Source organism: Dipodomys merriami, unplaced genomic scaffold (assembly GCF_024711535.1).
Source record: "Dipodomys merriami isolate MVZ:Mamm:240054 unplaced genomic scaffold, mDipMer1.0.p SCAF_19, whole genome shotgun sequence".
Lineage (NCBI taxonomy): Eukaryota > Metazoa > Chordata > Mammalia > Rodentia > Heteromyidae > Dipodomys > Dipodomys merriami.
Window position 1 is genome coordinate 25,959,222 of NW_027203270.1, and position 131,292 is coordinate 26,090,513.

Below are 131,292 nucleotides of genomic sequence, written 5' to 3' on the forward strand. Positions count from 1 at the left end.
TCTTCTACTTGGGCTCCTGGGGAAAAGGAGACCCAGCTCCACTCAGTAAAGCTGGTGATTGGGACCCCTCCCCCACCCCCCAAGCCAAGCAGGCCTGCAGCCACTGTCTCCTCGGGGAGTTATAAGACCTTGGGATAAAAGGCATTCCTACACGGGTGCTAGTGGCTCATGCCTGTAATTCTAGCTATTCAGAAGGCTGAGATCTGAGGATAGTGGTTCAAAGCCAGCCCAGGCAGAAACATGTGTGTGTGTGTGTGTGTGTGTGTGTGTGTGTGTGTGTGTGTGTCCTGGGCTTGAACTCAGGGTCTGGGCACTGTTCTTGAGCTTCTTTTGCTCAAGGCTAGCGCTCTCTACCACTTGTGCCACTGTGACATTTCTGGCTTTTTCTGTTCATGTGGTACTGAGGAATCGAACCTAGGGCTTCATGCATGCTAGGCAAGCACTCTACCACTAAGCCACATTCCCAGTCCTCCATGAAACTCTTATCTCAGGTTAACCACCAGAAAGCCAGAAGTGGTGCTGTGGCTCAAGTGGTAGAACACAAGTCTTGAGTATAAAGAGGCTCAGGGAAAGCACCCAGGCCGGAGTTCAAGCCCCAGGACCAGCCAAAAAAAAAAAAAAAAAAAAAAGCATTCGTTTTGGTATTCTGACTCACTCAACAAATGTCTGGAATTCAGGGATTCTGTAAGAAAGGGTCAGAGAAGAGGGCAGGTTCCTCATTAGGATGGCACTCTGGACTTCTCTGTAGCTCAGTTTCCAATCAGCCTATCCATGTTATCTTTTAATTAATTTTATTTGTGTATGTGTGTGTATGTGTGCCTATACTGAGGGTTAAACTCAAAGCTTTACATTTACACTCTCTTTTAGCTCAAGGCTGATGCTCTACCACGTAAGCCACATTGCCACTTTTTTCCTGGTTAACTGGAGATAAGAGTCTCATGGACTTTCCAGTGCAGGCTGGCTTTGAATTGTGATCCTCAGATCTCAGTCCTCTGAGTAGCTAGGATTACAGGCATGTGCCACCCAGACTCAGATGTGGTGAGCATGTCTTTAGCTAACTAGAAGCAACACAAAGTCATTAGATTTTGAGGACGTATGGGCCTTGCTTTCCCCCTAAATAAACCAAGGTGTATGTATGGTAGGAATTCCGCCCAGGGAAGCCTCCTCCTCCCACTTTGAGATTATAAATCAAAAAGTTAACCAGTTCAGTGTACAATTCAATGGTTTTTAGTATAATCATAGAATTGTGCAGCCATCACTAGAGTCTAAGACTGCATTTTCATCAACTCCCAAAGAAACTCATCAACAGTTACTTCCCATCATACCCCTGGCCCCACCTCAACCACATCTGGCCTCTGGTTACTACTGCCAACCTGCTTTCTTCTCCATAGATTTACTTGTTCTCTTCTGGAAAGTTCTTATTAAATGAATAATAATTTTCTTTCTCTGACTTCTTTCACTGAGGATAAGATTTATGTGACTTTTTCCTCATTTTTATTTTTTTGAATAGGGCTTCACTATGTATCTCAGTCTGGCCATGATTACACAATCCTCTTGTCTTACCTTCATCTTTTTTATTCACATTTTTGCCTGGACTGGTCTGAACTGAATTCTATTTATGCCTCTCGCATATTGAGATGACTGGCACACACCAGTTTTTTTTTTTTTTTTTTTTTTGTCGGTCGTGGGGCTTGAACTCTGGGCCTGGGCGCTGTCCCTCAGCTCTTCAGCTCAAGGCGAGCGCTCTACCACTTGAGCTACAGCGCCACTTCCGGTTTTCTGGTGGTTTATTGGAGATAGGAGTCTCACGGTCTTTCTTGCCCGGGCTGGCTTTGAACCGCGATCCTCAGATCTCAGCCTCCTGAGTAGCTAGGATTACAGGCGTGAGCCACCAGCGCCCGGCCCAGTTTTTTGATTAATGTGGATCTTACCAACTTTTTGCTTGAGATAGCCTTGAACTACTTTCTTCTCCCCTCTTCCTTCTTTCTTTTTCTTCTCCTTCTTCTCCTCCCTCTCCTTTCCTCCTCTTCCTCCTCCTTCTTCCTCCTCCTCCTTCTTGTCAGTCATGGTGCTTGTACTCTGGGCCTGGGCTTGTACTCTGTTCCTCAGCTCTTCAGCTCAAGGTGAGTGTTCTACCACTTGAGCCACAGCGCTACTTCTGGTTTTCTGATGGCTAATTGGAGATAAGAATCTCACAGACTTTCCTGCCCAGGCTGGCTTTGAACCACAATCCTCAGATCTCAGCCTCCTGATTAACTAGGATTAGATTACAGGCATGAGCACTGGCATCTGGACATTTTTGTCTGATTACAGCCTTTTTAGTGTGTGTGCTCTGTATCACATTGCATTTACATAATGACTAATGGTGAGCCTCTTTCCAAGTATTTATTCACCATTCCGATGACCATCTTAAAAAATTTTTCTTTAAGCCGGGCGATGGTGGCTCACACCTGTAATCCTAGCTACTCAGGAGGCTGAGATCTGAGGATTGTGGTTCAAAGCCAGCCCAGGCAGGAAAGTCCGTGAGACTCTTATCTCCAATAAACCACTAGAAAACCGGAAGTGGTAATGTGGCTCAAGTGGTAGAGTGCTAGCCTTGAGCTGAAGAGCTGAGGGATAGCACCCAAGCCCAGAGTTCAAGCCCCATGACCGACCAAAACAACAACACAACAACAAAAAAAACCCTTTATTTTAGAGTTGTTTAGAGAAGAGTTGTTTTCAGATCCTAGATTTAAGTCCTTTATTAGATAGGATGTGCAAGTATTTTCTATTGAGGGAGGGTAAATCAGAGAAAACAAGGCATAAGAAAAGAGCCTCCAGCCAGGAGTTCAGAGACACAAACAGTACTCTTGGGTAGCTTTGTTAGAAACACAAGTAATATCTTTGCTTGAAGCCTATACTACCTCATAACTGTAGCATGTGTCAAAGAGAAAAGAAAAAGGGAAAAAGAGCAGCTCTCTGCTTTGACCTTGCCTGATTGTCCAAAAGCAATTTGTGTGCTCTGGGAACTGAGCAAGGATATCTTAAAGAAAGGCATTAATCCTGACAAACACCAGGGACAATGATTTCTCTGGGCACAAACTGTTTTGAACACCTGTCTTGAAGGGAGCGTGTGATAGAATTTCTCCTTTCTTTGAAGAGATTCCAGACATCAATGACTCAAGTTTACTGAGCATGCCAACTTCACAATCTCTGGCTCAACTAGTAAAACAATGTTTAACAGCAAGAATGACAAAATATGCCAGGTGTCAGATCAAAAGAGCATTTATCCTAAGGTGAATTTGACCCAAACCCCAACTTGCTTTTTTGTTGTTGTTGTTGTTTGAACTCTGGCCTGGGTACTGTCCCTGAGCTCCTTCTGCTCAAGGCTAGCACATTACCACTTGAGCCAGTGCCACTTCTGGTTTCTTTTGTTTATGTGGTACTGAGAAATCGAACCCAGGACTTCATGCATGCTAGGCAGGAATTCTATCACTAAGCTACATTCCCAGCCCCAACTTGCTTTGTTCACCATAAATTCCCATGATGTTAGAGCACCTGTTATTAGATGTGCCGGCACCCATGTGTAGGTTGTGTACTAAGAAACATTCTTGGTTTGGGGCTGGGAAGGTGGCTCAGTGGTAGAGTGCTTGCCTTGCATGCATGAGGCCCTGGATTTGATAAACATAAACAGAAAAAGCTGGAAGTGGCGCTGTGGCTCAAGTGGTAGAGCACTAGCCTTGAGCTGAAGAGCTGAGGGACAGCTCCCAGGCCCAGAGTTCAGGCCCATGACCCGCAAAAAAAAAAAAACCAAAAACAAAAAAAAACATTCTTGGTTTCTACCTTGATGTGACCTTACATTCTTTTTTTGTTTTTTTGGCCAGTCATGAGGACTCTGGGCCTAGGCGCTGTCCCTCAGCTCTTCAGCTCAAGGCTAGTGCTGTACCACATGAGCACAGCACCACTTCTGGCTTTTTTTCCCCTGCTTATGTGGTGTTGAGGAATTGAACCCAGGGCCTCATGCATGCAAGGCAAGCACTCTACCACTGAGCCATCTTCCCAACCCTGACCTTACATTCTTTTCTGTGACACTGAGAACTCAGCCCTGAAGGTCAAAGCAGAGATCTCTGAATTTAAGAATCAGCAGCCATGGATCCACTAAAACATAACAGTTGTTTCTGACCTGGTGTGTGTATGTGTCAGCCCTGGGGCTTGAACTCTGGGACTGGGTGCTATCCCTGAGCTTCTTTTGTTCACAGCTAGCTCTCTACCATTTGAGCTAAAGTGTCACTTTTGGCTTTTTCTGAGTAGTTTATTGGAGATAAGAGTCTTACAGGGGCTGGGAAAGTGGCTCTGTGGTAGAGTGCTTGCCTTGCATACATGAGGCCCTGGGTTCAATTCCTCAGCACCACATAAGCAGAAAAAGCTGGAAGTGGCACTGTGGCTCAAGTGGTAGAGTGCTAGCCTTGAGCTGAAGAGCTGAGGGACAGTGTCCAGGCCCAGAGTTCAGGCCCCACGACCAGCAAAAAAAAAAAGTCTCACAGACTTTCTTGCCTGAGCTGGCTTCGAACCATGATCCTCAGATCTCAACCTCCTGAGCAGTTAGGATTACAGGCTTGCCCAGGATTACTGGCACCCAGCTTCATTCAGCCTTTTTCTTTTTGGTCAGGTGTGGGTCTTGAATTCTGGGCCTAGGCACTGTTCCTGAGCTCTTCAGCTCAAGACTAGTGCTCTACCACTTGAGCCAAAGCGCCACTTCCAGTTTTCTGGTGGTTAATTGGAAATAAGAGTCTCACGGACATTTTTTCCTTGGTTGGCTTTGAAATACAATCCTCAGATCTCTGCCTCCTAAGTAGCTAGGATTATAGGCATGAGCTACTGGCACCTGGCTATTCAGCTTTTTTGTTCATGGCTGGCAGTCTATCTTTTAAGCCAGTCTCCAGTACATCATTTTGCTGGTTAAAAGCTGAGTCTCTTGAGTTTCCTTCCCAGGCTGGCTCTGAACTGTGATCCTCAGATCTTAGCTTCCTGAGTAGCTAGGGTTACAGATGTGAGCCACCAGCATCCTGCTGGTTTTGATCTTTGATGCACAGAAGTCTTTGATTTTTCCAGTCTAACTTATCTACATTTTTGTCTTGTTATTCGTGCTTTGTGGGAGATATCTAACATCATTGCCTAACTCAAGAACATCAGGATGTACTCCTATAAGATCCCTGTCAGTTATAGTCTAACTCTTTCATTTAGGTCTTTGATTCACTTTGGGGTAGTTTTTCATTTTCTTTTAGTGCCAGTCCTGGAACTTGAACTCAGCTCCTCCTGGGCACTGTCCCTGAGCTTTTTTTTTTTTTTTGCTAAAGACTAGCACTTTACCCCTTGAGCCATAGTTCTACTTCTAGCTTTTTATTGGTTGACTGGAGATGAGTCTCACGGAATTTTTCTTGCCCAGACTGGCTTTAAACCTCAATTCTCAGATCTCAGCCTCCTGAGTAGTTAGGATTACAGGAATAAGCCACTGGCACCAGCTTCACAGAACCAGGCTAGGTTCTATGTAGCTCAAGCTGGCCTCAAACTCTCAAGCACTCTGTCTCAGCATGCAGAGTGCTGGGATTACTGATGTGCATCACCGTGCTTTAGTTCATTTTTGTATAATGGTGTGGGTAGCACTCCAAATGTGTCCTTTTATATGTGGGTATCTAGTCTTTTATTTTTGCAGTTGTGGAGCCTGAACTCAGGGCCTGAGCGCTATATCTGAGCTTTTTTGCTCAGGGTGCTTTACCACCTTGAGCCACAGCTCTACTTCCCCCCTCCTTTTTTTTGGTTCAGTCATGGGGCTTGAGCTCTGGGCCTGGGCACTGTCCCTCAGCTCTTCAGCTCAACTCGAGCACTCTACCACTCGAGCCACAGTGCCACTTCTGGTTTTCTGGTGGTTAATTGGAGTTAAGAGTCTCACAGACTTTCCTGCCCAGGCTGGCTTTGAACCTCAATCCTCAGATCTCAGCCTCCTGAGTAGCTAGGGTTACAGGCATGAGCCACCAACACTTGGCATCCACTTCCCATTTTTGAGTGGCTAATAGGAGATGTCTTTTTTTTGGGGGGGGGGTCCGGTTGTGGGGCCTGAACTCTGGGCCTGGGCGCTGTCCCTCAGCTTTTCAGCTCAAGGCTAGCACTCTACCACTTGAGCCACAGTGCCACTTCCGGCTTTTTTCTTTTTGCTTATGTGGTGCTGAGGAATCAAACCCAGGGCCTCAGGCATGCAAGGCAAGCGCTCTACCACTGAGCCACCTTCCCAGCCCCATAGGAGGTAAGAGTCTTACAGGGAGTATTCTGCCAGGGCTGGCTTTGAACCTAGATCATCAGATCTCAGCCTCCTGAGTAGCTAGGACCACAGTATGAGCCACCAGTGGCCTAGCTGGATATCGTCTTGTTAGCACTACTTGATAAACCATTCATTCTTTCATTTCTGAATTATGTTGGCTCTTTTGTCAAAAAATCCATAATGTTAGGGTTTATTCTTGGAATCTCAATTCTGTTTCACTGATTCTAAGTCTCTCCACTCCTCTCCTCTCTCCCTCTCCTTTTCTCTCTCTTTCTTTCTCTTTCTCTCTCTCTCTCTCCCTCCCTCTTTTTGTCAGTCATGGAGCTTGAACTCTGGGCCTGAACACTGTCCCTTGGCTCTTCAGCTCATGGCTAGCGCTCTGCCACTTGAGCCACAGCACCACTTCCGGTTTTCTAATGGTTTATTGGAGATGAGTCTCACAGACTTTCCTGCCCAGGCTAGCTTTGAACCACAATCCTCAGATCTCAGCCTCCTGAGTAGCTACGATTATAGGTGTGCGCCATCAGCGCCTGGCTCTTTTTTCTTTGGTTGGTCACTGGGCTCAAACTCAGGGTGCTATCCCTGAGTTTTTGTGCTCTAGGCTAGCACTCTATCTCTTTGAGCATCAGTGCCACTTCTAGTTTTCTGATGGTTAACTGGAGGTAAGAGTCTCATGGAGTTTCCTGCCTGGATAGGCTTTGAACCATTATTCTCAGATCTTAGCTTCTAGGCATGAGCCACTACTACTGGCCTAAGTATCTATTTGGGTTAGCACCCCAGCCCCTCTTTTAGTAGGCTAAAAAAGCCTGACTAGGATTTCCTGTAGTCCTTTCATTTGGGGAGTCAGGGGTCACAGGGGAGCACCCCAGGGCCTGCTTCAGCAGCAGGTACAATTGTTGGGAAGCGGGGCTTAGGCTGGGAAGGAACACTGAACAAACAGGGCCATTTCCACCTCTCCAAGGGTGGCAGCTGGGAGCTGCTGCTCACATTCCTGGGCAGCCTCTGCTCTGCAGCCCCGTCCCTACCCAGGCACCCAGAAAGAATGTGTGCCTCCCAGGGCGGCTGGGAGAGGGAGGTGGCCCTCTCTGCCCAGTCAGTGGCTTTGACCTATGGCCTGTCTACCTCAGCAGCTCCTTCCCCAGCTACCCTCAGAACCCATGCTGAGCCTCCACTTAAACCCCGGCCAAGGGCTTCAGGGATTAAAATAGCCAGGCCAACCAGCCCTGGAGAGCATGCATGGAAAAGAGGGAAAGGAGGAAGGGCAGATGTCCAGACCCCCTCTCCTAGGTTGTTGCGCTGTGTGGGGAGGGAAGAGATGAAGTGTGTGCTAAGCTGTCTTGGCTCCAGGGAGTGGGAAGACGCCTGGGAAACTTGAGATAAGGAGAGAATTTCACAAAGTCACTGCCCAGCCAGGGCCATGGCAGCTGTGGCCTCTGATCAGAAAGAAAAGCGGCAGCACTGGCCCTGGCGGGAGGTAGAGGGGGTGGGGCACGGACGGGCTCAGGAGGACTGAGCAACAGGGGTTGCAGGCACAGAGACATGCGGCGGCCTCTCGAGAGGAGTCAAGCACACTTTATTCAGCATGGGAAGGTATTAACAAAAGGTCTGGGCAAGACCCTGACAAAGAACTCCACTGAAAAGCACACTGTAAACAGAGCAAAGGGCACCGCGTAAACCAGGCACCAGAGGGGAGAGGACTCTGTACAAGGTCTGGGGTAGCTCCCAGTGAGCCAGTGCCTGGTGAAGCTGGGCCAGTGCCTATCTCAGCCTGGCAGAGTACTGGGCAGCTCAGTAGCTCACTCAGGAACAGCTGGGTGGGAGGAGATTACGGGCCGGTGGAGTCCTTTCCAGGGGAGGAAGTGCAGATGATTTAGCTGGAGCAGTCAGTGCCGCTGCAGCAGCACATGATTAAGATCCACAGCCACAGACTGGGATGTGGGGGTGCTGGCGTGGTCCCTTGGCAGGGCTGTGCAGCAGGTCTCACCGCATAGGCACTGGCAGTCCTGCTAGACACCTTCAGTAACCAAACTGTATGTAACGCTGATCTTCCCTGCCCAGACGCCATTTGGGAGAGCAGGACTCAATGTGGGAGTGGGAAGGGGGACTGGTGGGCAGACTAAGGCAGGCCTGCCAGCAGAACCAGCCTTGATGACTCCAACCCTGCACTCAAAATTCCTGATCAGAGATGCGGAACGCCTCAGGGGCTCCACCAGGAAAGTCAATCTGAACCCTCTGCCCTGCTGGGCAGGGCCCTGGTGCCCTCTGGGCAGCATCCAAGGAAGGGAAGTTATATGCTGGCAAGCTATCCAGGACCTCCGTCCTGTGTGCTCCCAGCTGGGCTACACTGTGCTGAATGAGGAGAGGTGGGAGAGGAGAGGAAGAGGAGGAAGGGGGTATGTAGGGATGGTTAGGAAGTTGGTTTGGGGAATCCTAGGATCCTAAGGGAGAGGCCAACTCATGCTGGTCCTGATGGGGCCAGCTCAATTCCTGATTAACAAGCATGGGAGTGGGGCATGTCTGGGGAACAGCACAAAAACACCATCTTCCTGGACCACCCTTGCTAACCTGATTGGGACCTGGTAAAGAGCATTGTCTTCTAGCAGAGAACTTGCCATGCTCTGCTCCACTGGCTTACAGTAACTCCTATAGCAGGAGCAGGGGTGGGTCAATATGAACACATGGTTACTTCCTTCATCCAGCAGCCTAGAGGGCTCTGCACACCCAAGTGGACCCACAGACTGGCTGGCCATCGGAGGGCGAAGAGCTGTGGCTGGATGGAAGCTAGGAGGACAAGGCTGATGCCCCGTGGGCATGACTGCCAGAACCAGCTTCTCTCTAGGAAATCTGTACACGACATACAAATCTGGGGGTGGCGAGAGGCCCAGGAAAGGCCAGCTCTAGTTAAATGACTCACAGCTGGGGCAGGGATAGTAAGGGTGACACAGGGCCCTGGTGCCCAGGGATCACAACAGGCAAAAGGGAACACAGCTAGTCACGGTGGAGAGAGGGTACCTGGGGCAGATGCCCCTCCCGGGGGCTCACTCATCAAACTTCCCTTCCCGAATGTGCTCGAAGGAGAAGGGCAGGAACTTGAAACCGGTCCCACTGTAGAATTTATTCTGGAACTCGACCCTGGAAAGAAGTTAGAGAAAAGTGGTCATTCCATGGATTTTTTTTTTCTTTTGAAGACAAGGTCATGCTACGTTTCCCAGGCTGGCCTTGAACTCTTTGGCTCAAGTCATAGCCTCCAGAGTAGCTGAGACTAGAGGGATGCCTCCATACTTAGCTCATAAAAACTTCTTGACGTTGGGGCTGGGAAGGTGGCTCAGTGGTAGAGCGCTTGCCTTGCATGCCTGAGGCCCTGGGTTTGATTCCTCAGTACCACATAAGCAAAAAGAAAAAAAAAAAGCTGGAAGTGGTGCTGTGGCTCAAGTGGTAGAGCACTAGCCTTGAGCTGAAGAGCCGAGGGACACTACTCAGGCCCAGAGTTCAGGCCCCATGACCAGACCCCCCCCCAAAAAAAAAAAACTTCTTGACGCTTTTTGGGATTTCATTTGGAATAGAAAAATGTCCCATATCCACTTTTTTCCAAGACCCTTTCATGAATGAGCAACACTCTCAACAGTAGGGCCAGAAGTAGTTTTTTTTTTGGGGGGGGGGTGGTAAGAGTAAGTAGACAGGGGAGGCTTGAGGTGAACTCAAGGGCTGGACACTGTCCCTGAGCTTCGTTTTGCTCATTGCTAGCATTCTACCACTTGAACCATGGTTTCACTTCTGGCTTTTTTTGTGCTTAATTGGAGATAATATTCTCACTAGCAGGGTGCCAGTGGCTCATATCTGTAATCCTAGCTACTCAGGAGGCTGAGATCTGAGGATCGCCATTCAAAGCCAGCCTGGACAGGAAAGTCTGTGAGACTCATCTCCAATAAACTGGAGTGGTGATGTGACTCAAGTGGTAGAGCACTAGCCTTGAGCTGAAGAGCTCAGGGACAGCGCCCAGGCCCAGAGTTCAAGCCCCACGACCAAAAAAAAAAAAAAAGAAAGAAAGAAAAGAAAAAAGAGTCTCACAGACTTTCCTACGTGGGCTGGCTTCAAACTGCAATCCTCAGATCTCAGACTCCTGAGTAGAGGACCAGCTTTTAAAGCCTGAACAGCCCCAATAAAAGTTCAACAAGACTGATGAGCTTGTTCTCTCTTTACCCTGCTAGACAGAGGGTATACTTAGGTAAAAGTCTTCGTAGATGCATGTGCAAAAAGCATTAGGTTTCTGACAATGAAGGTACTAGAGAACCGTTTTCCCAACAGTCCTCCTTACAGAGGTTCAAACAGCCCACCTCTAAAGGAAGCCCCTCCAGGGGGCAAACACAATATATTTTTTTTTTGGCCCTGGGGGCTGAACTCTGGGGAATTGAACCCAGGGCCTCATGCATGCAAGGCAAGCACCCTACCACTGAGCCACCTTCCAGCCAACACAACTGTTCTCAAAGGGAACTACAAGTAAATGTGAAGTCGTTCAGCTTAGGAGAGGAAATTCCCAGGAAAAAGGGGAAGTTAGGAGGGGAAGCCTTCTCAAAGCAATGGCAAAAATATTCTCCAAGTACAAAAACATCTGAGAAAGAATTCTTCTCTGGGGACTGGAAGGAAAAACAGGGCCTCTAGTCCCTTCCCAGGCTGTTGGGCATCCATTCCTGCTGGTCTCCTCTGGGGCCTTTCAAACTCAGAGGGGCAGGAAGAAGCTCGGAGCAGGACTTCCTCCAGCACGCACCCTGGAGGGCTGCCCAGCAGCCAAAGAGCCACCAAATATGGGCAGAAGCAGGCATGATTCAGAGGAGACAAAAGCCAAGGAGAGCTGCTCTGAGGCATAGTTTCCACTTGGCATGCTGTGACTCTCATGACATATAAGAACAGGTAGGGATGGAGGATGCACTGGGTTCTGGGGGACAGGTAACTTGTGGGTGCAGAGCAATGGTTTTAAGAAGTTTTAAGGCTCCAAGAGCCCTGATAGCTCTATCAGTCACCCTCTGCTTCGGCTGGGGTCCTCTTTCCCAGGGAAAACAGGACCCAAGGGGGAGTTCAATGGAGCTGGGAAGGTCAATGAGGCTTTTGCAGGGTTGCTGCAAGAGCAGTTCCAAACCAGCATCTGAATTTACCCCAGACCCCCCCCCCCCGCATGTCTAAAGAGTCTCTGGCTGACCCAACTACTGAGGCTCCTTCTGGAGGAGGTGTTGGGGAGTGGGGTAGGGTCCTGCTTCCATCTGAATGCTCACATGTGAATGACTGAAAAATAAACTCCCATACCCTCTTTCACCATGCACTTCAGAGAGCAGGTATGTCACCCGAGTCCCAGCTCACGGCCTGGGGCAGATGGCAGCCTCGGTGGGGTGTGCTGCCCCAGGCTAGTGAGGCAACCTAGTCAGCTAATCACACATAATTCTCACTTCCCAATAGGGCAAGGGGAGCACAAGCTTGGCTTTCAGATGGCTGTGGGGTCACCCTTTTTGGTACCCATTTGCTTGACTCCTCCCTGGAGGAAAGGAAGAAACATGCCTGAGAGGGACAGATGGGCTCCCTCTGCTTCAATTCCGCACAGCCCTTCCCACCAGCTACTGCTCAAGGTTGGAGATTTTTTTAGGTTAGCCACCACCCCTCTGCCATGCTGAGGATGGAACCCAGGCCTTCACACACATTAGTGAGGTACTCTACCATTGAGCTCTACCGCCAGCTCAACAGCTTGGATCTATCAGGGGTCAACCTGATTTCCTCTTTCCCTAGTGGCCCTCAGTTCAGCTCCTAGCTCAGATCTGGAAAGCAGTTTCCATCAGTCTCTCTACCGCATTACATGGAGGCAGGGAAATGCATGCTTCCTAGGAAAGGGGACATGGAGTCCCTGGAGAGAAAGCTCTCCTTGTACAGCCTACCGCCTGACTCGACTTAGGGACCTTCCAGGACCTGTGCTGCCCAATTACTAAAACATACCTCCAGTTTCTAACTTGTGAGAAGAGCCTCAAGAAGCCAGATGGGGTTCTCCATCACCCCTTCTAGAACAGCCATTTGGCAAAGAACATCCAGTGACCAAGAGGGACTAAAGGGGATCCCAAAAGAGCTCATCCCCAGGGCTGGGAATGTGGCTTAGTGGTAGAGTGCTGCCTAGCATGCATGAAGTCCTGGGATCAACTCCTCAGTACCATATAAACAGAAAAGGCTGGAAGTGGTGCTGTGGCTCAAGTGGTAGAGCACTAGCCTTGAACAAAAGCAGCTCAGGGACAGTGCCTAGGCCCTGAGTTCAAGCCCTAGGACTGGCACACACACACACAAAAAAAGAGCTCATTCCTGTCACAGGAAAGTTTATTTCTTGACAGGGTAAAGGAGGAATGAGATCTAGGGACTCCACTTTTTGGTGGGGTGACTGAGGGAAGGCAGTTTTGCTTCTCTGGATCTAATGTATAAAGTTGTCTATGTTGGCCGATAGGAAAACCAGCAGTGAAGCCCCGGGTCACTTTGCACAGGACTAGCTGTCCTCATCCCTCAGAGAACACAGCTCTGAGCTTCTGGTTCTGCAGCCCTAGACAATGGGGAAGAACCTTTAGCACACATCTGTGTTTGGCCAGAAGAGGGAGCAAAATCACCACCAATTGCATTCACTTTTAGTGGTGGAGACTCCCCAATCGTATCACAAGTCACCAACCCTCCAAAGACAGAATTCTGAAAGCTGCATCAAGGAAGTTTCCAGCGATTTTTCCACTTTTGTCCAGTACTTCTAATATAAGACAGGTAAATGAATAAAAGTGCAACATGTACAGCAGGTCTGATCCTTGAAAACTATATCTAAGGAGCATTCAGATGTATTCTATGTTTCTTTTGGGGTCTCTTCTTTTTCTAAGCAGCTAAAAGCAGTTTCTTTCTGGTGTACCCTAACCAGGTCCTCTCCTAGGAATCCTGCTTTCCAGCACACTTGAGTAAGATGTGAAGGATACTTGGTGTGGGCACCATTCCCTATTTACTCACAACAACCCTGTCACATGATCACTGTCCTCTCTCCATAGGAGATTCAGAGAGGTACTGTTTTGTCTGTTCACAGTCACCTGCCTGGTATGGCAGGACTGGGGTTTGAATCTAGGGCAGCCTTACTAAGAAGCCTGTGCTTGTCACTCAATACTCCTTTAGGAAGACAGGGAGAGACATCTTCCCCTGAAGGCCATAGGTGAATCTGAAGAAGTAACTTTTCTGGTAATAAAACTTGGCATCTAAAAGGGTCTCAGTTCACTCTGGATGAGGCCCAAGCCTGGGTACTCTTCCCCAGGACACAGTGTGCCTGCTTCAGCCATCTGTCTGACAGCTCTGTTCAAGTCTTGAGCAGTGCTCATTCTGCCCAGAGAGGAAGCAAACAGCCCTCAATTGTTTGCTGGCATCAAGGTAGGGTGGTCACTGTTCTAGGTCTAGGGCTCAGGAGACAGAGACATGAACAGGAAAATAAGGAGGCCAAGAGGGCAAGAAAAAGTGAGTCATCACGGGCTGGTTACTCAGACATTCCCTTACCCGGAGTGGCTGAGGAAGTGTGCTGGGGAGAGCCCACTGATAAGCTGAGAACAGGGTGCAGAGCCAGGAGTATGAAACACACACACCCAGCCACCCAGGCTCCACAGTAAACAATCGCACTAGATGAGGGGGCCCGGAGCAGAGGGCCAGGCCAGAGAAGGCAACCTCTAGCAGCACAGCAGAAGCTATGAGGGTGAGCGAAGCCTCACCCTTCTCCTTTTTCCATCATCATTAGCACAGCCACTTGGAGAATCTGTCAGAGGCCAGGAGAAAAATGGGATGGGGAGCGGGAAGAAACTTCACAGGGTTAAGATGATAGAGGACTAACAAGAAATAGTCAGACCTTGAAATCACTACCACCATAGGTCACCTCAACTGGGGTTTCTGATTAGGGTCATTAAGTTTGTGACCCCTTCATCTGTAAAACAGTGTGTGTGGTGGGAGGGAGGAGGTATGTCTACAGAAACATGTTCCAGAGCTTCTAGAGTCTGGGTTTTGGGCCTCCTAAAGAGAGAGAAGCCTAACATAAAGGAGAAAATGGAGACCGAGTTTGCCAGATAAAATATATACCACCTGGGCGCTGGGAAGGTGGCTCAGTGGTAGAATGCTTGCCTTGCATGCTTGAGGCCCTGGGTTCGATTCCTCAGCACCACATAAGCAAAAAAGAAAAATGCCGGAAGTGGCGCTGTGGCTCAAGTGGTAGAGCACTAGCCTTGAGCTAGTATCAGTATGTTCTGTGCACAGTTGGGAAATACTCATACAAAGAAATGTTGTTTACCTGAAATTCAAACTTAACTGAGTGTCCTCTAGCTGATTTGAGATCACAGCTTAGACAAGACCTGGGCTTTCCTATTCCTGAGCTTTCTCTCAGAGCCACTAAGAGTCACACAGTGAAGAAGACCAACACCCCCCCTCAGTCTGCCCTTCTGAGGGACCAGCTACATGAGGGGACCAGGAGCTCCTACCCCACGGTAGAGCTGCCAGGTCCTAACCAAACCAAAGCGCACTAGTATAGGGACAAGCTGGGAGGCAGTTACTCTAGCTCATTCCTGGACTGTCTACTTCTGTACTGCATGTACTGCTCTGAGAACAGAAGTTGTAAATCAGAACAAAATAAAAAACAAAAACAAAAAACTTCATACACATTAGACCTGTAGGCGCCAGAGAATAATAATAATGGCAGAGTGAGAGCCTAACAACACTCACAGGGAACTCTTCCTGGAACCCAGAAAAAGATGAGCTGGGATCCACTGTGGCCTTTTTCCAAGGCTCAATGCCAAGGAAGGTTCTGGGGTGCTGCCAAGAGCCAGTGAAGGGTCAGCTCTTCCCATGGGTTCCATGTAGGAGAGCTGTTCACTCCCTTCAGCCAAGGACCCACCCACCCCTGCACACCCCACCCTGGCTGGCCTCACCAGTGCAACCGCAGTGCGTGGAGGAAGGCCGAGAGGCCCTCCATGATCAGCAGGATGGCCACAGTCAGGGTGGCAAAGGCGGCGAAGATGAAGAACAGGGCCAAACTTCCCGCCAAGCTCTTCACACTCAAGCCAATGTGGATCACCATGGTCCAAAGCACCTCAGACAGCTCTGGGGGGGTGGGGAGACACAAAGCCTAGTTCAGTTTGGCAAGAGGTAGCTATAGACCATTATTTTGCTCTGCTATCCCTCACCTGGAGGGTTTCTTGCATCCTGAATTCCTTCAGTTTTGGTGGTATCACCATGGATGGTTGACCTGGCATAAGTGCTGATTCTGCTCTATACTCTTTCTTCTGGACTCAGGAGCTGGAATAATTCCAGAACCCCTATGTGACTTCCATGCTTGGGAAGACCTCACTCAGCTGAGGGAGTTGCCAGAGAAGCAGAAACCTGCAGCTCTGAATTGGAGCAAAACATACTCACGTGCATGAGCGAGGCTGAGGGCCCAGAGCCGCAGGTAGGATGCGGTGTTGGAGATGCAACCCAGGCAGTACTCAATGGTGTGGATGGCCTGGTGGACCATGGTGTCCCCAAAGTCAAACTGTCGTGGGAGGAAATCAGAGAGACTCTATGAGGCCAGGGCAGAGGACCACATTCCTCATGCTGACATCTTACCTTGAGAGGAGCCAAGAGCATCCAACGTTGACCTTAGGTGATTGCAGCGATGACTTCTCCAGAAATCCTGCCTGGTCTAGCCTCAACCCTAGGACTCTCAACCTCTCAACAAACCACATTGGATCATATTTTAATGAGATCCTTCCCAACTTTTGTGTACTCTTCCTGCTGGGCGCTGAACTCCAGAGCAGGGTACACACTGGGCCAAGCAAGGATGCTCAGTGGAGAGAGGGCTGCCAGAGGTCCCCACCCCGCTGCTTCCTACCTCAAGGTGAGGCCAGCTGGGAAATGAAAACCAGGGAATGTGGCAGTGGCAAGAGCAGGCACAGACAGGCTGGAAAATACCTGCAGAAGTCTAATTCTCCACAGACTCATTCTTTTTACAGTTCTGTGAGGCCAAGACAGTTTCCTTTTTCTTTTGTGACTTCTGAAGATTACCCAGGAAAATTTCTATACAAGTCTTAAGATTCTCCCATAGATAGCTGGTTAGCTTATCTTGTGTTATCCCCACTACCACCGCAGGATCCCTTCCTTTCCATTTTCCTTTCAATATCAAGTATTATTTCTAGAAGAAGGGGGTGGCCAGGCATGGCGCTGAATGCCAGCAATCCCAGCACTCGGAAGGCTGAGGCAGGAGGATCAAAAGTTGGAGACCATCTGGGCCATACAGGGAGAGCCTGTATTAAAAAAAAAAAAATGGCTGTGCTAGTGGCTCACACCTGTAATCCTAGCTACTCAGGAGACTCAAATCTTTGGATGTGGCTTGAAGCCAGCCTGGCCAGGAAAGTCTGTAAGATTCTTATCTCCAATTAACCACCTACAAACTGGAAGTAGAGAACTATGGCTCAAATTGGTAGAGCACTAGCCTGGTGCATAAAAGCGCAGGGACAGCACCCAGGCCCTGCATCCAAGCCCTAGACTGACAAAAAAAAAAAAAAAAAAAAAAAAAAGTTGTCACTTAGTAGTTCGCTTTTAGGATTGCTTCAAGCACAATCCGGGTTATGCAGCTTTCTAAACATGTAATGTTTTAGAAGCACCAGGTAGAGCAATCAACAGCCAGCCAAAGCCCAGGAGGTGGTGGCCACTTCCAGAGCTGCTCCTCAGAGGCTAGCCTAGCATAGCCCTGGGCCCTACAAGCTCCTAAGGCTCGGCCAGCTGCCCTGGCCCTCAGCTCAGGGTCTATTTGTCATCAGGGTCTATACCATAAAGCTGTAAGGACAAGGCCAGTGGGAAGAGGGGCCAGCCCCAGCATGTGATATGCCTCGCTTCCTCTCACATCTGTTTAACCCCATGAGTTTCTGGACTTTTCCTCTCTTTAAGCTTCTTACCCTAAAAACTAAAGAAACCTAACACCCCTAGTTACATAAGTCCCCCTAATGCTGAAATGAGTTCTTTCCTATCCCTGCTGCCTGGACTGAGGAAGCAAAGTCCAGAGCTCTACTAGGAGCCCAGATCTTTATTCCTAGGCTCAGTGGCAATAGGACCACTTTCAGTATTTTTATTCTACTCAAATTTCTCCTAATAAAAAAGAGAAAGAGCTAGGTTCTGTGGCTAATGCCTGTAACCCTAGCTACTCAGGAGACTGAGACCTGGGGACTGCAGTTCAAAGCCAGCTTGGACAAGAAAGTCCATGAGACTCTTATCTCCAATTTAACCAGAAAACCAGAAGTGGTACTGTGGCCAAAGTGGTAGAGTGCTAGCTTTGAGTGAAAAAACTCAGGGACAGGGGCTGGGAAGGTAGCTCAGCGGTAGAGTGCATGCCTTGCAAGCATGAGGCCCTGGGTTGGATTTCTCAGGACCACATAAACAGAAAAAGCCGGAAGTGGCACTGTGGCTCCAGTTGTAGAGAGCCTTGAGCTGAAGAGCTGAGGGACAGAGGGACAGTGCCCAGACCCAGATTCAGGCCCCATGACCGGCAAAAAAAAAAAAAAACAACCAACTCAGGGACAGCACCCAGGCCCTGAGTTCAAGACCTAGGACCAACAAAAGAAAGAGAGGAAAAAAAAAAGGAAAAGGGCTGGGAAAGTATCTCAGTGGTAGAGCGCTTGCCTTGCATGCTCGAGGCCCTGGGTTCAATTCCTCAACACCACATAAGCAAAAAGAAAAAAGCCGGAAGAGGCGCTGTGGCTCAAGTGGTAGAGAGCCTTGAGCTGAAGAGCTGAGGGACAGCACCCAGGCCCAGAGTTCAGGCCCCACGACCGGACCCTCCCCCCCCCCCCCCCCAAAAAAAAAAGGAAAGAAAAAGAAAAGGAAAAGCTGAATGCCAGTGGTACATGCCTGTAATTCTCAGCAGCCTGAGATCAGAGATCAGGGTCTGAAGCCAACCCAGGCAGGAAGGTCAATGAGACTCTCATCTCTAATCACCAAAAAAAAAAAAAAAAAAAAAAAAAAACCAACAAGGCGTGGAACTGTGTTTTAAGTGGTAGAGTATTAGCCTTGAGCAAAAATGCTCAGGGACAGTGTCTAGGCCTTAAGGTCAAGTACCAGCACTGACAACAAAAACAACAACAATAAAAAATTAAAAAGAAAAAGAAGCTGGATAGTAGTAGCTCACAGCTGTAATCCTACTCAGGAGGCTAAGATCCATAGGATGGCAGTTCAAGGCCACAGTGAGCAGAAAAGTCAGTGTAACTTTATCTCCAAAACAATCAGCAAAAAGTAGGGCTGGAGGCATGGCTCAAGGGATAGAGTGTCAGCTGAGCAAGCAAGAGGTCCTGAATTCAAACAAGTACTGCTCCTACTTCTCTGTAAAACAAACAACAACAACAAAAACAAAACAGGAAAGGAGGAGGGGAGAAATTTTCCTTTTAGGCAGTACCCCTCTTCATTCCCATCTTTCTGCTTTGCAATCAGGGCATGTTTTCTCAGGCAAGGTGAGAATTACATGAGAAATCTGGCCTAGCACAATGTAAGTAGCTCTGAGGTGCATGCTCCCATTTCTGCGTTCTCTATCTCACCCATTCATTCTGCACTCTGGCTTCAACCCTCAAAATGGCTCTTCCTAGGAGGAAGCACTGCCCAGTGCTTAATCTAATAGTCTATGTCTGTCACCACCTAGACACGCTTGCTTCCCTTTCATCTTCCTCCCATCTCCCTGGAAATTCCTTATCTCCATCACAGTTCTTCTCTAAGCCTCAAGGTTGCCTAGCGTTCCGGCCACTATGGTCACTTCAGAAGTGACTCCTAAATGGACATCTCCATCTCTGTACTGCTGTGCTGCATCTCCTGGCATACCATGGGTGCCCACCCCTAACAGCACCAAGTGAAACTCAGCAACTGCAAACTGACTGCTGCTCCACGTCTCTTTCCAAGTCTGGGAATCCATCTCATTCTTACCCATAACATTTATCAAAGCCCCGGATCATTAGCTTTTATTGTGGTAGTGTCTCAAATTGAACCTTCCCTTCCAATTCCCTCTATAAATGCTGTATTTTCCTTTAAGTTGCCCAGTTCTTTCCTGAATCACTTCTGACTACAAGCTGTCCAGACCTCCAGATTGGTTCTCCCCCATTCAACCCTACAACTTCACCAACAGCAGTGCACATGTGCTTAGATCAGTGTCAGCCTCTGCTCCATGAGTCCGAGAGCTTGTTCCCTAAATGACCCAAAATCTTTTTTTTTTTTTGTCGGTCGTGGGGCTTGAACTCTGGGCACTATCCCTGCACTCTTCAGCTCAAGGAGAGAGCTCTATCGCTTGAGCTACAACGCTACTTCCAGTGGTTAATTGAAGATAAGAGTCTCACAGACTTTTCTGCCCTTTTCTGCCCGGGCTAGCATTGAACCGTTATTCTCAGATCTCAGCCTCCTGAGTAGCTAGGATTACAGGCGTGAGCTATCAGCATCTGGCTGACCAAAATCTTATAGCTGGTCCCTGCCAATCTCTATTCTTATCTCTCACGCAGTCCCCCAACCCCTGCCTGTTCTAGCCAAACTGAACCCTTGCTCAACACAGTATGTGCCAAGCAACCCAAAGATTCATTTCATTTTTGGAACACTATGGACACTGGTGGGTCTATCTTCTTCTTTTCCTCTCTCCAGAGACTCCTGCTTGGCCAAACTGAGCTCAGCACTTGCTCCCTAAGAGTATTCCTCTTCTGGTCTCCTCACCCCGGTGTCTGTGAGATGCTTTTTCTGTGCTGTCACAGCATCCTTGGCACACATCTATCGTGTCTGTCTCCCTGGCTCTTCCAACACTCTGCCTGGGAAATCCTTAAAGGCAACAACTGTTTGCCTTCTGTTTCTACAGCACTACACATAGTGAATGCCTGACACATGGAGGTGAAGGAATGCAAAGATGGATGGGCGAGTGCGTAGATGGGCTGGTGAATGTACTTGGTAAGAAGAGGACAGTGGGGGTGGGAACACTGACTCTTGCTGTGTAGTTACAGATTTCTCAGATACCAGGGACCTGGCTCTGGTCTGCAGCTGGCTGAGTGCCTCCTAGGGAGAGGGAACAATGCCCTATGTGAAATAGTTTTCACAGCCAAGCAAAGTGGGAAAATTCTAGTAGGCTGAAATTTTTTTCCTCCAAAAGAATCTGTTTTGTTTCAAATCATTAAGTAACTTATCAGTTTTCTAAATTTGCCTGATAAAAATAAAATGTTGGGCTGGGAAGGTGACTCAGTGGTAGAGTGCTTGCCTCGCATGCATGAAGCCCAGGGTTCGATTCCTCAGTACCACATATATAGAAGAAGCCTGAAGTGGTGCTGTGGCTCAAGTGGTAGAGCGCTAGCCTTGAGTAAAAAGAAGCTCAGGGACAGCTCCCAGGCCCTGAGTTCAAGCCCCAGGACTGGCCATAATAAAATAAAATAAAATAAAATGTTATCTGAGTGCTAGAGGCTCATACCTGTAATCCTAGATACTCAGGAGGTTGAGATACAGAGGATCAAGGTTCAAAGCCAGGCCAGAAAAGTCCTCAAGACTCCATCTCCAAAACAGCCAGCAAAAAGCAGGGCTGGATGCATGGTTCAAGGGGTAGAGTGCCAGCTCAGCAAGCTAGCTGAATAGCTCCAGGCTAAGTTCAAACTCCATTACCAGTTATGATTACTGAGGAAGCCAAGGGACACTGAATCCATGAGCAGGCTGGATGGCCAGAGGCTGGAAGGCTGAATTTAGCCCATCTTATTTGGATGCCCAACTCCTAGGGATATGGCTACAAATGAGGACACTGGTACTAGATGGCTGGCTGAACCATTCTGATAATAACTACAGAATTGTGTGCTCAATGAAAAAGATATTTTCACAGCAGTATTGTTGGAGGTGGTAGTACTGGGAGAGGACTGGGCTCCTCCCCAACATGGAACACTGCCCCCCCAACCCCCCACCATGCAAGGCAGGTCAGCCAGCGACTGCACAGACGAGCGGTCCAGGAACAAAGGATGTCCTTGATGCCAGCAAAGGAGCCTCTCCAGACTTCATGAAGAGCACGTACTGCCTGTTTTTACACAGAACAGCAAAGGTTTTTTTTTTTTTTTTTCCCCATTCCATCCCTCTGCCCTTTAGGACCAGGAGAGCCAGGAAAGGGAAAGGTAGAGTTCATAATTCTAGGTATTTTAGAGAGAAGTTTTGGGGAAAGACGCAAACAGTGCAGCGAGGCCTTTTAAAAACTCAATTCAAAAACGTGTGTTGCTAAATGAAGTACTGCTCAGTACTTTAGACATAGCCTAAACAATTCAAATTTCTTTCCATTCTGTTATTTTCCACATGTGCCTGTTGTATGAACTCTTTCCATTCAGACTGATTGCTTTTCCCAGGATGCACCTGAGAGGCAAAACCTCCTTTTGACAGCTGTCTACTTCTCACCTAGGTCACATGTTGGCAGAACTGACTCTAAGCAAGGGTATACGGTCTCAAGCTGAAGCATCAGCAAGCTGATGAGGGCAGCAGGAAGAGGCTGACTGCATATCAGACAGGGAGGAAAGGTAAGCTTTGCTCATAAGCACCCAGAGGAGCAGGGCAGAGATAGCTACCACAGGAGAGGAAGGTGGAGGCCCATGGGACTTAACCCTGAGAGGAGTCATTTCAAGAATGCCAGTGCAGACATTACTTGCAACTCCTTCAAAGCCACTCTCAGAGGTATTAGATCAGCAAAATCAATGACACAAAGACAGAGATGACCAGCATGAGATGCAGTTAATGGAGATGAGCTTTGTCAGAACACAGGCTCACAAACTGGTTAGAAATGGCCAGTGAGATGCACGATGCACAGGGTCATGTATGTGTGGCCCCAGGGTGTGGCAGGGACAGCAGAGTGATCACAAGGATGGGAAAAGAGAAGCCCCAGATAAACATGAAGGCTTTGGTCTTACCACTTCATCCTCGGTAGGCTTGAAAACACAAATTGACACTTAAGTGGGATGCCACGCCACAAACAAGGTCACAAGTTATAAGCACATACCTCGGGAAGGATTGGAAATATTAAATGGGGCTAATATGTCAGAAGCAGGCCTTGTTAGCACACACAGGGATTTAGAGGATTAAGTCACATATTTTTAAAAAGTATCCTGATACCTGGCATTAAAAAAAAAAAAATCAGAGTCAAAGTGGGCAGATAGACTTAACAGCCCAAGCTGGATCCTCCATCTCATTTCTATCCTATTTATTTTAAAAAGAATATGATGAGTGGATGAGATTTAATAGTTAAGTTTGGAGGCTTTGTGCTATGAGTAGCTGGGCAAGGAGAGTGGATTCAATAACTAGAGATGGAGGTAATGACTTAAAGAAAGACTAGCCTAACCTGATGTTTCCACTCTCCCTATAAAAAGAAGGCGAGTAACTACAACAGCAAAAAAAGCCAAAAAAAAGCTCCAACAAAATATCTGCAATAAGAACATACCAGAGAGGTAGGCCTTAAAAAGTATCAGTGATTACAGCTGGTAAGCAGTCTAAGTAGAATAATTCTCAGAAGGATCAAGGGATGAAGAAGCTATCCTATGCTCTCTGTGCTTTTGGTAACAATAGCTGGGACACTAGGTGCTGCCTGGGCCAAGGAGAGCAGTTAGTAACTAAGGTCACATGCAAAGTACTTCAGGCAACAGGAAAATCAAGAAGAGCAGAGCAAAACTGCTTCAGGCTCCTTGGGCAACACCTGGAGCTTAAGAGTGAGGCCAGCTGTAGTGCCCTAAGTGGTCCAGAAGGTGACCAACTATTAGTTTTTGTTTTTTTTTTTTTAAGGAGAAGACTGAAGTGAGCCTCTGAGGAAAACAAGACTAGGCTGACCCGACCGAGCTGGAAGGAGAAGATGCCCACACCGCTGGATCTTACCTCTTCCGCGTCCTCTGAATGGGTGGAGAGCTGGTCATGCTGAATTATCTCAGCATCCTCCTCTGTTGGTCCGTTGCCCACCCTGATCCCACCAAAGTTGAGAGTTCCCTACACAGATGAACAGAAAGAGTAGAATTTGCCTGGGCTTTAAAGTGACATTCTGTGAGGTGGGGAAGGGTGATGGTTAGTACATACAAACCTCAGAAAGGCATACATCCTAACAACAAAAGCAAAATTCACTGAACAGTTGTGGTGAAGACAACTGCTCCCATCCCAACCCTGCCCCAGCCCCCACAGGTGTAACCAGCGTTTATCACTTCATCTGGCTTCACCAAGATGCACCAGGCTCACCCTGATCAAAAACTGAATATGAAGACTCTCCTAACAAGTGCAGCTCATCCATAAAGCTTGCAGTGGCCATGTTTTACTGCAAATGAAGATTAGACTTTCTAAGAGGGAGGGTAATCAAATGACAAGGCGGAGTTTATCTGGTAAGTTTCAACAGAAGCTCAAGAATTCCAGCAACCTCTCTCAAATAGGTACTGGGTTTCTTACTAAGATAAAGGACTCCCTAAGTCAAGGAAGACAACTCCCTCCATCCTCCCCACAACTTTATGTATAATCATTTGTTGCTAGAGAATATATGATGTTCAAACTACTCCTCTAGGTTGGGAATGTGGCTTAGCGGTAAAAGTGCTTGCCTAGCATGAATGAAGCCTTGGGTTCCATTCCTCACACCATATATACAGAAAAAGCTGGAAGTGGCGCTGTGGCTCAAGTGGTAGAGTGCTAGCCTTGAGCAAAAGAAGCTCAGGGACAGTTCCCAGGCCCTGAGTTCAAGCCCCAGGACTGGCACCAAAAAATAAATAAATAAAAATTACTCCTCTATAGGCATATGGGCAGATGCTGACTTGGTGTTTGCTCTTCAGTCTTCAGCAGGATCTCTATACACAGAATTTTCAAGTCAACTCGATTTACAAAAACTTGGGTTGGGCTGGGAAGGTGGCTCAGTGGTAGAGCGCTTGCCTTGCATGCAAGAGGCCCTGGGTTCGATTCCTCAGCACCACATATGCGCAAAGAAAAAAAGCCAGAAGTGGCGTTGTGGCTCAAGTGGTAGAGCACTAGCCTTGAGCTGAAGAGCTAAGGGACAGTGCCCAGGCCCAGAGTTCAGGCCCCACAACTGGACCCAAAAAAACAAAAACAAAAAAACACTTGGGTTTAGTTCAGCACTGGCAGCTCACAAGTGTAATCCTAGGTACTCAAGAGGCTGAGATTCTGCCTGGTATCCTTGGCAGAAAAGTCTGTGAGACTCTATCTCCAAAAATAACCAACCAAAAGTTAGGCTGGAGCCAGGCACTGATGGCTCACACCTGTAATCCTGCTACTCAGGAGGATGAGATCTGAGAATTATGGTTCAGCAGGGCAGGAAACTCTGTGAGACACATCTCCAAATAACCACCAGAAAACCGGAAGTGATGCTATGGCTCAAGTGGTAGAGCACTCACTTTGAGCTGAAGAGCTGAAGGACAGCTCTCAGGCCCAGAGTTCAAACCCCATGACCAACAAAAAAAAAAAGAAAAAAGAAAAAAGAAAGAAAGACAGAAAGAAAGAAAGAAAAAAAGAAAAGAAAGCAAACCAGGTAATCCTGAGGCCCTAACTTCAAACTCCCATACCAGATCTCTTTCTCGCAAAATGCCGCCCCCCCCAAAAATTAAATAAACAAAACTCTTGGTGTTCATTGATGTAAAAGTTCTCTGATTACAAAATCCAGGACGAATTGGGTTAAAATAGCAGCAAAGTAAAAATGTGTTTGGAGCTGGCTGCCAGTAGCTTACACATGTAGTCCTAGTTATTTAGGAGGCTGAAATCTGAGCATTACAGTTTGAAGCCAGCCCAGGCAGGAAAAGCCTATAACTGTAATCTCCAATTAACCACCAAAAAGCTGGAACTGAAGCTGTGGCTCAAATGGTAGAGGTGCTAGTCTTGGGCAAACATGCTTAGGGACAATGCCCAGGTCCTGAGTTCTAGCCCCAGGACTAGAACAATAAATAAATAAATAAATAAATAAATAAATAATAGGAGATGGCTGCTTTTTACACTTCAGATAACTTCTGTCTAGGGACAATGTAGAGAGCTGTTCTGGATGGCAGCACCCAAAGTATGAAAGCAGGTTTGACCAGAATCCTATAGTCCTCCTCTCCAGCTTCACTTTTTAGGTGCCCTGCTTACCACAGCTCACTGTCCGCTCAGACCCCTAGCATTTGCAGCAGTGGTCCTTACATGCTGTCCAGAGAACCAGCTCCATTAGAATCACCTTGGAAGCTACTCTTTAGATTCTCAAATACTATTTTTAGAAATATTTTAGGTCTTGGGTGGACATAGGAAATTTTTATTTAAAAACTCCTATCTTAGACAGGTGCTGGTGGTTCATGCATGCCTGTAATCCTAGCTACTCAGGAGGCTGAGATCTGAGGATCATGGTTCAAAGCCAGTCTGGGCAGGAAAGTCCATGAGATTCTTATCTCCAATTAACCACCAGAAAACCAGAAGTGGTGCTGTGGTTCAAGTAGTAGAATGCTTGCCTTGTGCTGAAGAGCTCAGGGACAGTGCTCAGGCCCAGAGTTCAAGCCCCATGACTGACAAAAAAGAAAAGAAAAGAAAACTACTATTTGGGGCTGGGAATGTGGCTTAGTGGTAGAGTGCTTGCATGCAGGAAGCCCTGGGTTCTATTCCTCAGTACCACATCCACAGAAAAAGCAGGAAGTAGTACTGTGGCTCAAATGGTAGAGTGCTAGCCTTGAGCAAAAAGAAGCTCAAGGACAGTGCTCAGGCTCTGAGTTCAAGCCCCAGGACTGGCAAAAAATAAAAAACTACTATTTTTACAAGCGTAAAGTGTACAATCACAGTGAAGGCCATATCAAAATGTAAAACACATGCATCCTTGAGATTCAATAATGGTACTGCTGGAAAGCTTTAACAAAGTATGTATGGACAAGGATTAATTATGTATCATAGTTTCTAATAGCAAATAACTGGGAAAAACCAACACATCCATCAATGACAAGAGTGCTCCCATAATTTTGGTAATCCAAGAGACTATTCTACAGGTTACTGTAAAAGTGAGTACCACTATGAAACACCCTCTAAGATAAACTAAAGTTCTAAAAAAAAAAAAAAAACTAAAAAAATTCAAGGGGTATACAAGTCTAAAGTGCAGTTCAAACCCCAATACTACTAAAAGTGTTATAGTCCAAAACACAATTCCATACATCTCTCTCCTTCTACACACACACACACACACACACACACACACACACACACACACACACACACACACACACACACACACACACACACACACACACACACACACACACACACAGATGATAGACAGATACAAAGTTCCTCATTGTTAACAATGCTTCAGAGGAGAACATAGCAGGGATGAAGGTTTCTTTGTGGTTAGTACTATAAGCACCCTCTAGCCAAGTGTACCTATTGCATTTTATTTAATGTCAGTAGGAAATTTTCTGAGTGAGAATTAATATGAATCATAAGCCTCTTGTATTTCTTCCACTTATTTAATGCTCTTAAGAATTTAATACTCTTAAGGAACAAATTAAGTTTACCAGGTGATTCAGATGTTTGGTCAGATTTTGGAAGTACTATAGTTTGAATACTTCCAGGTCAGGCACAAATGACATCTGACCACTCCCAAAAGAAGGACTTCAAGTAGCGCTGTGGCTCAAGTGGTAGAGCACTCGCCTTGAGCTGAAGAGCTGAGGGACAGCAACCAGGCCTAGAGTTCAAGCCCCACAACCAACAAAAATAAATAAATAAATAAATAAATAGAAGGATTTCAAGTATAACAAGAATTTCTTCTTCAAAAGAAGTCCACAAAAGGACTTCAAGTGTAGCAAGAACAACATCTTCTTGTCCCAAGAGGACAAGCTAAAGGAATATAATGGTTTGCAAACTGGGGATATTAACTCAGTCTGTCACAGAAGAAGTACTAGACTTCAAAGCAGCAAGACCATCTCAGAAGCACCTTCTGATGCTGAGACTGGCAAAAAGACCAGTATGAGGGAAGACCATCAGCCACAGGTATTGTGTGCTTTTATTTTTTATTCATAGGGAAGGAGAAAGTAAGTCCCTGCTGGAAAATAGTTTGAAGCAGCAAGATTGAAATTCCTGCTGATCTTCCCCCCCACCCGAAAAAAAAAAAAAAGAAAAAAGAAAAATCATCCCTTTTCTAGTAGGATGGCTAAGCAGTTTTCCAAGTTTAAAATGATCAGGAGCCCATAATGGAAAAAAGCGGTTATCCATGTAAACATTTCATTTTCCTTAAAGGAGTATGTGCTACCAGAGCATGGAAGTATATAAGTAATCACTAATAGTGAGATTTTACAAATCCAGAATGAGTTAGGCTGATATTAGTATAATATTATGGTTAAAAGATATCTTTCAGAGCAAATACTGAAATGTGTTGAAGTTGAAAGTGCTGTTACTGAATCACAAGATAGTATCAGAAGGAAGGAAGATGAAGACAGAACATGAACTTGGTTATTACACCAGATGTATAGCATGCACAAGACACGTGGGAGAGAGATTTCAATGAAACAGCTGAAGATGTGAGGGCTTCGGAGTCTTACAATAAAGGGAACAAGTATACACTCCCATTCTAGAAGGGTAAGTCAATGCTAAAAAGGACCAATGTCCAAGCATCTCTCACACAGAATTCTAAAGTACAGGGAAATCAACTCAAGAATCACAGAGATGTTCTATCCTCCGTGCTGAGAAATCTCCAGTTCATAGTCACAGAATGCAGACACAAAAGTGGATGAATGCAAGAGCTGCCACTTTACAGTAAGATGATAGGACTCAGAGAGGTACAACATGCACTGTGCTCTCATGTATAGGACTATACTTACATATCTGAACAGAAATTTTAGATCAATGTAAAGACGATACCAGAATCTACTCTTAAGAGGTGGAAAGCTCTTCTGTCAGTGTTTCAATGAGTTACAAGGACACACTTCCTGAGGGCACACATGTGCCATGCTCTCAATAGCATTAAAAAAGAATTCTGCTGCACTGTTTGCCACCTCTTTAAACAAAATGTTTGGGGTGATGGATTTAATGCACTCACTGTTGCAGCCGCTGCTGCCTCTAGTCCCTGTTGGCTCGGGGTTGGGCTGACTGGGGCCTCCACAGGTTGCCCTTCCTGATAGTGAATGGAAGAAAAGAAAGGAGAAGAAAACAAAAGAGGGAGGGAGGGAAAGGGGGAGACGAATGGAGGGTACGTGGAAGGATGAAGATGGTCAGAAAAGGGAGAAGGACGGTCTTGTAACTCAGCTGCTTTCCAATAGCAGGAATAATCTTACAGTCACATGAATATCATGCAACAAGGTCTTTGGGGCTTCCCCAGGCGTGCAGTAAATAAGCATTATTGGATAGCCAGAAATTACACAATATTGAACACTGGCCAACATATGCACACATACATTAGTAAATACTTGTATGTACGCTGTTTCTTAAAAGGAAAAAAAAAATCAGTGTGCCTTAAACCAAACCTTTTTCCCGGATGTTTTGCTCAGTGAAAGTATCATGGTCTCATTTTAAAAGAAAATGTCCCAGCATCAGTCCTGTGGTTGCCCAGGCAAACCACATGAGTTGTTTCATCGTCTGCAGCTCTTCTAGCCTTGCTTTGGCTGATGCTGCATATAACAGGACTGGATTCTTCTGAGCACAGTATGAGTAAATCATGACCACAAAAGATAGCAGACACATGGTTTATTCTCTCCACCCCAGCCACTCAAAGGCTGAATCCAGATGTTTGAGCAACAAATATGTATTTCTCTACTTCCGCAGGCCCAGTGATCATGCTGGGATACAAAGTAAATGCATTTTAAGAATATACAGATGTTTGAAAATTAATTATATACTTTGGGGAACTGCTTTGATCTTAAAAAAAAAAAAAAAACCTAGTAATTCCAGTGTAGGAATATACTCACCAAATGCTTCCTCCTCAGATACTGATGACGAAGGATCAGTGGCTTACACAACAGCATCCAAGGTACACATAGTAGGGCCACCACTACCAGGAAACATTGAATTCCTTTCTGCAAAGTTAAGAATAAGGCACATCACATGTAAGTCCATCAATCAATATGCAACACAATTTTTCCCCAATGTTTTCTTATCAATTTATGAATACGAATATCTGGTTTCTCAAAAATGATCAACAGATATTGTAAGTCCCAGAATTGTCCCATAGATGGTAATTCTAAACTACATCCTTTCTGAACACAGAAATTATAGTGAATTCTCCAAAGCCAAAGGAGGATGGTCTGAACTTAGATCTAGATACATGGGCTGAAAACCAAACACTATAGAAAAGGAGTCTTCATCTAACTTTTTGACCTAGGGTAACTATCTATGACAGCTCTCCTTTAAGTTGACACACCTGTCCAGAATACAGCATTGGAAAACCTGATTCCGGGTAGGAAAAGAGGAACATGTTTATGAAATGGATCAGAAGGCTTGGTGCATTCTCAGATGAATGAGCATCATAGGCTGTCCATTTGTAAAAAATAAGGATAACCAAGTAGCCAAACAAAGAGGACATGAAGATTATTTCAGGGATGAATCCAAAGTAGATGTTCAGGGGCTTCTTGAAATAGCTAAAAGGGAAAAGAGAAAGAAAATGTAAGAATAAACAGACCCAGGGCTACCTCGTCACTGAGGGGAACAGAATGCTCACAAGATTTCTCCTACAAGGGGCTGGGAAGGTTGCTCAGTGGTAGAGCGCTTGCCTTGCATGCATGAAGCTCTGGGTTTGATTCCTCAGCACCACTAAGCAAAAAAGAAAAAAGCCGGAAGTGGTGCTGTGGCTCAAGTGGTAGAGCGCTAGCCTTGAGCTGAAGAGCTGAGGGATAGCGCCCAGGCCCAGAGTTCAGGCCCCACGACTAGACCCCTGCCCCCAAAAAAAAAGATTTCTCACACAATTCTGTCTACCAGAAAGTTCAATCTATGACAACAAAAACAAGAGAAATAATTCACTCAGTTTGACAAAATTGCTGAGGATTTTTTAAAAAATATTTTTATTACAACTGTAAATTGTTAAAGGACATACATATACTCTCAGGGCCTGAGCACTGTCCCTGAGCTTCTTTTACTCAAGGTTAGTGCTCTACCACTTGAGACACAGCACCACTTCTGGCTTTTTTGGTTTATAGGTACTGAGGAATGGAACCCAAGGCTTCATGCATGCTAAGCAAGCACTCTACCACTATGCTACATTCCCAGGCCTATCCCTAAGTTTTTGTGCTCAAGGCTAATGCTCTACCATTTGAGCGGCAGCTCCACTTTTGGCTTTTTGGTAGTTAATGGAAGATAAGAGTCTAGGTGCTGGTGGCTCACACGTGTAATCCTAGCTACTCAGGAAGCTGAGATCTGAATATCGAGGTTCAAAGCCAGCCCTGGCAAGAAAGTACATGAAGTTATTATCTGCAATCAACCTCCAGAAAACCAGAAGTAGCACAGTAGCTTAAAGTGATAAAGTGCTAGCCTTCCTCAGGGACAGTTCCCAGGGCCCAAGGTCAACCCTCAGGACTACTACTACCACTACCAACCAAAGAATCTCATGGTCTTTCCTGACCAGGCTGGCTTGAAATCTGGATCCTCAGATCTCAGCCATCTGAGTAGCAGGGATTATAGACATAAGCCACTGGTCCTCATTTAAGACCATGAGATTTGTTGTTGGTGGTGGTGGTTATGGGGCTAGAACTCTGGGCTTGGGTGCTGTCCCTCAGCTCTTCAGCTCAAGGCTAGCACCCTACCACTTGAGCCACAGCGCCATTTCTGGTTTTCTGGTGGTTTATTTGAGAGAGAAGAGTCTTACAGCCTTTCCTGCCCGGGCTGACTTTGAACTGCAATCCTCAGATCTCAGCCTCCTGAGTAGCTAGGATTATAGGCGTGAGCCACCAGCAACTGGCAACCATGAGATTTCGTGTGTGTGAGCCACCAGCAACTGGCAACCATGAGATTTCGTGTGTGTGTGTGTGTGTGTGTGTGTGTGTGTGTGTCCGTCCAGCAACTGGCAACCATGAGATTTCGTGTGTGTGAGCCACCAGCAACTGGCAACCATGAGATTTCGTGTGTGTGTGTGTGTGTGTATGTGTGTGTGTGTGTGTGTGTTTCGACCACGGTGCTTGAACTCTGGGCCTAGGAGCTATCCCTCAGCTCTTCAGCTTAAGGTGAGCACGCTACCACGTTAGCCACAGAGCCACTTCTGGTTTTCTAGTGGTTAATTGGAGAGAAGAGTCTCACAGCCTTTCCTGGCCAGGCTGACTTTGAACCATGATCCTCAGATCTCAGCTTCCTGAGTAGCTAGGATTACAGGCATGAATTACCAGTACCCTTCACCATGAGATTTTTTTTTTTTTTTTTTTTTTGGGTCCGGTCGTGGGGCCTGAACTCTGGGCCTGGGTGCTGTCCCTCAGCTCTTCAGCTCAAGGCTAGCACTCTACCACTTGAGCCATAGCGCCACTTCCGGCTTTTTTCTTTTTGCTTATGTGGTGCTGAGGAATTGAACCCAGGGCCTCAGGCATACAAGGTAAGCACTCTACCACTGAGCCACCTTCCCAGCCCAACCATGAGATTTTTTTTTTTTTTTTTTTTTTTTTTTTGTCGGTCATGGGGCTTGAACTCCGGGCCTGGGCGCTGTCCCTCAGCTCTTCAGCTCAAGGCGAGTGCTCTACCACTTGAGCTACAGTGCCACTTCCGGTTTTCTGGTGGTTTATTGGAGATAGGAGTCTCACGGTCTCTCCTGCCCGGGCTGGCTTTGAACCGTGATCCTCAGATCTCAGCCTCCTGAGTAGCTAGGATTACAGGCGTGAGCCACCAGCGCCCGGCCATGAGATTTTTTTTATAAATCACTTCTACAATACAGAAACAGGTTCTGAGTTACTAATCCCTCCCCAAAGATGTTTTACAATGATGAGAACAGAATAACTCACATATGGTTGAAAAGGCTCAAGCTGACTCCAAACATCATATGGACAATACCAAGAATAACAGACATTTTCATCTTAAAGGAGTTGAGGAAGGTCAGTTTGTTGGTTGCAATGTTCCAGATCTATAACCAAGAAAACAAAAGGTACCAAAGAATTCTTGAATAGAAAAATATTATTCATGTATTTAAGAAAGGACTTTTCTTAAGCTGAGCTCTGAGATCTGAGGATCTTGGTTCAAAGCTAGCCTGAGCAGGAACATCCGTGAGACTCTTATTTCAAATTAACCAACAGAAAACCAGAAGTGGTGCTGTGACTCAGGTGGTAGAGCGCTAGCCTTGAGCTAAAGAGCTGAGGAACAGCGTCCAGGCCCAGACTTCAAGCCCCATGACCGACAAAAAAGAAAAGAAAAGAAAAGAAAAGAAAACCTGATTAATAACTATCACAATCACATCCTTTTACACCAGCAAAGAGGAACTCTTAAAAGAAGACAAGAAATATGATATATTACATAAGCCAGGTGCTGGTGGTTCATGCCTGTAATTCTCAGGAGACTGAGATCTGAAGATCATGGTTCAAAGATAGCCCAGGCAGGAAAGTCTGTGAAGCTTTTTTTTTTTTTTTTTTTTTTAAAGTACTTCATTAGAGATAAGAGGCTCTCAGATTTTTCTGCCTGAGCCGAATTTGAGCCATGATCCTCAGAGATCTAAGCCTCCTAAGTAGCTGGGATTGTAGGCAACCAATGCCTAGCTCAACTAAAACATTTAGAAAAATCAAATTAAGTAGAAATCAATGAAGAACTGGAAGTCTTGAAATTCATTTTTACCACAGTTGATATTACTAGCCATCTCAGAAATAAACAATGTGGGAAAAAATACACACACACATACATTCACATACACACAGCTCTCCAAGGTACTTAGGTTTCTATAGTCTGATAAACTGAACAAATACATCCAAGTTTAAAAAAAAATATGTCAACTAAAAACCAAATAGGGGCTGGGAAGGTGGCTCAGTGGTAGAGTGCATGCCTTGCATGCCAGAGGCCCTGGGTTCAATTCCTCAGCACCACATAAGCAAAAAGAAAAAAGCCGGAAGTGGCGCTGTGGCTCAAGTGGTAGAGCGCTAGCCTTGATCTGAAGAGCTGAAGGACAGTGCCCAGGCCAGAGTTCAGGCCCCACGACCGGACCCAAAAAAACAAACAAAAAAATAAAAATTAAAAAAATAAAAACCAAATAACTCTTCACTTTAATTCTCTTTTCAGGGCTATATTAAAAACCTTGGAGATAGCACACAGAAAAAGAAGTACACTTACCGGATCGATGCCAAATGGGTATGGTCCACCAAAAACTCCACGGACAGTTGGATTCAACTGGAGAACAGGATTTCCCCGAAGTGTGTCCTCCCTACCGTGAAAAGTCACACTTACTTCTGATTAAGAGAGGAAACCACTGGAGTGGAAAAACCCATCCCTTAAAACTACAAACATTTATCCTATCTCTAAGTCAAAGATGAGGATTCAGACACAAGGAAAAATTAACCAAATATACACAACTAAATTGGGAATTTGGAGAATCTATACTTAGTATACAGATAAATAAATGCAATTAATTTATCGTCCTAATTCTGTGATAGTTGCTGAACACATAACAAAGAACTTCAGATTAAAGCATACCTAAGAGGTGACACTACATTCTTCTGAAACAGGGACAATACCAAGTATTTCCTAAGGGGGTGGTTAGTTTACCACCTGTCTTACAAGTAAGAGCTGGATATAAAAAGAATTAGTTTTGACTTTTAGTTTTGCAACTTACGTCCAATTATATATAGTGAACATCGGCCGTACACTCCAAGATGACCCAAAGATATTAAGAGATTTGGAAAAACAGTCGTTGTAGATGAGGCCAGTGTAGATGGAGAATATGCCCATCAACAGAATGATATATCGACCACTGAACACAGTACTAAACATCTGGGAAGCAGAAGAAAGAAGTGACGGAAAATGTACTATTTCAGCTGATGTTTTTGGGAGTAATATTTTACCCAATCCAATTCAGGAAGCTTGAACTGAAGTCCAAACTACAATGCTAAGAGGAATTTACCAGGTGGCCTCTTCAGTGTTCAAATGAGCTTCTCTATTTCCTTCTAATAAATTCATGGGGGGCTGGAAAGGTGGCTCAGTGGTAGAGCGCATGCCTTGCATGCCAGAGGCCCTGGGTTCGATTCCTCAGCACCACATAAGCAAAAAGAAAAAAGCCGGAAGTGGCGCCATGGCTGAAGTGGTAGAGCGCTAGCCTTGAGCTGAAGAGCTGAGGGAGTCCGCACCCAGGCCCAGAGTTCAGGCTCCATTACCGGACCCCAAAAAAACAAACAAATAATAAATTCATGGATTTCTAGATCATTAATTTCATAATGAATACTTAAGAAACAACTTTTCAATCTAATATAGATGTAACAAACATTACCTCATTTTCGTTCTTTTGGGAGAGGATCCGGCTCTCCCTTAACACCATCCACACAGCAAAAAGGGTCATCAAAATGCCATGGCCAAAGTCTCCAAACATCACAGCAAAGAGAAAGGGGAAAGTGATGATGGTATATGGAGCTACAAAGAACCAAAGAAAGAAAAACACAAATTACATAAAAGCACAACAATGTCCCAAATACCACATTTTTCTCTGTATTCTAAGATCAATGGGGATAGCTTATTCCTCAGCTGGCAAACAGATGAACTCTCAGGAAAAATCTTTCATGGCAGGATCTATGCACCCTTGCAAAGCAGCTAACAGGAAATGAAGGCAACATGGTTTACTCTCTAGTTCCCTTCTTCTAACCCTTTGACACAGCTTCTGGGACGACCAGCTCACTCCACCTGTGCAACAGCCATGTATGAACTAAATAAAGCTACCAAGTAATGGGGAAAGCCTAGAGTTGTGACAAAGCAGGTCCTAAATACGACTCCAGCTAAAGATGGATGCTAGTTCTTGACAACAATTAATTTTTTCAAGAGGAGAGACCTGATATACTAAAAGTGGCTAATAATAACTCTGTTTTCTCTATATAACCTTAGAATAGGGAAGCCAGGAGGAAGTCTAAAATATATCTTGGAATATTTTTCTTAAACCAGGCACTGGTGGCTCCCATTGGCTACTCAGGAGGCTCAGATCTGAGGATCGAGGTTCAAAGCCAGCCTGGGCAAGAAAATCTGTGAGACTTTTATCCCCAATAAACTACTCAGAAAAAGCCAGAAGTGGCACTGTAGCTCAAGGGTGGAGTGCTCCCCTTGAACAAAAGGAAGAAAGGAAGGAAGGAAGGGAGAGAGGGAGGGAGGAAGGGAGTCAGAGACAGTACACAGGCCCAGAGTTCAAGCCCCAGGACTGGCCAAAAAAATTTCCTTAAAACAATTACTATAAATGATTTTCTAGAGAAGGCCAGGTATTTTATGGCTGAGAAAGACTACAGAAAGCTGGGTGTTGGTTGCTCACGCCTGTAATCCTAACTACTCAGGAGGCTGAGATCTGAGGATTGTCGTTCAAAGCAAACCCAGGCAGGAACATCCATGAGACAATTTTTTTTTTTTTTTTGTCTTTTTGGTTAGTCATGGGGCTTGAACTCTTGGCATGGGCACTGTCCCTGAGCTCTTCGGCTCAAGGCTAGCACTCTACCACTTGAGCCACAGTGCCACTTCTGGCTTTTTCTGATTATGTGGTGGTGAGGAATTGAACCCAGGACCTCATGAATGCAAGACAAAAGCTCTACCACTGAGCCACCTTCCCAGTCCCATGAGACTCTTATCTCCAATCAACCACAAGAAAACCGGTAGTGGTGCTGTGGCTCAAGTGGTAGAGTGCTGACCTTGAGATGAAGAGCTCAGGGACAGTGTCCAGGCCCAGAGTTCAAGACCCATGACCAACAAAAAACAAAAACTAAATATGAGCATGAGTTCAAGTTCCAGTACAGGCACACATACATACAAAAGAATACAGGAAGCCAGGCACCGATGGCTCATACCTGTAATCCTAGCTACTAGAAAGGCTGAGATCTGAAGATGACGGTTCAAGGCCAGCCTGGGAAGAAAAGTCCGTAAGACTCTTTTATTTATTTCTTTTTTGTCGGTCGTGGGGCTTGAACTCTGGGCCTGGGCACTGGCCCTACGCTTTTTAGCTCAAGGCAAGCACTCTACAGCTTAAGCCACAGCACCACTTCCGGTTTTCGAGCGGTTTATTGGAAATAAGAGTCTCACGGACTTTCTTGCCCGGGCTGGCTTTGAACCGCGATCCTCAGATCTCAGCCTCCTGAGTAGCTAGGATTACAGGTATGAGCCACCAGCGCCTGGCTTCCATAAGACTCTTATCTCCAATAAACTACCAGAAAACTGGAAGTGGCACTGTAGCTCAAGTGGTAGAGCACTAGCCTTGAGCTGAAGAGCTGAGGGGCAGCGCCCAGGCCCAGAATTCAAATTCCATGACCAACACCTCCCCACTCCATCCCCCAAAAAAACAATATAGGAAAAGGAATTGTGTTTTTTGTTTTTTTGGGTTTTTTTTTTTTTTTGATTGGTTGCAAGGCTTGAACCGCCTTGGACGCTGTTCCTAAGCTTTTTCATTCAAGGCTAGTGCTATACCACTTGAGCCACAGCGCCACTTCTATTTTTCTGGTGGTTAATTGGAGATAAGAGTCTCATGAATTTTACTGCCTTGGCTGGTTTTGAATCACAATCCTCAGATCTCAGCCTCGTGAGAACCACTAGTGCCCAGCTAGGAAAGAGAATTTTAAGTGTTCCTAAGGCTTCATGACCCAGAGAATTCAATCCAGTGAGTTCTTAAAGCAGTAAACTTATTATTCATGTCAAATTGACACTTGTCCCACAGGAATTACATGTGAACTGAGGACTTGATATCATCTTTAGCTTTAAGCTAGTTGATCAATGGATAGAAGAGTGAGGTATTAAAAGAATCAAATGAGAACTTCAGGAGGAAAAAGGTTCAGTGTTTTTACCTGGATTTATTTCTCGGTAAGTCCCAATTCCATAAGCATCTACTATGTTCTGAAAGCCGTATGTGAACTTGTTGGTTTTATTATAGGTTGGGGGAGTCTGATTTGTCTGCATCCTGTTCAGTATGGAGGGTACAGTGGAACCACTGTGTTCCTGAAAAACATCAGCATGCACATCAAGATTAGGTTGTCCTCCTCCTTGTGGCAGTGGTTATTCAGATGCATATATGTATTAAAATTCAAACTGTACACATAAAATGTGCTTTTTTTTGTATAAATTATCTGCATAAAACCAACAAAAGGTTATCTTGTTTATTCTTTGGGGACACTTGGAGTTAAGTATACAATTTCAATTAAGTCCTGAGAACATCCTTACCAGAAAAAACAAAAACAAAAAAAAACTTTAAGACAGAACACTAGTGTGTACCTCTAGTCCCAGCAAAATGTGGAACCAAAACTCAAAATATGGAACTGCTTCTTCCACAAGCATCACTCTCCTCTCATGGAGAAAACAAAGCTTATGCTCAGTTTCTCCTCACCACTTGCTCTTCATGCCTTGATCCCTGCAGTCTGGCTGCTCAAACTGACTGTCTTCTCTCCCATACACAGCTGACACTGGAACTCTTCCTCTTCTTGCTCTTTATTCTTTAGGAGTTCTTTTCTGCTCACTAACCATTCTTTTGCTGTCTTTGCTGGCTGGAAGTATGATTCAAGTGCCTGATTAGACTGGGAAGGTGGCTCAGTGGTAGAGTGCTTGTCTTACATGCATAAGGCCCTGGGTTCGATTCCTCAGCACCACATAAGCAGAAGAAGCCGGAAGTGGGGCTGAGGTTCAAGTGGTAGAGCACTTGCCTTGAGCTGAAGAGCTGAGGGAAAGCACCCAGGCCGAGTTAGGGTCCCACAACCAACCAAAAAAAAAAAAACAAACAAGTGCCTGATTAGCAAGGGTGAATCCTGAGTTCAAGCCTCACACACACACACACACACACAAAATCAAGCTGGGTGCTGGCAACTCACACCTGTAATCCTAGCTACTCAGGAGGCTGAGATCTGAGGATCATGGTTCAAAGCCAGCCCACGCAAGAAAGTCTTAAAGACTTTTGTCTCCAATTAACCACCAGAAAACTGAAGTGGCACTGTGTCTCAAAGTGGTAGAGCACTAGCCTTGAGCAAAAAAGAGCTCAGGAACAGCACCCAGGCCCAGAATTCAAGCCCCATGACAGATTCCCTCACCCCCACAAAAAAATTCATTCACAGCTAGGTTCTAAATAACCATATGCAGTTTTAGTTCCTACTTTCAGCAAAACCTTTAAAATTCTTGTTCTTGTCCACCACACACTACTGTACCATTCTTCTGCTCTTTGTCCATATTGTTTTCTTTTCATCACTGCTGATAAATATCTTATTCATTCTGATGGTTTCATCAGAAAAGCTACACCTCTCTCCACATACATTCTACTCTTAGTGTCAACCTATCCTAATAAAGTGATACTTGAGGCACATTTGTATTTCTCTGGGGGGGGGGGGTGGTCCGGTTGTGGTGCCTGAACTCTTGGCCTGGGTGCTGTCCCTCAGCTCTTCAGCTCAAGGCTAGTGCTCTACCACTTGAGCCATAGCTCCACTTCCGGCTTTTTTCTTTTTTTTGCTTATGTGGTACTGAGGAATCGAACCCAGGGCCTCATGCATGCAAGGCAAGTGCTCTACCACTGAGCCACCTTCCCAGCACCTGTATTTCTCTGAATCCTTCCAGGCCTAGAGAGCAATTGCTCTAATGAACTACAGAAGTAGTCAAGAGGAAACTGATACTCAGTTATGAGCCATGCTAAGAATCATGGGCATATGACCAAATCATTTCACCTGGTTGGTACTGTAGGACATTCTGTTTACATATAAACTATAGGATACAAGAATTATAATATTAAAAACTCTAAAAGTAAACTGGGCACTGGTGGCTTCGAAGGCTGAGACCTGAGGATCAGGGTTCAAAGCCATGAGACTCTTACCTCCAATTAACAACTAGAAAACCAGAAGTGGATCTGTGGTACAAAGTGGTAGAGTGTTAGCCTTGAGTAAACAAGCTCAGGGATAGAGCCCACATCCTGAATTCAAGCCCTATGACCAATCAAAAAAATAAAAAAAAATAAAAATAACTCTAAAAACCAAGATGTCATAAAATGGAATTGATCAGAACCTCTCTTCCTGGTGTAAGCTTCACTGGTTAGCTTTGGAGACTCACCGTGCCCCTTCTGAGTGCAAACTGGATGGAGTCAAGGTCAGTGACAGGGCACCAGACTTCTGCAATCAAGCACTTCTGAGTCACATCTATGTTGCACAGGTTCAGGGTGTGGTAGATAGCCTTCATCTTCCGCACCTTGATGAACCAGACTCGAATATTCTTAGCAGCTGCCTGCAGAACCCTCTGGCGGTGATCTTCTGTTTGATTCAGAACCTTTGGAGAAAGGAACATATCTCAGAATAGGAATGACAAAGAGGCATAGCTTTTTTAAAAAGTTACCAAAGAACTACCTTATTCTTTCTCTGGCTGGATTTTGGATTCTTGGTCAAATTACAAAAAAATATTAGTTCTATACTAATGTACATTTTCATTTAGCTTCCAGCTAAAAAGACACCTGAGAAAAGTTTTTAGCTTTCTCTTTATTCACCCACCAACCCAAAGCACAACAAATGTAGTTTCCTAGCTTTCACTTGGATGGCTAAAGAGCAATACTTTCCACATAGAAGCCTGAACCTGAAGAGGTGGGTAGCACAGGTCCACAAGCTTATAAGTAGACAGTCCCACACTTAAGAACAGCAGCAGCAGAATGCCCTGCATGTGAGCCAGCACCACCAGAAGAGTAAAGTACTAATCACCTGACATGCCTGGAATGTGATCTGGGAGATATTATGACAATGAGGATTACTCACAGCTCCAAATGAACTTGGACTGCCACATACAACTGTCATCACAGATAAGGCTTTACTCCCTAGGTAGGCCTTTTTTGTTTTTTGTTTTTGCTGCTAATCCTAGTGCTTGAACTCAGGTATCCTTGTGCTTTTTCTTTTCTTTTCTTTAAGTGTATTTTATTAAACAGGGAACCAGTGGCTCATGCCTGCAGTCCTACCTGCTCAGGAGGCAGAGATCTGAGGATCATGGTTCAAAGCCAGTCTGGGCAGAAAGGTCCCCATGAGGCACTTATCTCCAATTAACCACTCAAAATCTGGAAGTGGCGTTGTGGCTCAAGTGGTAGAGCACTAGCCTTAAGCACAGAAAGCCTCAGGGACAGCACCCAAGCCCTGAGTTCAAGCCCCACAACCAACAACAACAACAACATATATTTTATTGTTATTGATGTACAGCGGGGTTATAGTTATATAAGTCATCCCTGAGCTTTTTTGCTCAAAGTTAATGCTATACCACTTGTGCCACAGCTCAACTTCTGACTTTTTTGGTAGTTAACTGGAGATAAGAATCTTTTTTTTTTTTGTCGGTTGTGGGGCTTGAACTCTGGGCCTGAGTGCTGTCCCTCAGCTCTTCAGCATAAGGCAAGCGCTCTACCACTTAAGCTACAGCGCCACTTCCAGTTTTCTGGTGGTTTATTGGAGATAGCAGTCTCACGGTCTTTCTTGCCCGGGCTGGCTTTGAACCACGATCCTCAGATCTCAGCCTCCTGAGTAGCTAGGATTACAGGCGTGAGCCACCAGCGCCCAGCTTGGAGATAAGAATCTTATGGGCTTTCCTGCCCAGACTGGCTTTGAATTGCAATCCTCCTGAATCAGCTTCCTGAATAGCAGACGCCACAAAAACAAAACAACAACCAAAAAAAAAAAATCTTTGATGACCATAGTGTGCATAATACACACTGTGACTTGGTCAAAATCTAATTCAGTCTCAATGGATTTTAGAATTATACCAAGGCTCTTTGCCTGGACTGTGTAGTTATAATATCAATATGGCTGGGTGCCTGTGGCTCATGCATATAATCTTAGCTACTTAGGAGGCTGAGACCCGAGGATCACGGTTCAAAGCCAGTCAGGGCAGGAAAGTGTGTGAGACTCTTATCTCCAATTAACCACCAAAAAGCCAAAAGTGGAGCACCAGCCTTGAGCACAAAAGCTCAAGGACAGAACCCAAGCCCTGAGTTCAAGCCCCAGGACCAGCACCAAAAAAGAAAAGATAAAAAGGTGACCAGATGGTCTGGGAATATGGCTTAGTGGTAGAGTGCTTGCCTAGCATGCATTAAGTCCTGGGTTCAATTCCTCAGTACCACATAAACAGAAAAAGCCGGAAGTGGCACTGTGGCTCAAGTAGTGGTAGCCTTGAGCTAAAGAAGCTTAGGGACAGTTCCTAGGCCCTGAGTTCAAGCCCAGGACTAGAAAACAAAAAAACAAACAAAAAAATGTGACCAGAAACACACCATGCTATAACAGAAGCTGCCCAGGGAGAAGAGTATGTGTATAAGGGTAAGACTGACTTCTGTATTCTTTTTTTCTTAGCTAAACATACTCATCCCTGCTGCCCACCTCCACTACCAGTACTGAGTTTTGAACTCAGGGCTTTGAACTTGCTAGGCAGGTGTTCTACCACTGAGCTATGACAGCAGCCCTTCCCTTTTTTTGTTATAAAAAAATATTGGACTTACTGGGTATCAGTGGTTCATGCATAGAAGAACTCTTAGCTCCAATTAACCACCAAAAGGCCCAAAATGGAGTTTTGGCTCAAATGGCAGAGTGCCTGCCAGCCTTGGAGCTAACAAAGCTACAGGGCAGTGCCTAGACCCTGAGTTCAAGCCCAATACCATCACACACACCACACACACACACCACACACACACACACACACACACACACACACACACACACACACACACACACACACACACACACACACACACACACACACACACACACACACACACACACACACACACACACACACACAATCCCAGACTCATAAACTAGAGAGGATTTAAATCCTGATGCCTATAGCATTCCTGCCTTGAGGATAATAATAATAATATATATATATATATTTTTTTGCCAATCCTGGGGCTTGAACTCAGGGTCTGGGTGCTGTCCCTGAGCTTCTTTTGCTCAAAGCTAGCACTCTACCACTAGAGCCACAGTGCCACTTCCAGCTATTTCTGTTTATGTGGTACTCAAGAATCAAACCCAGGGCTTTATGCATACTAGACAAGCACTCTACCACTAGGCCACATTCCCAGCCTCAACTAACACTATTATTAACAGTCATTCCTTGAGACATGCTCAGCTCCCAGGCAGACTTATACAAGGGTACAACCCCCCTTCCTATCCCTTTTTTTTTCCCCTTCCTTCCTCTCTCTTCCCTCCTCTCTCCTCTCTTCCTCGCTTCATTTCTTAATGTATCCTCAACTTCTGCAGGTGCCTAACAAAATCAGTGATTTAGGAAAGACAAAAGACCTCTACTGTAGTAGTTCACAAAAACAAAATTCCCTCTGGCCCTTGGTGTACCATTTGGAGATCATCAATCCTGGTATTGACTCCGGAAGCCATCTCTTTCCTTTCTTGTGGTGTCTCAGGGCAGGGATAGAGTGAGGCTCGGAACCTAAAATGTATGGGTATGGCCTTAGGAACAGTGAAGTTTTTTTTTTAACATATTCAATTCAAGCAATCTGGAAAAGGAATTCTAAATTACTAGCAGCACAAACAGGATTAAGTAAGGCTAATGCATTAACCAGCACTAATTATGTGAAGAGGTTTACAGACAGGGTAATAACAACATTTGAACTATTTTGAAATTCTCATAGCTATGTAGTTCTCTTGAGATATTAAAAAATAGTAAGAAAATTTATTGCAAATTTCTAGGGGAAAAAAATCCATGTAAAAAACTCTGTCAATATGGCAGAATTTCAGAAAAGCTATGGCTTAATGCACATATGTAAATCCACTGTCCTAGATAAAGAAAACCGGTGTTTTTTTTGGTTGTTGTTGGTCCTGGGTATTGAACTCTGGGCCTCTGCACTGTCCTCCAGCTCTTTAGATCAAGGGCTAGCACTCTACCACATGATACACAACAACGCCACTTCCAGTTTTCTGGTTTTCTCCAGTAAAAACACTGGAAATAAAAGTTTCAAGAACTAGCCGGGCGCTGGTGGCTCACGCCTGTAATCCTAGCTACTCAGGAGGCTGAGATCTGAGGATCGCGGTTCAAAGCCAGCCCGGGCAGGAAAGACCGTGAGACTCCTATCTCCAATATACCACCAGAAAACTGGAAGTGGCACTGTAGCTTAAGTGGTAGAGCGCTCGCCTTGAGCTGAAGAGCTGAGGGACAGCGCCCAGGCCCAGAGTTCAAGCCCCACGACCGACAAAAAAAAAAAAGTCTCAAGAACTTTCCCTTTGAACCTCGATCCTCAGATCTCAGCCTCCTGAGTAGCAAGGATTACAGGCTTGAGCCATTGGCATCTCACTAAGAAAACTGGTTTTGATGACACTAAAATAAACAAACAAAACACTTGGGATTATTTCTTTTTCTAATGGTTTAAAATAGACCTAACAGGAAGTGGTGCTGTAGCTCAAATGGTAGAGAGCTTGCCTCGAGCTGAAGAGCTGAGGGACAGTGCCCAGGCCCAGAGAGTTCAAGCTCCACGACTGCCAAAAAAAAAAAAAAAAAGCCCACAATAAAATAGACCTAACAGGGGCTGGGAAGGTGGCTCAGTGGTAGAGCGCTTGCCTTGCATGCCTGAGGCCCTGGGTTCGATTCCTCAGCACCACATAAGCAAAAAAAAAAAAAAAAAAAAAGAAAAGGGGGGAGGCTGGGAAGGGATGTGAAGGGTAAACAAAGGAGGAGGCTGCAATGCTTGGTAAGAAATGTATGCATTATCCTGCCCATGTAATAGTAACTCCTCTGTATAGTATGCTCACAAATAAAATTAAATTAAATTAAAAAAAAAAAAAGAAGCCGGGCGCTGGTGGCTCACGCCTGTAATCCTAGCTACTCAGGAGGCTGAGATCTGAGGATCGCGGTTCAAAGCCAGCCCGGGCAGGAGAGACCGTGAGACTCCTATCTCCAATAAACCACCAGAAAACCGGAAGTGGCGCTGTAGCTCAAGTGGTAGAGCGCTCGCCTTGAGCTGAAGAGCTGAGGGACAGCGCCCAGGCCCAAAGTTCAAGCCCCACGGCCGACAAAAAAAAAAAAAAAAAAGAAAAGAAAAAAGAAAAAAGCCGGAAGTGGCGCTGTGGCTCAAGTGGTAGAGTGCTAGCCTTGAGCTGAAGAGCTGAGAGACAGCGCCCAGGCCCAGAGTTCAGGCCCCACGACCGGACCCAAAAAAAAAAAAAAAAATAGACCTAACATTAGTAACCAACATATTTACCAGGCACCAGTGGTTCACTCCTACTGGGCAGAAATATCCATGCAACTCCATCTCTAGCCACTGCAATAAAAACTGGACTGGAGCTCAAATGGTATAACACTAGCCATGAGCAAAAGCTGAGCAGTGGTAGGAACACCTACAATCCTGGCTACTTAGGAGGCTGAATTCTGAGAGTTGAGTTTCAAAGCCAGCCCAGGCAGACAAGTGCAAGAGATTCTTATATCCAGATTACCTGTAAAAAGCAACAAATATAACTGGTGACTCACACCTATAATCCTAGTACTATGGAGGCTGAGATCTGAGGATCATAGTTTGAAGCCAGCAGGAAAGTCCATGAAAGTCTTATCTCCAATTAACCACCAAAAAGCTGAGAAGTAGAGCTGTGGCTCTATTGGTAGAATGGCTTGAGCAAAAAGCTAAGCAACAGCACCACAGCTCTGAGTTAAAATTCCAACATCAGCACCAAAAATAACCCAATACATGAAAAGAAATGTGGTTCAAGTGGTACAGTATCAGTCAGTCATAAGTGAAAAAGGAGACAGAATGCTGACAAGAGTTCATAATTCAAGCCCTAATACTGGCACATGTACACACAAAATAAATGATATATTCACCATGTCAAAATTGGCTCATTAGGATATGCACTTCACTATTCTGATTCCTAAACCTCGTTAGTCAAGCAATAGGCTGTGCCCTCTTAGGTAAAAGCAGGTGCTTCTTACCCTTCACAGATTTTCTTGACTCTGTTTTTCAGCTGATCACCTTGGAAGAAGATGATAAACACAGACTTGTGCACGTAGTCACCCTAGGGCCAGAAACAAACACAAGAGTTCAGACTTCTAGATGGGGATGAAAATCTCTTCAACATCTAACTTTCTGAGTGATCAGGAACAACAGGAATTCTTTAAGGATATGGCCTTCTTAACTTTAGCCACTATCAGTACTCCATTTCTCTCGTGTGTGTGTGTGTGTGTGTGTGTGTGTGTGTGTGTGTGTGTGTGTGTGTGTGTGTGTGTGTGTGTGTGTGTGTGTGTGTGTGTGTGTGTGTGTGTGTGTGTGTGTGTGTGTGTGTGTGTGTGTGTGTGTGTGTGTGTGTGTGTGTGTGTGTGTGTGTGTGAGAGAGAGAGAGAGAGAGAGAGAGAGAGAGAGAGAGAGAGAAAGCGCACCAGTCCTGGGTTTGACCACAGGGCCTGGGCCTGGGTGCTGTCTCTGAGCTTTTGTGTTCAAGGACAATGTTCTATCAGTTGAGCCACACCTCCATTTCCAGCTTTTTTATTTTTGGTTAATTGGAGATAAAAGTATCACAAACTTTCCTGCTTGGGCTGGCTTTGACCATGATCCTCAGATCTTAGCCTCCTGAATAGCTAAGTCAATGGTGACCAACTGTACTCCATTTCTTTTTCTTTTTTTTTCTTTTGGTCGTGAGCCTGAACTCTGGGCCTGGGCGCTGTCCCTCAGCACTTCAGATCAAGGCTAGCACTCTGCCACTTGAGCCACAGTGCCACTTCCGGCTTTTTGCTTTTTGCTTATGTGGTGCTGAGGAATCGAACCCAGGGCCTCAAGCATGCAAGGCAAGCGCTCTACCACTGAACCACCTTCCCAGCCCCTGTACTCCATTTCTTTTTTCTTTTTTTTTTTTGTCGGTCATGGGGCTTGAACTCTGGGCTTGGGCGCCGTCCCTCAGCTCTTCAGCTCAAGGCGAGCGCTCTACCACTTGAGCTACAGCACTACTTCTGGTTTTCTAGTGGTTTATTGGAGATAGGAGTCTCACAGTCTTTCCTGCCCGGGCTGGCTCTGAACCGCGATTCTCAGATCTCAGCCTCCTGAGTAGCTAAGATTACAGGCGTGAACCATCGGCGCCTGGCTTGTACTCCATTTCTTAAGCTTTATTACAAGAATATCTACATGGGGGCTGAGAAGTTGGCTCAGTGGTAGAGTGCTTGCCTTGCATGCCTGAGGCCCTGGGTTCGATTCCTCAGCACCACATAAGCAAAAAGAAAAAAGCTGGAAGTGGTGCTGTGGCTCAAGTGGTAGAATGCTAGCCTTGAGCTGAAGAGCTGAGGGACAGCGCCCAGGCCCAGAGTTCAGGCCCCATGACTGGACCCAAAAAAAAAAAAATATCTACATGATAACCTCACCTTCAAAAAAATCTTTCTCTGTTTTTGGATACAACAAAGAGAAGAAAGTCTACAATATGTTCCTCTTTGGCTTATTTTCCAATCAGCTTTGAATCTCATGTTGCCTAAATGACAGAATTATAGAAGAAAGGGAAGGAAGCTACTCATGTCTGTTTAGGAGCTTAGAAAGTCCCACACAGGGGCTGAGAGTGTGAGTGAGACTGAGAGTAGAGGGCTTCCTGGCATGCATGAAGCCCTGGGTTTGATCCCTCAGTACCACATAAACAGAAAAACTGGAAGTGGTTCTGTGGCTCAAGTGGCAGAGTGCCAGCCTTGAGCCAAAGCAACTCAGGGACAGTGCCCAGGCCCAAGTCCCAGGACTGGCAAAAAAAAAAAAAAAAAAGAAGTGAAATTTTTGCAGTAAATTCAACCTATGCTTCTAATCCCTGAAATTAGGACTCACTCTGTTCCAATAGATGTAGGTTATGAATTGTCAGATGCTAAGCTGCTAGGCTGTTCCTACTTTCCAAAATGCTTAGTAGGGAAAATAATCTTATCCTGCACAATATTTATTTATTTATTTAATTTTTGGTGCCAGTACTGAGGACTTGCATTCAGGTCCTGGATACTGTCCTGTAGCTTTTTTTCTCAAGGCTGGCCCTTACCACTTGATCTACACCTCCATTCCTGGCTATTTGCTGGTTAACTGGAGATAAAATTCTCTCAGATTTGGCTGCCAGGCTGGCTTTGAACCTTAACTCTTAGATCTCAGCTTCCTGAGTATTATTACAGGTATAAACTACCAGCACCTGGCAATACTTATTCTTAAACTAAGTTTCTGATTTTCACAGTAAACAAGTAGATAATAAAGTTTTTATCAGCTTATGAACATTAAATCTCTCCATTAGGAAATCTCTCCTCTTTTCTCACATGAACATTAATACATTTGGAACCAGATGTTTGCTGTAAATTAGTTTTCATAAAAGGCAATTTTTCTCTGACCTCCAGATAAGTAACAGGAAATATATAAAGTTAAAAGTTTAAAATTATTGGAAATAAAATTTCCAATAAAGATAATATCTCCATAGATAGATAAGGCTTGAAAATATGCATATGACATGTACACATCGGAATACATGAAAGTAGTTAAGTTAAAGAAGAACAGCAGTCCTCAAGTTCTCAGATCAAAGCAGGGATAAACAGAAGGCTCCTCTGTGAAGAGGAGGATTCAGGTGATGCCATGCTGTGCTACTGCTCTGGACTCCCTTTATAAGACCTAGTCCACAGGACACAATTTCCTTGTCTTACAGTCACAGGATCCTCCAGGGGGTTCTCGATTTCAGCCTGTCGCAGGAACACATTCCCTCGGCACACGCGCCAAAGCATGCGTTCAAAAGTAGGGATGCGCTCCCGGTTAATCACACCAGCCACGAAGCTGTGGGAAAAGAGCCAGATCAGGAACTCCAGTTGACAACATGGGTAAGGCAGATTGTGTATGTGAGCGTGTGCATGTGCGTGCGTGCGTGCGTGCATGCGTGTGTGTGTGTGTGTGTGTGTGTGTGTGTGCGCGCGTGTGTGATGCAGAGCTGAGGACTGAACTCAGCACCTTGCACTTGCTAGGCAAGTGCTCATCTACTGAGCTAAATCCCTAACTCTGGGATGGGAAGTTTTTGTTTAATTGTTTTATTGTTATTTTTTTCAACTTCTAGATTTTTTTTTTTTTTTTTTGTCGGCCGTAGGGCTTGAACTCTGGGCCTGGGCGCTGTCCCTCAGCTCTTCAGCTCAAGGCGAGCGCTCTACCACTTGAGCTACAGCGCCACTTCCAGTTTTCTGGTGGTTTATTGGAGATAGGAGTCTCACGGTCTCTCCTGCCCCGGCTGGCTTTGAACCGTGATCCTCAGATCTCAGCCTCCTGAGTAGCTAGGATTACAGGTGTGAGCCACCAGCGCCCGGCTCAACTTCTAGATTTTTTTATTGTGATGTTTTATTGTTATTATAAAGGTGATATAGAGAGGGGTAAAAGTTATGTAAGTCAAGTAGAGTACATTTCTTTTTGAACAATGTCACCCTTTCCTTGCTCTCTCCCCTTCTCACCCACAAATTATATCGTTCACTTTCAATGTAGTGTCCACTGAGTACCACTGCTGCATTTGTTCACCCTTTGTCCCTCCATTTCTGTGCCCCCCTTATCCTCCTAAAGACAGATAAATGAATAAATAAGACAACAAGAAAACAAAACAGCAGAGAAAAAAAAAATCTCGTTTCCATTTCCTGAAGTTCTTTTTAATAAATATTATTTTATATGATTAGAGGCACATAGGCATTGTGCCTTCGTGTTCCTCCCCTATGAATAGCCTCTTCTGGTCTTACAGTGTGTGAGTGCCTATAGTCTGGTATAATTTATCATATCCCAGGATATCTGAGATCTAGCTTCCACATAGCAGAGAAAACACACACTATCTGTTTCTTTGAGCAGGCTTACCTCACCCAACATGCAAAAAAAAAGTGAGAGGATAAAAATTATACACTACACATGACTATTGGTCAAAGGCCTGTTAGTCTTATCCTGACCTCAGCTGGCCCAGCTGAGAGTTGACAGACAACTCAGGAAGTGAATCTAGAGACTGAGAAATAGCTCTCATCAGGCTCACAAGAAAGTACATCCAGGCAGCAAGTCAATGCCCAGCCTCACTGCTCCTCTGAACAGCAAAGGAGAATATGATCCTATTGGATATGAATGGGCTGAAGTGGTACTTACCCAAGTCTTAAGGGCGTGCCTCTTCCCATCTCACTTGGCTCCAAGAGGGATGAGGACTCTTCCAACAGGTCTGGATCCGCCATCTGCTGATGATGCAATTCAGCCTGAATTCACAAATCAATTAATATCTAATGAAAATAGTTAGTGGCATGCAGGGAACGAGGAACCAGGAGACAGGTTCAGGGAAAAAAAGTGAAAAAAACACACACAAAAAAAACAAAACCAAGAATAAAACACCAAACAAACCACTGAAAGGACATACCCACAGAAAGAACAGGGGAATAAAACAAAGGAAATAAAGGTAAAGAAAGCATAATTTCCCCAGCAAAGAATCTGGAGAAATGATTTTAGAAATAAGGAATAGAAGAAAAACATTAAGTGATGGTGACATGTATAAATCTGTAACTTGGTGGAAGCCATTTTTCTCCTCAATGTTTCCCTGAATGAACCAGGAAATACCTTAGCATGTGAGTAGGCATCAGCTCTGCTAATACTCGAATTTCTAGGTAGCTACCAACTAGAACTTCCTTTGTGTGAGAATGTGGACGCCACAGATTCTCCAGGTAAGGAACAAATCACTGTGCTATCTTGAACACACTGTGATCTGAAGAAGGAAAGAAGGAGCGTCTCTAAATTTCTAGGTTCTCCAGGCCTTTAAGAAATTTAGGCTGGACACATCATGCTTCTAATCCTAGCTTCACAGGAACCTGAGTTCTGAGGATTGTAATTTGAAGCCAGCCTAAGCAGAAAAGTCTATGAGACTCTTATCGCCAATAAACTACCAAAAAGGTAGAAGTGGAGCTGTAGTTCAAATGGCAAAGAGCTTGTCTTAAGCAAAAGAAGCTCATGGACAGCACCCAGAACCTGAGATCAAGTCCAGGACCAGCACACACACACAAAAATCTGGGCATGCCTGTAATCATAGCTAATCAGAAGGATGAAATCTAAGGATTGAGGTTCAAAGCCAACCCATGCAGGAAAGTTCCTGAGACTCTTCTCTCCAATGAATCCCCAGAAAACCAGAAGTAGAGCTGTGGCTCAAAGTGGTAGGGCCCTAGCCTTGAGCAAAAGAGCTCTAGGACAGCACCATGGCCCTGAGTTCAAGTCCCAAATCCCACAAAGAAAAAAGAATTCAGAACACATATAAAATGCACAAAATATCCCCAAAGCATGGTATTAGAAAAATATTTCTTCACTGGGCACCAATGGCTCACACCTATAATCGTAGCTATTCAGGAGGCTAAGATCTGAGGATCAGTGTTCAAAGCCAGCCCAGGCAGAAAAGTCCATGAGACTCTTATCTCAAATTAACTACAAAAAAAAAAAAAGTATGTCTTCAAAAGGAGAAGAAGCACAATAGTTGGGTAAGCCTGGGTCTCTGCTGCAACCATAAAGGGGAGAGAAAGTGAAAATATGTTTTTCTAATGCTTTATTTTCTGATTAGGATTCTAGGAATACCAAAAAAGGTTAAGAGGCTTTACAAGAGAAGAATTCTTAAGAACACAGCTCAAGAATCAAGTGAAAAAAAAAATCAATAAACAAACAATCTAGACGCACTGGACTAGCTTAATTGGTCAAATTTAAAATGATTTCCACCATGACAGTTTATACAATGAAATGAAAGAGAAGGATCTTCCCACATAGAGGTCTATTATCTCCTTGCCTCTCTATCCAAATGGTCCTGCCTTCAGAATGGAAAATCTACTCTGAAAAATAAAGTCCAATTAACTTCAACTTTTCCATTGCCTGACTTCCCCAACTTTAAAATTCAACTTATTTGACCAAAGACAAAGAATCCTGAACAACCTTCCTATTCAAAAGCAATATAAAATGTTAGAATTTTTCTACATCCAAAAATTTCAGTTTGATCCTACTCCTGTCAAAGTATGCTATGAAAACATGCCACATGCTTACCTTCTTTGATAAAAGTTATAGGACAACTGGTGTAGCAAAGAAAGGGAAAATTCGATTTAAACCAGGTAAGTCTAAAGGCCAAAAAACTAAAAGCAATTATTTTGTGAAGTATAAAGCAAAGCAAAAGACAGGCATATTAGAAGGGTAAAGAAACACTGCAATGAGACTGCAATTGTTTAAGATGAGATAATGGGAACACCAATTACATGGGAATACAAAGGGTTTTTTCTTTTCTTTTCTTTTTTTTTTTTTGGGTCCGGTTGTGGGGCCTGAACTCTGGGCCTGGGCGCTGTCCCTCAGCTCTTCAGCTCAAGGCTAGTGCTCTACCACTTGAGCCACAGCGCCACTTCCAGCTTTTTTCTTTTTGCTTACGTGGTGCTGAGGAATCGAACCCAGGGCCTCATGCATGCAAGGCAAGCGCTCTACCACTGAGCCACCTTCCCAGCCTACAAAGGGTTTTTTCTGTTTCAACTTCAAACCAGCTGACTGGAAGTAACTCATTTTGAGTATTCAGATGACATTTAAACTTATTCTTGGGATAGCCCTAGACAAAACTCTCTCCTACTGTACTATATGGTTCACATAATCTCCTTCAAGTAAATCTTATCATCAAATGCACACATATTTGTTCTGACAAACAATAGATAGCACATAGCAACTAGAATACTCTAAAGACTTTCTGAACTATCAAAAGCTTCTTTATCTGGCACTCTCAGATAATCAGAAAAATAGAAGTAAGCAGAAAGTTCAATATTCTAGTTACTACTTTCACTACTTCGTATATAGAATGCTAAGTCTTAGCAAGGAAAGGTCAAAATTTATACACAAAATTGTGCTTGGTGGGAAACCAGGATGACCAGAACAACTGAAGACCTTTGAAGCAATTACTAAAATCACATTGTTGAACTTGTAACAAATAATAGAAACTCTGGGTTCTCTAGTAACAATAAAAATATTGTCAATGTTTCTCTAAGTTACTTGCTATACTCTCTGGGTTACCCCTTCCCACATTCAGAAGTCTGAAAGCCATGACTAACAGGAAGTAGGAGAGCAGAACTTCAGTTCTGTTTCTATAGTGCCTAAGTATATACAGCACATCCAGCCAAGCTACACCAGTTGCTAAGAGCAAACACTTTACCTCCCATCTGCAGTAAGAAGTTACGTTTCACCACTTCAGGTATTTGCCCAAGCCCCAAAGGAGATGGCAGATGAGAAAGAAAAATAAAGAAAGCAGATGGATGAAAAACTGAGAAGGAAAGGAAGGCAGGGGTCTGCATGCCATTAACCATTACTTTTCCAGTCTTCTTTACGTTCTCATATGTTATGGTGCTTATGGTAAAAGATGCAGAGAAACCTCTCCAGCTCTTACAGTTCTTCATAAGCAAGAAGACTGAGAAAAGGATAATCATTAACAAGTCATTTTAAATGCTCTGGATAAGAAATGGCTAAGTTGAATTTTTAATCACCTTTAATCATAAGAATATTCAGCATGTTTACTTTTTTCCTTTCTACACACCTTGCCAATTGTAATTCTTATGCCTAAATATGGAAAGAATATTTTCTGATTTAGCCATTTTATGCTAAGTAATTTCTGTAAATTATTGATTACATTCACCAAATTATTTTTTAAAAAAAGATGAGAGGCTTACTATTGATAGTGTTTCAGGTCATTTGCAAACACTAAAATATCTGATGAGAAACTTAAGTTTCTGACATTTGAGGGTCCCAGGTTTGCTCACTTTTTTTGCATCATCATTATCATCATTGTTAGATGAGACAAGGTTCAAACCATGTAGTTTAGGCTAATCATGAACTAGCTCTAGAGCCCAAGGCTGGTCTCAAACTCAAGATCATCCTCTCTCCAGAGGGCTAAGATTAAAGATGTGTACCACCTGGCTCTTTGTGTGATATTTAAACATATACTTGGATGTAGACACAACCACTATGAGCATCACTGCAACAGTAGGGCAAGACCTCTGGAAAGTACCTGGCCAAAGCTTTGCGATTATGGCAAGAAAGGGCAAGGCACTGACTGTGTACTTGACAGTAGAAGCAGTGGTTCGGTGGTTCTTGTCACATGTCAGGACTGCTGTGAGGCTGCTAGGGATTTAAGGGACACTGATGGAAATGGTTTGGGAGCAGCACTCAAAGCCAAAGCCTCATGGGCAAAGTACTTCCACAGACAGGGAGGGAGGGGATAGGGCAAGATCATAAAGATCTGGAGTTTACATTTGCTATTTAATGTTTAGACAGTAATCACAAAAAAAATCCTTAATTTATAATTTTAAAATTATGAATCATCTTTCTAAAAGGTTCCTTTCATTTTTACCCTTTTTGCTTGATTATCCTGTCTATCTAAAACTAGCTAGCTAGCTCACTGTACTGGAGCTTAAACTCAGTGTTTTCAACTCTCAGCTTTTTTGCTCATGGCTAGTGCTCTACCATTTGAACAATGCCTCAAGTCAGACCTTTTTCCTAGTTAATAGAATACAAGATTCTCCCAAATTTTTCTGCCTATGCTAGCTTCAAACCTAAATTCTCTGATCTAAATTACCTAACTAGCTAGAATTATAGGCACAAACTACCAGCATTCAGCTCAAGACTTGCACTTTTGCCTGGGGTGGCCTTCAACTATGGCCTCCTATCAATACTCTCCTGTAGCTAGGATTATAGATGTGAACCACAGAACCTAGCATATATTTAGATGGGGATCTAGCTATCTTTTTACTCAAGTTGGTCTCTCACCACATACCTCCTGACTTCCACCTCCCAAGAAGCTGGGATTACACTCGTGTGTTACCATGTCTGGGTTAGAAAATTAATTACTTAAATAATTATTTCCCTTAAGGGAGCCCATTTGTTACTCTTTATTCAGACTTTCAGAAAATAGGGAACTTACTCCTTAAACAAAGAGATCTTGAAATCCTTCCTTCATTCCTTCCTTCCTTTCTTTTTCAAAACAAAGTCTCACTAATTTAGTTCTAGCTGGCCTTGAACTCAAGATCTTCCTAATTCAGTCCCACCAATTCTGGGATTACAGGAGATGAAAGATATTACAGCAACATTTCAGCAGTAAACTAAAGGGAACATCAAAGGGGAAAAGCTAACCAGGCATTGGTGGCTCACGCCTATAATCCTAGTTACTCAGGAGGCTAAGATCTGAGGATTGTAGTTCAAAGCCAGCCCAGACTGGAAAGTCCATGACACTCATCTCCAATTAAGTACAAAAAAAAAATTGGAAGTGTAGCTGTAGCTCAAGTGGTAGAGGCCTAGTCTTGGTCAGAAGAGTTCAGGGGCAGTGCCCCAGGACTGACACACACAAAAAAAGGAGGGGTGGCTAGATATGGTGGTAAATGTCTGTAGTTTGTTCTAATGAACAAATATGTCTGTTGCAAAAGACCTAAAACACTTGGAAAGAGTTAATCACATTGTCCACACCCTCTTATGTGATGACTTTGGGACATTATCACCAGTCTCAAATTCTCAATTCAGTGAGCAAACTGAATTTTCCACCAAACCTCTACTGATACATAACTAGTCTGATTCTTGGGAGGACCTAGCAATTAAGTTCACATGAGCTTTTCTTCTGCCCTCACCTCCACAAATCTTTTTAATTGGTGTGGCTTCTCTTGAGTCAAATCTGTAGTGGCTGAGGAATGTATCACAGTCTCAGCACATTTCCTCTAGATTAGTGGTTTTCAAACTATCATGCTCACCTGTTAAAATGATGACTGGGCCTGACCCCAAAGTTTCTGACTCAGCAGGTCTAGGGTAGGATTGATAATTTCTAGTTCTGATAAGGTCCCAGGTGAAGTGTTGCTGCTGATTAGAGAACTGTACCAACTTTGAGACGTGGTCTCTTTTCAAGAGACAGAAATTAAAAATAAAGCTAAAGGGTAGTAATCAATGCTCACTAGAATAGGCCCTCTATATTTAAAAGCTCTGCCGGGCGCTGGTGGATCATGCCTGTAATCCTAGCTACTCAGGAGGCTGAGATCTGAGGATCACGGTTCAAAGCCAGCCCAGGCAAGAAAGTCCATGAGACTCTTATCTCCAATAAACCACCAGAAAACAGGAAGAGGCGCTGTAGCTCAAGTGGTAGAGCGCTCGCCTTGAGCTGAAGAGCTGAGGGACAGCGCCCAGGCCCAGAGTTCAAGCCCCACGGCTGACCAAAAAAAAAAAAAATTAAAAGCTCTGCAATGTATTTTTGTTATGCAAAGAAAATAAACTACACACTATAGTAGTAATTAGAACAATCTCTGAAATGTCTAATGCTACTAATCATGACTAAGACATCAGTCAAAAAAAGTTACCAGTATTTTAGTCCATGAGAAAAATTGCTTTCAGATTGAAAGATAATATTTCTTTCCAGGTTTAACTGGAAGAAAGCAGCCTTTTGTAAACCTCTTAAGTCCTTTTAAGGGGACCACTTAAGTAAACTGCCATTTATCAACTTATTTACCTATTTAACCCAGGAACTTGTTAACATTTTTCCCTATAAAATGATGAAGTTACGTTTAGGGAAAATCCAAATATGCTTGCCAGTATTTCCATACAACATATTGAGAAACTTTTGGAAAAAAATCAGTAACAGGTGTTTTCTAAAAGTATTGAAAATGTGCCCAAAGCTTTAAAAGTGAACACAAAGATAAAATGCAAATATAATAAAGGGTTTGTTGGTTAAATATTTGTTATTATTTTGCATATAGCCAGATGTTACTTTCTTACACTTTAACCTTAAGAATATACTTACCTTATAATATTAAGCTGTATTTAATATAAAAATTTTAACTACATTTATGCAATGACTTTAGGGTTCCTTTCTTTCCCCATCTTAAGATGAAAATTTGCAGATGTGAAAATATACAGAACCATGGCTGGCTATGTACTGCATGAGAATGGAACACAATCTGACATTTCTTCAAATAAAAGGTGCAAAAATGGTATTGCTTCCAAACTAGCAAATTAAAATAATTATTGGAATCAAATCATGGCCCATGTGTGCAGGTATATTATCAGCTGCTCAAGAACTATAAGAAACAATAGTCTGACCTCATCAAAAAACTGCTGAGTTTTGCGAAGTATAAATTTTAATTCAGTCAGTTCCAGGAAGTTTCTCTTCAGAGCTTCCTGGTTTGTATTGATTTCTTTCAGTTCATTTTCAATCTTCTCAAAATTGGCCTAGAGGGGGGAAAAAAAGTTAAATCAAGCTAAGCTCAATATGCTTACTCTGAATTCAATGAATTTATCCTGTCAAAAGATATACCTACCCAGAAAATACTTCTGATTTTGCTGGACCAAGTTTGTTTATGTAATTTTTCTGCTTAACATAATCATTGTCTATAGAATTTATGGTACACTCTGTAAATTTCTTTGTTTTTTGTTTAAATCTAGAGGTTGCTGAACTGAGGGACTGGGTGCTATTCCTGAGCTTCCCTCCCCCCCCCCCCCCCCCCATCGCATCAATGCTGGTATTCTACCACTTGAGCCAACTACACTTCCAGCTTTTTGGTACTTAATTAGAGATAAGAGTCTCATGGACTTTGCTGCCCCAGCTTGCTTCAACCCCTGATCCTGAGATCACAGCCTCTGGAGTAACTAGGATTACAAGCATAAGCCTCTGGTACTCATTCTTTTTTTTTTTGGTCATGGGCTTGAATTCTGGGCCTGAGCGCAGTCCCTTAGCTCTTCAGCTCAAGGCGAGTGCTCTACCACTTGAGCCACAGTGCCACTTCCAGTTTTCTGGTGGTTTATTAGAGATAGGAATCTCATAAACTTTTCCTGCCCAGGCTGGCTTTGAACCACGATCATCAGATCTCAGCCTCTTGAGTAGCTAGGATTACAGGCATGAGCCATGTGCCCAGCTGCCATTCTTTTTTTTTTGTTTTTGTTTTTTGTTTGCCAGTCCCAAGGCTTGAAGAATTCAGGGCCTGGGCACTTCCCTGAGCTTCTTTTGCTCAAGGCTAACACTCTACCACTTGGGCCACAGCCCCATTGCTGGCTTTTTCTTTTTATGTGGTACTAAGAAATTGAACGCAGGGCTTCATGCATGCTAGGCCAGCATTCTACCACTAAGCCACATTCTCAGCCCCTCTGGTGCCCATTTCAAGAGGACAAATATTATCAAAAAGTCCAGGGGCTATTCATTTACTCTATGATTAATAGACAACTAGATAATTTGACATTAATCCAATAAAGGTTCAATAAATCAGTAAACATTTATTTAGTAGCATATGAGATATGAGATACTGAGATATTGAGATACTGTCTGAAACATAAAAAAGGGAATTTACTTATAGTCAATCCACTATGTTCATAAGGTTGGCAAGAATTACTCTACTCACTACCTACTCAGAAAGTAATTTCCATACTTAATCAGAAAAAAAAAACATATTTTGTTTTCTCAGAATTATTTACCTCTAAATCAATCATGTCCCGAGGGAAGGGTACCTCTGGGTTTTCACCAGTGTCCATAATGGGAATGTTAGCTTTCCTTATCTCTTTTTCAACAAATCCTAAAATGATAAGAGTCAAAACAGTCACATCTAACTATACAAGCCTAGAACTGCAACTATTAGAGGAAAAATAGTAAGATTTAAAACCTGGCTACAAAGTATTTCAGCCTAAGAAAGACATTTCATATTTCCACCATATCCTTTTTTTTTTTTTTAATGTTGGTCATGGTGCCTGAACTCTGGGCTTGGGCGGGCACTGTCCCTCAGCTCTTCAGCTCAAGGCTAGTGCTTTACCACTTGAGCCACAGTGCCACTTCCGGCTTTTTCTGCTTATGTGATGCTAAGGAATCGAACCCAGGGCCTCATGCATACAAGGCAAGCACTTTACCACTGACCACCTTCCCAGCCCTACCATATCCTTTCTTATACCCCACACTCTCTAAAGCTATTCTAAAGAGGATAGTAAACCCAGAACCCACATCTTCCTTCCTTCCCTCTTTACTCCCTTCAATATAAATATAAATGCTCAATATAAATGCTCCCCAAAATATGTTCCCCAAGTATGACAGTTCAGTTTGTAAATATTATTATGGCCAAACACAGTTAAAAAATATATATAATATAAATGAACATGACACCATACAGTAGTAAAACAACTCTTGGCCAAAAGGATGTATTACATTTGAAAACAATCAGGTTTTTTGTTCGGTTTGGGGGGGTTGTTTTTAGTTTGGTTTTGTGGTGCTAGGGTAGAATTCAGGACCTTACTGCATGCTAGGCAAGCACTCTACCAAGCTCTCAGGTAAGTTTTAAGTGTAAAAGTTTAAATAAGCAAACACATTTAAAAAATATTGCAAAAGGATCAAAATACCAAAAGAGAAAAGTGTTTCAGAGCCACCTATCATCCAACTCTAAGAGGCTTGGTACAGTGGTAAGATAGTAGGTTTGGATAAAAACAGAAAAACATGGTTTGAAATACTAATTTTTTTAAACTTTTTTTTAATTGTGAAAATACTGTACACAGGGGTTACAATTACTTGGGCAAGATGAAATACTAATTTTATTATGACTACCTATGTTCCTGGACAAGTTACTAAAACTCTCTGATCTTTAGGCACTTTGGTCATTAAATGGTTAGCACTCATCTTGAAGGAAACTTAAAGAGAATGAATGAAATAAGGCATTTACTCATTCATTAGCCTACGTTAAAAGGTGGCTCTGCTGACATCTGAAATTGACAGTCCTCTGCTTTCTTCTCTCAGCATTCTATAATGTAGTTTTGCTATTAAATCTCATGAAAAAAATAACTGCAGGGCTGGGAAGGTGACTCAGTGGTAGAGTGCTTGCTTTGCATGCATGAGGCCCTGGGTTCAATTCCTCAGTATCACATAGACAGAAAAAGCCAGCAGTGGCACTGTGGCTCAAGTGGTAGAGTGCTAGCCTTGAGCTCAAGAGCTGAGGGACAGTGCCCAGGCCCAGAGTTCAGGCCCCACGACCGGACCCGACCCCCCCACAAAAAAAAAAAAAAGAAAAAAATAACGGCAGTACTTTCCACCTGCCCTGTTGTTTGAACAAGGTTTCTAGCCTAAACCCCACAAAATCTATTTGTATATATTGATCATCTTAATGTCTCTTTTTCTCTCCTGTAATATTTCCTTCCTTTATTAAAAGTACTAATGTCTAGCAGGGTGCTGGTGGCTCATGGCTGTAATCCTAGCTACAGAGGAGGCTGAGATCTGAGAATCATGGTTCCAAGCCAGACCTAAGCAGAAAAGTCCGTGAGACTCTTATCCCTAATTAACCACCAGAAAACTGGACCTGGCACTGTGGTTTAAGGGGTACAGCACTTGCCTTAAGATGAAGAGCTCAGGGACAGCACCCAGACCCAGAGTTCAAGCCCCACGACTGACCAAAAAAATAAAAAAAGTATTAATGTCTCTAATCTACATAAATTATAGTGACATCATACAAGACCAAAATGTACATACGAAGTTTTCGATCCATTTCTTCACATCTTCTAACTTCATTCACAAATTTCCGTTGGAAAACATTCACATCTGGATTTAACTGAAAAATAAAAACCCATTTAAAAACTTCAAATAAATGCATCCATTTCCTATAACAAGCAACATCCTTCAAAGTGAAAACCTAATTTTGTGTCAAGGTATACTGAAACTAATTAAAATCATCTAATGATCTATGTAAATTTTTTTGCAACCAGTCACACAAGCTAAGCCAAAACCTTCCTTCCTTGCAGCTACAACACATTCCTGGAATGGAAGCAGATCAGGCAAAGCAGCGAGCTCCCTTCCCAACATCTAAAATTAGGGGAATAGGTATAGAATTCTGGTTTCCTTCTCTTTTTCTTCTCAAGTAGAGAAGACAGAAAGCATCCTTTTTTTGTTTTGTTTTTTTCCCCTTGTGTCTTCACTCCCTGTGATAGGCTAGTTTTATTCATTTACACACCATATGTAATTTTCAAAGCAATGTGATAGATATTCTGGGATACACATGCAAAAATAAAAAGTTCCTGGCTGGGTGCCAATGCCTCACACCAGTAATCCTAGCTACTCAGGAGGCTGAGATCTGAGGATCACAATTCAAAGCCAGCCCCATCAGGGAAAAGTCCGTAAGAGTCTTATCTCGGGGAAAAAAAAAAAAACCACTAGAAAACTGGAAGTGGTGCTGTGGCTTAATTGGTAGAACGCTCGCCTTGAGCTGAAGAGCTGAGGGATAGTGCCCAAACCCAGAGTTCAAGCCCCACAACAACAACAACAACAACAACAACAACAAATCCTACATATTAATAGGACATCTAATAGGTAAAGAAGAATAAAAGCAACCAATAATCATACAACAAATTCCATAAATATCATACAAAATACAGAAGTATAATTATTCAAAAGATATGCAATATCACATGTATACTAGACACTGTAGTAGGCTTAGGGTAAATGCAAAGAATTTGCAAATGCAAAGCTTTGTTCTGACTTTGAAACTTTGAACAATAAATTTGATCATATATATATGATATAAATCATATATATGCACACACATAAATATGTATTCAAATATGTCACTTTTTTGTATTTGTATTATTTTATGGAATTTATCACATACTGCCATGTTAGTGGTATATACTATATATATATATATGCACAAAATGAAATATGTATATATGTATATTATATACTACATATAAGTTATATTAAAATCCAATATATAAATTTATGTGTGTTATACAAATAACTTTGTGCTCACAAATATATCCTTGTATGCAATGCAAATGTATCACTGTATTTAATTGTTCATTCTTCAAGCAATTCATTCATTCATTCATTTTGTAACATGGTCTCATTATGCTGTCTAGACTAATCCTAAACTCCTGGGCTCAAGGGATCCTCTTGTCTCAGTCTCTTGAGTAATTGGGACTACAAGTGTTGACACCATACCCTGCTTAAAGGACTTAATAGTATTAATATTAGACAGACGGAATCTAAGGCAAAAAAATTATTAGTGGTTAGTAATTATTAGCTTCATGGAACAGACAGATACAAACCAATAATTACATTTTATTGTGATACTATTAAAAAATAAGTACAAGCCAAGTACCAGTGAGTCACACCTGTAATTCTAGCTACTCAGGAGGCTGAGATCTGAAGATCAAGATTCAAAGCTAGCCTGGGCAGGAAGGTCCATGAAAACTCTTTATCTCCATTAACCACCGAAAACAAAAAACAAAAAAACAAAACTAGAAGTAGAGGTGTGGCTCAAATGGTAAAGTGCTAGCCTGGAGCACAAAAGCTGATAGAAAGCATCCAGGCTATGAGTTCAAGTCCCAGGTACACACACACACACACACACACACACACACACACACACACACACACACACACACACACACACACACACACACACACACACACACACACACACACACACACACACACACACACACACACACACACACACACCTGGAAATCTGCCAAGACATTGGTGACTAATGTATATACTGGCACGCGCACACACACACACACACACACACACACATTAAGATCTGGAAATCTGCCAAGACATTGGTGACTAATGTATATAAATCTCAGCTACTTCAGAGGCTAAAATCTGAGGATCAAGAAGATTCAGAGTCAGCCTGTACAGAGAAATCCTTGAGACCTTTTTTTTTTTTTGCCAGTCCTGGGGCTTAAACTCAGGACCCGCTTCTGTCCCTGAGCTTCTTTTGTTTTTTTTTGTTTGTTTGTTTGTTTTTTTGCTTATGTGGTGCTGAGGAATCAAACCCAGAGCCTCATGCATGCAAGGCAAGCGCTCTACCACTGAGCCACCTTCCCAGCCCGTCCCTGAGCTTCTTTTGCTCAAGGCTAGCGCTCTACCATTGAGCCATGGCTCCACTTCTGGCTTTTTCTGATTACATGGAACTGAAAAATCGAACCCAGGGCTTCATGCATGTTAGGTGAGCACTCTACCATTAAGCCATGTTCCTAGGCCCACCCTGGGACTTTTATCACCAACTAATCAGCAAAAAGCCAGAAGTAAAAGAAGGTTCAAGCAGTAGAACTCCATCCTTGAGTGAAAAAGCCAAACCAATGGGTCATAATGTAATCCTAGCTACTAAGGCTGAGCTCTAGAGGACTGAAGTTTGAAGCTAGTCTGGGCAGAAACAAGTTTGAAATTCCATCTCTAAATAATGAACAAAAGCTGAGCTAGAGGCATGGCTCAAGTGGTCAAGCACTAGCAATGCGCAAAAAGCTGAGTAAGCTTAAGGCCCCTTAGTTCATATTCCCCTAGTACTAGGAGAAAAAAGAGAGAGAAAGAGGTAAATATTGGTGGAAATATGGAGGGAGAGGAACTCTTATATACTTACTGTTAGTAGGAACATATAGTATTAGTACAACCATTATGAAAAAAATGGTGGTTCCAAAAAAACTAAATAGCCCTTTGAACAACTACTTAAAGATAACAAAAATGTGATTTGAAAAAATAGAACTGAGGGGCTGGGAAGGTGGATCAGTGGTAGAGTGCATGCCTTGCATGCATGAGGCCCTGAGTTCGATTCTTCAGCACCACATAAACAAAAAAAGCCAGAAGTGGTAATGGTGGCTCAAGTGGGAGACCAGTAGCCTTGACCTGAAGAGCTGAGGAACAGTACTCAGGCCCAGAATTCAGGCCCCAGGACCGACCCAAAAAAAAGAAAAAATAGCACTGAGAATGCAGATCAGTGATAGTGTACTTTGCCTTGCCTATACAAGCCCTGGGTTTGATCCAAATGCCACCGAAAAAAAAAGCAGAAAACCACAACCAGGGGCTGGGAAGGTAGCTCAGTGATAGAGTGCTTGCCTTGCATGCATGAGGCCTGGGTTTGATTCCTTAGCACCACATAAGCAGAAAAAGCCGGAAATGACACTATGGCTCAAGTGGTAGGTCACTAGCTTTGAGCTGAAGAGCTAAGGGACAGGGCTCAGGACTAGAGTTCAGGCCCCATGACCAAAAAAAAAAAAAAAAACCAAAAAACCCACAACCACCACTACCAGGATATGACCCAGCAATCCTACAGTCTCACTTTTGGGTATCCTATGCAAAGAAGTGAAATCTATGCAAAGTTAAGTGAAACTATGGGGAAGAGAAATCACTTCTGTGTTCACGGTATTATTCATCAAAGCCAAGTATCTATCAACAGATGAAGAAAGTGTGGGACATTATATTAAGTAAAATAAACCTCACAGAGAAAAGAAAAATACCTCATGATCTCACATGTAGAATCTTTAAAAGATAAACTCGTAGAAATAGAGTAGAATGATGGTTACCAGAGGGGAGTAGGGGGAAGTGAGGGGATAGAGAAGTTGTTGGTCAAAGATTATATAAAGTTTCAGATAGATAGGAGAGGTTAAGAAGGACAGGAGGAGTTGCTGGCCAAAGGGTAGAAAGTCTGACAGGAGGTAGTTTTGCGATCTATCACACAAAAGAGGTAACTATAGTCAAAGACAATGCACTGTACATTTCAAAATAAGTTTCTTACTACAAAAATGATAAGAGATATCCACATTAATTACACACATACATATATAAAGTCACTGTATTCCACAAATGTATATAATTAAGGAGTTAAGTGTTGGTGGCTACTGCCTGTAATATTAGTTACTTAGGAGGCTGAGATCTGAGGATGACAGAAGCCAGCCCAGACCGACAAATTTGAGAAACTCTTATCTCCAATCAGCAAAAAGCCACAAGTGAAGCTGCGGTTTAAGTATTAGAGTGCAAGCCTTTAGTAAAAAAGCTAAGGGACAGCACCTGAAAACTCTTACTCAAAACATGAAAAAATTGGGGCTGGGAAGGCGGTTCGGTGGTAGAGTGAACTTGCCTTGCATGCATGAGGCCCTGGGTTCGATTCCTCAGCACCACATAAGCAGAAAAACCTGGAAGTGGTGCTGTGACTCAAGTGGTAAAGCAGTAGCCTTGAGCTGAAGAGATCAGGAAAAAAGAAGCCAATCATAAAAATATACATTAGGAGCTGGGAATGTGCCTTAGTGCCTTAGTGGTACAGTGCTTGCCTAGCATGCATGAAGCGCTGGGTTCTATTCCTTAGTACCACATAAACAGAAAGAGCTGGAAGTGGCACTGTGGCTCAAGTGGTAGAGGGCTAGCCTTCAACAAAAAGCCGCTCAGGGACAGTGCCCAGGTCCTGAGTTCAAGCTCTATGACTGGCAAAAACAAAACACAAAAACATATCATTTCATTTATACAATTTATATATATAGAATGGGTAAAGAAGGTTCATTACTCTGATTTCCAGAGTGAAGTGGGGTATAGTGTGGTGATGGAGGGAATGGGGAGACTGCTAATAAGTTCAAGGTTTCAGAAAGTTCTAAACCTGTGGTAATGGTTATGTCTGGAAATACATCACGAACTATTGAAGTGCACATTATACATGGGTGAATATGATGGAACATTAACCATATGTATTTCAGTATAGCTTTTAAAAAAAAATTAAGAAGCCAGGTGCTGGTGGCTCCTGCCTGTAATCCTAGCTGTTCAGGAGGCTGAGATCTGAGGATTGTTGTTGCAAGCCAGCCAGGGCAGAAAAGTCCTTGTGAAACTTTTTTTTTTTTTTTTTTTTTTTTTTTGCCAGACCTGGGCACTGTCTCTGCGCTTCTTTTGCTCAAGGCTAATTGGAGATAAGTGTCTCAGACTACCTGTCCAGACTGGCTTCAAACTATGATCCTCAGATCTCAGCCTCCTGAGTAGCTAGGATTACCAATATGACCAACCAGTGCCTAACTTCAGAAAAAAATATTTTTTTGGCCAGTCTTAGGGGCTTGAACTCAGGCTTGGACACTGTCCCTGAGCTTCTTTTGCTCAAGGCAACTACTCTGCCACTTGAGCCACAGCAGGGCTTCTACCACTAAGCCACATTCCCAGCCCCATGAGACACCTACCCCCAACCCTACCCACCAGTGAGACTCTTATCTCCAATTAAGCACTCAAAGAACAAAAGTAGCATTGTGGCTCAAGTGGTAGAGCGCTAGCCTTGCAGAAAGGCTCAGGGACAGAGTCCAGGCTCTGAGTTCAAGTTCCAGGCCTAGCACAAAGAAAGAAAAAATAAAAAGAATCATATAGAAGAAATAAGCAAGCTGGGTGTCAGTGGCTCACACCTGTGATCCTAGCTACTCAAGAGTCTGAGATCTGAGGATCATGGTTCAAAGCCAGCCTGGGCAGGAAACTCCATGAGACTCTTATCTCCAATAAACCACACAAAAAACCGGAAGTGGCGTTGTGGCTCAAGTGTTAGAGTGCTAGCCTTGAGCTGATGAGCTGAGGGACAGCATTCAGGCCCAGAGTTTGAGCCCCATGACCGACAAAAAAAAAAAAAAAATGCAGAAAATGTAATAGAATTTAGCAATCTCATTCTAAATTTTAAAATGAACATGAATCCAAGCACTGGTGGCTCTTGCCTGTAATCCTAGCTACTCAGGAGGCTGAGATCTGAGGATCACAGTTTGAAGCCAGCTTGGGCAGGAAAGTCTGTGAGACTTTTTTTTGGTCAGTTGTAGGGCTTGAACTTAGGGCCTGGGTGGTCCTGAGCTTTTTTCCCACAAGGCTAGCAAGCTACCACTTTGAGCCACAGTTTCACTTCTAACTTTTTCAGAGTAGTTTATTGGAGATAAGTCTCACAGACAGACTTTCCTGCCCAGGCTGGCTTTGAACTGCGATTTTCAGATCTCAGCCTCCTGAGCAGCGAGGATTACAGGCAAGAGCCACCAGTGCCCAGCTCTGTGAGACTCATATATCCAATTAACCACCAGAGAACCAGAAGTAGCCCTGTGGTTCAAAATGGTAGAAAGCTAGCCCTGAGCGACAAAGCACAGGGACAGCACCCAGGCCCTGAGTTCAAGCCCCAAAAGCAACAAAAAAAGAATAAAAATGAATATGAAAGAACACAGAGTAGTTAGAATAGGCAAGATAATTCCAATAAAGTAGAATATTTACCCTATAAAATATCAAATCTTAGAAATGACAATTACTATAAGGACAGAGATAAATAAGCCAATTAACCAGAAAAGAACTTAGAAACAGATCCAAATTGTATGTGAAAATTTGATACTTTACATATGAGATCACAAATCATAAAATAAGAACACATAATCAAAAAGTTGCTCTGAGCAGGAGCTGGTGATTCACCCCTATAATCCTAGCTACTTGGAAAGTTGAGATTAGGAGGATCAAGGTATGAGGCCAGCTCAGGCATACACTCAAGACCCTTTCTCAACAATAGCTGGGATCAATCCTAGCTATGTGGGAGCTGAGTACTGCAAATCCAGGCTTGGACAAAACATACAAGAGACCATCTCAGCCGGGCGCTGGTGGCTCACGCCTGTAATCCTAGCTACTCAGGAGGCTGAGATCTGAGGATCTCGGTTCAAAGCCAGCCCGGGCAGGAAAGACCGTGAGACTCCTATCTCCAATAAACCACCAGAAAACTGGAAGTGGCGCTATAGCTCAAGTGGTAGAGCGCTCGCCTTGAGCTGAAGAGCTGAGGGACAGCGCCCAGGCCCAGAGTTCAAGCCCCACGACCGACAAAAAAAAAAAAAAAAAGAGACCATCTCAACAGAAGCTGGGCATGGTGGTACACACATGTAATCTGACATATGATGGGAAGCAAAAAAATAAGAGGATTTGTAGTTCAAGTACATGTCCAGGCAGGAAGTAAGACCTTATCAAAAATAACCAGTGCAAGGGCTGGGAAGGTGGCTCAGTGGTAGAGTGCTTGCCTAGCATGCATTAGGCCCTGGGTTCGATTCCTCAGCACCACATAAATGGAAAAAGCCAGAAGTAGTGTTGTGGCTCAAGTGGCAGAGTGCTAGCCTTGAGCTCAAGAGCTCAGGGACAGCGCCCAGGCCTAGAGTTCAAGCCCTATGACCAACAAAAAAAAAAAAAACAGTACAAAAAAGGGACTGGAGGCATGACTCAGTAGTAGAACACCTGCCTAGAAAGCATAAGGCCCTGAGTTCAAGTCCCAGTAGTGCAAAAAAAAAAAAAGTTGTAAGACAATTGGATATTCATAGGGGGTGGAGAACTAGACTCCCTACTACATATGTGTGTAAGATATAGATATATAACAATAATAAAACCTAAGGAGATCAAAATCTAAAGATCAAAATCCTTTTAATTTTGCAAGAAAAATGTACATAATGTTAGAATATGTCAGGTTCTTTGTTTTGCTTTATTTTGTTTTTTTTTTTTTTTTTTGAGAGAGGGTCCTCTATAAAGTCCAGGCTAGCCTTGAGCTTGAGCTTCCTACCTCAGCCTCCAAAGTGCTTTTCTAGACAAACAAAACAGGGCTAGGAGCCAGGTGCTAATGGCTCACATCCATAATCCTAGCTACTCAGGAGGCTGAAATCTGAGGATCATGGTTCAAAGCCAGCTTGAGTAAGAAAGTCTGTTAGACTCTTATCTCTAATAAACTACTAAGGAAAAGTGGAAGTGACACTGTGGCTCAAGTGGTAGAGTACTAGCCCTGAGAAAAAGAACCTTAGGTACAGTACCCAGAGCCGGAGTTCAGGTCCCAGGACTAGCACAAAAAAAAAAAAAAGCGGGGGGGGAGGAGACTAGGGATGTGGATCAAGTGTTATAGCATCTGTCTAGTGAGCACAAGGTTCAATCTCCAGTACTAAAAACAAAAGAAGGAATATGAAAAGAAAGGAGAGGAGGAAAAGGAAGAAAAGGAGAAGGAGGAAGAGAAGGAGGAGGAGAATAACAATGATGATGATGATGGAGGTATATAGCTCAGGAATAGAGTGCTTGTCTAACAGGCCCTGGGTTCAATCACTAGAACTGAAAAACAAAACTTGCACATTTCAGTGTTGTTAGTTATCCCTGACTAGATCAGCCCTAAGTTCATTTTTCCTTTTTAAAAATGAATTGTAGGGGCTGGGAAGGTGGCTCAGTGGTAGAGCGCTTGCCTTGCATGCCTGAGGCCCTGGGTTCGATTCCCCAGCACCACATAAGCAAAAAGAAAAAAGCTGGAAGTGGCGCTGTGGCTCAAGTGGTAGAGCGCTAGCCTTGAGCTGAAGAGCTAAGGGACAGCGCCCAGGCCCAGAGTTCAGGCCCCACGACCGGACCCAAAAAAAAAAAAAAAAAAAAAATGAATTGTAGCTGTGAAGGTGGTTCAGTGGTAGAGTGCTTGCCTGGCAAGCATGATGCCCTGGGTTCGATTCCACAGCACCACATAAGCAGAAAAAAACAGAAGTGGCACTGTGGCTCCAGTGGTAAAGTGCTAGCTTAAGCTGAAGAGCTGAGGGACAGTGCCTAAGACCAGAGTTCAGGCCCCACAACTGGCAAAAAAAAAAAAAAAAAAGAATTGTTATTATTATTTGCAGAGGAATAATCAGAAAATTATTTTTTTGTAAGTACCACTGTAATCACTGAGATTTCAAAACAAAGGATATAAAAACTATTAGGTAGAAAGGTTTGGGAGAAAAGGATATTGATACAACTCTCAAAAGTATCACCCCACATTATTTATTAATCACAAGGATAAAATGCCTTAACAGTGGAGAAATCTAGCAAACAATACCTTAGTCAGGTGATCAAATTTATTTCTACCAATAAAAGAATAAATTATATCCTATACCTTCTAATACAATACATTTAGACATACTATCATTTATGTAGTATTCTTTTTTTTTTTTTTTTTTTTGGTTGGTCGTGGGGCTTGAACTCTGGGCCTGGGCGCTGTCCCTCAGCTCTTCAGCTCAAGGCGAGCGCTCTACCACTTGAGCTACAAGGGCCACTTCCGGTTTTCTGGTGGTTTATTGGAGATAGGAGTCTCACAGTCTTTCCTGCCCGGGCTGGCTTTGAACCGTGATCCTCAGATCTCAGCCTCCTAAGTAGCTAGGATTACAGGCATGAGCCACCAGCACCCGACTTATGTAATATTCTTGACAAAACTGTTGAACTTAAAACAAATCATGAGGAAATAATGAGCCAACTTCAAACTGAGAGACTTGCAAAATTGACTGGACAATCCCAAAATATTTTTTAAAAAAAACAAGCTAGCCGGGCGCTGATGGCTCACGCCTGTAATCCTAGCTACTCAGGAGGCTGAGATCTGAGGATCGCGGTTCAAAGCCAGCCCGGGCAGGAGAGACCATGAGACTCCTATCTCCAATAAACCACCAGAAAACCAGAAGTGGCGCTGTAGCTCAAGTGGTAGAGCGCTCGCCTTGAGCTGAAGAGCTGAGGGACAACGCCCAGGCCCAGAGTTCAATTCCCACGACCGACAAAAAAAAAAAAAAAAAAACAAGCTATACTTTTTATTGAGCAGGAAAAATCAAGCTATACTTTTTTTTTTTGGGTCCGGTCGTGGGGCCTGAACTCTGGGCCTGGGCGCTGTCGCTCAGCTCTTCAGCTCAAAGCTAGCGCTCCACCACTTGAGCCACAGCACCACTTCCAGCTTTTTTTCTTTTTGTTTATGTGGTGCTGAGGAATCGATCCCAGGGCCTCAGGAATGCAAGGCAAGCGCTCTACCACTGAGCCAACTTTCCAGCCCTCAAGCTATACTTTTTATTGAGCAGGAAAAGATAAGTTGGATTTCCCCCTTGGCTATTCCTCATCACCATCACCTCAATGGTCTTAATATCACCATGTATTACTTACTTCCTGCTTATTCTAATGACACAGGTCAGAGAGATTTATTTTCCTGCTATGGGACTAGAATTTGAACTCAAGACCTCAAGCTTCCTTGGTTTACTAGTTTATTTAGTGCTTTACAGTTTGTGCCTGGATTTTTGCTGGCTATTTTGAAAGTAGAGTCTTGAGGACTAAATTTTTGAGCAGGATGGCCTCAAGCCAAGATCCTCTGGATCTCAGCCTCCTGAGTACTTTAGAATTGTAGGTATAAGCCACGGGTGAGAGGCCTAGGGTTTTATCCCCAGCATACAAAAGAAAAAGGAAAAAAATGAAAAAAAAACTCTTCTTAATGTAATTTTTGTTTGTTTTGGTATAAAAATATGTTTTTCGGGGCTGGGAAGGTGGCTCAGTGGTAGAGTGCTTGCCTTGCATGCATGAAGCCCTGGGTTCAATTCCTCAGCACCACATAAGCAAAAAAAAAAAAAAAAAGCCGGAAGTAGTGCTGTAGCTCAAGTGGTAGAGAGCTAGCCTTGAGTTGAAGAGCTGAGGGACAGTGCCCAGGGCCCCACGACTGGACCAAAAAAAAAAAAAAAAAAAGTTTTTCAGAAAAATAGTATAAGCCGAGCGCCGGTAGCTCACACCTGTAATCCTAGCTACTCAGGAGGCTGAGATCTGAGGATCAAGGCTCAAAGCCAGCCTGGGCAGGAAAGTCCATGAGACTCTTATCTCCAATTAACCACCAGAAAACCAGAAGCGGCACTGTGGCTCAAGTGGTAGGGTGCTCACCTTGAGCTGAAGAGCTCAGGGGCAGTGCCCAGGCCCAGAGTTCAAGCCCCACAACAGTCAAAAAAAAAAGAAAAAAGAAAAAAGGCTGGTAGGGGGAAAACAAAGGAATGCGTAACATTGCTCAACAGGAAATGTACTCATTACCTTACTCATGTAACTGTAACCCCTCTGTATAGTATCTTTATAATAAAAAAATATATATTAAAAAAAAAAGAAAAACAGTATTAATGAATTAGGAACTGATGGTTCACAGCTATAATCCCAGCTACTCAGGAGATTAAGGTTAGAAGATCAAGAGTCAAAGCTAGCCCAGTGGAGAAAGTCCATGAGCTTCTTATCTCCAATTAACCAACAAAAAGACAGAAGTGGAGCTATGGCTTAAGTGGTAGAACACCAGCCTTGAGCAACAAAGGTCAGGGACAGCGTCCAGGCTGAGTTCAAAACCCAGGACCAGCACACACACACAAAAAAGTAATAGCCGGGCGCCGGTGGCTCACACCTGTAATCCTAGCCTAGCCACTCAGGAGGCTGAGATCTGAGGATCGTGGTTCAAAGCCAGCCCGGGCAGGAAAGTCCCTAAGATTCTGATCTCCAATAAACCACTAGAAAACAGGAAATGGCACTATGGCTCAAGCAGTAGAGCGCTTGCCTGGAGCTGAAGAGCCCAAGGACAGTGCCCAGGCCCAGAGTTCAAGCCCCACGACAGACCAAAAATTTAAAAAAGTAATATAGATGACAACAGGTAGTAGGTTTATTATTATTTTAAATGATTTAACAAACATTGCTAAAATTTAAATTTTAATATAATAAATATTAATAATGATGTTACATAAGCAAGAACTCTCTTTGATCCTCAATAAATCTTTTTTTTTTTCTTTTGGCAGTGGTGGGGCTTGAACTCAGGGCCTGGGCTCTGTCCCTGAGCAATTTTGCTCAAGGCTTGTGCTCTATCACTAGAAAACCCAGCTCTATTTTTAGTTTTCTGGTGGTTAACTGGAGATAAGACTTTCACAGCCTTTTCTATCTGGGCTGGCTTTGAACCTTGATCCTTAGATCTTAGCCTCCTGAGTAGCCAGAATTACAAGTGTAAGCCACTGTAATTAAAAAATACTGGGCCAGACATCACACCTGTAATCCTAGCTAATCAGGAGGTTGAGATCTGAGGATCAAGGTTCAAAGCCAGCTCAAGTAGTAAACTCCATGAGACTTTTTTTTTTTTTTTGGGGGGGGGGGTCCAGTCGTGGGGCCGGAACTCTGGGTTTGGGCGCTGTCCCTCAGCTCTTCAGCTCAAGGCTAGCGCTCTACCACTTGAGCCACAGCACCACTTCTGGCTTTTTTCTTTTTGCTTACGTGGTGCTGAGGAATCAAACTCAGGGCCTCAGGCATGCAAGGCAAGCGCTCTACCACTGAGCCACCTTCCCAGCCCCTTCCATGAGACTCTTAACTCCAATAAACCACTCAGAAAACTGGAAGTGGCACGGTGGCTCAAGTGGTAGAGCACTAGCCGTGAGCTGAAGAGCTGAGGGACAGCGCCCAGGCCCAGAGTTCAATCTTTATGACCGACCCAAAAAAAAAAAAAAAAAAGAAATACTGGGGAAAAAAACTGTTTAGTGTTTCATATACCTACAATCCCAGCACTTGGGAAGGCAGAAGGATCACTGAGTTTGAGGCTGATCTGGATTTTACCTCAAAATGAAATAAAATAAAACATTCTTTTGAAAGAGGTCCTATGGGTGTGGTTCAAGTGGTACAGCACCTGCTTAAACAAACATAAAGCCTTGAGTTCAAGTTTCAATACCAAAAACATAGATGTACTAAGATCTTTGTCTAGAGCAACTATCACATAAGTATGCCAAAAATATACTTAAGAATGTACATACAGGGCTGGGAATGTGGCTTAGTGGTACAGTGCTTGCCTGGCATGCATGAGGCCCTGGCCTTGATTCCTCAATACTACATAAGCAGAAAAGGCCGGAAATGGCACCATGGCTTAAGTGGTAGAGTGCTAATCTTGAGCAAAGGAAGCTCAGGGACAGTGCCCAGGCCCTCAGTTCAAGCCCCAGGACTGGCAAAAACAAAAAAACAAAACAAAACAAAAGAATGTACATTTCTTAAACAGAATCAGAATGAACCTTAACATTCATAAGCAGGAAAAACTGCATGTGCTTAAAATGACTATAGAGCAGTTTTTTGGGTTGTTGTTTTTGTCAGTCGTGGCGCCAGAGTTCAGGCCCCTCTGGGCCTATACACAGTCCCTCAGCTCTTCAGCTCAAGGCTAACCCTCCCCTCTACCATTTGAGCCACTGTGCCACTCCAGCCTTTTGTTATGTGGTGCTGAAGAATTGAACCCAGGGCCTCATGCATGCAAGGCAAGCACTTTAGCACTGAGCTACCTGCCCAGCCCCATAGAGAGCAGTTTTAAGCAATGAACCACAACTACTTAAATTAACATGATCAAATCTCAGAAACAATGTTGAACTTAAAAAGCATTTGTTGAGCCAGGTGCTGTTGGTTCATGCCTATAATCCTATCTACTTAAGAGGCAGAGATCTGAGTATCATAATTCAAAGCCATGCCAGGCAGGAGGAAAGTCCATGAGACTCACTTCCAATTAACCACCAGAAAAGCAGAAGTGGAGCTATTGCTCAAAGCAGTAGAGTGCTAGCCTTGAGCAAAAGAGTTCTGGGACAGCACTCAGGCCCCAAGTTCAAGCCCCATGACTAACCAAAAAAAAGAAAAAAGATACAATACCCATAACCAGAAAACATGCCTATCTTCATGGTGCATAGGTCATAGATGAAGAGAGAAACTTTAACCAAGTACTCCACTATGAAATGTAAAACCATGACCATGATGAATGAGAGGTACATGGAGCTCTGGGACTATAATAGGAAGATCTGAGTCAGGGAACACTGCCTTTCAGCAGTGTGTATTAAGACTTCTTGATCAGATTATAAACCTCACAGTACACACCTTCTACCTTTAGCAGTACTGGGGTTTGAATTCAGGGCTTTGTATTTGGTTTGTAGTTTTTACTCTTAGATTGCTCATTTTCTTTTGATATCTTCACTAAGTACTCAAAATAAAATGGGCTATCAGTATACACACTTACTTATGCACAATGTATCTATACCTACATGCCTGATATTTTGTTTATAGGAACTCAAAGTGAAAAGTTAGTTTGCTATCTTTCCTCTCCTAGCATTCTAAGCAAGTACCTTGAGAGTGTTTAGGATGGTTTTCAGAGAAAGTGCTAGCAAAGGCATGGAAGGACTGACACAAAACATTTTTATGCTGGGTGCCAGTGGCTCATGCCTATAATCCCAGCTACTAAGGAGGGTGAGATCTGAAGATCACAGTTTAAAGCCAGCCCGGGCAGGAAAAGCAGTGAAATACTTATCTCTAATAAACCACCAGAAAACCAGAAGTGGGCTGTGGCTCAAGTGGTAGAGCACTAGCCTTGAACTGAAAAGCTGAGGGACAGTGCTCAGGTCCAGAGTTCAAGCCCATGATCAGAACAAAACAAAAACAAAAACAAAACATTTTTATTTCTAGAAACATGGCATGTAGTCTACACTCTGTAAGACAGTTCTGTAATGTTACTCCTTTATTTTTGCAAACAAAAACAAAACATTTATAATAAAGCCATTAGACATTAACAAGAAAAACAGTTCAGTGGTCATCAAGAAGCAGCCCCACAACTACTTACATCACGAAACTGAACCTTCCCGAGTTCTCCTAATTCACTGACGCAACAATAAGCAGCTTCTGACTGTAGAAATAACTGAGCCAGAGTCATCTCCTCACTGCGGAAAAGCTCCCCCATGGTGGCAGAAAGTTGTCAACAGCGTCTCTGAATTTTACTGCAACCTGAAGTAAGAGAGAAAATGCTGTGACTTTGGTAATTACCTAGAACAATACCCCAAAGTAAGGATCTTCTTCCACCTCTTGCTGACAATAGTTGTCTTTAACACCTGTTTTGATGAATAAAAATAAAAAATAAAAAGAGGAAATGAGAAGTGCAATCCTATGGAGTATCCTAAAAAAATAAAAATTTTTAAAAAGTCAGGCTGGGAAGGTGGCTCAGTGGTAGAGCACTTGCCTTGCATGCCTGAGGCCCTGGGTTCGATTCCCCAGCACCACATAAGCAAAAAGAAAAAAAGCTGGAAGTGGTGCTGTGGCTCAAGTGGTAGAGTGCTAGCCTTGAGCTGAAGAGCTGAGGGACAGGCCTAGGCCCAGAGTTCAGGCCCCATGACCGGATTTCCCCCCCCCAAAAAAAATTTTTTTTAAAGTCACTGCTCTTGTCTGTGATCCTAGCTACTCAGGAGGCTGAGATCTGAAGATCATGATTCAAAGCCAACCCCAGAGTATCTGTGAGACTCTTTATCTCCCTTAAATTTTTTTTTAAAAAGCCAGAAGTGGAGCTGGAGCTTAAGTGGTAGAGTGCTGGCCTTCAGCACAAAAGCTCTAGGCCCAGAGTTTAAGCCTCACAACTGGGGGGAAAAAAAGGCTGGGAATATGGCTTAGTGGTAGAGTACTTGCCTAGCACACATGAAGCCCTGGGTTTGATTCCTCAGTACCACCTTCCAGAAAAGGCTGGAAGTGGCTCTGTGGCTCAGGTGGTAGAGTGCTAGCCCTGAGCTCAAGCCCCAGAACTGGCACAAAAAAAAAAAAAAATTCCTTTGCGATCAACTGAGTCAGGACTGGTAACTATTGTGGGCTCAACAGCTAAGAATACACCCAGATTGCAGGGCGCTGGGGGCTCACTCCTGTAATCCTAGTTAGGAGGCTGAGACCTGAGGATCGAGGTTCAAAGCCAGCTGGGATAGGAAAGTCCATGAGACTCTTATCTCCATAAACCACTCAGAAAACCAGAAGTGGTGCTGTGACTGAAGAGCTCAAGGACAGTGCCCAGGCCCAAAGTTCAAGCCTCATGTCCACCAAAAAAAAAAAAAAGAAAAAAGAATACACCCAGATTCAAAGGCTGGTAATGGGAACCTCAAACAGCTCTTTCACCCTGGACACAGTATTATGAGGCACTGCAGTGTTGGTTCTATTTTGGTTTTTTGGGTTTTTTTTGTTGTTGTTTCCTTGAACAAAAATAGATCATACCTTGATTACCCTCTTATAAAAGATGTCTGCACTGTGAATTATCAGCTGACAATGCCCATTTTCATCAACCAAAGTGCCAATACTACCTTACTTTTATAAAGGATTTAATCTCTTCAGAAAACACTATTTCCCTCTGAAGAATTCAAACATGAGCCAGCACAGGTGGCTCATGCCTGTAATCCTACCTACTCAGGAGATTGAGATCTGAGAATGGCAGTTCAAAGCCAGCCCAGAAAGGAAAGTCTGTAAGAGACCATCTCTAATTTTAGCCCAGAGTTCAAGCTGGCAATAAAAAATTATTAAAAAATAATAATAAATAGGGCTGAGAAGGTGGCTCAGTGGTAGAGTGCTTGCCTTGCATGCATAAGGTCCTGGGTTCAACTCCTCAGCACCACATAAGCAGAAAAAGCCGGAAGTGGCCCTGTGGCTCAAGTGGTAGAGCATTCACCTTGAGCTGAAGAGCTGAAGGACAGCGCCCAGGCCCAGAGTTCAGGCCTACAACTGACATAGAACAAATAAATAAATTAAATTAAAATAATAATAAATAAAAAAGAGGCAGTCAGCATATTAAGCTCACTTTGAAATCAAATCAGACAGAACACATTAGTAATGACAAAGCAATTTTAATAAGCCACAGAGAAAAGGCTTTCTATCCCAAGAGCTGTTTCTCATCTCATTTTCAAGGTAAGTAAGTATCTTCTTCCATATGCCAAATCTCATACATGAGCAATAAAGGTGGCGTTTTCCATCTATTTTACAATTTTTCCATCTATTTTACAAGTTGTTGGATATGAAAGAAAACTGGCGCTATCAGTGGTCCTGAAACTGCGCATTCTTTAACCTCCATCAGCTAATCTAAGGCACAGATTGTACAGTATCTAACCTCAGCAAACATATACACCATTTTTAATGTCACAAGGTCACCCACATCCCGTATGGCACATGACATAGGGGGAGACTGACATCAAAGGAAGATGTACTCTTTCTGGAAGACAGGGAGACCATTTTGAGAAATCTGAACAACATTGTGCTTGTGATGTTTAAGGGCGACAAGACAACACGCTCATCTAAAAAACAACGGTTTCTCAAGAGATGAGGTAGGTATCTGAATCGTCCAAACCAGCCTCTACCAGCCCTCCACCTTCAACCAAGATTCGTTCCACAACTTCAAAACATCCAATTAATGCCTGACCATTATAGTTCAGGGGCTGCCGATAATGACAGTCTCCAAGGATGTCCTCTGAGATCATCTCTACCCTCGCCCCAACGAAGTCAAACAGAAAGCGAATTTAGCCAAAGAGGTTTGTTTTTTTTTTGGGGGGGGGGATGTTGTCGCACAACGAAATAAGCAATAGCAATTCTGTAAAAATAGGAGTCCAAATATTGCTCCCATACACACACATCCCGCGCGCCCGCTTCTAAGAACCCCACCGCCTCCAAGAATCCAGTCCTCCAGCCCTAGCGAGGTACTAATTCACCTGCTCCATTTCCTCTCTGCCCAGAGAAAAGCAGGAATTCTCTGGACCCCGCAACCCTATCTCTCCGGCAGGTTAAAAAAACTAAAAGAAAACCACATCGAAGGAACCCCCATCCTTGAATTCTTCTGCCTTACCCCATACCTTCAATCCTTTCGCCTCTCTCTAGCACGGTGGGGCGGGGGTGGGGGGGAGAGGGGGACTCAGGTCCTCCACCCGACAGTGACCCTCCAGCTCCTCAGCTTACAGACAGGGGTACCCAAAAGGGGTGAACCCCCACTTTCTCCCAGCGACCTAAGACCGCTACTGATTCTTTCTGACAGGCCAGAGGAATATTAGGAAAGGTTTCTGCGTCCCTCAAAGGCCGCTCTAGGACGCATTACACCTACAACCCACGCTCACCTCCCACCTCAGGCCCTGCCGCCGCCGCCACAGCAGCCGCGATCTCCTCCTTCTCCACCTCCTCCTCCTCGGCTCAGGGCAGAAGCGCCTCGACGTGCGTGCGTCAGCGAGGCACCGCCCCCGCGCCACCACCACAGAGCCCCGCCCACAGGATGATCTCATCGACGTTGACCAATCAGGTGTTGTCTCGCTGGGGCTGCCGCAGTGCGGAGTTGCAGGGGCGCGGGCGAGTCTCATGCTAGTGACGCCATCTTGATCCCAATCCGGTGACTCCAGCTGGGAGGGTTGTGGGGCGGGGCCGGTGGTGCCAGGCTTTGATGTTTGGGGTCCCTGAGAATTTTCAGTCCTTTGTCTCTAATCCTTCTCTTTCAGGCAAGACTGCGTACCTGCTTTATTAAAAAAAAAAAATTGGTTCCCAGAGATCCTATGAAATGGTCCATTCCACTTAAACATGAAAACCTTTCTTAAAGTACATGGTGTGTTTCTTCCAGCAACTAGATCTACATTTTCTCTTAGGAGGAAAAACCTTTAAAGACCATAAATTGGAAAAGTCATCTCATGTGTGTGTGTATGTGCCAGGACTGGGGCTAGAACTCAGGGTCTGGCTATTACTGTCTTTTAGCCTTTTCTTTCAAGGCTGGCCCGCCACTACTGCTCCACTTCCGGTTTGGGAGGTAGTTAATTGAAGATAAGATTCCCACCGACTTTTCTGCCCAGGCGACTTCCAGTCTCGATCTTAAGATCTCAGCCTCCTGAGTAGCTAGCATTACAGGAGTGAGCCACCAGTGCCTGGTTTTGAAAGTCTTATTTTTAACCTTCTTTGGTAGATAGATACTTGTGAGTCTATTTGACCACTTAGGGGTTTGCAGTTGCTCAAACTTATTAAAGAGAATAATTTTTAAATGCCAAATGATGCCGATTATTTTCCAAACCGCCTTCTCAAATATTAATGATGAGTCCCTTTCCTTTTCTGTTTGAAAGGAGCAGAATTCTTGGGTTTGTAATAACCAGAAGCATATCAGTAAGAACTTGGAAAACTGGTTATTCAGCCCGTGGGTGGTGGAATCCTTTTTAGATTCAAGTGTAATAAGGGAAATATTAAAAAAAAAAAAAAAAAAAAAAAAAAAACTGAGACTTAAAAATTTTTTGTCTGCCTGGCAAAAACGTTGTCAACCTTGATTTACAAGCCTACATTAAAAAAAAAAAAAACCAAAGGACAAATATGGACATTTTATTGGAATCTTCTCTCTTGTTGGGTGAGTGAAGACACAAGTTGACTTCATTGAAGTTTTCTTGAGAAGCAACATCTGAACAGTCATACTCTTTTCCTTGCTTCCTGTGTCTCTCAACTTTCCTGACAAGGCAGATAGGGACCCACATTTGAAAACCTGCCAAGTTTTAGGAAACTATTACACAATTACTGTCACTTCCTTCCTCAGAGACTTTAAAAAAAAGAATTACCCTTAGTCAAATGCTTGCTAACCACAACTTTTTTCATAGCCTTTCCCTTTGAACTGCTTTCCTGGCTTCCTTGAAAGTATATTCTCTCCTTTTCCTTTCATCTGCTGCCACAAGTCTTTATGTGTGTGTGTCTGTGTGCATGCGTGTGTATGCTTAAAAGCAGTACCTGTACCAGGTGCTGCTGGATCCTGCCTGTAATCCTACTCGAGGCTGAGATCTGAGGATTGCAGTTCAAAGCCAGCCTGGGCAGGAAAGTCCATGAGACTCTTTTTTTTTTTGGGGGGGGGGGGGCGGGGGTTCATTGTGGGGCCTGAACTCTGGGCCTGGGCGTTGTCCCTCAGCTCTTCAGCTCAAGGCTAGCGCTCTACCACTTGAGCCACAGCACCACTCCGGCTTTTTTCTTTTTTGCTTATGTGGTGCTGAGGAATCAAACCCAGGGCCTCAGGCATACAAGGCAAGCGCTCTACCACTGAGCCATCTTCCCAGCCCCAGTCCATGAGACTCTTATCTCCAACTAACCACTAGAAGTGGTGCTGTGGCTCAAGTGGTGGAGCATTAATCTTGAGCAGATAGTGCTCAGAAACAGCACCCAGGCCCTGAGTTCAAGCCCCACAGCTGACCAAAAAAAAAAAGTATCATGGATTTTTCTGGGTAGGCTGCTTCAAATTGTGATTCTCAGAGCTCAGGCTCCTGAGTAGCTAGTCCACTGGCACCCATCTTAAAATTCATTTTTTTTGGAAAGGCTTTTTGCACAATTTTTTTATGTGGTACTTGGATTTGAATTCAGGGCTTCACACTTGCTAGACAGATGTTCTTCCACTTGAGCCACATCCCTAGCTGTGCAGTGCATTAAGTCCCACAAGCTAAAACTCTCCCTACCTCATGTGTCTATCACAAGAGTTATGAGGGTTGCATAAAATGTCACATGCTTTATGCTTACATCTCCTTGTCCATATAACCATTAGTATAGTAAAAGATAAAAATCAGCTGGGCGCTAGCGGCTCATGTCTGTAATCCTAGCTACAAGGACGCTAAGATCTAAGGATTGCTGTTAGAAGCTAGCCCTGGGCAGGAAAGTCTAAGAGACTCTTATTTCCAATAAACTACTCAGAAAAAGCCAGAAATGGCACTGTGGCTCAAATGGTAAAGCACAAAGAGACTCAGGGACAGCATCCAGGTCCTGAGCTCAAGCCCCAGGACTAGCAAACAAAAAAAGGAAAAGAAAAAACAAACACTTTTTAAGCATCAAAGGAAACCTCAATTTATTTATTTATTTATTTATTTATTTTGTCTGTCATGGGGCGTGAACTCGACCTGGGCCCTGTCCCTCAGCTCTTCAGCTCTTCAGCTCAAGGCTGGCACTCTACCACTTGAGCCACAGCACCACTTCTGGCTTTTTCTGCTTATGTGGTGCTAAGGAATCGAACCCAGGGCCTCATGCATGCAAGGCAAGCATTCTACCACTGAGCCACCTTCCCAGCCCACAAAATCTATTATGAAGTCTTTGCTTTTTACACACACACACAAAAGTATTATAAACACAAGCTTTGAAAGTAAAAGAAAAAAAAATTTAAAAAAGTAAAAGCAGAGTGTTATTTTGAGGAACTTGGAGTGAAGTAATAAAAGAGACTACTTCAATTGTGCACTGGTGGTGCCTGTAATCTTAGCTACTCAGTAGGTTAAGATCTGAGGATTGCAGTTCAAAGACAGTCCAGAAAGGAAAGCCCCTGAGACTCTTATTTCCAATTAACAATCCAAAAAGCTGGAAGTGGAGCTATGGTTCAAATTGTAGAGTGTTAGCCAAGTTAAAAAAAAAAAAAATCAGGCCCCTGAGTTGAAGTTCCAGGATTAGCACCAGAGAGAGAGGGAGAGAGAGAGGAAGAGGAGGAGAAGGCTGTGATCCTAAGGACTGCAAGCATCTCAAGGGCTAGGCAAGGAAAATTTTCCTTTTATCAAGAGAGGTAAAGAAAGCCACAAAGAGCCAGGTGTGGAAAATGGTATGAACTCTGCTGTGATAGAGAAGAATAAGAATGTTTGCCTCTGAGGCCAGCCAATTTTCCGGATGGGCTGGCTCTGCCCTGGCTCAAGCTGAGGAAGCCTGGGCCAAAGTTCAGGACCCTATCAGAAAGGCTGAAGAGGCTTCAGGAAGGTTTGGCTCTCCAGAACTTTGTTCTGAGCGATCAGTGGATTCAAGCAGATCACCTAATCATTTGTGAGGGAAACAATGGGCTTTACAAAGATCTATCTCTGTCCTAAGGAAACAATCTGTGTCCTGTCTCCAAGGGGACATCTGTGATTTATATGGAAAACAGAGGTACTTTATGTGAATTAGTTACCAGAACATTAAAAAAAGGGGGGGCTGGGAATGTGGCTCAGTGGTAGAGTGCTTGCCTCGCAAGCATGAGGCCCTGGGTTCAATTCCTCAGGACCAAATAAGCGGAAAAAGCCAGAAAGTGGCACTGTGGCTCAAATGGTAGAGCTCTAGCCTTGAGCTTAAGAGCTCAAGTGTCCAGACCCAGAGTCAGAGTTCAGGCCCCAAAACTAGGGGGGGGGGGGCGGGGGGGTGAGGGAGGAAGGGGAGGGGGATGGCAGCAAATTTCTTTAATTTTTTTTTACCATCTTCCAGGAGCCTGGGGATCAGGTAATAAGATTCAACATTGTCTTCTCCTCTTCCGTTCTCCCAGTCCCTAATACCTGTAAATAATTAATCCACCTCTGCCTCCATAGATAGTCTCACTCAGAGTTCATTAAATGGAATCATAATTGACTGGGAGTGGGGTTCCAGTGGTAAAGTGTCAGTATGAGGTCCTGAGTTCAAACTCTGTGCCTGTCAAAATAGAAAAAAAGTAACTGAAAAGCAAGTCCTGAAGACCCCACCTGGAGTGGGGGTGTGAAATGCTAGCCTAAAGCAACAAAACTGCCCAGTCCCTGAGTTCAAGCCCCAAAACTGGTACACACACACACACACACACACACACACACACACACACACACACACACACACACACACACACACACACACACACACACACACACACACACACACACACACACACACACACACCCTATAGAACAGTAAACAATTCGTTTTCATTTTTTGAAGTACTGGGGCTCTAACAGGGTTTTATGCATGCTAAACATGTGCTCAACCAGTGACCTACATTGCTAGCTCCAGTGAACGATTTTAAAAAGAAATTCAAGCTGGGCGCTGGTGGCTTATGCCTGTAATCCTAGCTACTTAGGAGGCTGAGATCTGAGGATGGAAGTTCAAAGCCAGCCAGGCAGGAAAGTCTGAGAAACTTTTATCTCCAAAAAACCACTCAGAAAACCAGAAGTGGCACTGTGGCTCAAGCGGTAGAGCACTCACCTTGAGCTGAAGAGCTGAGGGACAGTGCCCAGGCCCAGAGTTCAAGCCCCACAACCAACTCAAAAAAAAAAAAAAAAAGATTCAACTTTATCATTTGCCCACTATACATAGTTTCTCTGATTGCAAAGGTTTTCCTGTAGAAATTAGACTTAATCCTTCTGTGATAAACAAGTAAGTGAACTTGAAATGCAAACTATCTATTTATATACCAGTAATAATTAGCCTAAATCCCTCTATTAAAAGGAGATAAAGGGCTGGGGATGTGGTTTCATGGTAGAGTGCTTACCTAGCATGCTTGAAGCCCTGGGTTCGATTCCTCAATACCATATAAACAAAAAAGCCAGAAGTGGTGCTGTGGCTCAAGTGGTAGAGTGCTGGCCTTGAGCAAAAGAAGCTCAGGGACAGTGCCCAGGCCTTGAGTTCAAGCCCCAGGAGTGGCAAAAAAAAAAAAAAAAAAGGCTGGGGGGGGGGCTGATACCAGGTGCTAGTGGCTCATGCCTGTAATCCTAGCTACAGGCTGAGATCTGAGGCTCAAGGTTCAAAGCCAGCCTAGACGGGAAGGTTTACAAGACTATTATCTCCAATTAACCACCAAAAAGCCAAAAATGGAGCTGTGGCTTAAGTGGTAGAATGCTAGCCTTGAGTGGAAAAGCCAGAGTATGAAGCCTTGAGTTCAAGCCTCAGTACTAGCACACACACAAAAAAATTTTTTTCTAGCCCTGAGTTAAAGCTCTTATTTAAAAAAAAAAAAAAATTATTACAGGCTGGGAAGGTGGTTCAGTGGTAGAGCGCTTGCCTTGCATGCCTGAGGCCCTGGGTTCGATTCCTCAGTACCACATAAGCAAAAAGGAAAAAGCCGGAAGTGGCACTGTGGCTCAAGTGGTAGCACACTAGTCTTGAGCTGAAGAGCTGAGGGACAGCGCCCAGGCCCAGAGTTCAGGCCCCACGACCGGACCCCCCCCCCCAAAAAAAAAAAAATTACGTGCTAAAGATAGAATCCAGGGCTTTATAAATGCTAAGCAAGTACTTTCAAACTAAGCTACAACACTAATCCACCTTTTTTTTTTTTTTTTTTTTGGCTGGGGGGTGGGGAGGGGAGCAGGAGGCTATTCTGAACTCAGAGCCTAGGTGCTGTCTTTGAGTTGCTTTGTTCAAGGCTAGCACTCTATCACTTGAGGCACAACTCCACTTCTGACTTTTTTAGTGGTTAATTGGAGATAAAAATCTTTCAGATTTGGGCTGGGAAGGTGGCTCAGTGGTAGAGTGCTTGCCTTGCATGCATGAGGCCCTGGGTTCGATTCCCCAACACCACATAAGCAAAAAGAAAAAAAAGCCAGAAGTGGCGCTGTGGCTCAAGTGGTAGAGCGCTAGCCTTGAGCTGAAGAGTTGAGGGACAGCGCCCAGGCCCAGAGTTCAGGCCCCACGACTGGACCCCCCCCCCCCAAAAAAAAAATCTTTCAGATTTGTTTGCCCAAACTAGCTTTGAACTGGGATCTTCAGATCTTGGTTTCCTGAGCAGCTAGAATTTACAGGTGTAAACTACCAATACTTGGCCAGAAAAAAATTATTTTTAAAATTCTTTTTAATTTAAAGAGAGAAGACCTTTTCTTTCAAGTTTCTGATCAGAATCAGATCTTCCAAATCTCTAAACAAGGTGGTCTCTGCAAGCCAAGTACAGGGTTAGCAGCTGTGTGTACTTCACTAGTAGCATCTGACTCTTTCCCCAGGAAACAGTGTTTCCATGTCACAATATAATAGAACAGGAAGAGCCTGAACTCTTGTTGGGATATAGATTACTGGAGCTCCACTGTGATTTCCACATTTCCATTATGCTCTGGGAGTGAGAGTCCAGCTGTACATCTGTAAAGTGACTCATATTTTCCCCAAGACACAACTTTCTATAACTCCCAGGGGCCTCTGACTGGCCCCTGGCAACAGACTGTTGCTGTATCCATTAAAGACTGAGAGAGAAGTTCTAAATGGATTTAAAATGGGTTTAAACTAAAAGAGGTAGTGTTTACAATTAGGTTAGTTGGCTACTTCATAATCAAAAGGGACTCAGGAGGCAGAGATCTGAGGATCGCAGTTTGAAGCTAGCCTGGGCAGCAAAGCCTGTGAGACTCCTTTCTCTAATTAACCACCAAAAAACTGGAGGTGGTATGGCTTAAGTTATAGAGTGCCAACTGAAGCAGAAAATGCTAAGCAAATTCAAAAGGCCCTGAGTTTAAATTTTAAACCCCAGTCTTGGGGCATGTGTACACACACACACACACACACACACACACACACACACACACACACACACACACACACACACACACACACACACACACACACACACACACACTGACCCTGCACACACTAAAGTATCTGGAGATGGTAAGGTATATTAGGTTATCATTACTCAAATGATTTAGGAAGAATTTAAACATTTTTTGATGGTACTAGGTTTGAACTCAAAGCCTTAGCTTGACAGGCCGGTGTGATACCACTGAGTCATGCCCCTAGCACTTCATCATCTTTTCTTTTCAGTCTCCTGATGTAGTTAGAATTATAGGGATGAGCTAACAGAGCCAGCTAGGGCTTAGTTCTTTTTTTTTTCTTTTGGGGGGTCCGGTTGTGGGGCCTGAACTCTGGACCTGGGCTCTGTCCCTCAGCTCTTCAGCTGAAGGCTAGCGCTCTACCACTTGAGCCACAGCGCCACTTCCGGCTTTTTTCTTTTTGCTTATTGGTGCTGAGGAATCGAACTGGGGCCTCATGCATGCAAGGCAAGCGCTCTACCACTGAGCCACCTTCCCAGCCCCAGGGCTTAGTTCTTGTAAGTACTCTACCACTTAAGTCACATTATCCAGCTCTTTTAATTTGTTTTTCATGCTTTTGCCCCAGCTGGCCTCACACCTTTATCCTACTTATGTCTTCCTGATTATACAGGTGTATCTAACTTGCCCAGTTTGTTTGTTGAAATGGAATTGTGCTAGCTTTTTTCTTTTCTTTTTTCTTTTCTTTTTTTGTCAGTTGTGGGGCTTGAACTCTGGGCCTGGATTCTGTCTTGGTGTCCCTGAGCTCTTCAGCTCAAAGCAAGAACTCTACCAGTTGAGCCACAGCACCACTTCCAGTTTTCTGGTGGTTAATTGGAGATAAGAGTCTCACAGACTGACCAGCCAGCCCAGGCTGGCTTTGAACACGATCCTCAAGATATCAGCTTCCTGATGTACCTAGGATCACAAGTGTGAGCCACGGGTACCAGGCTGTCCTAAAATCTTAATCCTCTTGACGATTATCTCCTGAGTATTTGAGATTACAGAAATGAGCCCCCAGCTCATTTAGTCTCCTAACTTTTGCCTGGAGTGTCCTTGAGCCATGATTATCCTATCTCTGCCTCTCAAATAGCTAGTATCAAAGGCATGAGCCTCTGTAGTTGGCCCCCTTATTTATTCAACTTATTTTTCAGTTGAACTCCCTATAAAATGCAAGATCAGAAACAGAACAAAATTATTGATTATTAACTCCAACTCAAATGGCCAGTAGTCAGCCTAAGCCTTTTCCATCCTTGCTAAAAAGAAAAAGAGGGCTGGGAAGGTGGCTCAGTGGTAGAGCACTTGCCTTGCAGGCATGAGGCCCTGGGTTCGATTCCTCAGCACCACATAAGCAAAAAGAAAAAGCCGGAAGTGGCGCTGTGGCTCAAGTGGTAGAGTGCTAGCCTTGAGCTGAAGAGCTCAGGGACAGCGCCCAGGCCCAGAGTTCAGGCCCCACGACCAGACCCAAAAAAGTAAATAAATAAATAAAAAGAAAAAAGAAAAAGAACATCTCTCCCTCACTCAAGTTTACCAACCTGGCAGCTTTGCAGTTTATCAGAAACTTTCTTATTTTTTATTTATTTTTATTTTGGTCTGGTCCTGGGGCCTGAACTCTAGGCCTGGGCACTGTCCCTCAGCTCTTCAGCTCAAGTCTAGTGTGCTACCACTTGAGCCATAGCACCACTTCCGGATTTTTTTTTCTCTGCTTATGTGGTGCTGAGGAATGGAACCCAGGGCCTCATGCATGCAAGGCAAGCGCTCTACCACTGAGCCACCTTCCCAGCCCCATCACAAACTTTTTTAAAGGCCACTGACAGCTTTGAGGCTTATCACCAGCTGTACTGAGTTGCTATATCAGTCAGGAACTTATACTAAAAATAATTTCTGTAAAGAAAATTTCAGGGCTGGGAAGGTGGCTCAGTGGTAGAATGCCTACCTTGTATGTATGAGGCCCTGGGTTCGATTCCTCAGCACCACATAAGCAGAAAAAGCCAGAAGTGGCACTGTGGCTCAAGTGGTAGAGCACTAGCCTTGAGCTGAAAAGCTCAAGGACAGCACCCAGGCCCAGAGTTCAGGCCCCACAACCAACAAAAAGAAAAAGAAAATTTCAGTGCACCTCCAACCATGGGAATGAGTTTCTAATGTTTTTGGGATTTAAAATATACTACCTCAGCGTGGCTCACACCTATAATCTTGGCTACTCAGGAGGTCGAGATCTGGGGATCGCAGTTCAAAACCAACCCAGGGCAGGAAAGCGTGTGAGACTCTCATCTCTAATAAACCACTCAGAAAACCAGAAGTGGCACTGTTGCCCAAGTGGTAGAATGCTCACCTTGTGAGAGTTGAGGGACAGTGCCCAGGCCCAAAGTTCAAGCCCCACAACCTACAAAAAATAATAATTAAAATATATAGATACACTACCCCTACTCAAGGTTGTTGTTGTTTTGGTAGGTCGGTTATGGAGCTTGATTTTGGGCCTGGGCACTATCCCTGAACTCGTCAACTCAAGGCTAGCACTCTACCACTTGATCCACAGTGCTACTTCTGGTTTTCTGGTGGTTATTTGGAGATAGTCTCACAGACTTTCCTACCTGGGGCTGGCTTTGAGGATCTCAGCCTCTTGAGTAGCTAGGATTACAGGCATGAGCCACTGGTGCCTGGCTACCCCTACTCAAGGTTATGTTTTTGCTTTTGTAATTAAATAATGGTCATGCTGACCAACTCAAGACTGTGTTTTGCTTCTACTTCTGCAGCTAAAGGTTATGTTTTCCTTCTATAAATCTGCTTGCTTGCCTTTACAACCCCCTCATCCCCCATGTATGGTTTTTCCTTTAAAAAAGACTTCACTGCATTCTACTACCCAAATAGTGGGGTATAGTCACCACGCTGCTAATAAAAACTCCTAGCTTAGTTGATTGAGTGTTGGCATGTCTCTCTTGAAAATCAGAATACTATACTCATGGCCTCTCCTCTAGGAAAGTGCTCTACCACTTAAGCCACATCCCCCACCTTCTTTGCTTTAATTATCTTTCAGATACAGACTCCTGCTTTTTGTTCCTGCTGGCTTCAGAGCATGAGCCTCCTACCTATTCCTCCTCAATAGATGAGATTACAGGCATGAGTCATGTCACCTCTTTTGAGGGAGAGAAATATACAAGTAGTATGGGGAGTTTTTTTTTTTGTTGTTGTTCTTGTTTTTTGGGTCCGGTCGTGGGGCCTGAACTCTGGGCCTGGGTGCTGTCCCTCAGCTCTTCAACTCAAGGCTAGCGCTCTACCACTTGAGCCACAGTGCCACTTCCGGTTTTTTTCTTATGTGGTGCTGAGGAATCGAACCCAGGGCCTCAGGCATGCAAGGCAAGCGCTCTACCACTAAGCCACCTTCCTAGCCCCCTATGGGGAGTTTTTGTATGTACCATAGAGACAAAAAATAGTGCCTTTAGCCGGGCGCTGGTGGCTCACGCCTATAATCCTAGCTACTCAGGAGACTGAGATCTGAGGATCACGGTTCAAAGCCAGCCCGGGCAGGAGAGACTGTGAGACTCCTAGCTCCAATAAACTACCAGAAAACCGGAAGTGACACTGTAGCTCAAGTGGTAGAGCGCTCGCCTAGAGCTGAAGAGCTGAGGGACAGCACCCAGGCCCAGAGTTCAAGCCCCACAACCCACAACAACAACAAAAAATGCCTTTATATAAACTGGCAAGAAAAAAAATCCCTGCTGTTTGTGACAGCTGTGAGCCAGCTGCTGAGGGCTACTGCGGTTTCTCTGACATGAAGACACATCATCCATGCCAACAGTTTATTATTAACAAAACATACTGTATCTCCAGGGTTCTTCCAGAGCTGAGTGGAACATATCATCCCTTTGGCTGCTTTTCCCTTATGTAAACTGATAAGAAGGAGAACAGAACCATGATAAGAGGAGATGAACAGTGCTCGATTTCTTCACAGTGTACTTTCACACCTCACGTTGTTACCAGGCTTGTGAGAGGAGGGTCTCTTCTTTTATATCTAGAGATTCCCCCTATCCATGAACCCTCTCCAACTCCCCTAGAAGTAGTGACTACCTTCTCTAAGCTGCTACACTAATTTCATAACAGATAACCTATGCTCCAGTCTCTCTTGCTATGCTATATCTCCACAAAAATGAGTAAACCTTATTTATCAACATTAAAATCCCTAATGCAGTAGCTGGTTCCTGGAAAATAGTTGTCCTTTATTGAACATAAGCATAGGTATAAGAGGGATATAATGGTCTTGCTCCTCTGGAGATTGAGACCTGAAGATCACAGTTTGAAGCTAGTCCTAGGCAGGAGTACATGAGACTCTTTTTTTTTTTTTTTGTCGGTCGTGGGGCTTGAACTCTGGGCCTGGGCGTTGTCCCTCAGCTCTTCAGCTCAAGGTGAGCGCTCTACCACTTGAGCTACAGCGCCACTTCCGGTTTTTTGGTGGTTTATTGGAGATAGGAGTCTCACGGTCTTTCTTGCCCGGGCTGGCTTTGAACCGAGATCCTCAGATCTCAGCCTCCTGAGTAGCTAGGATTACAGGCGTGAGCCACCAGCGCCCGGCTACATGAGACTCTTATCTCCAGTTAACCACCAAAAATCTGGAAGTGGAGCTGTGACTAAATTGGCAAAACACACCTATGAATGAAAAAGCTAAGGGACAGGGCCCAGGCCCTAAATTTAAGCCCCAGGACTGAACACACACAAAAAATGGATGGAATATGGAATATGATAGAATACTAAGATTCTGCCTGCTGACATTGTTGTGTCCTGGTGGTCTCTACCTGGGGCCAAAGGAATTGTTTGCTATTAATCTGCTTTTTAATCCCTTTTCTGGTCTTTCTCTCAGCAGCTCAAATGACATAATGAAACAGTGTGCCTTTCATCAAGGAAAATGAGCAATGGAAAATGCAAAGCAATAACCTGAATGCAAGCAATGGCATGCTGAATGCAATTACTAAGAGAGAAACTGCTTATTTTCACTAAAATGAGTGGCATACTCCTAGTCTGAGTTTTTCTGTTGGTACTGTAAACCCAGTGCAGGAAGACTGGCACGCCCCCTGTTGGAATTAGTTGGCATTTAAGAAGAAGAGGAGCAGTGGGAGAAGCTAGGGCATGAGGACATTTCTCCACCATAGCTATGCAGGGCAGGGCCCTTTCACAAAAGTTCTCTGTTAAGAAGGCATCAAATGAGTCAGAACTGTATTCTCTGGACTATCCCTAGAGCATAACTTGACTCATCTACAAATACTAACATTCCTTTTTGAAGAAGTGGAACAGAAATATTTTCCTGTTGGGAATGATAGGATGGTGTGGACTTAAAAATTCTTTTAGTGAACATGTAATCAGAAAAACAAACCAAGCACAAAAGCTCCTCTGTAGCACCCTCCAGGAAAGTTAAAACTGTCATCTGTGGGGCTGGGAAGGTGGCTCAGTGGTAGAGTGCTTGCCTTGCATGCATGAGGCACTGAGTTCAATTCCTCAGCACCACATAAGCAGTAAAAATCAGAAGTGGCACTGTGGCTTAAACGACAGAGTGCTAGCCTTGAGCCAAAGAGGTGAGGGACGTCACCCAGGCCCAGAGTTCAAGCCCCACAACCGACCAAAACAAAAACAAACAAACAAAAAAAAATCTGTCATCTGTAAATGTCCACTGATAGAGAACTATTTATAAATAGGTTTAGCGCATTCATACATTGGGAAATATATGATTTTAAATATAAAATCAAATGTACAGAAATTTTCTATAGAAGATTCCACAAGGAAATAATGACCATGGTGTCTGGGGAGAGAAGAAACCTAGTTATTTGTGCAGAAAAATGAAACTTCTTTTTACTATATTTATTTGTGTACTATTTACTTGTGTACTACTTACTTGTGTACTATACCTTACATGTCAATTTTTAGTTTTTTTTTTTTTTTTGGCCAGGTGCTGGTGGCTCACACCTGTAATCCTGGTTTGAAGCCAGCCCAAGCAGGAAAGACCATGAGATTTTTTTTTTTTTTGCCAGTTCTGAGGCTTGAACTCAGGGCCTGGTCACCGTCCCTGAGATTCTTTTGCTCAAGGCTAGCACTCTACCACTTGAGCCACAGTGCCACTTCTGGCTTTTTCTGTTTATGTGGTACTGAGGCATTGAACCCAGGGCTTCATGCATGCTAGTCCTGCCTAAGCTACAATCTCAGCTGATGAGACTCCTATCTCCAATAAATTACTAAGAAAAATCTGGAAGTGAGCTGGGTGCTGGTGGCTCAAGCCTGTAAACCTTGCTACTTAGGAGGCTGAGACCTGAGGATTGTGGTTTGAAGTTTGCTTAGGCAGAAAAGTCCCTGAGACTCTTATCTCCAATTAACCACTCAAAACCTAGAAGTGGGGCTGTGGCTCAAGTGGTAGAACACTAGCCTTGAGCACAAAGAGGCTCAGGGACAGTTCCCAGGCCCTGGGTTCAAGCCCCATAACCAATAAAAAAAAAATCTGGAAGTGGTACTATGGCTCAAGTGGTTACAGCGCTAGCCTTGAGAAGAAGCTCATTTGCTCAAAGATAGTGTCCAGGCCCTGAGTTTAAGCCCAAGAATTGGCAAATAAATACCTTTTTTTTTTTTTTTTTTTTTTTGGGTCTGGTCGTGGGCCCTGAACTCTGGGCCTGGGTGTGTCCCTGAGCTCTTCAGCTCAAGGCTAGTGCTCTACCACTTGAGCCACACAACACCACTTCCGGCTTTTTTCTTATGTGGTGCTGAGGAATCGAACCAGGGCCTTGAGCATGCAAGGCAAGTGCTCTACCACTGAGCCACCTTCCCAGCCCCATAAATATAATTTTTTATTTCTATTTTTTGTGCCAGTTCTGGGGCTTGAACTCAGAGCCTGGGCACTGTCCCTGAGTTTCTTTTGCTCAAGACTAGCACTCTACCACTTGAGCCATAGGTCCTCGTTAAACATTTTGCTGATTAATTGAAGATAAGAGTCTCACAGACTTTCCTGCCTGGGTTAGTTTCAAACCTTGTTTCTTGAATCTTAGCCTCCTGAGTAGCTAGGATTATAGGCATAAGCCACTGGTGTTTGGCTTTCTAATCAGTTTTTTTTTTAATGGAACTTTATGAAGATTTTTGGATTGGTGGCTTCTCTGGGTCTTCCATAGAACAGGCTTTTCATGCTTCATAATGGTAGTAGATGCCAGGCTAGAAGTGACCTTTTGCCGAGCTCATCATCCATCCTGCTGGGGAAACCCAAGCCTGGTTTCTCAAGCAGGGAAAAGGTTTGCAGCCTTTCTGTGGGAAAGGGAGCTTGAGTGGCTCCAGAAACTCTGACATGCTGAGGGACAGATGTGGGAACAGGACAACCCTTGCCTCCAGAACTCTGTCCTAAGGAACCTTCTTAGGCCTTTAAGAACTGCTTGCTCCTTTGTACCTGCCATGAATAAAACTATACTTCAATTAAGCTTCCAGCCAACATACTAAAAGACAACATCCATCTCCCTGTCCCAATAAAAGGTTCAAAATACAAAGGTAGAAAATGCAAAAGAGGGCCAGGTGTTGGTGGCTCACACCGTAACCATAGCTACTCAGAAGGCTGAGATCTGAGGATCGAGGTTCAGAGCCAGCCCACAGAGGAAAATACATGAGACTCTTATCTCCAATAAACCACCAGAAAACTGGAAGTAGTGCTGTGGTTCAATGATAGAGCGCTTACCTTGAGTGAAGAGCTCAGGGACAATGCCCAGGCCCACAATTCAAACCCCACAACAGACAGACAGACAGACAGAAGGAAGGAAGGAAAGAAGGAAGGAAAGAAAAGAAGAAAGAAAGGAGGGAGGGAGGGAGGGAGGGAGGGAGGGAGGGAGGAAGGAAGGAAGGGAGGAAGGAAGGAAGGAAGGAAGGAAGGAAGGAAGGAAGGAAGGGCGAGCAAAAGAGCCAGGTGCTGGTAGTAGTGTCACCTGTAATCCTAGCTAGTCAGGAGACTAAGTTATGAGACACTCAGTTCAAGGCCATCCTGGGCAAAAAAAAGTCAATTAAGAGCAAAAAGCCAGGAGTGGAGGTGTGGTTCAAGTGGTAGCCTTAAGTGAAAAAATCAAAAGCCAAGCAAACTCAAAGCCCTGAGTTCAAGCCCCAGTACAAAAAAAAAAAAAAAAAAAAAAGGGAGGGGGAAGGACCAGAAGCACACAGGCTTGAGTTTAAGTGCCAAGTCAATATGGCCTCTTACCTGCCTTTCTTTTTCTTGTCTGTCAAATAAAGATAGGAGAATCTGCCAGATGCTTGTGGCTCTAGTTACTCAGGATACTAAGATCTGAGGATCACAGTTCAAAGCCAGCCCAGGCAAGAAAGTCCAGGAGATTCTTATCTCCAATAAACTACTCCTCAAAAGCTGGAAGTAGAACTGTGGCTCACACTAGCTTTGAGCAAAAGCTTAGGGACAGTGCCCAAGCCCTGAGTTCAAGCCCCAGGATAAACACAAAGAAAGAGGGAGAGAGGAAGAGGGAGAGAGGGAGGGAGGGAGGGAGGGAGAGACAGACAGACAGAGACAGAGACAGAGAGAGACAGACAGAGAGAATCCATGATTTCCCTGATTGCTTACTGGTAGTCTCTGGGATGTACAGAGAAAAATGGACATAACACATACATCTTATTCTCTTGTCAGCTAGAGGAAGATAGAGGGAGGCAATTTTTTTAGACAGGTGAGAGATGAGTCAAAGCTCTTTCTTTTCCTTTTTTTTTTTCTTTTCTTTTTTTCTGATCATAGGGCTTGAACTCTGGGCCTGGGCTGTCCCTCAGCTCTGCAGCTCAAGGATAGCACTCTACCACTTGAGCCACTGTGCCACTTCCAGTTTTCGGAGTGGTTTACTGGAGATAAGAGTCTCACGGACTTTCCTGCCCGGGCTGGCTTTGAACTGTGATCCTCAGATCTCAGCCTCCTGAGTAGCTAGGATTACAGGCGCAAGACACTGGCACCTGGCAACTTTCATTATTACCTATTCTAATTCTCCTTCTGAGGCCAGTTTTTAAGGAGCAGAGCATTGGCGAGGAGCTTTGCAGCCCCTCATGAGTTCTGTGACTTAATTTCACTCCTCTCTTCTTTTCCACACACCACCCTTCAAACTCGCGTAGGCTAAGGGTTGGCTAACTTTGAGTCAGGGGGTGGGGCAAGAGGAAAGGGAGTCAGAGGCCGCTTTGAAAAAGATTGAGGAAGGTGGCCCTTCAGGCAGCGGCTAAGGCTACACTTCGCCAGGGTGTAATTCAGACTCTCACGGTCCACCTGACTCGCCGCTTTGTAGAACTTTTAAGAGGTTGAAGTGGGTCTGCAGAGGAGTGGGGAAAAGGGAAGAGGAAAAGTAGAGCACACTTTGAGGACTTGATCCCTTTCTCAGGCTCACATTCCTCCGCCCCAGTCCCGCTCCGGCCGCCGCCTCCACTAACAGCCCCCCCCCCCCCCCCAGTCTCGCGATCCAACTATTCCAACCATCCTGGGCTGGGTGGGGCGCTCGGCTCTTGGGTCCCCCCCCCTCGCTGTCGGTCTCCCCCTTCTGCCCCGATCCCTCCCTTTCTGGGATGGGGCCAGCCAATGAGCAACGAGACTCCGGGTTTGGCCTGGGAGCTGGGTTGTGCGCGAATCCCGCCCCCCCCCCCCCCCCCCCCCGCCTCCCGCTCCACAGTTCTGGCCGCCGTCCCGGTGCGCACGGACGTGGCTCGAGTTTCCTCCAGCTCTCCGCGCGCTCGCTCGCTCGCTCGCTCGCTCTTCTCCCACTCTCACTCCTTCTTCTCTCCCGATCTCCTGCTCCACTCGGCCGGCCGCTTCCCTGCACGGCTCCCGGTAAGCCATGGAAGACGTCACGCTCCAAATCGTCGAGCGACCGTTTCCCGGGTTCCCCGATGCCACCGAGAGTCCGGAGCCCTCTCCAGTGGGGGCGCCGACGACCGAAGAGCCGTCGGGGGCCGGCTCTGAAGAGCTGATCAAATCAGATCAGGTGAACGGTGTGCTAGTACTGAGTCTCCTGGATAAAATCATCGGTGCAGTCGACCAGATCCAGCTGACCCAAACCCAGCTGGAGGAGCGGCAGGCGGAGATGGAGGGCGCGGTGCAAAGCATCCAGGGCGAACTGAGCAAGCTGGGCAAGGCGCACGCCACCACCAGTAACACCGTGAGCAAATTGCTGGAGAAGGTGCGCAAGGTCAGCGTCAACGTGAAGACTGTGCGCGGCAGCCTGGAGCGCCAGGCCGGCCAGATTAAGAAGCTGGAGGTCAACGAGGCCGAGCTGCTGCGGCGCCGCAACTTTAAAGTCATGATCTACCAGGTGAGGCTGCGGGTCAGACCGTGCCCAGGGCCCCGACACCCAGCCCCAATCTTCCCCGAGCCCCGCTACCAGCCCCGGTCCCCGGCGCCCCAGGCTTGGTGGAGTTAGGGGAAGAGCCCTACTCCGTTGCGTGGCTCTCCCCCTTTTTGGAGAGCTCGACTCGGTTGGGGTGCGGGGTGGGGGCGCGGCGGATTCTTGGGGGAGCGCACCGGGGGCGCGCGCTGCGCTCCGCGCTTCCCCGCCAAGGCCCCTCCCTCTGGCCTCTAACTCAAAAGCGGAACTTTTGGGGGGGGTGGAGGGGATTGGGCTCCGGAACGCTGCCTTTAGCCGATTGTACCACAACTTGGTTCTGTCAGATGCTTTCCTATTGGGGTGCAGTTTCAAGGGAACATCCGAGGGTCCCTGGCTACCGTTCGGGTCCGCTGTAAGCGGACACTAGAGGCAAGGCCCGGACTTGGGGCCTCCGGCGCTTCGGGCCCAATATAGCGGGTGATTCAGGGCTCAGGAACGCACTCGCGGGGGCTGCGCCAGGCGAGGGACGCGACCGCCAGCCCACCTCACTCGATCCCGCGCCCCCGCATCAGCCTCGGCTCCCCACGCCCGCCTGTCCCCTTCCTCGGATCAGCCCCGGGCCTCCAGGCACTTCCAAGTTCCTGGGGACGTTAGCCCACGCTGCACCCCACCCCGCGCCCTTGGCCTGCTGGAAGCGGGTGGGACAGGAAGGGGTGGGCGTGGGCGGTAGGAGTGCGGGGCGCGGCGGGTGAACAGCCTCCTGGGAGGCCCAGGGTCTGGGCGCTGTGAATCACACCTCCCCCCCCCCCCCCCGCATACCTGCGGGGGAGGGGGCCGGGGAGATGGTGTAGGGAGGCAGTGTGTGGGAGAGAGGAGGCTGATGAACCCAAGGCTCCCTCCCCTTCACCCCTCCTCCCTCCCCTTCACCCCTCCTCAAGTCCCCTAGCACCTAGTTGCTTCCTTTGCCGCATTCTTCTCTAATGAATACAAATGTAACTTTTGTATCGTGACTCCCAAATAAATTTGGGAATCTTAGTATTGCTGCTCCTCTTCTCCACTCCCCTTTTTTAATCCCATTAGGAGTGAGTCTAAGCTCAGAGGGCTGGGCCCGAATGTGCCCAGCCTTGCCCCCTTCCATGGTCCTAGGCCTGATTGATGTTCCTATCCCAAGGGATCAGGATCCTGAGGGCTTTAGTGGTTAGTTTGGACTGAGAGAATGGAAGAAAAAGGAAAAGCCCCACACCCCCTGCGGTTTTGCCCACCACTCTGGGGCCTGGTCAAGCTGGTTTTTAGTGGTCAGCTGGGGTGAGGTGAGGTCCTTGGCTTGGTCTCTCCATAGGGAACTGAGAGATATACAGATTGGGACAGGTGTTTGGGAAGAACAGAGACAGAGGTGATGAAGTGGCACCTCTGTGAGGAGATGGTTGGTCAGGGCAGAAATGGCACTCCTCCCATTTCCCCTGCACATACTGCTCAGGCCTTTCTCCCACAAAGGCCCTGGGTCTTTACAAAGCTTTCCTTCTTGGTGGGAGTGTAATGATTCATGGCTGTAATTCCAGCACTTGCGAGGTAGAAGTAGGAGGATCACAAGTTCATGGCCAGCCTGGGTTATATAGCCCTGTCTTTAAAGACAGAACAAAGAACTGTGCATATATTTATTTTGTAGTACTTGGGACTGAATCTAGGGCTTACCTAGCAACTGCTCTTCCATTTCAGCTAACATCCCAGTCTCTTTGCTTTTCGAATTCGTACATATATACCCAGAGCTCTATCCATTTATCCTAACTGCTTGCATGTAGTAGGATGTATGGGAGGGGGAGTGAAGATTTTCTTTTTATTTATTTATTTTTTTGGGGGGGGGTCCGGTCATGGGGCCTGATCTCTGGGCCTGGGTGCTGTCCCTCAGCTCTTCAGCTCAAGGCTAGCACTCTACCACTTGAGCCACAGCGCCACTTCTGGCTTTTTTCTTATGTGGTGCTGAGGAACAAACCCAGGGCCTCGAGCATGCAAGGCAAGTGCTCTACCACTGAGCCACCTTCCCAGCCCCAAGATTTTCTTTTTAATCTGCCTGGCCCTGTGGAAAATAGGGGAAGAAGGAAAGCCAGATGTCTGGGGTCTGGGGCAGCAAGTCACTTCTGTCTTTTCTCCAGAGCCTAGGGTAGTAAAGGGTTACCATGAAGACCATGGGTGTCCCAGATTGTAGAACCTGGGAAAGTTCTCAGCCTGGGAAGTAAACATCCTTGTGCTAAAGACAGAAATTCTGACAGTTATGGATGGAGACAAGAGAATTATGATGGAGACAAGACTTCTCTTCCAAGGCCCATGACATCCCTTTGTTCCCACTCTTCCCAGCACTGGGCAGGGTGGGGTCTATAATAGCAAGTGTGTGTGTTGGTGGGTGGGTTGGGGAGAGTGTCCATAACAGCATGGCTTTGACTGTATGTGTACTAAGCCAGAGCCAGTGGGGCAAAGAATTGAGGCAGAAGAGGGGCGTACAGCTGGAAGCTTGGCTCAAATGGTAGAATAGTTGCCTACTATGGGCAAGAGCCTAGGTTTGATTTCTTTTTTTTTTAATTTAATTTTATTTGTGAACATACTGTACAGAGGAGTTACAATTACATGGGCAGGATAATGCGTACATTTCTTACCACGCATTGCAGCCTCCTCCTTTGTTTACCCTTCACATCCCTTCCCAGCCTCCCCCCTCCCCCCCAATCCCAATCCTTCTCCTTCCCCCCCTTTCCCCCCCCAGGTTTGATTTCTAACACTTCAAAAAGGAGGAAGCCAGGCACCGGTGGCTCATGCCTGTAATCCTAGCTACTCAGGAGGCTGAGATCTGAGGATCACGGTTCAAAGCCAGCCTGGGCAGGAGCGTCCCCTGAGACTCTTATCTCTAATTAACCACCTGGAAACCTGAAGTGGCATTGTGGCTCAAGTGCTTGCCTTGAGCTGCAGAGTTGAGGGACGGCGCCAGGCCCAGAGTTCAAGTCCCACAACAGAAGAGAGAGAAAGAAAAAAAGGAGGAGATGGAGAAAGGGGTGAGGATGGAGCCAGACCCATTGCGGAAATAACTGAAAAATTAAATGCTCCAATCCTGAAGGGAGCTCAGAGGTAGGGAAACAATAACAGCAAGTAGGGTAGGGTGGGGTCCAGGGTTGCCAAACTTCTCTGAGCTGTGGTATAGATGTCTGAGGTGAGGGAGAGAGACCTCCACTTCTGGAGAAAAACAGATGCTTCTCCTCCTCAGGTCTGTAGAGGTCTAAGGCCTGAGAAAGAATGAGGTAAAAATAGCTGTGTGTCTTGGCAGACCTAATAGGGAAGACTGGGGGCAGCAGTTATGAGAAAGTTAGGCTGGGAGGCAGGATGCTTGGGTAACCAGGAAAAAAGAGATTGGGGTGGGGGGGGAAGGGGAGGAGGAGAAAGGAGGAGAGAGGGACAGAGAGAGAGGAGTTGAGATTGATTGATTTGGAGAAGTGGTTTCTGGTATGCTGTAGGGTTTTCAGAGGGAAAAGTACGGAAGAGATGCTGTATTTCCTACTGCAGATGGGAGGGGATGATGTGGGGGTGAGGTAGGAGAGGACACTAAAGGATCAAGAAGTCCAATAATAATAATATATATTTTTTTGTCGGTCCTGGGGCCTGAAGTCTGGGTCTGGGCGCTGTCCCTCAGCTCTTCAAATCAAGGCTAGTGCTCTACCGCTTGAGCCACAGCGCCACTTCCGGCTTTTTTTTGTCTTTTTGCTTATGTGGTGCTGAGGAATTGAACCCAGGGCCTCATGTATGCAAGGCAAGCGCTCTACCACTGAGCCATCTTCCCAGCCCCCTGATCCAATTTCTGAGTTGGGGTTCACTTATCTGTCCACAAGTAAAAGCTAGCAGTTTGGCATTTCATCCTATTAGTTGATGCTTAGCTGGGCAGCAGGATGAATTAAAAAAAGCAAATGAATGAAGAAAAGCAAATTTTACTAGTAATCGGGGTGCATGGACTGAGGGCTACTGAGAGAGTCAGGCCAGGTTTTGCTCTAAAATACCATTCAGGAGCTGGAGATTTAACTCAGGTGGTAGAACATCATCAGTCATTGAGCAGAAGCGACACTGAGTTCAAATTCTGGTCCTGGAAAAACAGTGAACTCTTAAACACAGTGCAACTGGGTGGAGCTATGAGTGTTACAGAGCCAAGCCTCTCAGGCAGTGATTTAGATGTATTTGAGTTATTTTAGAATCCAGAAAGAGATGGGTGCCAGTGGCTGACACCTGTAATCTTAGCTACTCAAGGAAGCTGCGATATGAGGAACCCAGTTTGAAGAGAATCTGAGCAGAAAAGTCAGTGAGACTCTTTATCTTCAGTTAACCAACAAAAATGTAGAAGTGAGTTATGGCTCAAGTGGTAGAGTGCCATCCTTCAGTGAAAAAGTAAATGAAAGCATGAGGCCTCCTAAGTTGAAGTCCCTGTACTGGCGCGCACACACACACATAAACAGAAAAGGAGAGGGAATGGAACTATTGTCTGGATTTGTTTGTTTGTATCATTTGAGCCATGATTCCAGCTCTTTTTTGCATCAGTTATTTTCTTTCTTTCTTTCTTTCTTTCTTTCTTTTTTTTTTTTGGGTCCGGTTGTGGGGCCTGAACTCTGGGCCTGGGTGCTGTCCCTCAGCTCTTCAGCTCAAGGCTAGCACTCTACCACTTGCGCCACAGCGCCACTTCCGGCTTTTTTTTTTTTTTTTTTTTTTTGGGTCCGGTTGTGGGGCCTGAACTCTGGGCCTGGGCGCTGTCACTCAGCTCTTCAGCTCAAGGCTAGCGCTCTACCACTTGAGCCACAGTGCCACTTCCGGCTTTTTTCTTTTTTGCTTATGTGGTGCTGAGGAATCGAACCCAGGGCCTCAGGCATGCGAGGCAAGCGCTCTACCACTGAGCCACCTTCCCAGCCCCCGGCTTTTTTCTTATGTGGTGCTGAGGAATCGAACCCAGGGTCTTGAGCATGCAAGGCAAGCGCTCTACCACTTAGCCACCTTCCCAGCCCCCTTCTTTCTTTCTTTTTTTCTTTCTTTCTTTCTTTCTTTCTTTCCTTCTTTCCTTCTTTTTTTCTTTCTTTCTTTCTTTCTTTCCTTCTTTCTTTCTTTTTTTTTTGCCAGTTCTGGGGCTTCAACTCAGGTCCTGGGCACTGTTCCTGAGCTGCTTTTGCTCAGTGCTAGCACTCTACCACTTGAGCCACAGCACCACTTCTGGCCTTTATTTTTTTTTGTCGGTCCTGGGGGCTGAACTCTGGGCCTGGGCGCTGTCCCTCAGCTCTTCAGCTCAAGGCTAGCTCTGTACCACTTGAGCCACAGCACCACTTCTGGCTTTTTTCTGCTTATGTGGTGTTGAGGAATTGAACCCAGGATCCTCATGCATGTGAGGCAAGCACTCTACCACTGAGCCACATTTCCAGCCCTCATCATTTTTTTTTTTTTTTTTTTTTGTCAGTCGTGGGGCCTGAAATCTGGTGCTGGGCACTGTCCCTCAGCTCTTCAGTTCAAGGCTAGCGCTCTACCACTTGAGCCACAGTGCCACTTCCAGCCTTTTCTGCTTATGTGGTGCTGAGGATTGGAACCCAGGGCCTCATGCATGCAAGGCAAGCACTCTACCACTGAGCTACCTTCCCAGCCCATCATCAGTTATTTTCAAAGTAGGCTCTCACTTTAAACCTGGGCTTTGATCCTTCTATTTGTGCTTCCCTATATTTCTAGGGATAGGTACATGCCTCTGTGCCCAGCCATTATTCCCTAGTATCTGGGACAACAGATACATGCCATAGTGCATAGTCCTTGGTTGAGATGGAGTCTCTCCACATTCCTTTTTGTCTCTAGGATGGCCTCAAACTTCAATCCTGGATCTCTGCATCCCAAGCAGCTAGAATTACAGGCTTGAATCACTATGCCTAGGTCTGGGATAGTGTGTGTGTGTGCGTACACACATGCTTGAACTCCATGAGCCACTTTTGGAATAGTGTTTATTTTGTGTGGGTACTTCCCCTGGGCTTGAACTCAGAGGCTGGGTGCTGTCCCTGAGTTGTTTGTTTTTGGTTGGTTGTGGGGCTTGAACTCTGGACCTTGGCACTGTCCCTCAGCTTTTCAGCTCAGGTGAGCGCTCTACCATTGGAGCCACAGCGCCACTTTGGTTTTCTGGTGGTTTATTGGAGATAAGACTCTCACAGACTTTCCTGCCCAGACTGGCCTTCTGAGTTACTAGGAATACTGGTGTGAGCCACAGGCCCCCAACTTCTGGAATAGTTTTGATGAGACAAAGCTGGTGGCCAGCACTTAAGAGTCATCAGACCTGCTCGGGATTCTTTGGGATAGGTTTGAGAGGCCTCTAAGGGATTAGGTGGCTCATGGATGCCAAAGGAGAGAACAGGGCTGGAATGAGTTTGCTGGTTTCTCCTCCCCAAATCCTGACCCAGCTGTTAGCTCCTCCCTTCCTAGACTCCATGGGAATCAAGGCTACCTTGTTCCAAAAGAAATTCAAGCCTCTTTCATAGTGTTTAGATTCCTTCCAGCCTTTAAACCTAGTGAATGGAGAACATGCCTATTATACCCTTCCTCTAGAAAAGCTGAGTTTGGGTTTTCTTGGTCATTGAGTCCAAGAAGAGGTATTTTTTTAGGAGTAGTCCCCAAGACTAAAATTTTAGTATCTGCATGTTCCTATTGTCCTTAAAAATTATTGTAAAGGTCTGGGCTGGGAAGGTGGCTCAGTGGTAGAGTGCTTGCCTCACATGCATGAGACCCTGGATTCAATTACTCAACACCACATAAGCAGAAAAAAGCCAGAAGTGGCACTATGGGCTAAAATGGTAGGGCGCTAGCCTTGAGTTGAAGTGCTGAGGGACAGTGCCCAGGCCCAGAGTTCAGCCCCCAGGACCGACAAAAAAAAATTATTATTGTAAAGGTCAAAATAAAAAAGGTAAGGCATTTAACACAGAGGGGCAACTAATAACAAGAGGGAAAAGAATGTCACTGCTAAGCAACAATTAAGATTAAGAGTCTCTTGGATTTGCTTGCCCGGACTGGCTTTGAACCATGATCGTAAGATCTTAGCCTCTTGAGTAACTAGGATTATAGGCAAGAGCCACCAGCAACTGTCCCATTGTGAAAGATACTTCATCATTTTGTCATTATAGACCTTTTGAGCTGGAAGGATCTTAATGGCAATCAGCTTTATCTTTCTCCTTGTGTAGATTAGGAAGTTGGGAACCAGAAAGAGGAACTCACTTGCTTTTTGTTATATAAGATTGGGGGCCAAAAACTGGGGCCAGAACCCAGGTCTACTCTTCCTTCTGTTTCAGCTAGTGCTCCCACCCTGATCTCCTGTTCCAGGCTAAGCAGCAGAAATCAGGGTGAAGGCTGCCCTTAACCTGGGGCGCTCCTTATTCTCTGAGAGACTGAAGTCCTGGTACTGGTGATGCTGTCTCTGTGTGACTGTGTGTGGTGTTGTGTACATGCATACTTCATTGGCTACTAGTAGCCAACACTGGTAGCTATTAACTTCTAGTGCTGAAGTAGAAGCACTGTGTAGTCTCCCATCCCAATGACAGTGGGAAGGTGGAGAGTATAAGGATTGAGGAGCTGGCTGGCCACTGGTATCCCCCAGCCTGGACTCTTGTGTCCAGAGAGCCATTTTTATCCGTCCTGGGGTCTGAAGTCTGAGCCTGGGCACTGTGCCTCAGCTCTTCAGCTCAAGGCTAGCACTCTACCACTTGAGCCACAGCACCACTTCTGTCTTTTTCTGCTTATTTGGTGTTGAGGAATTGAACCCAGGGCCTCATGCATGCAAGGCAAGCACTCTACCAATAAGCCACCTTCCCAGCCCCTGGCTTTCTCTTTTTTCTGCCTCTTCAACAGACACTCCCTGGCAGGTTAGGACCAGCTACTTTACTACTTTGGGGTTTTGTGACTATACAGGTCTTACTGAATACTGCTATTGTTTAATTCTGCTGGTGTCCTCATCTGTCCCTCTCCTCAATCAGAAGCAGTATTTCTCATCAGCCCCTGAGGAGGGACAATGAGCTGTTCCTAGGGGGACCCCAGGATGCAGATCCAACTGTGATTAAGAAAAATTAGCTTTTGGTTGGGAATGTAGCTTAGTGGTAGAGTGCTTGCCTAGCATGCATGAAGCCCTGGGTTCAATTCCTCAGTACCAAATAAAACAGAAAGAAAAAAAAATGCTAGAAATGCTGTGGCTCAAGTGGTGGAATGCTAGCCTTGAGCAAAAGAAGCTCAGGGACAGAGCCCAGGCCCTGAGTTCAAGCCCCAAGACTGGTCAAAAAAAAAATAGACTAGTTTTAGACTATTCTGTGTGTGTGTGTGTCCTGGAGCTTGAACTCCAGGCCTGGGCTCTTTTCCTTGAGCCTCTCTGGTCCAGGCTAGCGCTCTACCATTTGAGCCACAGCTCCACTTCTGACTTTCCTGTCTGGGCTGATTTTGAACTGCAATCTTCAGATCTTAGCTTCCGGAGTAGTTAGGACTACAGGCATGAGCCACCAGTGTCCTGCTCTGTGCATTTTAATGACTGATATTCCAAGCACTGCTAGTGAGCAAGGTGAGCAAGGCAGAGAGCATGAGGTGGGGACATGACTAAAGGAAACTAGTCAGATTCCCCTGCATGTCTGTCCCGTGTGTGTGTGTGTGTGTGTGTGTGTGTGTGTGTGTGTGTCTGTGTCTGTGTATATTGGTACTGGGGCTTGAGCTCAAAGACCTGAGCCCTGTCTCTTAGCTTTTTCACTCAAGGCTGTTGCTCTACCACTTAAGCCATACCTCACACCTCCATTTCCAGCTTTTTGCTGGTTTACTTAGAGATAAGAGTTTCTCAGATTTGTCTTTGTATACTGGCTTCCAACCATGATTCTTCCCCCCCCCCCCCCCGCCGGTTGTGGGGCCTGAACTCTGGGCCTGGGCACACTGTCCCTCAGCTCTTCTGCTCAAGGCAAGCGCTCTACTACTTGAGTCACAGGGCCACTTCCGGCTTTTTCTGCTTATGTGGTACTGAGGAATCGAACCCAGGGCCTCATGCATTGCAAGGCAAGCTCTCTACCACTGAGCCACCTTCCCAGCCCCCAACCATGATTCTTTGACCTGATCTTCCTGAATAGCTAGGATTCCAAGTATGAGCCACCTCACATGATTGTTCCTCTTTATATCCTGAACAGCACCCAATGCCCACCTCATCTTCGGGTACAAGGAGACAAAGAAACGTGTGCCTTCTCTTTTACCAGTTAGAGTCCACACTGATCCCTTAGAAAACTCAGCAGCTTCTCTTCATCTCTCCACCTCTAGTAGGCGTGGTCATCTCATCCCCGCTGCTCAGTAAGGGTAGAAGGTGGGAGCCCGTGGGTGGGACTGGGGAAGACTAGAGGGAGGGAGAGAGGGGAGGTTCCTTTAAAGCTGTTTATTAATTCATGGGCTTGGGTTTGTCCCTTCCCTTTCAGCCCCAGGGCTCTCTTGATAAAGCATTTTAAGTGTGGGTGGGTTTTTTTTTCCCCTACCCTAATACATTGTGTGTTCACTTCCTTACTCACCAGCTCCAACTCTGCATGCTACAGAGACCTCTTTCAACCCCATCCACACCCATCCCAAGCCCCATTTAAACCCCTTTTCCTCATCTTAGCCCAAGAAGAAGCCGAATGCACCCTCTGCCCGGGCCACACCCAAGATCGTGCCTTTTGACCTTCTGCCTGAGACTGAGCCTTTTGACCTGAAGCCTGAGCTCCCAGACTTTGAGCAGACGCCTAGGACACTGCCCTATTACCCAGAGCCTGGGCCCCGGCCCACCACTGAGGAGCCAAGAGCCAGTGGGGGCATCTAGGATCTATTGGTCCTCTGGGGCCAGTGAGCATGGGGTGTCACTCCAGACCTCCATCAGCATCGGCTAACTGTTGGTAGTGCCAGAATGGGCAGTCTTTCCAAGACACTGCCCTTGTGGGTGGGTGATAGACATTGGAGAGATGAGGCGAATATAATGTGTGCAGGGGGTGGGAGGGAAAGGGAAGGGGCTTTCTGTTCTTGGTTTCTTTTGCTTGCTTGCTTGCTTCCTTCCTTCCTTCCTTCCTTCCTTTTCTCTCCTCTCTCTCTCTCTTTCTCTCTCTCTCTCTCTTTTTGTGCCAATCCAGGGGCTTGAACTCAGGGCCTCATGCTCTCCCTTTGGCTTTTTCCCAGCCAAGGCTGGCCTTCTCCCACTTGAGCCACATTTCCACTCCTGGCATTTTGCTGGTTAGTTGGAGATAAAGAGTCTCTTAATAAGAGTCTCTCAAATTTGTCTGCCTGGGCTGGCTTTGAACCGCTGTGCTCAGAGCTTAGCCTCCTGAGTAGCTAGAATTACAGGCAGAGCCATGGAGTTTTTTATGTTTTTGTTTGTTTGTTTGTTTGCAGTGCTGGGGATCGAACCCAGAGCCTCCTCATATGTGCTTGGCAATCTCTCTAATATGGAGCTACATCCCAGCTGGTAGCTGTTTTAATAGTAGAGCTCCCAGCATCTAAAAACTGCACGCAAAGGCTGTCCTGCATGAAGCTGCATGAAACTGGGTGTGGCTTTGGATTTTCTCTTCCCTTCCCCCTGCAACTGCCTCCCCAGGGACAGGCCAGTTTGGCTGTAAGCCTCGTTGGAGGAGGGCCTCTCGAGGCCCAGGCCTGGGGACTGTTCTGTGCCCTCTCCACCCGTTTCTTGTAGCTGAGGAAAACATTTCCCAAAGAAATCCCTTATGTTTGCCAGATTCTGCCTTGGGCAGGGCTCTTAGAGGCTGCTGGCTAGCTCAGAGAAAGGGAGACAGGAGGGAGAGAGAGGAAGGAGGGAGAGAGTGGGAGAGGGGCTAGAAAGACGGAGAATATTTTAGTTGGCTCTGGCTTCAGTTTTCCCTCAGTAAGGAGCACTTTTGGATATTTTTTCTTGTTTTGTGTGTGCTGGAGCTTAAACTCACGACCTGGACACTGTCCCTTAGGTTTTTTGCTCAAGGCTAGTGCTCTACCACTTGAGCCACAGCTCCATGTCCAGCTTTTTGCCAGTTAATTGGAGATGAGTCTTTTTTTTTTTTTTTTTTTTTTTTTTTTTTTTTTTGCCAGTCGTGGGGCCTGAACTCTGGGCCTGGGCGCTGTCCCTCAGCTCTTCAGCTCAAGGCTAGCGCTCTACCACTTGAGCCACAGTGCCACTTCTGGCTTTTTTTTTGCTTGTGTGGTGCTAAGTAATCGAACCCAGGGCCTCATGCATGCAAGGCAAGCACTCTACCACTGAGCTACCTTCCCAGCCCAATGGAGATGAGTCTTTTGGAAGCATCTGCCTGGGCTGGTTTCAAACCTTGATCCTCAGAGCTTAGCCTCTCCAGAAGCTAGGGTGACAGGCATGAGCCACCAGTGCCTGGCTTGTCTCCTTATTTTGACAGCCTGAAGTGGAGGGGTCCTGGGTGGATTTCAGGATTCTCCTTTAATTTTTTCTCAATTCTGCACATGTCCCTTCGTACTTCCTAAGCAGTGGTTTCTCTCTCTCTCTCTCTCTCTCTCTCTCCTGGAAATTGAACTCAGGGCCTTACCCTTGCTAAGCCAGTACTGTAACCTGGATCTCTGAATTACCTCTCCAGTGTCTTCCCCAGCAATGACTGGAGACAGAACTGGTTAGCACTAAATCAAGAGAGGCTCCTATTTAGAGCCATTTGGCACGTATCCCTTCTCCCTAACAAATGTGAAATGCCTGGCCACGGACCAGGTATGTAGTAGGTACTCAATCAAATTATGATCTTATAAAGATCTTCTGAAACCAGACCTTACATTTCTATAGCAGATTCTGGAGGTAGAGTGGAAGGTATGGGAGCCCTCCTGAGGCTCCTCTAATTCCATCCTGGACTCATACCTTCTGGGTTTGGGGAGCTGTGTGTGCTTGGCAGGGGGCAGGGGAAACTGCATGGTTTTGTTCAGACCTGGTCATTAAAGGTAACTCTGAAAAACAAGCCTGTTGGGAGTGGTGGTTTTGTTTAATACAAACGGAAAACAGAACAAGCAGAGCTCTCTCTTTGCACCCCCTAAGGCCCCTCCATTGGCCTAGGAACTCTGCCAGGGAAGCGGGGGTGGGACAAAGGTGCCTGGCCTTGTGTGTCCAGGGTTGGGGGAAGTGCTTTCTGTGTATTCTTGGCTGTTGTGGCAACAGGCAGACTGGGTGGGCCCAAGACAACACTCCAAGGCTGTGAGTCATGGGGGAAGCCTGACTTGGAAAGAGGGGGGGGGCGGGGGACAAATCCATTAACAGAGGGGAAAAGCTAAGGATGCACTCTCTCTCTGGAGCATAGCTACAGGACATTGCCTAGGCATTAATGTCAAGTTGTTTCTTCCCCTGTCCCCAACCTTCCACCAAACAGTAGCTCCTTTGGTAGAAGCCTATGGTAAATAGGGTTATATCTCTCCAACTACCTTTCTGATCTGAGTAGATGCCCCCAAATCCAAGAATAAACCTCCTCACACTGAGACTGCTCTTCATTCTGTCATTTGAGAGCTTTCTTTGGGTGTCAGGAAGACAGAATGGCCATGAGAAGCATAAAGTTCTCAATCAGCTTTCCCTGCTTAGCTGGCAAAGGCCCTTATCTAGAAAGCCAGAGGCCAGGAAAACCAACCAGCTCAGCCTTTCGGAGTTGGGGGTGGGGGTGGGGCAATGTGAATTTGCTTTCTAGCAGCTGGGACTGTTTCCTGATTATTATTATTCCCTGTAGTCACTCTTCAACCCTCCTACCCTTCCCAATCCATCCACAGTGTCTGAGCTTAGGGAACTTTACCTCACTTTTCAGTAGGATACACACACACTGGGGTAAATTCTTCCTGTAACAGAGTTTAGTCCTAGGGAGTCCTAAAATGATGAATTAAGTCCTAATGATGTTAAGTCCTGATGTAAGTCGCCAGTGGCAGGCAGGGAGATGACTACAAAAGTCCTAAAAGAGCCAGATGCTGGTGGCTCATGCCTGCCTCTTTAATTGTAGCTACTCAGGAAGCTGAGACCTGAGGACTGAGGTTTGAAGCCAGACTGGATTAGACTCTGACTTCCAATTAACCACTAAAAAGTTGGAAGTGGTGCTGTGACTCAAGTGGTAGAGAATCAGTCTTGAATAAAGAAAAGCCAAGCCAGGCATTGGTGGCTCACGCCTGTAATCCTAGCTACTCAGGAGGCTGAGATCTGAGGATTGCAGTTCAAAGCCAACCCATGCAGGAAACTCTATGAGACTCTTTATCTCCAATAAACCACTCAGAAAACCAGAGTGGTGCTGTGGCTCAAGTGGTAGAGTGCTCACCTTGAGCTGAAGAGCTGAGGGATAGTGCACAGGCCCAGAGTTCAAGCCCCATGACCAACAACAACAAAAAAGAAAGAAAGAAAGAAAGAAAAGAAAAGTGGAGAGCACAAGGCCCCGAGATCTAGGCACACATACACACACACACCACACATACACAGACCCAAAAGATACAGATGAAATCAGAGGGAATGTTGAAAGAGGCTGAGACCTTCCTATACTCAGAACAATAACAAAAACCCTCTCTTTCACTCATTGCCTTGGTGAATAAGAGGCAGAAGCAGAACTATGCTCCAGAATGCCCACAATAGCACTAAGCCATCTATGGCAGGTGGAGACTACAAGTCCCAGCATGCTCTGTGCCCAGGTCACCTTGCTTGCTGGGAGGTGTAGTAGGGTAATAGAGAGCTAGAGGTGGCTTGATGCCCAACAGAGCTGTTGCCCAGTTGGGAGAAGAGGTGGAGCTAGCTTTCCCTCTTTGTCTCTGCTAATGTTATTGACAGGGAGGGAAGGAAGTTGGGAGGAGGTGTTCCTAGTTTTCAGTGTAAACCAGGAAATTCTGGGGGGATGTTGATGCAAGGGAAAGGAAAGAGGTCTGGGGGGGGTAGGGAAGGAATTCTGTATTCTGTAGCAGGTGGTTCCAGTGGAATCCAAAGAGATTCCAAGTAGCCTATGAATAGGTTGTGTGTGTGTGTGTGTGTGTGTGTGTGTGTGTGTGTGTGTGTGTGTGTGTGTGTGTGTGTGTGTGTGTGTGTGTGTGTGTGTGTGTGTGTGTGTGTGTGTGTTAGAAGGCTGAGCCCTGTGCGTGCGTGCTTGTGTAAGAGAGGTCAATTTGTGTTGCCACATTTGTGTTGCCACATTTTCTCAGGAGATGGGATTTTCTTACAATTCTGGAAAACTGTCTTTAGAAAACCTGCTGGTCTGAAGTAACTGAAGAGTATCTAGACTAAATGGAAGCCCCTGTTTTTATGTTCTGGATCAGGCTCCTTTCTGTACTCAGCATCTTCTACTTTTGATAGTGGTGATATTGTGTGTGTGTGTGTGTGTGTGTGTGTGTGTGTGAGAGAGAGAGAGAGAGAGATAGAGAGAGAGAGAGAGAGAGAGAGAGAGAGAGAGAGAGAGAGAGAGAGAAGAAGCCTGGGATGGTGAAATGTTGTTCAGGAGCAACATTTCAGGATCTTGGAAAAATTTCCCCAGTATAGAAAACAACAGTGGTGCTGTGTCTAAAGACCATGGGTAGGGCTGGGAATGTGGCTTAGTGGTAGAGTGCTTGCCTAGCATGTATGAAGCCCTGGGTTTAATTCCTCAGTACCACATTAACAGAAAAAGCTAGAAGTAGTGCTGTGGCTCAAGTGGTGCTAGCCTTGAGCAAAAAGAAGCTCAGGGACAGTGCTCAGGCCCTGAGTTCAAGACCCAAGACTGGCAAAAAAAAAAAAAAAAAAAAAAAAAGACCATGGGTAACTTGGAATGGGACGAGCGCTCTACCACTTGAGCCACAGCACCACTTGCGGTTTTCTAGTGGTTTATTAGAAACAAGCGTCTCATGGACTTTCTTGCCCAGGCAGGCTTTGAACCTTGATTCTACGACCTTAGCCTCCTGAATAGTTAAGATTACAGGCGTGAGCCACCAGCACCGGCTCTTTTCCTTTCTTCTATCAATTTCTTTCTTTTTCAGGCCCCAGGTCGTGGGGCCTGAACTCTGGGCCTGGGCGCTGTCCCTCAGCTCTTCAGCTCAAGTCTAGCACTCTACCACTTGAGCCACCATGCCACTTCCGGCTTTTTTCTTATGTGGTGCTGAAGAATCGAACCCAGGGCCTCGAGCATGCAAGGCAAGTGCTCTACCACTGAGCCACCTTCCCAGCCCTCTTCTATCAATTTCTGCCTGGGGAAGGGATTATGACCACTGGTGGAGTCAAACAATATGAGAATGTCATGGAAATGTGTATGTGTGTCTCTTTGTGTGAGTTTAGCCCAAGTCTCCTTTCCTGTTTCTGAAATGGCTCTAGTGGGTGGAAAATGCAGTGCCTTGACGTTACCTTCAAGCTTCCCTGTGGCCTGTGAGTTCATTCCCTTGCCTCCCAATCAAACTTTCAGTGGATTGTCCCAACCAAGCTCTTGCTTTTTGGCCAGACTAGGGCGTTATGTAATTTAGGACACCAGAGGGCGCTCTGCCACGTCTAAAGTTAAGCTGTATCTTCAAATCAAGCGTTTCCCTGCCATCTCTGGGGGTAGGGTGGGGTGGTCTTAGAGTTGTAAGGGCTGGGGGCTCTTCGAGATACTTAACTAACTACAGTTATAATGCCGGGCCACGATCCCACCCCGTGCTGCCTGTACAGGGACCACTTAAATCACAGGTATGGGGTGCCCACAATGTGTGCGGCAACGGTACCAGGGGCTGACAAATTCAACCACGCAGGGGCCCCTCCAGGATCGACCACCTGGGGTCTTCCCCCCTCCTCCCCCCTCCCTCGGGCCCACTCTCACCTTGCACTGCTGCTCTTTCCTTAGGACGACGTGAAGCTGCCAGCTAAACTGAGCGTCGGCAAATCTCTCAAAGAGTCCGAGGCGCTGCCGGAGAAGGAAGGCGATGAGCTGGGCGAGGGCGAGCGCCCGGAGGAGGACGCCGCGGTGCTCGAACTCTCCTCCGACGAGGCGGTGGAGGTGGAAGAGGTGATCGAAGAATCGCGCGCGGAGCGCATCAAGCGCAGCGGGCTGCGGCGCGTGGACGACTTCAAGAAGGCCTTCTCCAAGGAGAAGATGGAAAAGACCAGGGTGCGCACCCGCGAGAACCTGGAGAAGACGCGCCTGAAGACCAAGGAGAACCTGGAGAAGACTCGGCACACGCTGGAGAAGCGCATGAACAAGCTGGGCACGCGCCTGGTCCCCGCCGAGCGCCGCGAGAAGCTCAAGACGTCACGTGACAAGCTGCGCAAGTCCTTCACGCCCGACCACGTGGTCTACGCGCGCTCCAAGACAGCCGTCTACAAGGTGCCGCCCTTCACCTTCCACGTCAAGAAGATCCGCGAGGGGGAGGTGGAGGTGCTGAAGGCCACCGAGATGGTGGAGGTGGGCCCCGATGACGACGACGAGGGCGCCCCGCGTGGGGAGGCCGCCGACCTGCTGCGCGGGAGCAGCCCCGACGTGCACACGCTGCTGGAGATCACCGAGGAGTCGGATGCCGTGCTGGTGGACAAGAGTGACAGCGACTGAGCCCCACCCGCGCCAAGAGAGCGCGCATGCGCGGGGGGGGGGGCGCGAGCGTGGGGCTCTGGCCCTTGGACGGGGTGGGCTCTGCGCCTAGCCCTGCCGCCTGCTGCCGCTCTCCGTCCCCAGCCCCTACCCACCTACTCTCCCCTTTCCAAACTTGCTCTTTTGCATTTTCCTCAGACCCTTCTGAGGTGAGAATTTTCTGAAATATCAATTCCTCCCACCCTGTCCCCCTCCCCACCGAGAGGAGCGTGCCTGCCAATCACACGGTTAGTGGGCGGGAGGCAGGCCCCGCCCCCACCTTGGACAGCCTCAATTTGGACATAGCCTGGATGGGATTTGCTTTTCCATATTAGTGATCCTTGGGGGGGGGGAATTCCTTAATTCCATGGTTGGGCTCCATGGGGGTGGGGATGGAACTGCCTGCCACTCATTTTGCCCCCCATCACACCCACCCGGCTATGTCATTCCTGCTCCTTGAGCTCTTCTTATCCTCACCCCAGGAGTCTCTGAAGCCAAAATTACTGCAAGAAGAGTAAACCTTAAAGAGCCTCTTGGCCCATAGACTCCTACTAGAAGACTTGAGAAAGTCTATGGGAACTTGAGGCTGGGGAGAAAAGCCCAGTGACCTTGCACTAGTGTGGGTTAACTACAGAGCCTGGGGAAGGAAGAGGGTGGGAACAGTATAGGGGAGGGGCACTTTTACACACCTTCCGTTTCTGCACACTGTCTGCACACAGGAGCACTATGGCTATGGCTTTGGGAAGAAGAATGGGATAATAGGAACAAGTGGAAAAGAAGATGAAGAGAGAAGCGTCCTTATTAGTAGCATGAAGAAATACTGGATAAAATCCAAATCTGGAAGTCCCAGGACATCAGGACCATTTTCAGGAGTAGGACGATAGGAAGGCAGCTTGGAAGAGGGGTGAGGCAAAGAGAAAGGAGAGGTGACTCTTAACGAAGATCCCTCAATTGAGGTTTGCCTAGGAAATTAGGGTCCCAGAAGGGGGCAGCAGCAGGCTGCAGGAGAGCTGGGAGTTAAGAGCAAAGAGCAAGAGTTGCTAATGGACTGGCTGTGTGTGAGCAGACAGCTGGAGGGGAGGTCTGCACAGGGCACGCAGTAGAGCAGCCTGTACAGCTGTTCCTGCAGAAGCTATTGCACATCTTTCTCTGACATGTAGGACTTGTCCAGACCCTGCTGGGTTCCTTGTCTTTAAGAATGCATTTACCAAAACATTGGGACAGTCTGAGGCTTGATTTTTGTCATCTACTGACCGTGCTATCCTCAGGACATTTTAGTCCCCTTGCTTTTCTCCATTAAAGACTTGTCAGACCAAGGAGAAGCCTCTTCCTTCCCCTCCCAAGTCACAGCCCCAAAGGATTGCTGGGGCTTCACCTACAGCCAGACTCCTTGTCTTCCCTGCTCTGCTTTTCTTTTTCTTTTTGAATTATAGCTAATTGTGTTAAGGGGGTGGGAGGGAAGGAGCCTGGGGACACAAACCTTTTATACAACACAAAGCTTTGCTTTTTTTTTTTTTTTTCTTTTCCTTTTGTTGGTTCCCTTCCTCCTCTGAATGGTTGGAGATTTGTCAGCTGAAGGAGATGGGGGATTGTGGGACTAAGTCTCTAAGTGCTGATGGGCAGAAGGGGCCTGAGCTGTGGGAAGATGCAGTTTCCTGTGGGCTCTAGGGAGCCTCTTATGTTGCTGTGTCCTGGTGAGCAGCCCGACCAATAAAACCTGCTTTTCTAAAAGAATCTGTGTGAGTTCATGTTCTCCAAAGCAATTAACTTAGGGAGAAGACTGGATAGAGGGAAGAAAAGAGAGAAGGGGAGAGGAAAAAGAAGATTGGTAGTATAAATTTATCTTACCTGGCTGGGCTAGGGGTGGAAGAGGGAGAGAATTATAATGTATTAGACCTTTTTTTCTTGGATGTTTCTAAGCCCTTTGGCATATAAGTGCTTATTTAATCTGTTAGGAGGTCCAATTCAATTCCATCCTGCTTATCCCTATTTGAGAGAAGAGGAAATTGATTTATGGAAGGTCATATAACTGATAAATGACAGAGCCAGGCAACGGCTTGGATCCACCATATTTAAAATAATAATCTGTAATCCCTTATTGTTTGGGTCCCATTTCCCAGCTTTCAGGATGCATCTAGAATATGCACCCTGTTATCCTAAACTTCCCCTAGATACCCCCTACCCCACCCAATTATAGGCTTGGAGGAGGCATCCTTGGAAGGGAGAAATTGGAGGCCCCATCAAAGAGATCTGGATGTCAGAAAGGACATCAATGCATCTCTTATTTATTTATCTTTTTGTTGGTCTTGGGGCTTGAACTCAGCCCAGGTGCTGTCCCTCAGCTCTGCAGATCAAGGCGAGCGCTCTACCACCTGAACCACAGTGCTATTTCCAGTTTTCTGGTGGTTTATTGGAGATAAGGGTCTCACAAATTTGCCTGCCTGGGCTGGCTTTGAACTGGGACCCTCAGTTCTCAGCCTCCTGAGTAGCTAGGATTACAGGCATGAGCCACTGACACCTGGCCATCAATGCATCTCTATGCCAGCTGTACCCACATATTCTATCCTCTTTCCTCAGGATCAGTCTGCTAGAAACAGAATCATCTTGTGGATTTTGCCTGCCTTAAAACCACCTGCTGAAGGGTATCCCTCATGAAAGTAATGCCATTTCTGGGACTTTACCCCATCCTTCTGCTGCTATCTCAGACAGTCTTTCTCATGAACCATGAATGTGTTCCCATTTTATCTCACCCCCCCCACCTCCCACAGAAGATTCCAGAACTATCCAGAGTTCTAGGTTCCCCAGAAAAGGTTGCTTCCCACCAGCATCATGGATGATGATACTGAAAATTCAAGTCCAGAAGCCAGAAAATGTCTCACTTTCCAGGTGAGATATCCCAAGACTGCTAACACCTCTGAGACCTCAATTTGTCCATTGTGAGGGGGGAATGACACCAGACCTGAACCCCAGGTATACTCATGCTTTCTCTTGGCTAGCAAGCCATCATCTAGAATCTCTCACCCACAGTCTTTTCCTTTTTCTGCCACAACTCACCTAATACCCTTCCAATATCAACAAATTGCTTTACTGTCCTCACCCAATTTTTTTTTGGGGGGTGCTGGTACTGGAGCTTGAACTCAGGGCCTGAGAACTGTCAGCCTTTTCATTCAAGGCTGATGCTCTACCACTTGAGCCACAGCTCCACTTTTGGTGGTAAGAGTCTTGGAGATAAGGAAAATAGGTAAAACTGACATTGGAGAGCTAGTCCCTGTCATCTAATAGGATTTGATGGGAATTCCAAGATCCTACACCAACACTTCATCTAGTATGGACTTGTATTAGCATTATTTCCAAGGGATATAGGCAGACAATAAAGTAGGGATATGATCTGTCACAGAATTTTGGGAGGAGCTGGGAATGTGGCTTAGTGGTATAATGCTTGCCTAGCATTCATGAAGCCCTGGGTTCAATTCCTCAGTACCACATAAACAGAAAAAGCAGGAAGTGGAACTATGGCTCAAGAGGTAGAGTGCTCGCCTTGAGCAAAAGAAGCTCAGGGACAGCCCAAGCCCTGAGTTCAAGCCCCATGACTGAAAAAAAAAATAGAATATTAGAAGCAAGGAAAATTCCTCCATATATAGCCTCAAATTGAACTATCAGGTCTCTGTGATTTCTTTGTTCCTTTTGGTGGTCCTGAGTTATCAGGGGCATGTTATGTTACCTTCCAAGGTCTTATTCTTAGGAAGTAACTTTCCATGCGGTCAGGACACAGCTGCAGTCAGTGTTGGTTGAGTGGAGTCCCTCATCCCTCTCTCTTGCCACATTAGAAGTGACTTGGGATCATCTTTCTAATCTATTTATCATGTAGAATCTCTGACCTACAATGGTTCAATCTATGATCATTTGAAAATATTTTTGAAGGGCTGGGAAGGTGGCTAAGTGGTAGAGCGCTTGCCTTGAATGCCTGAGGCCCTGGGTTCTATTCCTCAGCACCACATAAGCAAAAAGAAAAAAGCCAGAAGTAGCACTGTGGCTCAAGTGGTAGAGTGCTATCCTTGAGCTGAAGAGCTGAGGGACAGCGCCCAGGCCCAGAGTTCAGGCCCCACGGACCCAAAAAAAAAAATTTCGTTTTTGAAATATATTTTGTAGGTAAAGTGTCTTTCTTGAACCAAAGGGTTAAAGGGTTAAAGTTATTGGCAGGGCTTATTGGCTTCTTTTTGTGTTATTGTTGTTGGTCACGGGGCCTGAACTCTGGGCCTGGGCGCTGTCCCTCAGCTTTTAAGCTCAAGGCTAGCACTCTACCACTTGAGCCACAGTGCCTTTTGTGCTTATGTGGTGCTGAGGAATCGAACCCAGGGCCTCATGCATGCAAGGTAAGCATTCTACCACTGAGCCACCTTCCCAGCCCACAAGACTTCTTAAGAATCTGGTCCTGAGGGCTGGGAAGGTGGCTCAGTGGTAGAGCACTTGCCTTGCATGCCTGAGGCCCTGGGTTCGATTCCCAGCACCACATAAGCAAAAAGAAAAAAGCCGGAAGTGGTGCTGTGGCTCAAGTGGTAGAGCACTAGCCTTGAGCTGAAGGGCTGAAGGGACAGTGCCCAAGCCCAGAGTTCAGGCCCCACGACCGGGCCCAAAAAAAAAAAAAAAGAATCTGGTCCTGGTTCAGTTTTTGTTACTCAACATGTTCTTAAGGAATTTGTCTGCTGGACAGGATGAGATGGAAATTTCCAGTTGTATGGGCCTTTGCACAGGCTGACACACCCTTCACCCCCACTCTACTGTGGTGTATCCCATTTCCATCTCTTCCCCCACCCTTTTTTTTCCCCTTTGTACCAATACTGGGGCTTAACTCATAGTCTGGGCACTGTCCCTTACCTTTTCCCACTCAAGGCTGGCCCTCTATCACTTGAGGCACAGTGCCACTTCCGGTTTTCTGGTGGTCATGGACTTTTCTGCCCTGGTTGGCTTTGAACTGTGATCCTCAGTTCTCAGCCTCCTAAGTAGCTAGGATTACAGGTGTGAGCCACTATGCCCGGCTTTAATTATGATTTATTGTTGGTTAAAGAGATCAGAGTCTCGGGGCTGGGAAGATGGCTCAGTGGTAGAGCGCTTGCCTTGCATGCCTGAGGCCCTGGGTTCGATTCCTCAGCACCACATAAGCAAAAAGAAAAAACAGCCGGAAGTGGTGCTGTGGCTCAAGTGGTAGAGCGCTAGCCTTGAGCTGAAGAGCTGAGGGACAGTGCCCAGGCCCAGAGTTCAGGCCCCACGACCGGACCCCCAAAAACAAAACAAAACAAGAGATCAGAGTCTCTTAGGCTTGTCTACCTAGATGGCTTCGAAGCTGTAATTCTCAAATCTCAGCCCCCCCAAGTAATTAGGATTATAGGCATAAGCCCCTCCTTAACCATTCCCCTTAAAACAACTTTTTCCTCAGTTTTATTCTAGTCTTCCTAATCATCACTTTCTCAGACCTTCCATAGAACTGGTTTTATTTTTATTTATTTTTATTTTTTGTTGATTGTAGGGCTTGAACTCTGGACCTGGACGCTGTCCCTCAGCTCTTCAGCTCAAGGTGAGCGCTATATGGTTTGAGCCACAGCACCACTTCTGGTTTTCTAGTGGTTTATTGGAGATAAGAATCTCATGGAGGGCTGGGAAGGTGGCTCAGTGGTAGAGCACTTGCCTTGCATGCCAGAGGCCCTGGGTTCGATTCCTCAGCACCACATAAGCAAAAAGAAAAAAGCCAGAAGTGGCACTGTAGCTCAAGTGGTAGAGTGCTAGCCTTGAGCTGAAGAGCTGAGGGACAGCGCCCAGGCCCAGAGTTCAGGCCCCACAACCAGGCACAAAAAAAAAAAAAAAAAAGAATCTCATGGAGGGGCTGGGAAGGTGGCTCAGTGGTAGAGTGCTTGCCTTGCATGCATGAGACCCTGGGTTCGATTCCTCAGTACCACATAAGCAAAAAGAAAAAAGCTGGAAATGGTGCTGTGGCTCAAGTGGTAGAGCGCTCGCCTTGAGCTGAAGAGCTGAGGGACAGCGCCCAGGTCCAGAGTTCAGGCCCCACAACCAGGTATAAAAAAAAAAAAAAAAAAGAATCTCATGGACTTTCCTACCTGTGCTGGCTTTGAACTATGATCCTCAGATCTCAGCCTCCTGAGTAGCTAGGATTACAGGAGTGAGCCACCAGCCCTCCCCCTTTAAAAAAATCAATAAACACTTGTCTAGTGAATGAATTACAGGTTCCTTCCCTTTGCAAGTGCCATAAACTCACCTCAAACCAATATCAGCAAAACAAACAAAACATCAAAGCTGAAAACAAGCCCAGGGGTAATTTTAATTGAAAAAATCCCCAGAAATAGGTCCAGGGTGGCTAACACAACACAACATCCTAATAAAATAACACTAGGAATCCATCTCTCTTGTATCTTTACTCTTCCTCTGTGTTTGTTACAACATATTAATTCATGTTAATCATCAAATTTTTCCCACACAGTGGCAAAGAGGACCCTCAACAGCTGCAGGTTTATGACCTAACAGCTGAGCAACCCCAGTGAAGAGGATTTATTTCCACATCTTTTCAGCTAGCATCTCAGCAATGATTTCCATTGGTCCCTATAGATTGTACAGCCCACTGTGCTTCTGGTCAAAAAGATATCATGTGAATACTTCTAGAACCCATCAGAAACTTGTAATTAAGAGTAAAAGAATAATGGTCACTGGTGGCTCATGCCTGTAATCCTAGCTACTAAGTAAGGAAGCTGAGATCTGAAGATTGTGGTTCAAAGCCAGCCTGGGCAGGACAGTCCGTGAGATTTTTTTTTTTTTTTTTTGTCAGCGTGGGGCCTGAACTCTGGGCCTGGGCGCTGTCCCTTGGCTCTTCAGCTCAAGGTTAGTGCTCTACCACTTAAGCCACAGCACCACTTCTAGATTTTCCTGCTTATTGTACTGGGAAGGTGGCTCAGTGGTAGAGGGCTTGCCTTGCATGCATGAGGCCCTGGGTTCGATTCCTCAGTACCACATTAGCAAAAAGAAAAAAGCCAGAAGTGGCACTGTGACTCAAGTGGTAGAGCACTAGCCTTGAGCTGAAGAGCTGAGGGACAGCGCCCAGGCCCATAGTTCAGGCCCCATGACCCGACCCCCCTCCCCCCCCCAAAAAAAAAGACTACCAGATTTTCCTGCTTATGTGGTGAAGAATCAAACCCAGGGCCTTATGCATGCAAGGCAAGCACTCTATCACTGAGCTACCTTCCCAGCCCAAGTCCATGAGATTCTTTTTTTTTTTTTTTTGTCTGTCATGGGGCTTGAACTCTGGGCCTGAACTCTGTCCCTCAGCTCTTCAACTCAAGGTGAGCGCTCTACCACTTGAGCCACTGCACCACTTCTGGTTTTCTGAGTGGTTTATTAGAGATAAGAGTCTCTCAGACTTTTCTGCCCAAGCTGAACTGTGATCCTCAGATCTCAGCCTCCTGAGTAGCTAGGATTACAGGTACCCCGCCAGAAGTGGCGCTGTGGTTCAAGTGGTAGAGTGCTCACCTGGGCCTAAAGAGCTCAGGCACAGCACCCAGGCCCAGAGTTCAAACCCCATGACCGACTGATGAGAGGGGGGAGAGAGGGGGGGAGGGAAGGAGGGAGGGAGGGAGAGAGAGAGAGAGAGAGAGAGAGAGAGAGAGAGAGAGAGTCTGTCTCAGGGTATTTTGAAAAAAAGAAAAAAAGTGGTTTGGGAATGTGGCTTAGTGGTAGATGGTAGAGTGCTTGCCTAGCATGCATGAAGCCTGAGGTTCGATTCCTCAGTACCGCATACACAGAAAAAGCTGGAAGTGGTGCTGTGGATCAAGTGGTAGAGTGCTAGCTTGGAGCAAAAAGAAGTTCAGGGCAGTGCCTAGGCCCTGAGTTCAAGTCCCAGGACTGGCAGAAAGAAAGAAAGAAAGAAAGAGAGAGAGAGAGAGAGAGAGAGAGAGAGAGAGAGAGAGAGAGAGAGAGAGAGAGAGAGAGAGAGAGAGAGAGAGAGAGAAGCAAGCATCATTTGCAGAGGAAAATTATGTTGCCTTATCTTAAGAGAAAAGAGAAAGGAAGACAGGCAGACAAAACAACCCACTGTTTTTTCCAAATGATCTGTTTGTAACTGTGCTAGGAGCCAGAGATGAAAAAGACAACAAAATCCAGCTCTTGATTTGAAAGAGTTTGCAATTAGTGGGAGAGGCAGATGTTCAAAATAGCTCAAAGAGCTGCTTGTAAGAGGAAAAACAAAGCTCAACATCAGTGTCCGGGGCTGGGGGGAGGCAGTAATGGGGGAAATCAGTCCTGCTTGGGGATTATGGGAAAAGGGAGAGGAGGAAAGGGCCTTTTAAATTGCTACTGTAAACATGGGTAGATTTTCAGTAGATGTTGCTGGAGGGCAGAGGAAGCATTGAACTTGCTTTTCACGCCATTAGATCCTAAAAAAAAAAAAACAAAAAACAAAAAACTCAGATATTATTGCATTGATCATTGCTATTCAGTTAGAAGTACAGTCACGCATTGCTTGAAATCCTTAGTGGATTTTGAAAGTGCACACACAGTACAGTGATATTGCAGAATGTAATGTACACAGTGCAAGAGGCTCCAACATCATTAGGAGGTAATAACCTTAGGGGACCACTACAGTACATGTCATCCATCATTGGCTGAAACATTGCTCTGCAGCTCATGACTGTGTAAAAGAAAGGACATTGGCCAGCTTAAAGGGAAAATAAGTTCCTGTTGAATGGCTGCCAAGATATTCCTTGGACTCCAAAGAATCATGGAGTATAGTCTAGAAGAGTAGGAATTAGGGGATCTCTGGGGACTTCCGGAGGAGGAGATGATGGAGTGCTGACACCAGTGGAATTCTGCTCCCAGGCTTCCAAGCTCTGAGGCTGTCCATTTCCAATTCCAGATTCCTGGCACAGAGAGGATCTGATTAAACCCAATTAACACTAGTATCTGCCCTAGATTTAATTATCTATGGCCAGGAGAACAGGATCATACCTTAGATGTGGCCAAAGGAGTCATATTCTGCTGTATGATTGGTGAGTTGGGAGGAGAAAATCCTGGGAAAGGATTAGTGAGTTAGGCAGAATACCAAGAAGTAAGTATCTATTAAAAGCAGCAGATGCTAGCTGGGCATAGTGGTACAGGATTGTAATCCCAGTGACTCGGGATTGGGGTTGGATGGAGGGTTGGGGGCGCAGTAAGACAAGGCATGAAAGAGTTATCAGAAGAAAGGTGTATATTAAATTGGTAGAATTAGATGAATTTTCCAAGGGAGGAATAAAAAAAGAATTTAGAATCTGGGTAGGAGGCAGGGGTATGGTTTAGTGGTAGAACGGTTCCTGGTAAGAAGAAAAAGGAAGAGGTGGAGGAGGAGGTGGCAACAGGCATCTTTCAGAGAATGATACGAGGAAGGAGAGTAGAGTAGAACATAGGATGTTCAAAAAGGTGGCTGACATCTGTTGATTTAGCTACTCAGGAGGCTGAGATCTATCTGAGGATCATAGTTTGAAGCCAGCCTGGGCAGGAAAGTCCATGAGACTTTTAACTTCAATTAACCAGCAAAAAGTTGGAAGTCAATCTGTGGCACCGTAGTAAGGGGCTAGAGTGACTACAAAAACTCAGAGACAGTGTCCAGGTCCTGAGTTTAAGTCCCAGCATGCACATGCATACACACACACACACACACACACACACACACACACACACACACACACACATATACACACACTGCAAGTGTGGCTCAAGTGGTACAGTGCCAGCCTTGAGAGAACAAGCCAAGCAAGAACACGAGGCCCTGAGTTCAATCCCCCATACTGGCACAGAAAAGAAAAAATAGTCATTACTGGTTCCATAAACATTATCTCAGGTAACTGATTTGTCCCCAGCTCTATAAAACCTTGCCCCTTCTGCCACAACTGTCTCCACGGGATGATCAGGATGCAGCCCCTGAACATGGCTACTTAGTTAAGGTCCTGTTGAGCCAATGAAATGCTCTCTGCCAGGATTAGAATTAGGAGCTGACAGACAGAAATAAGTATTTTCAGGCAAGTCATGACATGTGAAGGGCAGAACTTCAGCAGCGGGATATTTCACAAACTTCTGGGAACTGTTTTTCCTAAGGTGTGGTTATATAACTCTTCATTGGAATTTGGGAGCAATCTCCAGCCTCTCTCTCATTCTCTTCTCTCTCCCCTTCTTTCTTTCCCTCTGCTTTTTCTTTCTTCCTTCCTTTTTTCTCTCTTTCCTAACATCCTCCCTCCCTCTCTCCCTTCCTCCCTCCCTCCCTTCCTTCCTTCCTTCCTTTCTTTCTTCCTTCCTTCCTTCCTTCCTTCCTTCCTTCCTTCCTTCCTGTCTCTTTCTATAGTCCAGAGCTTTTTTTTGCTCAAGGCTATCATTCTATGGCTTGAGCTATAGTTCCACTTACAGCTCTGTTTTCAGTTGTTTGTTGGAGATAGAGTCTCATAGGCTTTCTTTCCCTAGGCTAGTTTTCAACTGCAATCCTTACATCTCTATCTCCTGAGTAGCTAGTATTACAGATATGAAGCCACCATTGTTCAGCTCTTTCTTTTTTTCCTTCTTTCTTTTTGGTCAGTCATGAGGCCTGAACTCTGGGCCTGGATGCTGACCCTCAGCTCTTCAGTTCAAGGCTAGCACTCTATCACTTGAGCCATAGCACTACTTCTGGCTTTTTCTGCTTATGTGGTACTGAGGAATCGAACCCAGGGCCTCATGCATGTAAGGCAAGCACTCTACCACTGAGCCACCTTCCCAGCTCTTCCCACCTTTCCCAGCCCAGCTCTTCCTTTTTTGAGGCAGAGTTTTATTATGTAGCCCAGGCTGGCCTTGAACTTGTGATCCTCTTGCCTCAACCTCCTGAATGCTGGGATTATGGGAACACACTCACATACCCTTCTAGGGCTTGAACTCAGGGCCTGAACACTGTCCCTTAGGTTTAGTGGTAGCTGGTACTCTACCACTCAAGCCACCCCTTCACTTCTTGCTTTTGGAGCGATTAATTGAAGATAGAAGTGTCAAGGACTTTCCAGCCGATGCTGATTTCTAACCTTGATCCTCAGATCCCAGCCTCCTGATTAGCTAGAATCACAGGCACGAACTCCTAGTTCCTGGGTCTGTGTCCTTTCTTTTCTTTTCTTTTCTTTTTTGGTCGGTCGTGGGGCTTGAACCCTGAGCTTGGACGCTGTCCCTGCGCTCTTCAGCTCAAGGCGAATGCTCTACCGCTTGAGCCACAATGCCACTCCCGGTTTTCTAGTGGTTTTTATTGGAGATAAGAGTCTCACAGAGGGCTGGGAAGGTGGCTCAGTGGTAGAGCGCTTGCCTTGCATGCATGAGGCCCTGGGTTCGATTCCTCAGCACCACATAAGAAGAAACAAAAATGCCGGAAGTGGCGCTGTGGTAGAGTGCTAGCCTTGTGCTGAAGAGCTGAGGGACAGTGCCCAGGCCCAGAGTTCAGGCCCTATAACTGGACTCAAAAAAAAAAAAAAAGAGCCTCACAGACTTTCTTGCCTGGGCTGGCTTTGAACCATGATCCTCAGATCTCAGCCTCCTGAGTAGCTAGGATTACAGGCATGAGCCACCGGCGCCCTGCTGATCTGTGTTCTTTCTATAAGTCCCTTCTTCACTAATTTTTCATAAGCTAAAGATATATAATATAAGCCGAGTGCTGATGGCTCACACTTGTAATCCTAGTTACCCAGGAGACTGAGGATCAAAGTTCAAAGCCAGCTTGGGCAGGAAAGTCCGTGAGACTCTTATCTCTAATAAACCTCCAGAAAACTGGAAATGTCCCTGTGGCTCAAGTGGTAGAGCGCTCGCCTTGAGCTAAAGAGCTGAGGGACAGCGCCCATGCCCAGAGTTCAAGCCCCATGACAGAAAAAAAAAAGATACATAATACAGAGCTAATGTATTTATTGAGTAGCACATTGTGCCATATATTGAATCAAGAGCTTTGCTAATTGTCTCATTTTTCCTTCTCAAAACCCCTGAGGTAGGTGCTTCCATATTCCTTGTTGCAGTGTTCCCCAGAACCTCCTTCCTAGTTCTTCTTCTTCTTCTTCTTCTTTTTTTTTAAATTACATTAGGTCTTGGTTTGTTTTAGACGAGAATTGGGCAAATTCTAGCAACACTACTTCGGCTTCAGTGTGCAATATGCAGGTGCCCAGAAATTCAGGGTTGGGAGAAGGGAATCAGATACCCTTTGAAAGGGTCCAAAATATGGAATGCTTCACGAATTTGCGTGTCATCCTTGCGCAGGGGCCATGCTAATCTTCTCTGTTTTGTTCCAGTTTTAGTATATGTGCTGCTGAAGCCAACACTCTTTCTTAGTTCTTATCTGCCATGCTTCACAGGGAGTTTGAGAATATCTTCCAAGGAAATAATTTTAATGCAAGCCCACCAAAGATGAGAGTTACATTCTCTATTTGCAAATGAGGGTGACAAGGCTTAGAGAGATTGAGAACCTGGAGCCCCATGTTTATGCAGCTTATCTTGTATCAGAATCAGGATTCAAACTCAGGGTGTCTCTCTTACTTTAGCTCCCCTCAATTGTTACGTTCTTTGTTTTTGTTTTTTGTCAGTCATGGGGTTTGAACTCAGGGCTTGGGCCTGTCTCTGAGCTTTTATGCTCAAGACTAGTGCTCGACCACTCTGAGCCACAGCTCCACTTCCAGTTTGGGTGGTTAATTGAAGATAAGAGTCTCATGGACTTTCCTGCCCAGGTTGGCTTAGAGCTGCGAACCTCAGATCTCAGCTGAGTAGCTAGGATTACAGGCATGAGCCGCCAGCACCCAGCTTCAACTGTCAAGTTAATGCAACTGCTTCTATTAACCATCAAAGCCAAGAGAGAAAGGGATGTCTCAGAGGAGAAAAAGAAATGATTGACAGCATCAGAGGTTCTTCAGCAAAGCTAAGTACAGTGACAGCAGGACTTGGTCAGCACTCAGGAAGCTGAAGCAAGACCTTTGAGAATTCCAGGATAGCTTGAGCTATATGGTGACAACCTGTCTCTGGGAAGAAAAAGAAGTAAGTTAGATATATTGAGGACATTAACCTTGATGAGGAGGTTCCTTTGTGGCCTGCAGGAGACAGTCTTCTGTCTGGCAGGAGAAAGCAGAAGTCACTTGGATAAAGCAAGTGCATGAGGACATGGGGACAATAATGGGAGAGCAGTAATGAGGAAATAGCAGGGTTAAGACAGAGAGAACCTGACCAGTGGCTCATGTTTATAATGCCAGCTACTCCAGAGGCTGAGATCTAAGGATCAAGGTTCAAAGCCAGCCCTAGCAGACTCTCATCTCCAATCAACTAGCAAAATGCCAGAAGTGGCAGTATAGCTCAAATGGTAGAGGGTCAACCTTGAGTGGAAGAGTTAAGCAAGAGCATGAGGCCCTGAGTTCAAGCCCTAGTATGCATAAAAAAATAAAATAATAATAAAAGCTAGCCCAAGCAGAAAAGTCTGTGAGACTCTATCTCTAATTAACCAGCAAAGAGTCAGGCTGGAGGTGTGGCTCAAGTGGTAGAGTGCCAGAAATGAGCAAGAAAACTGAGTATACAAGGCTGAGTTCAAGCCTCAAAACAGGAAGAAAAAAAAAAGACAGGAGAGAGGGATTGTAGTGTGTTTCAAATGGTAGTGTGCCTGCCCTGTAAGAACAGAGTTCAAACCCCAGTACTATCAAAAGGGACAGGGGAGGGAAAGACAAGTGAGAGGAAGTATCTTCAAAGACAGAAGGGAAGGAACAAGAGGAGAAAGCTAGGAGGGAGGAGAGAATTGAAAAAGCTGCCAGAAAGGGACCAGGAGCTCATATTATTATTATTATTATTATTATTATTATTATTATTATTATTATTATTATTATTATTATATGTTTTTTGTCAGTTGTGGAGCTTGAACTTTGGGCCTTGGCGCTGTCCCTCAGCTCTTCAGCTCAAGGCAACCACTTGAGCCACAGTGCCGCTTTCAGGTGGTTAACTGGAGATAAGAGTCTCACGGAAGTTCCTGCCCAGGCTGGCATTGAACCGTGATCCTTAGTTCTCAGCCTCCTGAGTAGCTAGGATTACAGGCGTGAGCCAGTGGAGCTGGGCTTCATCTAATTAATTTACTATTTACTAAACACATAGTCTATACTCTACCAGGTGAAGCAAAGGATCCCCAAACATCTTTCTGGAAATAACAGGATGGGGAAGGGGTAGACAAGAGTCCCTATCCACAGATAAATAAAATCAGAATTACAATGAGTTCACAGGAAATAGGATATAGGGGAAGTGATTAACAGAGTGGGAGTAACTTTAGATAGTTGTGGCTAGACTTAGTCTCCAGCAGTAAAACAGGTAGAGTGAAAAGGAACTAGTTACACCAAACCCAGAGATCAGAGAGGAACAGCATATGCAAAGGCCCTGAGCTGGGAAGTGGACTGGCTGGAATTCAGTTGTAGCAGGGAAGATGGCAATGGGCAGGGCCTGGCAGGGGTGGGATAAAGAACTCTTTTATCTGAAGGCCCATGGGAAGCTACTACAGGAACTGAATGACAGGATATGAATGGTGGTTAAGCAATGTTGGAAAAAACCTTAGACTTGAAAATTTTGAGTTGAGAGGACTGTTTTTCAGGCTGGAGGAAATCTTAATCATGCTCCTATGATGATGTCTGAGTGGTGTTTTTGTAGCTAGAAGAGCCAAGGAATTCACAGTGAATAGACCGAATAGACTTCCCCTCAGAGAGGCTAGTGAGTTGGGAAGTTCTTGCCTCTGCCTTTTTTTTTTTTTGGTCGGTTCTGGGGCTTGAATTCAGGGCCTGGGCCTGAGCTGTTTTGCTCAAGGCTAATACTCTACTACTTTGAGCCACAGCACCACTTCTGGTTTTCTGGTGATTAACTGGAGATAAGAGTCTGATGGACTTTACTATCCAGACTGGCTTTGAACCGTGATCCTCAGATCTCAGTCTCCCAAGTAGTTGGGGTTAGAGGTTTGAGCCGTGGGCACTCAATGGCTTGATTCTATTTTCAGTTCACTCCTGTTTCTAGTTGTGGAACCAGTTCTGGACCTGTCTCTCATTTCCTTTTCTCTTCCTTCCTTCCTTCCTTCCTTCCTTCCTTCCTTCCTTCCTTCCTTCCTTCCTTCTCTCTCTCTCTCTCTCTCTCTCTCTCTCTCTCTCTCTCTCTCTCTCTCTCTCTCTCCCTCTGTCTCTTTCTCTTTCAATTCACCTCATACTTGGTATTGGGAAAATAGAGAACAGAAAAGGAATAGGCTGGACTCAATCGTCAACAGGTGAGGACTGTTTGAGGAACAGCGAGGGGCGCAGACCTTCCCACTGAGGTTGTGCAAGGGACTAGATTTTGGGGTGGGTTTATGTAGGGCTTAACAAGGAAGCAGAGTATAAAAAAATGGGCTCTGGTCTCCTTGGGATCGAGGATGATGTCCTTGGCCAGGCCCACAGTGGAAGCTGGGTGTGGGGGCTATTGTCTCCTGAGGCCAAGGTCAGGATGACCTGCCTGTGGACAAGCACATGCACACACACCTGGTGCTTTGCTTGACCCTGGGGAATAAGGTAGGACTCAATCCTTCATATTCCATCTTTAGATACATAAAAAAAATTGGGCCAAGAGGGGAGAGGCAGATCCTTCATTTGGTATATAGCCCAGGGTAGCCTCCTGAGCCTCCTGCCTCAGCCTCTCAAATGCTGAAATTATAGACATGTGCTACCCTGTTTGGCTAGTCCTTTACTTCCTAAGGCTTGATTTCCTAAGTCATAAAGTGAGAATCATAATACTCACTTCATTGGCTTCTGGTGAGATCAACTTGAAATAATTCATATAAAATGTATATACTTCCTGGAACATGGCTATTGCTTAAGTGTTAATTATTAATATTAATTTTATGTATCAGGGAGTAGGCTAATAAATGGACACATTATAGTTCAAGGTAATGAATGTTATTCTGGATGAATAAACAACCTGCTGAATGACTCTAGCAGAAGAAGAGATTACCTTTGCCAGGAAGAATCCTGGAAATCCCAGAGGAGGTAATATGGGAACAGAGCTTTGGGGAATGAATAGGACTTTTCCAGCAGGGAGTGTGGACAGGAAGACAATGTAGGTGAAGGGAAGAATACCCATAAAGGCACAAAGTTATAGAAGGTACTAACATGTTTGGAGGCAGGTGATAAATTCAGTGTGGGAGCTGAGGGTATAAGATGAGGTTGGGAAGGCAGAGTTCAGGTCAGAATTTGTAGGATTGTGCCAGTCAGAATAAATGGGAAGGGGTACTATAACAATGATTGAACTCTTTTTTTGTTGTTGTTGTTGGTCGTGAGGCCTGGGCGCGTCCCTCAGCTCTTCAGCTCAAGGCAAGTGCTCTACCACTTGAGCTACAGTGCCATTTCCAGTTTTCTGGTGGTTTATTGGAGATAAGAGCTTCACGGACTTTCCTGCCCAGGCTGACTTTGAACCACGATCCTCAGATCTCAGCATCCTGAGTAACTAGGATTACAGGCATGAGCTGAGGGCACCCGGCTTGATTGAACTTTTTTTTTTTTTTGGGTCCGGTCATGGGGCCTGAACTCTGGGCCTGGGCACTGTCCCTCAGCTCTTCAGCTCAAGGCTAGCACTCTACCACTTGAGCCACAACGCCACTTCCGGCTTTTCTTTTTTCTTTTTGCTTATGTGGTGCTGAGGAATTGAACCCAGGGCCTCATGCATGCAAGGCAAGCACTCTACCACTGAGCCACCTTCCCAGCCCCTTGATTGAACTCTTATCATCCGTCTGGCATGGTGTTGGATGGTCAGTTTTTTTTTTCTTTTAACTTAGATTTTATCTGTAGATATTAGGGAATAGGAATGTTTGTGGGTTTGTTTCTTCGTTTTGCGGGGGTTGAGGGTGGGGGGGAGAGTGGGAGTCCTTGGGCTTGAACTCAGGGCCTGGATGCTGTCCTTGAGCTTGAGCCACAGCCACACATCTGCTTTTTGGTGGTTAACTGGAGAATAGAGTCTTACATGGCTATTGGCTCATGCCTGTAATCCTAGCTACTCAGAAGGCTGAAATCTAAGCATCAAAGTTCAATGCCAGCCTGTGCAGGAATGTCTGTGAGACACTTATCTCCAATTAACCACCAGAAAGCTGGTGGTAGGCTCAAATGGTAGAGTCTCCAGGCTGGTTTTGAATTGCTATCCTCATATCTCAGCCTCTTGAGTAGTTAGGATTACAGACATGAGCTATCAGTGCCTAGCCCTATCAGAGCTTTTTATTTTTCCCCAGTCCTGGGGCTTAAACTCAGGGCCTGGGCAAGGTCCCTGAGCTTCTTTTTGCTCAAGGCTATTACTCTACCACTTGAGTCACTTCCAATCTTTTACTGTTTATGGGGTACTGAGGATTCAAACCCAGGGCTTCCTGTATGTAAGCACTATACCACTAAGCCACATTCCCAGCCCTAGCAGAGCTTTTTAAAGCAGAGGGTGACATGATTGAATATTGAAGTTTTAGGATGATCCAAGGCAACAAGGGGAAGGATAGAGTGAAGAGAGAAGTTGGGCGAACAAAGCTTTGGCGGAAGTGAGAGAAACTATAGCATTTCCCCAAAGAAGGGTGTATAAAGGTATGTGAGGTATGTGCACAGTAGGGATGTTGGAAGGGAAAGGAAGGCCAGCTCCTAGTAGTCCGAATAGGAAGGCTGGGTTTGAGTGGATGGATAAAGCTGGGTGGTAGAATCCAACATCCTGATTCTGAGCCCCCTTAGGATACCTCTGAGTGCCTCTGTGGCCTAGATATTGTACAATTATTTGGTCTGAATTTTCTCTCCTTTTTATGTTGAGATAGGGTCTTTCTAAGTCACTCAGGTTTGGCCTTGAACTTCAAATTGTTCTGCTTCAACCACTCCAGTGCCTGGAATTGTTATTTATTTTATCTTATTACTTTTATTTATTTATTTATTTTTGCCAGTCTGGGGGCTTGAACTCAGAGTCTGGGCACTATCCCTGAGTTTCTTTTGCTCAAGGCTAGTACGCTACCACTTGAACCACACTACCACTTCTGGCCTCTTCTGTTTAATGGTGCTAAGGAATGGAACCTAGGACTTCATGCATGCTAGGCAAGCACTCTACCACTAAACCACATTCCCAGCCTTGGGGATGAGCTCTTTTGGGTGTGTGGTCAGTGTCCGGGATTATAAGCACACACTAACTTACTCAGCTTCCAGGTTCACCTTAGTTTTCTTTTTTCAGTAGTCCTGTGTTTGAACTTAGGGCTTTATGCTTGCTATGCAGGTGCTTTTTCAATGAGCTACACACCCAACCCTGTTCATTTGTTGGTTATTTTTGGGAATAGAGTCTTACTTCCTGCCTGCAGAGGCGCCTCATCCCGATCCACCCATTTTATACTTCTCATTGTAGCTGGGAAGACAGGCAAATGCCATCACACTCAGCTTCTTTCCCTTGAGATGGAATCTGATGGACTTTTCTGCTTATATTGGCCTTGAACCTGAATCCTGATAACAAACATGAGCCACAGACACCCTTGACCTTAGTTTTCTGTCAGTAGATCAATATGTTCTCTCTTTATGTGCTGCACATGATTGTGTAAGAAAGAAGAGAAGCAGTGAGCCAGGCAGGCACGGTGGCTCAAGCCTGTAATCCTAACATTCAGGAGAATTGTAAGGCCAGTGAGCTAGAGTTCTACTCTGTCTCAAAAAGCAAGACATGAGAAGGTGGGAGCTGGTGGCTCACATATGTAATCCTAGCTACTCAGGAGGTTGAGATCTGGGGTTCATGGTTTAAAGCCAGCCTGGGTAGTAAAGTCCATGAGACTTTTTTTTTTTTTTTTGTCAGTCATGGGTCTTGAACTTGGTCTGGATGCTGTCCCTCAGCTCTTCAGCTCAAGGCTACCACTCTACCACTTGAACAACAGTGCCACTTCCAACTGGTGGTTACTTGGAGATAAGAGTCTCATGGATGTTCCTGCCAAAGCTGGTTTTGAACTGTGATCCTCAGATCTCAACCTCCTGAGCCACAGGTGCTCAGCCATGAGACTCTTATCTCCAATTAACCACCAAAAAACTGCAAGTGGAGCTGTGGCTTAAATGATAAGAGCACTAGCCTTGAGCACAAAAGCACAGGCTTTTATAAGTTCAAGCCTCAGTACTGACACACACACACACAAAACTAACAAAACAAAAGCAAGACAATAACAAAAACACAAACAACAATATCCAGCAGTAAGTCATTGGGCACATATTTGACAATATGTTATCAGGAAACCAGTCAATTGCCTGAGATATCTTAGCTAAAAGAGTTTAGGTCAGATGGGCTATCTGTTCTACAGTGAAGATAGAGATAAATACATACACAGACTCTACAGATAGATGTAACAGTTTCTACCTTGGTCTGCTTCTCCCAGGAATCAGGAAACTCAAGCCCACTGTCAGTGATTCTATTATTTGCTCTATAGAGAGCTTCACCTCACACTTGGAGAAGGAGTGGTGGCTAAGGATATAGTTCAGTGGTAGAGTGTCCCGGGTTCTATTTCCAAGATTCTGGGTTCTATTTCTAATACAACCAGCATTACATATGGAAATGAGGTGCTACTGTAAGAGGCAATTTAAAAGCTACTTTCAGGCTGGGAAGATGGCTCAGTGGTAGAGTGCTTG

The 131,292-nt window shown here is 45.3% G+C and overlaps 2 protein-coding genes and 1 non-coding gene across 10 annotated transcripts; 1 reads left to right on the plus strand and 2 right to left on the minus strand.

Annotated features, from left to right (window-relative positions):
• Positions 1-7,847: 7,847 nt before the first annotated feature.
• On the minus strand, positions 7,848-77,790 carry Atp6v0a1 (ATPase H+ transporting V0 subunit a1). Of its 8 annotated transcripts, none has more exons than XM_070028005.1 (23): positions 77,701-77,784; positions 74,421-74,581; positions 59,773-59,851; positions 57,747-57,844; positions 56,382-56,510; positions 49,416-49,519; positions 47,966-48,092; positions 45,263-45,345; positions 42,682-42,775; positions 39,428-39,640; positions 37,195-37,345; positions 34,662-34,801; positions 34,011-34,168; positions 33,512-33,602; positions 32,203-32,321; positions 29,649-29,865; positions 29,197-29,304; positions 28,332-28,406; positions 23,183-23,290; positions 22,228-22,245; positions 15,728-15,845; positions 15,244-15,415; positions 7,848-9,427 (listed from the first exon to the last, which is right to left on the minus strand). In XM_070028005.1, exons 2-23 carry the CDS (start codon positions 74,535-74,537, stop codon positions 9,334-9,336), a joined length of 2,613 nt encoding a protein of 870 aa, XP_069884106.1. In that variant the 5' UTR covers positions 74,538-74,581; positions 77,701-77,784; the 3' UTR covers positions 7,848-9,333. The 8 variants fall into 8 exon arrangements, with proteins under 8 accessions (XP_069884106.1, XP_069884099.1, XP_069884100.1 ...); XM_070027998.1 differs by lacking the exon at positions 28,332-28,406 and adding an exon at positions 76,178-76,324; XM_070027999.1 differs by lacking the exon at positions 28,332-28,406 and having other exon boundaries at positions 77,708-77,790.
• A 16,675-nt stretch (positions 77,791-94,465) lies between these two features.
• Positions 94,466-113,371, plus strand: Cavin1 (caveolae associated protein 1). The gene is made up of 2 exons (XM_070028006.1): positions 94,466-95,108; positions 110,918-113,371. The coding sequence occupies exons 1-2, from the start codon at positions 94,635-94,637 to the stop codon at positions 111,617-111,619; spliced, it is 1,176 nt and encodes a 391-aa protein (XP_069884107.1). The 5' UTR covers positions 94,466-94,634; the 3' UTR covers positions 111,620-113,371.
• Positions 113,372-123,871: 10,500 nt separating this feature from the next.
• Positions 123,872-123,978, minus strand: LOC138831224 (U6 spliceosomal RNA). Its single transcript, XR_011373171.1, has one exon. It is a non-coding gene; the product is annotated as a U6 spliceosomal RNA (small nuclear RNA).
• Between the last annotated feature and the right edge of the window lie 7,314 nt (positions 123,979-131,292).

Bases quoted from the DNA above. Each gene is read 5' to 3' on its own strand.
- Atp6v0a1 (XM_070028005.1), bottom strand. From the start codon at position 74,537: ATGGGGGAGCTTTTCCGCAGTGAGGAGATGACTCTGGCTCAGTTATTT. The intron at 33,603-34,010 runs GTAAGTTGCAAA...TTTTCACGGTAG, and splicing joins TTCACTATATATAATTGGAC to GGAGGACACACTTCGGGGAA. The intron at 29,305-29,648 runs GTGTGTCAACTT...TTAACTTTGCAG, and splicing joins CAATGCTGTATTCTGGACAG to AAAGGAATTCAATGTTTCCT.
- Cavin1 (XM_070028006.1), top strand. From the start codon at position 94,635: ATGGAAGACGTCACGCTCCAAATCGTCGAGCGACCGTTTCCCGGGTTC. The intron at 95,109-110,917 runs GTGAGGCTGCGG...CTCTTTCCTTAG, and splicing joins TTAAAGTCATGATCTACCAG to GACGACGTGAAGCTGCCAGC.